We start from the raw sequence: 127,582 nt of genomic DNA, 5'->3' as shown, positions 1-127,582 counted from the left end.
CCTGTTCGTGGCTAACATTCCCCTACGCAGGCCCCACATTTTGCTTGTCGATTCATCAGCTGATGGAATCGGGGTTGTTTTCACTCTCTGGCTATTGTAACCACGCCACTGTGGACATCCACGTAGAGGTTTTTGTGTGAGCACGTTTTCATTTGTCTCGAGTGGACACCCTGGAGTGGGACTGCCAGGTCACGTGGGAACCGTAAGTGTAAATTTTTGAGGAACCGCCAAACTGTTTTCCCCTGTGGCTGTGACATTTTATATTCCCACCAGCAATGTACCACGGTCCAATTTTTCCACAGCCTTTCCAACACCTATTGGGTGTGGTTTTTTTCACTTGTTTGATACAGCGACCTGGTGGATGTGAAGTGGTATCCTGTAGTCTACATTTCCATAACGACTAATGCTATTGGTCACTTTCCATGTGCTTCTTAGCCATCCACACATTTCCTGTGGAGCAATACCTGTTCAAATCCTCCGCCCATGTTTAAATTGGGTTTTTGTCATTTGTGGTTGAGCCGCAAGAGCTGCCAGCATCCAGATACCAGACTCTTTCCGGATATGTGACTTGCCCTTTTCCCCAGTTAGTTGTCATTCATTTTCTGGTGCCGTTTTCGATATACAGAAGAACTTCATCTGAACGAGTCCAGTTTCTCTTTTTCCATTTGTTGCTTGTGCTTTGGGCGTCCTGTTTCAGAAACCAGTGTCTAATCCACGGTCACGAAGAGTTACACTTCTGTTTTCTTCTAAGTGCGTTTTAGAGTTTTAGCGCTTATATAAGGTCTTTGATCTAGTTTGAATTAATTTTTATATATAGTGCGATGTAGGGGTCTCTCTTGGTCCATTCAGTGTTGCTATAAAGGAATACCTATGGCTGGGTAATTAATTTGAAGAAGAAGGTTTGCTTAACTCGTGATTCTGATGTCTGGAAAAGTTCAAGGTCGGGCATCTGCATCTGATGAAGGCCACAGGCAGCTCTAGTCATGGCAGAAGACGGCACGGAGCTGGTGTGTGCAGAGACCACACAGAGAGGGAGGAAGCAAGGGTTAGGGGTGCCAGGCTCGTTCAACAGCCAACTCTGGAGGGGACTCAGAGAGCGAGAACTCACTCATTACCACGAAGACACCACCCAGCCATGCGTAAGGGATCCACCCCCATGACCCCAATCCCTCCCATTAGGCCCCACCTCCAACGTTGGGGATCAAATTCCACTGTAAGATTTGGAGGCCAATATCCAAACCATAGAAGGTTCAACTTTATTTTTTACACGTGGATAACCATTTGTTGGAGATACTATTATTTCTCCATTGAATAGTCTTGACAACGTTGTCAAAAATGAATTGACCATAGAGCTATGGGTTCTGCTCCATTAACTTGTACATCTTCCCTTTTGCCAAGACGACGCTCTTGATTGCTGTAGCTTTGTACTTGGTTTGAGTGAGTAGTAATGTACTAGTGCATACTCGCATTACCATAAAGGAATACCTGAGACTGGGTAATTCATAAGGAAAAAATGTTTAAATAGCTCATGGTTCTGCAGGCTGCAAAGGAAGCATGGTGCTAATGTCTCATCAGCTGCTGGGGAGGTTTCAGGAAGCCTCCAGTCATAGCAGAAGGCAAAGGGGAGCAGGCACGTTAATGGTAAAAGCAGGAACAAGGTTGGGGGTAGGTACCACACACTTTTAAATGAACAGAACTCATGAGAACCCACTATTTCGAGGACAGCACCAAGAGGATGGCACTGAGCCACGAGAAATGCCCTCCTGTGATCCAGTCACCTCCCAGCAGGCCCCACCTCCAACACTGGGGATTACATTTCAACATGAGAGTTAGGTGGAGTCATGCAGTAAAACTGTTTCAAGTAAGTTTGAGCCCTCCGACTTTGTTCCTTGTCAAGATTGTTTTGGCTACCTTGCATTTCCAATGGAATTTTGGGGTCAACTTGTCAATGTCTTCAAAAAAATTACTGGGATTTTCATACAATTGGATTGATTCTGTTGACCAATTTAGGGAAGACTGCCATCCTAACAATATTGAGTCTTCTAGTACATGAACATGGGATGTCTTTTCATTTACCTAGTCTTCAGATTTCTTCCACCAATGTTTGTAGTTTTCAGTGTCCAAGTCTAAGTCTTCCCACTTCCTTGGTTAAGTTTATTCCTATTTTCTTCTTTCTGACACTCTTATAAATGGATATTTTAACTTCCTTTTCTGATTGTGCATTGCCTTTGCATAGAAATACAACTGATTTTTTTTATATTGATCTCCTGTCTTGCAATTTTGCTAAACCCATTCTCATAGTGGTGTCTGTGTGTCTGTCTGTCTGTCTGTCTGTGTTCTTTAAGGTTTTCTGTGTATAAGATCATAAGATCAAGTCATCTGAAAATATACTTTTACTTCTTTCTTTTGAGTCTGGATGCCTTTTCTTTCTTTCTCTTGCCTAATTTTTCTGACTAGAATTTTCAGTACAATGTTAAGTGGAATTGATGAGAGCAGGCATTTCAGTCTTGTTCCTGGTCTTAGAGGGAAAGGATCCAGTTTTTCACTGTTGACAATGAAGTTAACTGTGAGTTTTTCCTATGTGGACTTTGTCATGTTGAGGAAGTTCTCTTTTAGTCCTGATTATTGAGGTTTTTTTAAATCATGAAAGGATGTTAGACTTTGTCAAATCCCTTTTCTGCATCTATTGAAATTATCACATTTCCCTTCATCCTATAAATATGTATATATTAATTTTTGTGTGTCATGCCACCCTTGTATTCCTGTGATAAATCTCTATGATAAATGATCACATGGCCATCATATACAATCCTTTTAATATGATGCTGGATTTATTTTGCTTGTGTTTTCTTGAGGATTTTTGCCTCTGTTGTTGTTGTTGTTTTTGAGATGGAGTCTCACTCTGTTGCTCAGGTTGGAGTGCAGTGGTGTGATCTTGGCTCATTGCAACCTCCACATCCCAGGTTCAGGCAATTCTCCCTGCCTCAGCCTCCTGAGTAGCTGGGATTACAGGCACCCACCACCACACCCGGCTAATTTTTGTTGTATTTTTTAGTAGAGACAGGGTTTCGCCTGTTGGCCAGGCTAGTCTTGAACTCCTGACCTCAGGTGATCCGCCTGCCTCAGCCTCCCAATGTGCTGGGATTATAAGTGTGAGCCATGTGCCCAGCCTTGCCTCTGTTTCTATCAGGTTTATTGGTTTGTAGTTTTCTTTTCCCATGATGTCCTTGTCTCCTCAGAGAATGGTTATGAAGCGCTCCTTCCTCTTCGGTCTTTTGACAAGTTTGAAAAGGATTGGCAGTCATTCTTTTTTAAATATGTAGTAGAGTTTGCCAGCAAAGCCACCTTGTCCTTGGATTTTTGTTGGGGAAAGCTCTTTTGATTACTAATTTAATCCTTCGTTTTAGCTCTATTCGGATGTTCTATTTCTCCCTGAATCAGTCTGGTACTTACGTGTTTCAAGGAATTTGTTCACATCATCCTCATTATTTAATTTGTTGGTATGCAACTGTTCATGGATTGACCCTTTTATCATTACATAATGTCCTTCTTTGTCCCTCACAACAATTTTTGTCTGAAAACCTATTTTGTCAGAAATTAGTATGGCCACTCCAGCTCTTTTTGCTTCTTTTTATTTTCAAGGTATTTCTCTTTAAATATAAACAGATTCTTACATGGACATTATATGCTTGGATTATGGTTTTTGTTGTTGTTGTTGTTTTTAATCTATTAAGCCAATCTTTGTCTTTTAATTGTTGAGTTTAATCCATTTACATTTAAGGTGATTGTTGATTAGGAAGGACTTCTGCTAGTTTGCCATTTCTTTTCTCTGTGTCTTACATATGTTTTGTTCTTCTGTTACTGCCTCCTTTTTGTTAAATAGACATTTTTCCAGTGTGCCATTTTAATTCCCTTGTGGTTTCTTTTGTTGGCCAGGCTGGTCTTGAACTCCTGGCCTCAAGCAATCTGCCAACTTCGCCCTCCCAAAGTGCTGGAATTACAGGTGTGAGCCACCATGCCTGGCCTCTCTCTCTAGTTTTTGAAGGACAGTTTTGCCAGATATAAATTTCTTGGTTGACAGTTTTTTTTTTTTTTCCTTTCAGCTCATTAAATATGTCATCCCACTGCCTGCTGGCCTCCATGGTTTCTGAGGAAAAAAATTAACTATTAATCTTACTGAGGCTCCATCATACATGATAAGTTGCTTCTCTCTTGTTGCTTTCAAAATCTCTCTCTCTCTCTCTCTCTCTCTCTCTCTCTCTCTCTCTCTCTCTCTCTCTCTCTCTTTCTGAACAGAGTCTCTCTATTGCCCAGGCTGGGAGGTAGGCACAATCTTGACTCACTGCAATCTTCACCTTCCCAGTTCAAGTGATTCTCTTGCCTCAACCTCCTGAGTAACTGGGGTTACAGGTGCCTGCTGCCATGGCTGGCTAATTTTTGTATTTTTAGTAGAGACAAGTTTTCACCATGTTGGTCAGCCTGGTCTTGAACTGCTGACCTCAGATGACTCACCCGCCTTGACCTCCCAAAGTGCTGGGCTTACAAATGTGAGCCACTGTGCCTGGCCAGTCTTTGTCTTTAGACAGCTTGATTATGGTGTGTCAGTGTCGATGTCTTTGAATCTATCTTACTTGGAGTTTGTTGAATTTCTTAGACGTGTAATGTTTTTCATCAAATTTGAAGTGTTTTTTTTTTTAACCGTTATTTCTTCAAATATTCTTTCTTACCTGTTCTCTTTCCTTTTGGGACTCTCATTATGCAAAAGTTGGTACATCTGATGGTATCCCACAGGTCTCTTAGGCGCTGCTCAGTTTTCTTCAGTGGTTTTCTTTCTGCTGCTCAGATAGGGTACTATGAAATGATGTATCTTCAATTTCTCTGATTCTTTCTTAAGCCTGTTCATATCTGCTGTTGAGATCCTCTAATAAGCTTTTCATTTCAGCTATTATGCTTTCAACACATAATTTCTATCACTTTTTTAATAACTTCTCCTTACTGATATCCTCTGTTTGGTGAGACGTCGTTCTCACAAATTACTTTAGCTCTTTGAAGACACTAAATAGAGCTTATGTGACGTCTTTTTCTAGTGAATCCAATATCTGGGCTTCTTCAGGAATATTTTTTTATAGTTGCTTTTTCCTGTCTATGAGGTACACTTTTATATTCTTTGTAAGCCTTGTAAATTTGTGTTGAAAACTGTAGATTTTTAATAAGTGACAGTTCTGGAAATCAGACTCTCCCCTCTCCCCAGGATGTTTTTGTAGCTACTGTGGTTTGCTTAGTAACTATTCTTCGTCTTTTGTGGCCCCTGATGTCTCTGTTCCAGTAGCTTAGTGGGCAGCATGTGATTGGACGTGGATTCTTAAATGTCTGGAATAAAAACTAAAACTTGTTTTTGCAGATGGGCTCTATGTGTGTCTTGGGGCCACCTTCAGCATCAGCCAGGCTGGTCAAACCTCTGTCTTACCAACTCCTGTTCGCAGAATCTGAAGGTCAGCCAGAAAAGTGACTTTTGGGACTTCTCCGGCCTTTCCCAGCATGTGCACACCCCACCATGTGCGTGCCCTTCCAGATTCCCAGGAATTTGTTGGAACTTTTTCAAGCCCTTATTTCCCAAATCATCTCATTCCCCAGCCTTCCATCCCAAGCTTTTCGTTAGCCTATGGTCCCAACTCTCATCCATTGCCTCAGGCAGCAGTAGCTAAAACACTTAACTATAAACGTTTTCTGACAAAAACTGCCCAGGCGGGGATTTCCAAGTTACAGGAGATGAAGGCAGGCCCTTTGAGCCATCTTCCCCGGAGCCACAATCATTATGATCCCTAGTGAATGAGGCCTGTGCGTCTCCTTCCAGTGCTGGTGCTGGTAGCGGGAATGCAGGCTGCTACTCTCAAGACCTCCGCGGAGCGGGGTGCAGGGCATGGGAAACGGCCAAAGCCGTTCGTTGTTATTGTTACCGAGACTCAGCTGTTCTCTCTCAGTGTCCCACGGTTGTTGCAAGCTTTCGGTTAGTTTCCGGAGTTCCAAAAAAGTTGACTCTTGACGGTTTTTTCCCGCGTTTTTGACTGTGTTAAGGTGGGGACGGACTCCCGGAGCTCCCTACCCTGCGGTGTCTCCGCCTCACAGAACGCCGAGTAGGGTCCCCTTCGTGCTCCGACGTGGCTGGTCCGCGGCGCACAAACTGAACGGGGGCTGCGCGTCTCCCTCCAGACATCGCCACGGCCTTACTGGTCGGCGGGGTCCGTCCTGAAACATCCGGCTCTTTTCAGTTTGCATCGATTTGTCAGAACTCCGTGGGACACTTGTTCCAGGCCCGTAGTCGGAGAACACCCGGCTGTTCTCTTGGCGATGACTCAAGGCCAGGTCGCCACTGGGCCGGGGCCCCGGACGCCTGAGGCGCCCCCGCGGGAACCAGGCGCAGACGCGGGGCCTCCGGAGGAGCGGGAACGGGGGCGGGGCGGGCGGAGGGGCCGCGGTTCAGAGCCGGCCCAGCGCCTGGATCCCCGCGGGCGGACGCGCTCCCCAGCTCAGCTCTCGCGGCCCTAACGCGCTCCGTTCCTCTTGCAGGCGCGGCCTCCTGAGCCCGGCGGGAGCCCCTGCGTCCGTCCGGTCCCGCGCATGGAGCCATGGCCCTGCTCCCCGGGCACGCGGAGCCCCCTGGCGGCGGCGCTGTGGGCGGCGGGGCGCGCGCCCGGCACGTCATCATCAACGTGGGCGGCTGCCGCGTGCGCCTGGCCTGGGCCGCGCTTGCGCGGTGCCCCCTCGCGCGCCTGGAGCGCCTGCGCGCCTGCCGCGGCCACGACGAGCTGCTGCGCGTGTGCGACGACTACGACGTGAGCCGCGACGAGTTCTTCTTCGACCGCAGCCCGTGCGCCTTCCGCGCCATCGTGGCGCTGCTGCGCGCGGGGAAGCTGCGGCTGCTGCGGGGCCCGTGCGCGCTGGCCTTCCGCGACGAGCTGGCCTACTGGGGCATCGACGAGGCGCGCCTGGAGCGCTGCTGCCTGCGCCGCCTGCGCCGCCGCGAGGAGGAGGCGGCCGAGGCGCGCGCGGAGCCCGCCGAGCGCGGGGCGCAGGGGAGCCCGGCGCGCGCCCTGGGGCCCCGGGGGCGGCTGCAGCGCGGCCGGCGGCGCCTGCGCGACGTGGTGGACGACCCGCACTCGGGGCTGGCGGGCAAGCTCTTCGCCTGCGTGTCCGTGTCCTTTGTGGCCGTCACGGCCGTGGGCCTCTGCCTGAGCACCATGCCGGACATCCGCGCCGAGGAGGAGCGGGTGAGCACGGGGCGGGGCTGGGGCGGGGCTGCGGGTTAGGGAAGCGGGAGGAGGGCTGAGCTGGAGGCACCGGGGCAGAGGGAGCCCCAGTGGTGGTGGTCTTGGCAAACCCCACCCCCCAGCGGGAGACAGCAGAGGCTCCAAGTTACATTGGGTTTCAGGACGCAGCATCGGTCCACAGGCCTCCGCCGGAAACTGCTCTGCTCGTCAGGCCCTCAACGTTTGGACAACGTGGAGCTAAAATTTTGGGTGTCCGGGGCCTAGAGAATTGTGTGACATTTGGTCATTGTGCACCAAGGAGACCCAACCACATTGTTCCAGGGCCGGAGGACAGTGCCAGGGCCAGGCAGGCTTCTGGCTATGGAACTGAGGTCTGGGTGCCGAGGTCTGGGTGCTGACAGGTCTGGGTGCCAAGGTCTGGGTGCCGAGAGGTCTGCATGCCAGAGGGTCTGGGTGCTGACAGGTCTGGGTGCTGACAGGTCTGGGTGCTGGGAGGTCTGGGTGCCGAGAGGTCTGCGTGCCAGAGGGTCTGGGTGCTGACAGGTCTGGGTGCTGGGAGGTCTGGATGCCAAGGTCTGGGTGCTGGGAGGTCTGGGTGCTGTGTTATAGGGTCCAGCCCTACTGGGTCTAGAGGGTATTCTCTACCGGTGTGGAAACGAGAGAGTGTAGAAATAAAAGACACAAGACACTGAAATAAAGAGGTCAAAAGTTTGGGCCCAGGGGTCCACTACCACCTATGGCACGGAGTCCGGTAGTGGCCCCAAGGGCCTGGACACTCTGACTTTTATCGGTACAAAGTAGGGGGCAGGGAGAATAGGGTGAGTTCAAGCAAATCACATGTCTAAGGAACAAAGGGGCCGAGACTTGCAAGTAGCTGAACAAGGGGCCCAAGGCTTTCAAGTGGCCGATGCGTCAGTGCTGTGTGCTGTGCTTGCCCAGTAAGAACAAAGGCGTCAAAAATAATGCTGCCTCTTACCACCTTCAAAAGGGGAGCCAGGTGCACAAGGAGGGAGTGAAGGCAGACACTGGCCTATATAGCGCAGCACCGCAGAGACAGTTAACCCCCCGGGTAGCCGCGGGATGGGCTGGCTGATACCAGTCCTTCCACAAGAGCTCAGGGGAGTGGAGTGTTCTCTGACTTGCTCAAGGACAGGGAACGTTCCCTTGCAAGGTCTGCTGAGTAGCGGGTGCTTCCCCGAGCACTGGCGCTACTGCAGAGATTTTAGATGCCCTCCAGCAACCCTTATGCAGGTGTGACAGAGGGCTGGCTTTCGGCATTCGCCACCAGTCAGTGTTCCACAGGTATTAATGCTCTTGCCTCCTGGCCACATCCCATAGCCTCCCTCATCGGTCCCTAACCACAGCGACCTGAAGTTCCTAAGTGAGTGTGCATAAAGTACAAGAAGGCTTTAATCAAGGCTCGGTATTCAGTAAGACTAGTATCTCATCAGTCATGATACTGATTCCTAACTAGAGTCTTTTTTCTATATTCTGTTTATCAGACAGGAGCTGGCTGAGGCTTCAGTCTCCTGCTTCGGCACTTATGAGACTTTCCTCCCACCCTGGGAGGTCTGGGTGCTGAGAGGTCTGGGTGCTGAGGTCTGGGTGCTGAGAGGTCTGGGTGCTGAGGTCTGGGTGCTGAGGTCTGGGTGCTAAGAGGTCTGGGTGCTAAGAGGTCTGGGTGCTGAGGTCTAGGTGCTAAGAGGTCTGGGTGCTAAGAGGTCTAGGTGCTGAGGTCTGGGTGCTGAGAGGTCTGGGTGCTGAGGTCTGGGTGCTGAGAGGTCAGGGTGCTGAGGTCTGGGTGCTGAGGTCTGGGTGTGGATCTTCCTGCCCTTCTCCTGGACTTCTTAACCCATCCATCCTGTCCCCACTAACCTGAGAAGGCCTGTGCAGAGTGTGTGTCATTGTGGATCAACCTCTGTTACCATGAGGAGGCAAGACAAGGTGAAAGCTTGCCAGTGTGTGTCGTGGAACGTTCTGGAAGTGTCTGGGGAAGGACCGTGAGTACCAAGCCCTAGGCCTGGGGGTTTGTGTTGTCGGTGTGGTGGGATTCCTGGACAAGGGGCCATGACGTAGCTGGGTATTGCTCTGGAAAAGTCTCCCTGCATTTTCTGATGGCCACACCAGGAGGCAGAGCACCCCACCAGGGTGGGGCTTGGGCACCCCTCCCTTCGGCACTGGCCTCCCTGGACTGCATGGAGGCCCCTGCACCCCTAACGGGGCAGAGCGCCCACCTTTAGCACCGCAGAGCCTGTGGCTGCCTGGGGGACACCTTGTCATTGAAAGGCACAGCAAGGAGCTGAACTGACCCAAGCCCGTGGCCCCAGTGCACATTTGAGGTCAGCGTAGATTTGGAAGCCGCTTGCTGCAGTCTGGTTGTCTGGCGTCCGGGCTGCCTTCCCTGGTCATCCTCATAAGGTCCAGGTCCTGGTTATGCTTCCAAAAGGTGCCCAAGTGTTTGGATATCCTCGGTCGGATGTCCAGGAGGAAAATTCATTTGTGTCACGTTAGAGAATCTGAGAAGTTTGGGCTCTACCAGCTACAGAAGTCACCCCAGGAACACCAGCCCTAGCCTGTGCTGTGAACCCCAAAACCCCAGATCCTCTCAGGGACGACCCCGGGCTCTGTGGCACCCAGCCCTTCACACCTCCTGATGCACGTCCCTAAATCGGTTGTCCAGTTAAGAAGCAGTCGCCCTCTGTGTGGGGCCTGGTGACACGTGTCCGAGTGTTGCAGCTGCCGCAGCTGACCAAATAAAGGTCTCTTTCGGAAGTGATTGTTGTGTGGGTGAAGAGCCGAGCAAGATGGTTCTTACCCCCGTCCTAAGGGAATATTTCACAGCGTGAGAATTGACGTTAGTGACATCACAAAACCAGAAGCCAGGGCGCTTCCGAGCGTCCAGCTAGGGGCTAGTTAAGGACGTCACCTCCTGTCCACTTGATTGATGGGATGTGGGGAACAGTAAAATGTTGGTGATTCCCACGAAAATCGCTCAGCCTCGCTTATAATTAAATACATGCTGAATCCCAGACAGTGCAAGCCCCTGCCCAGCTCAGGCCTCAGACGAGCTGAGTCGCTGGCCGACCGTCCCAAGCCAGCCACTGAGGGTGGGCGGTGGGACCCTAACTCAGTGCTCCCTGGAGAGCACACTGGTGCGAGCGCTTCGGTGCTGTTTGCCAGAACACCAGTTCTTGAGAAATGGGAGCCGGTGCTACTGACGAAATGTGAGCTCTCTGATGAGATCAGGTCCAGCTGCCACACAGGGTTGGCTTCTGCGGGGTTTCCTGCACGCACCGTGCTGTCCGAGGTGCAGGAGTGGGGGTGCAGGAGCCGTGAGCACCCTACACACAGCTCTGCAGACACTGGGGAGACCCCAAGCCAGAGTCTAGCCAGGACGGCCTCCCAGGGTCTCCTGGGTGCCTCAGAGAATTCGGGAAGCCCAGGGCACAGGTTGGATTCAGTGCCTGCCCCCTGCTGAGTCCCCTGCCCCTGGGCTGTGGCGAAATGCCTGGCCCACTGCAGACAGTGGGTGCTGAAGAAATAGGAAATGGTGTCACTGCCTCCTGGGAGGAAAAAGGCTTATATTCCATCCACCCTCCTTTCTTTATTTTGGCAAACTATGCAGAAAAGTTGCCATTCTAACCCATTTTAAGCTCCCAGTTGAGTGGCACTAAGCCGTTCGCTGCTGTCGGCAGCCGCCATGCCAACATCTTCAGGACTTTTCCATCGTCCCAAACTGAAGCTCTGTCCCCACGAAACCGGACTCCCCACCCCAGCCCTGGCACCCCCGTCTGCTGCTGTGTCCAGGACTCTGAGGACTCCAGGGACCTCCTGGAAGTGGAATCACAGTCTGTCCTTCTGTGACCGGCTTATTAAGGTTCATCCACGTGGTAGCTCACGTCCAGGTTTCCTGACTTCTTGTGGCCGAATAATATTCCCTTGCACAGATGCACCTCTCGGCCCTTCCTCTGCCTTCCACCGGAGACTTTGTGGTTTGCGCCTGGTGGGCAGAGCTGCAGACGGCCTCAGCCCAGGGCACCAGAGCCCACAGTCCTGAAGTAGCAGTAATGTTAGTAATGTTAGACCTGGTTAGCAGGGACATCTGGCTAAAGAGGAAGCTGTTAGACATGGGCATGAAGCCGGATGCTGTGATCGCACCTGCACCTCCACCACCTCGGGAGGCTGAGGCCGGAGGAGCACAGCAGGGTAGTTGGAGGCCAGCCCGAGCAACACGGGAGACCCCATTGCTACAGAAGCGTAGCCAAGTGCAGTGGTGTGTGCCTGTGGTCCCAGCTACTCGGGAGGCTGAGGTGGGGGGATTGCTTGAGCCCAGGGATTCAAGGCCGCGGTGAACCACGATTGTGCCAACGCGCTTCAGCCTGGGTGACAGACCAGACCCTGCCTTAAAAAACAACAAATGTGGGCATTGCTGAGCAAACCTGCTGGGAGCACACCTGCTGGGAGCACACCTGCTGGGGACACCTGCTGGGAGCACACCTCCTGGGAGCACACCTGCTGGGAGCACACCTGCTGGGGACACCTGCTGGGAGCACACCTGCTGGGAGCACACCTGCTGGGGACACCTGCTGGGAGCACACCTGCTGGGAGCACACCTGCTGGGGACACCTGCTGGGAGCACACCTGCTGGGAGCACAGCCCACAGTCATCCTGCGTGCTCCCTGTTGCTACAAAACAAACCGCTTAGCGTCAGACAACAGCTTCATTCTCTGACAGCTCTGGTGGGCGGAAGTCCACGGTGGGGGTCCTGGGGTGAAAACAGGGCGTGGCAGGGCCGGCTCCTTCTGGAGGCTCCAAGGGAGCCGTTTTCTGCCTGTTTAGCTCATGGGGGCCGTGGGCGCGTGGCCCCTTCCCCTGCCTCCAGAAGCAGGACTCTGTCCTCTGCTTCCCTGTGCGCCTCCTCTCACCTCCAGCACCCGCTCCTGTGGGGACCTCCTGAGGACCCTAAGCCCGCCGGCCACCCAGGACCATCTCCCATCTCAAGGCCCTTGGCTCAGTCCCACTTGCACCTGCAGAGCCCCTCCTGCCTGTGAGGTGATGCATTCACGGGTCACGGGCACCAGAGCGTGGACCTCTCTAGGGCCATTATCCAGCCTACCACGGTCGTGAAAGCACTCAAGCCTGAGCTCTGTGCTGCAGCCCCAGGCTGAGGGCTGCTGGGTTTGCCGTGCATCCCGCATTGGCAACCACGTTTGCCCATCAGCTCCTGATGTGCCCGACGCACATCTGCCATCCTCCCTGACACCTGGGAGTCGCCAGGGTCCAAGCGCCCGGAGGAGGGGGCACGCGTGCCACAGCTCGGTGCTGCCGTCCGGGGCTGGAGGAAGCCTAGGCGTGTTTGCACGCAGCCCTTCCGAGTCCTGAAGCCACGTTGTCTCATTGCCCCACGGCGCCCAGCTCCTGGTGGCTCTGTGAGGCTGCGAAGCCCGGTGCTGGCGCGACCCAGCTTTTCAGGCTGCTTTATAGCGTGGTGTAGACGTTTAAATCCAGGCTGTAGGGACAGAATGGGCCTGAGATCAGAGCTGGAGTGGGAGTTGTCACCTGTTCCCAGCTGGCCGAGGCTGAGCCAGGCAGGACCTCCCACCTCCGGCCCCAGCCATGCACTTCCCGTTGCCCTTGTGGGGCCTCCAGAGAGTCTGTGGCCTCTGGGAGTTTAGGCCGTGGACGGCTGTTGGAGGAGGCCACGCCACCTCTCTGCTCCCAGAGGAGGCCCCCCACGCCGCAGGTGCCCCGTGAACGTATGGACGGGATCGCGGGCTTCAGCTGCCATCGGCCCTAATGGCTGCGGGATAATTGGCAGGGAGCAGTGTCTCGTGAGAAACGTGTGTCTGGGGTGGAATTAGGTGAAGATTGTAGCGATGTGGTGTGGTTTGGTGTCTCGTGGGCTCTGTCGGCTTCCTGCCAGTGGATGTGGTCTGGTGACACGCACCTTGAGGATCTGAGCGCTGTGGGGAGATGGGCACCGGCGGCGGCGTCTGTGCCCACAGAGCTGCATGCTCCGTCTGTGCCGGGGGCTGCCGTGCGGCCTGGATGGTGCGAGCACCCGCGGGCTGGCTGGAGACCAGAACAGGCTGTGCGTCCTCCCGCTGGAGACCCGCCATCTGTGGAGGTTTGTGGCTGGAGGTTGTTTTTCAAAATCTGTTGCTTCCTTGTACATTCAGGCTGATTTTTGGCTCTGTGAATTGATTTTTTCTTTTAAACTCACATAATTAAATTAAGACCAATATAATTAGTTATAGATTTCATGACTGGGATTTGAAGCACTGAACTGACTGAGAACATTTTTGCAACAACTTTAAAAGCTGGTGGCCAAGTTTCTTCTGCATGTGGGCAGACATCGCAGATGCCAAGCTGTGTTGATCAGGGTTCTCTGGAGGTGCAGGATGAAAGCCGTGGCCTAGAAAGCGGCTGATTGGCAGGCGTCGGCTCACCCGGTCCGGGAGGCTGGGAGGCCCCACGCTGCAGTCAGCACACAGGACCAGCAGAGCCCAGGTCTGAGCTCCAACCCAAAGACCAGCACCGGGAGACCCAGAAGAGCTGTGGTTTCCGTCGAGCCTGAGGCGGAAGAAAGGTCCCAGCCTGCGGCCAGGCAGGAGGAGTCCCCTGCACTGGGGAGGGTCAGGCGCAGGCCTCCGGGGTCCGCTGTTGGGGTGTCTGTCCCCCTGCACCTGCGTGAGGCTGAGCCCTGCAAGCTGACAGATCGTACTTCCCGGCAGCACAAAACGTGCTCACATCTGTTACATCCTGTCCTCTGGGGGACCCTTGGCGCCCTGACCGGCCACGTGGCAAGGGCAGGATGGGGGCATGGCAAGTCCTCGCCTGACCCTACAGCTGCCAGCAGAGTTGTCCCGGGCCTGAGCACCGGGTGGCAGGTTCTGCATTCAGAGCTGATTTCTTCAGAAAGAGCAGACGCAGCTGCACGGGGCCGCAGCCCCTTCCCGTCTGTGAGGTATAACAAGGGCTGCGTTAGGGCCACAGCAGATCCAAACCTGGGGATCTCGGTGAGCGTCCGACGCCCCGTCTTGCAGCAGCGTCCAAGTGGGAAGCGCAGGACCAGCCCGTGGCCCTCCCACATTCCAGGAACCTCCCATGGGTGCCATCCGTGTCCACCCAGGGGCAGGAGAGGGTGGGGCAGGCAGCCCCTGTGATGCCCTGGTGGAGCCCCTGCATCCTTCTGCATCCCATCAGCCTGGACACCTGCAGCACAGAGGGGTGGGCAGCACCGTCCTAGCCTAGAGGCCACAGGCCCAGGCCACACCGTGACTGTTCTTTACCAGGGAGGGCTCAGGCCACATCGTGGCTATTCTTTACCAGGGAGGGCCCAGGCCACACCGTGGCTGTTCTTTACCAGGGACAGACCCCCGCTGGCGCCGGGCGGGGACCCGCAGCAGGTGTGTCACGGGGCTGCAGGGTGCCGCTGGGCCGAGCTCCGGGAGGCGGGCAGGGCCCAGTGATGGCAGCGCTCCTGCACGTGTGGCCGGCTGCCTACCCTGGCAGCCCTCAGCGCCCCGTCAAGGGATCAGAGACACTGAGGAAGCTCGAGGAGGCCTGGAAGCAGCAGGACCTGGATGCCCACCGGGCAGGGAGGAAGATTAAAGTGCTGCGTTTTCTGCTCTGCTTCCTGCAGATTTGATGGGAAATGGGAGATTTGTGTTTGGGATTATCACTTTAGTCTGACACACACACACAGAAACCCTCAAATCCCTGATATAAGCACTTCCCACTCTGCCGCCTCTGCTGGAGTACAGTGGTGCGATCACGGCTCACTGCAGCCTCCACCTCCCAGGTTTAAGCAGTGCTCCTGCCTCAACCTCCCAAGTAGCTGGGACTACAGGCCTGCCACCATACCCGGCTAAGTTTTTGTATTTTTAGTAGAGACGGGGTTTCACCACGGTGGCCAGGCTGGTCTTGAACTCCTGACCTCAAACAGTCCACCCGCCTCAGCCTCCCAGAGTGCTGGGATTACAGGCGTGAGCTATTGCACCTGGCCAGTTCTTTGTCCATAAAATCCCTCCCAGGTCCCCGGTCTCTTCTCGCCACCATATGAGGCACAGTCGAGAGCTGGCTCAGTTCTCAGACCCTGAGTGTGACGCGCGCTCCCTCCCAGCTCTGGCTGAGACAGCAACAGGGCTTGAAACATTCTGTTCTGAGCCTCGGTTTCCTCATCAACCACATGCAGATTCTTCAGAGCTGTTGAGATTAAGTTGAATGTGTGTGTTGCTTGGACGGCGCTCGGCACACAGAATCAGACAGCGAGGTCTCTCTCCCCTTTCGCAAACCAGGAAACCGAAGCCTTGTGTGGCCCCGTGTGTGGCAGCCATGGGAGGGCTCTGTGGGGTGGGGTGCCCTCCATGGGCTGCCCTCCTCTGATGACAGCAGGAGTTGTTGGTCTGCAGAGACAGCCGGGAGGCTCACAAAGGGATCCGCTAGGAAGAAGCCACGCAGCTCTGTGGGGGGGGCCTGGGTGGAGGAGGGGTGCAGGGCAGGCCAGGGTGGTTTTGGGAAAGGCAGCACCCTGGCGGGAGAAAGGGAATGCGTGTTCTTGCTTTGTGGTCCCAGGCTTGAGGGTGTGGCCCTGGCTGGGGACTGTCCTCTCTGCTCAGTATTTCCCACCTCCATCTGGATCACTCAGGAGACTCTGTTTCCTCTTCCTGGACTCTCCTGGGCTGTTCTGTTCACTCCCGTTCCCCCGTCAGTCCAACACCACAGAGCACAGACGGCCCCGGGGGCTCCCCTCAGTCCAACACCACGGAGCACGGACGGCCCCGGGGGCTCCCTCAGTCCAATAGCACGGAGCACGGACGGCCCCGGGGGCTCCCCTCAGTCCAACAGCACGGAGCACGGACGGCCCCGGGGGCTCCCCTCAGTCCAACAGCACGGAGCACGGACGGCCCCGGGGGCTCCCCTCAGTCCAACAGCACGGAGCACGGACGGCCCCGGGGGCTCCCCTCAGTCCAACACCACGGAGCACGGACGGCCCCGGGGGCTCCCCTCAGTCCAACACCACGGAGCACGGACGGCCCCGGGGGCTCCGCTCAGTCCAACACCACGGAGCACGGACGGCCCCGGGGGCTCCCCTCAGTCCAACACCACGGAGCACGGACGGCCCCGGGGGCTCCCCTCAGTCCAATGCTGCTGTGCAGTAATCCAGATGCGCACCTTCAGTCTTCATGCAAAGGACTGCAGAGCTGCTTTGACACAGCTTGTTCCCTGACAAGGATTTAATATTCTTTGCTTTTCTGTCTTCATCTAGCTGCAAGAGGCCTTTTCTGTAGATGATTGAAAAGAATAAACCCCAATTCACTTCAAACTGTTAGAAACTCACAGTAAACTGAGTCAGTAAGGATTTTCTCTCAGGTACTTAGGGAGTGAAAGGATAAAGTCTGCCGAGTCGCTGCTGAACAAGTGACCCCATCGGTGAGGCCGTGTCCCTCCAGGGTCGGCTCCAGGCTCTTGGTGGCCGCGGCTGTTTGCCCAGTGGGTGGGTTGGTGGAGGAGAGGAAGCGTCCAGGAAATACACAGGCAGCAGCAAAGGGACGCAGGAGGCTGAGGATTTGACTAGACGCTAAATAGACCTCAGACCCCAACAGGGAAATCCACGAGCTGCGAGGTCCCTGCACGCTGGGCTGCTCCCCATCAGCGACCAGGCAGGGCTGGCTGCCTGCTGTCTCAGGGACAAGTGCACCCGGCCCTTCCTGACCTCCCTGCTCTCACACCCCTGCCCCCCACCAAGAGGCACAGCACTCAGAATCAGCCTTGTTCCTGGCAGGCTGAAGCCGTGGAATCTTCTGTGAACTGAGAACAGAGGCCCAGGAGCACCCACGCCAGTGTCTCTGGAGCCTCGGGGTAACAGGTGCAGCTGCAGCCGTGGTTACTGGGGAAATGTGGCTGGGTCCTTCTGTTTACTGGCAATAGGAAATAGAAGCAGGTCGGTGCCAGGGCGGACACCATGTCAGAGGGGACCTCGCCTTCTGAGAAGGGCTCCCAGCCCAGTTAGTTTCCCGAAGGCGACCAGTCGCGATCTCTGTGCCTGCCCAGCCTGCCCCCACTCCATCCTCTGCTGCCCTTGCCTACCGGGCTGCACGCCCACTCTGCCTGGCACCTGGGTTCCCGCGGCTGCGTCCTGAGACTGTCGTCAGATGGCTGTCCCCATACTGTCCGTCCCACATTGCTGTTCCCAATGGCACTGGGGCTGCCGTGTGGTGTGGACGTGCCCGTCCTCCATCGTGGTTCCCGATGGCCCTGCTCCTGCCATGTGGTGTAGACGCGCCTGTCCCGCGCCGTGGTTCCCGATGGCCCTGCTCCTGCCGTGTGGTGTGGACGCGCCCGTCCCGCGCCGTGGTTCCCGATGGCCCTGTTCCTGCCGTGTGGTGTGGACGCGCCCGTCCCGCACTGTGGTTCCCGATGGCCCTGCTCCTGCCGTGTGGTGTGGACGTGCCAGGAAATGTGTAACTGCCTGGGAGGAAAAGCTGAACCCTCATTTGTCCCATTCCACATGGAGAGCCATAGGGAGGGTGCTGAGACTGCCTTGCTGTTCTTTTCCTATTTACCGTATTTTCTAGTTGAGACTTCACTGTACATCCTGCCTGGGGACCGGCTTCTTCACAGCAGCAGGGAGGACGCTGGATGCACCAAATCTCCCAGGGCATCCCCGTGCTAGCTTCCTCCACTTGGCAATACCACAGTTTACTCGGCCTGCTCTCCTTCCATACAGAACATTTCCGTTCCTGATCGTTAGGGGTTTTTTGCTAGTAAAAATATTTGGACTGAGGCTGGAATGGGGAAGAAACCAGGTGGTGAGCCCAGCTCCTGCCTCTCCCACCTCTCTGGAGACCTGGATGTGGGGTCAGGCCCCTGGAGGGTGGTAGTGTGCCAGCTGCAGGAAGCATTGAGGGAGAACCTGCTCATGGAGCCCTCACCCTTCCCTGCCCAGGATGCCTGCAGCCAGACCTCCAGCCCCGTCTCTGGCGAAACTGAGCACCCCGAAGTGGAGAACGACATCAGCCAGTGCTCCGGGCTGACGCAGGCCAGCACTGTCTGCATTCACAGTGAACCCAGTGGTTGGTAAGCCCCACCCAGGCCGCAGAGCGTCCGTCCCATGCTAGTGCCCCCTCTCGAGGAAGGGAGGCGCATAGGGAAAGAGAGGAGCCTGTAAGAAGGATAGACATGGGCTTGGGGGAAACAGGAGTTATCAGGAATGCCAAGAGGGCCGAGCAGGGCTGCATCCATGAAACAAGAACAAGATGCCATGAAAAAGGAACCCAGGGTGAAGAGGAGTTCTCAGAAGCTAAAAATGGGATTGCCCTCATCAAAAAAGAAGTAGGACACACTTAGGAAAGAAGATACCACTCAAAGACAAAGATGAAAAGGCGGGGAAAAGATGCATCCCTGGGAGGTTAATCCAGAAGTCCCACGCCAGCTGACCAGGGTTCCAGAATGGTGAGACTGAGAAAGGGTGTCATGGCTCGGAGGGCGGCTCAGAATTCAAGACGGGATTATCCTGAAGGGGGCACGAATCCCCCACGCTGAATGGAAATGCACTCATGCCAAGGTTTCTCATCCTGAAACTTCAGGGAAAAATAGAACATTCTAAAAGCTTCCACGGTGAAAGGGAAGAAACGAAGTCCCACTCCCACCAAAGGCCGAACAGCACGGGGCCCCTGGGTGCTGCTGCGCGGCGATACTAGGCAGTTCTGGAGTGAAACCACAAAACTTCAGGAAGAACAAAACATCCTGTGATTCACACACCAATCCCTGTAATCCACACACCAATCCCTGTAATCCACAATATGAATGCACCAAAGAAAAATGCCAGCTGTTCATTTTAACAGATGTAGAAAAGGCAGTTGACTAAATTCATATTCGTTCATGATTTTTTTAAAACCACTTTCAGCAATTTAGAATAGACGGGAATTTCCTTATCCCAATGGGGAATATCTACCAGAAAACCCTGCAGCTAACAACGTTCATCGCAAAGACTGTTTTCCACTAAGACAGGGACCAACCCGAGGAGCCCGCTCCCCACTCGCGTTCAGCACTGTGTGTTGGAAGTCCTGGGCAGAGCAGTGGAGCAAGGAAGTAGGAGGCACACGACTGGGAAGGAAGAGAATAGGACTGTCTGTGTAGAACCCTAGGAAACCCACAGAAAAGCTTAGGAAAGATAAGAGTTTAACAAGTCACAGAATAGAAATCGATATTGCAAGATCTATATACTAGCAGTGAACAATTGGAATTCAAATTTTTTAAAGTTCATTAATAGCAACAAAAACCATGAAATGCTTACATCCAAGCCTCACAGCCTAGGTCTAGGGTCCATCTGTATGCTGAGAATTACAGAACACGATGAAGGAAATCAGCAGGCCTGCGGTGCCCACACACTGCGGACACGGTGTGCCTAAAGTGTCCGTCCTCCCCGTGATCCATCCCAGATTCAGTGAAGCCCATTCAAAATTCCATTTTCTGCAGATATTTACAAGCTGATTCCAGCATCTTTACGGAAAGCGCCAGGAACCATTTTGAAAAGAACCGGTTGGAACTCACACTGCCTACTGTCGGGATTTACTCTAAAGCATCACAGGACGGCACGTCTGGGGAAAGGACAGACGTGGGCTGTGGACACCGTCCGGAAACAGAGCCACACAAATGGGGCCAGCTGGCTTTTGGCAAAGTGAAAAGGCGGGACACCCAGAATCGTCTTTTCAACAAATGGGGCTACAATTGAAGTTTCGTATATATATATATATATTTTTTAAAGAAACAACCCATGCCTTACATTTTATACAAAAATTCAACTCGAGATGGACCATGGGCCTAAACATAAAACATAAAATTTAAAACTATAACACTTGTCAGAAGAAAACAGGAGACCACACTTGTAACGCGGAGTGAGGAAGGAGTTCTTAGACGCGGCATCAGACGGCGATTTGTGAAAGATGAAAACGGTTAGGCCGCACTTCATTCCAATCAAAAGCTTTCAGCCGAGGGAGGGGCTCAGGCCTGGAATCCTAACACTTGGGAGGCTGAGGCAGGAAGATCACTTCAGCCCAGGAGTTCAAGACCAGCCTGGGCAATACAGTGAGACCCCCATCTCTATTTTAAAAAATTCTTTTGACTTTTGTTCACAAAAGACTGTTAAGAGAATGAAAGACAAGCCTCAGACTGGGAGAGCACAGGACATTGCGGAGGAGCCGGGGGCTTCGGGGCAGAGTCGGAAGGTGCCCGGCCCTGGGACCCCACAGAAAACCCTGATTGTCCATTAAAACGCACAGAAAAGCCAAACAAAACCAGGGGGTGGGGGCAGTGTGGGCTTCAAAATGGATGAGCCAGGCTCAATGCAGACGTTTTCTTACCTGATTTTTGGCCAAGGAGACCAGAGGCATCAAATCTGATCAACCAGGGTCTGTTTTCTGGGTTGAAAGTTCTAGAAACGGTGCCCACCGACCGTCCCACCTGTGGCTATGCAGGCTGGCTCTTTCTAACCACGGTGGACCCGGGCCAGGCAGTTGCTGACCCTGTGGGTGCAGCTGCACTGGGTCCCTCCTTGTTGTGGGTGAGGGGCGCTCAGGACACACACACAGCCCGGGTGCTCCTGCCTCGCCAGTCCCCGAGCCTGGCCAGGGACACGGGATTCCTCAGAAGGGCTCTTGTGGAAGGGCAGCATCGCCCGGTGGTTAGAGCAGTGTGCTGGGGCCAGGCTGCCTGGCTTCAGTCTTGGGTGTGCAACCCAGTGACCTGCCCAGGGGACATGGGACGGGGACACACAAGGGACATGAGGGAGATGCCTGTGGGGACACGGGGACAGGGAGGGACATGGGAACAGGGACACAGGGACAGGGACATGGGGACATGAGGAAGGTGCCCGAGAGGACACAGGGAGGGGACATTGGGAGAGACATAAGGAGGGGACAAGAGGGAGATGATGATGGGGACATGGGGTCAGGGACACAGGGAAGGGACATGAGGGAGGCACCCGAGGGGACACGGGGACAAGAACATAGCGGACATGAGGTAGACGTCCGAGGGGACATGGGGAGAGGACACAGGAACAGAAACACTGAGACAGTGGAGGTGGAGGCTGGCTGCCCTGGGCGCAGAAGCCACGGGGCTGTTTCCAGGACGCCCTGGGCTGAGACGCCCCATGCTGGTTCCTCGAGGATCACAGGCCTCACTCCGGCCTGAATTTGCTGCCTCCCTGGTGACCACCTCGCAGAGACAGATGTGGCAGGGACGACTCGGCCTGGGCGCCTCCCGAGCCGGGAACTTTCTGACCACCCAAGTCCCAGTGCACCCCCACCGGGCGCATCTGGGTTTCAAACCCGGATCAGTCCCCCTGGCACCCACACACCATGGATGCCCGAGCCTGGCATCCCGAGGGCTCAGAGCCCCGGTGTTTGGAGCACCCAGGCCCTGAGCTCTGTCCCTCGAGCCTCCTGCCCCTGGACACGCTGCCAGGTGGAGCAGGGCTCTGCAGGGGCTCCTGGGCACAGATGGGGGCTCGGGGGTGGCTCCCCGACTTTCCCCAGGGCCTGTGAGGCTCAGGAATGAACAGGAGCCAGGGATCCACACAGCAGCCCACCTGCCTGGAGTGTCAGTTAGGACTTCACTGTGGTCCGTGGTCAGGGAAGGCTGCAGAGGGAGGTGAGCGCATGGGGCCACCGGCTCGGGCTCACTGGGTAATAGTCTTGGAGACAGATGGTGACGGCCGCACACCCCCACAAATGCACTTCACACCCTTTAAAACAGTTCAGATGGTGTCTTGTTACATACATTTTACCACAGTCCCTAAAACACTAGGACAAAACCCATGCCCCAGACCTAGGCCTCGGGTGGAGGAAGCCGTGGGGAGCACCCGCCAGGCCCAGACTCGGCTCTGTCTGTGGTGTGGGGACCACATTTGGGGCAGCGTGCTGGGATTGGTCCACAGGACTTCCGCCAGCTGTGCCCATGGGCCGCAGACTCCCAGGAAGGCCCCCAGCCCAGGTCTGGGGCTAGGTCGGCCCTGAGGCTGCAGTGGGGCTGGGACAGCAGTGTCCATCTTTGTGAGGCCACAGTGGGTCTGGGACAGCGGCGTCCATCTTTATGAGGCCACAGTGGGGCTGGTACAGCAGCATCCATCTTTACGAGGCCACGGTGGGGCTGGGACAGCGGGTCCATCTTTACGAGGCCACGGTGGGGCTGGGACAGCGGGTCCATCTTTACGAGGCCACGGTGGGGCTGGGACAGCGGGTCCATCTTTATGAGGCCACAGTGGGGCTGGTACAGCAGCATCCATCTTTACGAGGCCACGGTGGGGCTGGGACAGCGGGTCCATCTTTACGAGGCCACAGTGGGGCTGGGACAGCGGGTCCATCTTTATGAGGCCACAGTGGGGCTGGTACAGCAGCATCCATCTTTACGAGGCCACGGTGGGGCTGGGACAGCGGGTCCATCTTTACGAGGCCACGGTGGGGCTGGGACAGCGGGTCCATCTTTACGAGGCCACGATGGGGCTGGGACAGCAGCATCCATCTTTACGAGGCCACAGTGGGTCTGGGACAGCGGGTCCATCTTTACGAGGCCACGATGGGGCTGGGACAGCGGGTCCATCTTTACGAGGCCACGATGGGGCTGGGACAGCGGGTCCATCTTTACGAGGCCACGATGGGGCTGGGACAGCGGGTCCATCTTTACGAGGCCATGGTGGGGCTGGGACAGCGGGTCCATCTTTACGAGGCCACAGTGGGGCTGGTACAGCGGGTCCATCTTTATGAGGCCACGATGGGGCTGGGACAGCGGGTCCATCTTTACGAGGCCACGGTGGGGCTGGGACAGCGGGTCCATCTTTACGAGGCCACAGTGGGGCTGGTACAGCGGGTCCATCTTTACGAGGCCACAGTGGGGCTGGTACAGCGGGTCCATATTTACGAGGCCACGGTGGGGCTGGGACAGCGGGTCCATCTTTACGAGGCCACGGTGGGGCTGGGACAGCGGGTCCATCTTTACGAGGCCACGGTGGGGCTGGTACAGCGGGTCCATCTTTATGAGGCCACGATGGGGCTGGGACAGTGGGTCCATCTTTACGAGGCCACGGTGGGGCTGGGACAGCGGGTCCATCTTTACGAGGCCACGGTGGGGCTGGGACAGCGGGTCCATCTTTACGAGGCCACGATGGGGCTGGGACAGCGGGTCCATCTTTACGAGGCCACGATGGGGCTGGGACAGCGGGTCCATCTTTACGAGGCCACGGTGGGGCTGGGACAGCGGGTCCATCTTTACGAGGCCACGGTGGGGCTGGGACAGCGGGTCCATCTTTACGAGGCCACGGTGGGGCTGGGACAGCGGGTCCATCTTTACGAGGCCACGATGGGGCTGGGACAGCGGGTCCATCTTTACGAGGCCACGGTGGGGCTGGGACAGCAGGTCCATCTTTACGAGGCCACGATGGGGCTGGGACAGCGGGTCCATCTTTACGAGGCCACGATGGGGCTGGGACAGCGGGTCCATCTTTACGAGGCCACGATGGGGCTGGGACAGCAGGTCCATCTTTACGAGGCCACGATGGGGCTGGGACAGCAGTGTCCATCTTTGTGAGGCCACAGTGGGGCTGGGACAGCGGGTCCATCTTTATGAGGCCACAGTGGGGCTGGGACAGCGGGTCCATCTTTACGAGGCCACGATGGGGCTGGGACAGCGGGTCCATCTTTACGAGGCCACAGTGGGTCTGGGACAGCGGGTCCATCTTTATGAGGCCACAGTGGGACTGGGACAGCGGGTCCATCTTTATGAGGCCACAGTGGGGCTGGGACAGTGGCGTCCATCCTCATTCCCTCCCGTGCAGGAGGCTCTGCGAGGGACTCCCGGGAACTCAAGTGTGAGGGAAAGTGCGTGTGATTGGCCCTGGTCTAAGGAACCTTTTAGAAGGCAGAGAGGCCTTGCCAGCCCCTCACTGTGCCCCTGCCATAACTGCGACTACCCCTGCTCCAGGAGCTTCCCTGGGGGCCCTTCCTGTTGGACTCTCTGACTGCCACCAGCCTGGCCCTGGGTGTGGGTCCCCACAGGATCCTTTTCCAGGGACGCTGTGCTAAGGAGAGTGGCTCGTGATGGGGAGGGCATTGGCACAGAGGCAGGTGGGTGCCAGGCAGGGGAGTGGGTGGGCTTGGCGGAGGCAGGTCAGGCACTGAGGATGAGAACCCGGCTGGGGACAGCTGTGTCCTCCATGCAGGACAGGGTGTCAGCTGAGGGACATGTCAGCACACTCATCGCCAGCCCTTATGGCGCAGGACTTGGCCTCAACCTAGGGGAAGGGAGAGGCTCCATGTGGCGGGGAGGCAGGGGACCCAGCAAGAGCTGACATCCAGGATTGGACTCACACTGCCTACAGGGTGTCCGTGAAGCCCTGGGCCCAGGCTGGCCAGGAGAGCTATGGCCTTGGGACGCCTGCCCCCTCCGCCACCACACCCGGCTCCCTGTGCCCACCATGTTCCACGCTGCAGCCCTCCGCCCTCCTTATACCCGGCTCAGCGTGGGCCTCAGGCCAATCCTGGTGCCAGAGGGGGCCAAGCCAAGGAGCTGTGGCTTAGGGGAGACACCCCAGCACTGCAGACTTCAGGGCGTGTCCCCCCGGGCTCCCCGGGACAGACAGAAGCTGTGCCAGCTCCTGCCCACGCAGAAGTCCCGGGGCACTGAGCGCTGCCCCTGCTTATCAGCAGGAAAGTGAGCGACCGGCCAGGGTTTCCCAGGACACCGCAGGAGACGATCAGGGCAGAGGCCAGGCCTGCGGCTCATCCACACTGAGGTGGACGGAAGGGCCGATGGAAGGGCTGACTGCTGGACCCACCACGGGGCGCCCGGGGCTCCTGCATCCTGCTCACAGCGTGCTCCTCCTGTGGGACCCACCACGGGGCACCCGGGGCTCCTGCGTCCCGCTCACAGCGTGCTCATGGGAGCAGAGGTGTCCCCGGGGCTCCTGCGTCCCGCTCACAGCGTGCTCATGGGAGCAGAGGTGTCCCCGGGGCTCCTGCGTCCTGCTCACAGCGTGCTCATGGGAGCAGAGGTGTCCCCGGGGCTCCTGCGTCCTGCTCACAGCGTGCTCCTCCTGTGGGACCCACCACGGGGCACCCGGGGCTCCTGCGTCCCGCTCACAGCGTGCTCATGGGAGCAGAGGTGTCCCCGGGGCTCCTGCGTCCTGCTCACAGCGTGCTCATGGGAGCAGAGGTGTCCCTGGGGCTCCTGCGTCCTGCTCACAGCGTGCTCATGGGAGCAGAGGTGTCCCCGGGCCCAGTTCTCTTGGCTGGGTCATGAATCTGCCCTGACCCTGAACCTACAGGACGGGCAGTTGAGGGCTTGGGGGCAGCCGTGTGGGGTCCACTCACCTCTCTGCCCCGCAGCCCAGGACAGATGTTTGCAGTTTTTAGAAACAGGTTGCTGAGCTAGGACTCCATTCAAAGCCTCATATCTGCCCGGGAGCTGACGCCCCACCTGGTGACAGCTGGGCCTGTGTCCCCAGCCTCAGGTATGAGGCTTCTGGGTTAGGATACTCATGGGGACCAGGGCCAGGCTCTGCTGGGGGCAAGTGCCTCTTCACCCCTGCGTGAGGTGCGCCCAGGACTCAGGTGGGGAAGCAGCTGGACCTGGCGGTGGCATTTCCTCAGCTTCCCCCTCAGTGAGAGAGGCCGCTGGATACGCTGGTTCTGCGGCTTGTGGCCTGGCCCAAGGGTGAGAGGACTGTGTCTTCTGCTCAGCAGCAAATGCCCAGGGGCTCCTCGATGCCCCCACCAAGGACTTGGCATACTCACAGCCTGCATTCCGGCAGCCCAGCCAGCGACACACCCTGGGACGTGCCTAGAGATCCAGTGTTTTTTAATAGTTTTATTGAGATATAAATCACATTGCGTGCAATTCACGTTTAAAGCGTCCACGTCAGTGGCCTCCCACGTATTTACAGAGTTGTGCAGCTGTCACCACTGCTCATGTTAGAATGTTTTCATCCCCAAAAGAAGCCCCAAGCCTTGGGTGTAACTCCGGCCCCTCCCCAGGGTGCCACACATCCCCTCTCTGCCTCTGGGTTTCCTTCCTCGGAAAGTCCACATGAACCGGTTTGTGAGGCACGTGGCGCTTGGTGCCAGGCTTCCGTGGCTTCACGTCTCCAGGGCCAAGCGTGATGCAGCGTGTCAGTGCCTCGTTCCTCTGTGTGACCAGCAATGCCACATCCTCTGGACACCGCACATTTTGCTCATCCACTGGTTCATCGATGGACGTTTGGGAGTTTCTGTCTGTCGGCTGTTAGGAATGACCTGCTGTAACATTCGTTTGTGTTCCTTTCTCATGGGCAGATACCCAGGAGTGCAGGGCTGGGGCAGCTGGTGACTACGCTTGGTCATTTAAGGAGCTGCCAGAATGTGTCCAGGCGATGGGACCATCTTAGGTTCCCAGCAGCATTTGCCGTTCCAGTTCAGGCACATCCTCACATCCTCACTGGCACCTGCCACCATCTCGGCTCGTGATTCTGGCCATCCTAGTGGGCCTGAGGGTCTTACTCTCAATTCCCTGACAACCAGTAACGTCAGGCATCTTCCATGTGCTTCCTGACAATTCACAGCTCTTCTTTGAGGAATGTCTGTTCAGACCCTTTGCCCAGTTATTTATTTATTTATTTTTTTTAAGGCAGAGTCTTGCTCTGTCACCCAGGCAGTCTCAGCTCACTGCAACCTCCACCTCCCAGGTTCAAGCAATTCTCGTGCCTCAGCCTCCTGAGTAGCTGGGATTACAGGTGGCCACCACCATGCCCGGCTAATTTTTTTGTGTTTTTACTGGAGACAGGGTTTCACCATGTTGTCCAGGCTGGTCTCGAACTCCTGACCTCAAATGATCCGCCCGCCTTGGCCTCCCAAAGTGCTGGGATTACAGGCGTGAGCCACCGCGCTGGCCGCCCTTTGCACAGTTTTAAAAATTGGGTTGTCTTTTTGTTACTGAGCTGGAAGTTTCTTATTGACCCTGGACGCAAGTCCCTTATCAAGTATCTGATTTCCAGATAATTCCTTGTGTGTGTTGTCTGTTCACTTTCTTGCTGGTGTCCTTTGAAGCACAAAGTTTTTAATTTTTATTAAGTTCTGTTCAGTTCCTTGTGCTTTCGATGCCACGTCTCCTAGCCCTTGGCCGGTCCTTTGTCATGAAGATTCCACCCCTCGTCTCCAGAGAGTTCTGTAACTTTCGCGGTCCTTTGTCATGAAGACTCCACCGCGCGTCTCCGGAGAGCTCTGTAACTTTCACGCCCACATTTTGTGCTTCGGCCCATTTCTTCCTTCCTTTTGCGTAGATTCAGTGAGTGTCAGCTGCGTTCTTCTGCGTGTGGATATAGGCACCCCATTGCCGCTTGGCAGCAAACTGTTTCCCTGTTGAATGGTCTGAGCACGCTGGTGAACATTTACATTTTCTTTGAGCGATGTTTGGTCGCTGTCGGAGCGTAAGTCCTTTTGTTCTTTGTCACAGTTATCCTGCTGCGTCGTCTTCCCTTTGATGCTGTTGTGAGTGGAGCCACGTTGTTAATTGCAGGTGTATGAAGAGGAAACTGATTTCTGTTGTCGCATATTCTACAACCATGTTGAACTCACGAGTTTTCATGGAGTTGTTAGTGGATTCCTAAGGATTGTCTATATATGAGATCCTGTCAGTTGTGAACCCACATGACCTTCTTCACTGGCCCACTGGCGTCTGCACACGTTCTGTTAAACCTGCCTAATCGCCCTGGCTGGAACCTCCCATACAGAGTCCACTGGAAGTGACAGGGCCGGCGTGTCTTGTTCCTGAATGCAGGGAGCCCGGAGTCTGTCGTCACCACGTATGATGAGAGCCGTGGGGTTTGCGTACGTGCCCTTTCTGTGGACGTTTCCTGTTTGTCGATTGTTTCTGTCGTGAAAGATGTCGGGTTTTGTCAAGCTTTCTGCACCAGTTGACTGATTGTGTGATTTTTGCTTTTCATGATACTGATACGACGTGTTACGGGAACTGATTTTCAGATGTTAAACCAGCCTTCGTGCTTGAGGTAAATCCCACTCTGTCTTGATGTCTAATTCTTTTCCTGCGCTGCTGAATTCAGCTTGCTGATACTTGGTGGAAGCTTTTTACGTCTGTATTTGTATGTGGTTTTCCTGTGATGCTTCGTCTGGTTTTTGTATCAGGGCGATGTTGGCCTCATAGAATGAGCTGGGAAGCATACCCTCCACTTCCATGTTTTCATAATCATCTGTGAGGAATTGGTATTCTTATGAGTAAAACTTTATTTCTGTAATTGTTTAATACTTCCAGCTTTTATTTTAGATTCAGGGGGTAGGTGTGCAGGTTTGCTAGCGAAGCATATTGTGTGATGCTGAGGTGTGGGGTGGGATCAGACCTGCCACCCAGGTGCCACGCACAGCACCCAACGGCACATCTTCCAGCCTTTGCTCCCTCGCTCCCTCCCCCGTGTTTGGTTTTCCGTTCCTGTGTGCGTGTGCTGGGGTAACGGCCTCCAGCTGCGGAGGACAAGACATCCTTTCTGTGGCTGTAAGCTCCTTCCACTGCTTGGATTCAGAGTGAAGCGTCTCGCCCTGTGCTTTTCGTGGTGGGTAGTTTAAGGGTTTCTGACTCAGTGTTTTCACTGATGATGGGTCTGTGCAGATTCTCGGTTTCTTCCTCCTGTTTCTGTGAACGGATCCGTCATCTACCGTGTTGCTGCCTGATTCTTCACAGTGCTGTTTTGCTACCCTTTTTACGCCCATGAGGGCAGGAGTCACGTCCCCACTTTCATTTCTGATTCTGGTAATTGGAAGCTTCTCTCTTTTTCTCCTGCTCAAACTAGCTACAGATTGGTTGATTTTTTTGAACTTTTCCAAGCAGCAGCCTTTGGTTTCATCGGTTTTTATGCCTGCCCTCATCTTTGTTACTTCTGTTTTCCCGGTTGTCTTAGGCTGGCGTATTAGCTTATTAATTAGGGATCTTTAGTCTTCCTTGTAGGCACTGACAGCTATAAATTTCCCTCTAAGCATTATTTTTCCTTTTTTCATTTGTTTGTTTATTTATTTATTGAGACGGGATCTCGCTCTGTCACCCAGGCTGGAGTGCAGCGGCACCATCACAGCTCACTGAAGCTGCAGCCTCCCAGACTCGAGGGATCCTCCCATCTCAGCCTCCTGAGTGGCTGCGACTACATGTGTGCACACCACACAGCTCGTTTTTGTATGTCTTGTAGAGATGAGGTTTTGCCATGTTGCTCAGGGTGGTCTCAAACTCCTGAGCTTAAGTAACCCTCCTGCCTCGGCCTCCCAGAGTGCTGGGATCACAGGCGTGAGCTGCTGCCCTGACCCTCGAAGCGTTGCTCCAGCTGCGTCTTACACTCTTCCTCATCTCCAAGTCCGTTCCCTTCTGATTTCTTGTTTGACCTCTTGATTATCTAAGGATATGTTTAATTTCCACATATTTGTGAGATTCCCAATTTTTTTATTAATTTCTAAAATTTTTTGTGAATGGGGAGTATACTTGTCTCATTTCTATCCTTTTAAATTTATTGAGGTTTGTTTTATGGCCTGGCATGTGGCCTTTTCTGGAGACTGTTCCTTGTGCACATTGAAAAAAAATATATCCTGAGTTGTTGGGTGAAGGATTCTGCAGACATCCGTGAGGTCCACTTCGCTTACGGTGTTCACATCTTCGGTTTCCTTGAGTCTCCTGTGTAGTTGTTCTGTCTGTTATTGAAAGTGGGGTATTAATTAGCCGGGCCTGGTGGCGGGCACCTGTAATCCCAGCTACTCGGGAGGCTGAGGCAGGAGAATCACTTGAACCCAGAAGGCAGAGGTTGCAGTGAGCCGAGCTCGCACCACTCAACTCCAGCCTGGGCGACGGAGAGAGAACTCCTGTCAAATAAAAAACAGTTATGGAACGTCTGTTCCTGTTTCCGTTTGTCTTCAGTTTCTGCTGCATTTGCTTGTTGCTGTTATTGGTGCATACGTTTTAATTGTTGTGTCTTCTCGAGGGACTGACTTTCTCATTACGTATCATCTCTAAGGACGCTCTGAAGTGGGCTTTGTCTGTTAGTGTAGTCATCCCAGCTTCCCTGTGGTTGCCATTTACATGATGTCTCTTTCCCCATCTTTTTCCATTGTATCTGTTTGTTCCTTTGAATCGAAAATGCGTCTCCTGTAGACAACATACAGTTCAGTTATTTTAAAAATCCAGTCTACCTTTGGGTTCATTCCATTCACATCGAGTGTTATTCAGTCACACAGTTGGGTTTGTGTCTGCCATTCTTTTCTGCTTCACTTGCCCCCCGGGTCACTTTGTTTCTGGATCCTTAACTGCTTTCTTTTGCAGTGGGTGAATATTTTCTAATGGAGCATTTTAATTTCACTAATGATATTTATATATTTATTTGTTTGTTCTTTTTGAGATGGAGTCTCACTCTGTCGCCCAGGCTGGAGTACAGTGGCGGGATCTCAGCTCACTGCGGCCTCTGCCTCCTGGGTTCGAGTGATTCTCCTGCCTCAGCCTCCCAAGTAGCTGAGACTACACATGCACGCCACCACACCCCACTAATTTTTGTAATTTTAGTAGAGACAGGTTTTTGCCTTGTTAGCCAAGCTGGTCTCAAACCCCTGACCTCAGGTCATCTGCCCACCTTGGCCTCCCAAAGTGCTGGGATTACAGGTGTGAGCCACCACAGCCTAGCCCACTAATGAGATTTTAAAGTTTTTTTTTTTTTTTTTTGGTATTTCTTATAGTGGTTGCTTTGGAGACCACAGATAATCAGAACCTGCCTCAGATTTGTGCTAACTTGATTCCAGTGAGACGGAGATGTTACGCCTGTACAGCTGTCCTCACTTTTCTCCCTCCGTTGTTGCGATATACATTGTTACATTTAATGCTTTTGCTTCACTGTCTGTATTTCCTTAGACCATTACACCTTTGTTCCCACACATCTCCCTTGGGCTTTTATAGGCAAACACATTGCACATGATTACATTTCTATATGCCGTAGACTTCAATACATTATGTACATCTTATTTTTATACAATTGTTTTTCAAGTCGGTTAAGAAAAGAAAAAAATGCGTTTATAGTGTCTTTTCTAATTACATAATTGCCTTTACTAACACTTTTTATGTCGGTTCAGATTATTATCTGGGTCCCCTGCCTTCAGCCTGAACAGTTTCTTTAGCATTTCTTATGTGGCAGGTCCGCTAGCAGTGAATTCTCTCAATTTTTGTTTCCCTGGGAAAGTGTATATTTTCCACTGTCATTTTTGAACAGTCACTTTGCTGGATATAGAATTCTTGCTTGGCAGGGTTTTTTTCCCTTTGAGCGCTTTGGATATGTTACCCCACTGCCTCCTGGCTTGCAGTCTTTCTGCTGGGATGTCAGCTGTGCTTCTGTTGGGGTTCCTTGTGAGCGAATCTGCATCTTTGTTCTGCTCTTGCTCATACTTTTTCCTTGTCTTTGACCTTCATGACTTTTATTATGATGTGTCCATATGCAGGTCTCTGTGTTTATCTGACGTGGACTTTGTTGAGCTTCCTGGATGTGTAGCTATTGGTTTTTTTCAGCCATTATCTCCTTGCGTGTTCTTTCTTCTCCCTTCTCTCCTCTCCTCGAGTAGTCCCATCATGCGTCCGTTGGTGCAGATAATGGTGTCCTGCATTTCCTGAGGCTCTGTTTGCTTTTCTCTCTGTTCTTCAGTGTGCATAGTTCCTGTCACACTATCTTCATGTTTGCTAATTCTTTTTTCTGCCAGTTAAAATCTACTGTTAAACTTTTCTAGTGATTTTGAATTTTTTTTATTTCAATTATTGCACTCTTCAGTTCCAGAATTTCCATTTGGGTATTTTTTTTAATGTCCATCTCTTTACCAACAGTCTTTATTTATGGCATTTCCATTTATGCTTCCTTTAGTTTTGTGAACATGTTTATAGTCGCTGCTTTGAAATCTCATTCTGTTAAGTTTGACATTTGGTTACTCTCACAGCAGTTTCCGTTGCCTTTCCAAATGTATGAGTCATATTTTTCTTTTTATTTTTTCCCTTCCCTCCCTCCCTCCCTCCTTCCTTCTTTCCTTCCTCCCTCCCTCCCTCCTTACTTCCTCCCTCCCTCCCTTCATCCCTCCCTCCTCCCTCCCTCCTTCCTTCCTTCTTCCCTCCCTCCCTCCTTCTGCCCTCCTCCCTCCCTCCTTCCTTCCTTCCTCCCTCCCTCCTTCCTTCCTCCCTCCCTCCCTCCTTCCTCCCTCCCTCCTTCCTTCCTCCCTCCCTCCTTCCTTCTTTCCTCCCTCCTTCCTTCCTCCCTCCCTCCTTCCTTCTTTCCTCCCTCCCTCCTCCCTTCCTTCCTTCTTTCCTCCCTCCCTCCCTCCTTCCTTCTTTCCTTCCTCCCTCCCTCCCTTCTTCCTTCTTTCCTTCCTCCCTCCCTTCCTTCATCCCTCCCTCCTCCCTCCCTCCTTCCTTCCTTCTTCCCTCCCTCCCTCCCTCATTCCTCCCTCCTCCCTCCCTCCCTCCTCCCTCCTTCCTTCTTTCCTTCCTCCCTCCCTCCTTCCTTCCTTCTTTCCTTCCTCCCTCCCTCCTCCCTCCCTCCTTCCTTCCTTTCCTTCCTCCCTCCCTCCCTCCTTCCTCCCTCCCTCCTTCCTTCCTCCCTCCTTCCTTTCCTTCCTCCCTCCCTCCTCCCTCCCTCCTTCCTTCCTCCCTCCCTCCTCCCTCCCTCCTTCCTTCTTTCCTTCCTCCCTCCTTCCTTCTTTCCTCCCTCCCTCCTCCCTTCCTTCCTTCTTTCCTTCCTCCCTCCCTCCTCCCTCCTTCCTTCCTTCCTCCCTCCCTCCTTCCTTCCTTCCTCCCTCCCTCCTTCCTCCCTCCCTCCTCCCTCCCTCCTTCCTTCTTTCCTCCCTCCCTCCTTCCTTCTTTCCTCCCTCCCTCCTCCCTTCCTTCCTTCCTCCCTCCCTCCCTCCTCCCTCCCTCCTTCCTTTCCTTCCTCCCTCCCTCCTTCCTCCCTCCTTCCTCCCTCCTCCCTCCCTCCTTCCTCCCTCCTTCCCTCCCTCCTTCCTCCCTTCCTCCTTCCTTCCTCCCTTCCTCCTTCCCTCCCTCCTTCCTTCCTTCCTCCCTCCCTCCCCCCTTCCCCCCCACCTATCTTGTCATTCTTTGTTGGAAACTAGACATTTTAGACAGATATTCTAGCACTTTGGGTCCTCTCCAGTCCTGGGTCTGTTACTCACTGGTTTAGTCTTTGGTGACTGGCCGGGTTACTGTTGTGACGCCTGTGCACCCCTCTTCCTCTCCAGCAACAGCCTTTGTGTGGGGCAGCCTCTGTGCCACAGGCACCCTAGGACGACAGGGTTTCAGGAGCAACCTCTTCCTCTCTCTCACTGACCACACCCATTAAACTCCTAGTAGCCAGCTGAGCGCTCTGTTACTCTCTACAACCTGATCGTATGGCCGCTCCTTCTCAGTGGTTTCTGAGAGTCTGATACTGTTCTGACCCCAGGAGGGCTCCTGCCAGCTGTCCTATCCCCTCATTCTCCAGCACACTAGCCAGCCTGCAGTCTAGGTTACATGGTCAGCAGACGAATGAATCTCCTAATTCCCTTCACCACCACCTCCAGAAGTTTTGAGCATGCCCTTAGGTATAAACTTCATGTTCTGTTGCAGAGGAAGTCAGTTCCTTTGAGAAGAGAATATTTCCTGCATGTAGCTACCTCTAGGCAAAAATCTCTGAGCCAGGGATTTGGGGGATGAGCACAATGGCAAGCCTCGGCGTGAATGACACACTCCCTCTGAACTGGGAACTTTAACGGTGGGGGGGGGGGGCTCCCTGAGACCCCATCAGCCTCTCCTGGCCTGAAATCACTCCGCTGTGAGCTGGGGCCAGGGCAGTCAGGCCCTCTCTTCCCAGGGCCAGCTTCCCACCCAGGACAGTGGGGACTGGACGGGAGGAGGGAGCCCCCACCCCTCTGCCGGCCTCCCCGAGGAGCAGAATGTGAGATGGTGACGTCTGCCTCTTCCTGGGGAAGAAGCCCCCGCAACTGGGAGCTGGGGTGGGGGGTGCTGGGGGAGGCTGTGGCTGCAGCCATTCCACGTGAAGTCTCTGGTCAAGCTGAGGGGAGGACGCAGTCTTGACACAGATGCCACAAATGCTCACCTTTCCTACAGAATTTTCCAAGATTTTCTTAAATGTTTGTCGTGCTGTTTGCTCTTAAGACCATTTCCCAAGACGTTAAAAGGTCAGGGGTTTTAACATTATTTTCACCAGTTTCCTGGGTCAGCTGAGCGCATCGGCTCTCATGCCCTAAGTGACCACCATTCAATCTTGTGGGGTTTCTTTTTCCTTATTTCTTTATTTATTTAACAGGAATTGGGCCTGTTTGTCAATATCCCTTGCGCCTGCTTCGTGGGCTGGGGCGCGAAGGGAGGAGGAGGAAGGGTGGCCTGGGCGGAGGCGGGGGCGCAGGCCCAGGCCCTAACCCCAAGCCTGCGTCCCCTCTCCCCGCAGGGCGAGTGCTCCCCCAAGTGCCGCAGCCTGTTCGTGCTGGAGACCGTGTGCGTGGCCTGGTTCTCCTTCGAGTTCCTGCTGCGCTCCCTGCAGGCCGAGAGCAAGTGCGCCTTCCTGCGCGCGCCGCTCAACATCATCGACATCCTGGCGCTCCTGCCGTTCTACGTGTCGCTGCTGCTGGGGCTGGCGGCGGGCCCGGGTGGGAGCAAGCTCCTGGAACGCGCGGGGCTGGTGCTGCGGCTGCTGCGCGCGCTGCGCGTGCTCTACGTGATGCGCCTGGCGCGCCACTCGCTGGGGCTGCGCTCGCTGGGCCTGACCGTGCGCCGCTGCGCGCGCGAGTTCGGGCTGCTGCTGCTGTTCCTCTGCGTGGCCATGGCGCTCTTCGCGCCGCTGGTGCACCTGGCCGAGCGCGAGCTGGGCGCGCGCCGCGACTTCTCCAGCGTGCCCGCCAGCTACTGGTGGGCCGTGATCTCCATGACCACCGTGGGCTACGGCGACATGGTCCCGCGCAGCCTGCCCGGCCAGGTGGTGGCGCTCAGCAGCATCCTCAGCGGCATCCTGCTCATGGCCTTCCCGGTCACCTCCATCTTCCACACCTTCTCGCGCTCCTACTCCGAGCTCAAGGAGCAGCAGCGGCGCGCGGCCAGCCCCGAGCCGGCCCTGCGCGAGGACAGCACGCGCTCGGCCACGGCCACCGAGGACAGCTCGCAGGGCCCCGACAGCGCGGGCCTGGCCGCCGACTCTGCGGACGCGCTGTGGGCCCGGGCAGGGCCCTGACGCCGGCACCGCCCACGCGGAGACCCGTCCACACCAGCTGCAGCGTCGGGAACCCGGAGGCGCGCGGGGCGTCTGGCCCGGGGGAGCGGGTCCTGCAGGCCGCGTCCTCCGCCCTCGCGCATGAGCAGCCCCCGAACTCGGCGGGGCCCCGCTTGGAAGCCACGGGCCTGTGACCTCTCGCCCCTCCCCTTTCCGTGGATTTTTAATTTTCTACGCCTAGATAAAAATAAACTTAGTAAGTCCCAGAAATCCCACGCCCGTTTTAGATGACTTCGTTCTCCCTCTGGCCGTTCCTGCCTCCAGCCAGGGAGAAGTGGGGAGCGCAGCCCCCCTCAGGCCCCCCCGGCACCCGGAATGGGCAGGTCCCTGCAGGAGGCGGCCCTCGGCATCCAGCTCTGCCCACATCCCCTTCCCGGGGATGGGACAGAGGTTTGACGCTGACGCTCACAGCCCCCCAGTCCGCCCCAGTAACTGCCCTTTCCAGGGTCGGGGAAGGGGGCTCCAGCCCTGACCTCTAACCTCCATCCCCTGACACCCCTCCCCTAGGGAATCTTAGAGGCCTGACCTCCAGGAGGGTGACAAGGGCCTCCGACACTCCCTTTGCACCAGGTTTGCGTGTGGCATTGTAACCCTTCCACGGCCTATGGGACCATGTCCTTGTTCTTCTGGGACACCTCCTGTCCCCAGCAGGAGAGTTTCCTTGGGGCTTCATTCAGATGGAAGAACTGCCCTGCCCTCTGGATGAGGCTGTGGAGGGACTGGCTCGGAGGAAGCGGCTGAGGTTCCTCCAGGCGCCTGCGGGGACAGGCACCAAAGCTCTCCCTGCAGGTGGAGAGGAAGGAACTTTCCACTTCACGCTGCTCTATACGCGTTCATTTTAGTGAGTTCAGCCAGGAGGCTGAGACGTGACCACAGTCTGAAGCGGGAGGGGGACACCTCACCCGGAGGGTCCCACCCTCCATTACAAGGCAGCTAACGCAGGGCCCCTGGCTCGGGGCAGGGGCTGGGAAAAGGGGAGGTGTCCGGAAGCCCATTTCCTGACTGTGGGAACCCAATAAAAACCACCCAGTGCTCCCACACGGCTTGTGTCCTGTGGTCTTTGGGGTCTGCCCTAGAGCCTGGCACTCCTTGGCCCGAAAGAGGTTTCCTTCCATCATAGGGGAGTCAGGAGGTACCGCCAGGGCACCTGAGCGTGACGTCCCTGCACTCAAGGCCTGGTTGTGCAGAGCTGCGTCCACAGCAGCAAGCCCGTCTCCCCTGCCTGTGGCTGCACAGAACGCCCAGCTTGACACTGGTCCCCAGCTCCCCGGCAGGGCTGGGTGCTCTCGGGATGCCAAGAGGAGAACCCAGGGCTGGAATGCGCTGGGGGAGGCATGGGGGCCACCATGATGCTGCCTCAGCTCCCGGGAGCACACAGCACTTGGCTCCTCCGAGTGTCAAGGCTCTGGGACAAGGGACAGGGGTCCAGGATGCAGGGAAACTGAAATACCTTGGTCTTACCAGCGACCATTCCTCCAGGGTCAGGTGGGCGGATGCCAGCTTCCCCAGGGATCCTCACCTCAGCGCCTTGGGCAGAAAAGGCTCCCGTCATTCACACGGGGAAACAGAGCAGTGCGAGATCGGCCAGGCCAGACGTGGTTTCCAGGCCTGAGACCTGCCCACCGCCCTGGCAGCACGCTTGAGTGGAGAGCGAGGGCCGTGGGGCTGCACCGCCACCTCTCCCTGGGGCTCACTGTGGCCCCACAGGGCTCAGGGCTGGCTGAGCACCTGCCCAGGCTTCTGGCTTCCCTGGGGCAGCATCCCCTCCGGGACCAAGGCCACAGGAGTCTGTAAGGGACACAGTTGTGGCGAAAGAGCAGGAGACGGGCGTGATCCAGGTGAGTGCCGAGCCTCTTCTCCACAGGCAGGGCCTGCAGCAGCCACTGGGACCACCTGGGGCTCAGACCTGCCTCCCCCAACCAGGTCGGCTGGTGCCCCAGGTGCCCATGACACGGGCTGGGCCTCGGGGCCCCAGACACACAGTGGGGGCTGCCTCTCACAGTGACAGCCTTGGGTCTTCCTCAGGAATGGGCAGAGCTTAGTACTGGGCTGAGAGGCCTGGGCAGAAGACCGCCCAAGGGGTCACACGCCGAGGCCAGCGCCCCCCACCCTCAGCTGCTCATCCCACCCCCTACTGGTGACCCCCAGGGACAGAAGGATTCCTCCTGTGTGGTGAGGTGCTGACCACCACGAAGACCCCCAGAAACAAACCCAGTTTGTTCTCCCTCGGAGGGCCAGGTCAGAGGTGGGGAGTGACAGGGGATGGGGGTCTCAGACCTGCCCCTCCCCACCCTGGGCTGCGGAGTCTGGCCAGGGAGCCCTGGAGCCCTCCAAGACCAGGGTCCCCCAGAGGCCACCCTGGGTCGCCAGGATGGGGTGCTGGGCAGCTATGCTGAGACGGGTGGGGGCACATTCCACCCAGCCCCGGGCTTCCTTTTCACTCTACAGGCGCCCGGTGGGTCACCCTCCCACAGAGGCCTCAGGGAAGGGCACAGGGCTGGAGCTCAGCAGGCCTCAGTGTCCTCGTGGGGTGAGGGGAACGTGAACTTCCCAGGCTCCCACGACCTGCTGTCTGTCTCCCACAGAGAGGCCCTCCTCAGCCTCCTCCTTCCCTGGTGCTTCTCTGTTGCTTAAAACCATCCAAAGGCATCATAGGGCAGCAGTGACCCGAGAGTTCAGAAACAGTGATCCCCCCAGCCCAGCCCCCACCATGCAGGGCCGAGACCTTGTTCCCATTTCCTCACTGTCGAAACCCGGTGGCCCAGAGCGGTCCCCATCTCCCACCCCGCGCTAGATCTCTGGTTCACGTGGCACCGTCCACCACTTGAGGGCGGTGATTTGTGTCCCAGACGTTTCCAGACACGCTGGCCTTCATCTCCACCTTCCCTCGGGGATGCTGCCTGGACATGGACCGTGCCCTCTCCTCGCACCTGGATGCGCCTCAACCCAAACCCTGCCCTGCACCTCCACCCACACACCTGCTTGTTTTTTACTGGACAAGAAGCTCACGTTGCCTCCGCCATAAACATCACTGCACACACAGCTCATCTCTATGTGCTGCTCCGAGATCGCAAATCTGGAAACACCTCCTTTTAAAGGAGACCCTTCCCATGCTTTAAGGCTTTGGTGGTGGGAGGGAGAAGGCAGACGTGGCGACCGCAGCCGAGGCAGCGCCAGACCCGCCCATGAGCAGCCGAAGGACCCGCGCCCCCGGTCCACAGGCACGGGCGGTGACATGCCGAGGGGGCTGGGCTGTCGTCTGGGTGTCCAGGAGGAGCCCAGGTCGCACGGGACCTCCTGAGGTGCCAGAGCCCGGGCCGGCAGCAGATCCCTCCCCCTGCCTGGGGCCCACTCACACCACACGGGATCCACAAACGGTTTATTGATTCCAAGTCGCCACAGGGTACATTCAGTCACCGCGCCTGCAGTCGGTGACGTTCTAACGTGAGGCGGTTACCACTACAGACATCTTGCTTCATCTTAAAAAAATAAAAATTTTCAAAGCGTCTCACAGGCCAGAGAGCTAAGCAGGACCCTCACTCAGACATTCACGTTTTTCTGAGGAAACTCAGGAGGAGGAGGCAGCCTGGAGCGTCTCCCCGCGGCCACAGCCACAGCCACCGCCCGGCGTAGAGTTCAGATGCCTGTGGGAAGCGGCCCCTCCGCCCGCGGAAGGGAAGACGATATCTGTTGGAGCCGCACGGAAGCATCCAGAACTCGGGCCCGGGGGCCGGCCGCAGTCAGCGCAGCGCTGCTGACACGGTGTGACCTCGAGGTAAACTGAAAAGGGGGTGGGGACAGAACGTGGGGTGACGAGGGTCAGAGCAGTGGCTCCCACTGCAGCCAGAACTGCAGGAGCCGGCGCACGGGGGCGAGCAGGGGACAGGACCCGGCAGGGCCCCGCACCCCCACTCAGGAACTTGCTTCAGGCCATCAGCCAGGACCGGCCCCCTCCACTTCCTGGACCGAGGCCATCCCTCTCCCAGCAGACAGACAGCTGAGCTGCGTCCGGCGGAGCAGTCGGCGCCCAGAAGGAAGGGATCTCTGCCAGAGGAGCCCTGGGGTGGCGTGCGGGCTGCGTCTGCACAGCCTCAGCCCGGCCCCCTCAGCCTTCGCCCACCAGGGCCCCCACGTTGTCTGACGGTCGCCGGCATCTGCCACGTCCCCAAGGACTCGAGAAGCAGAGGCTCTGACGAGCAGCCTGAGCTTGCTCTGGCGATGCCCTGCCAGGCTGGACACACCGGAGCCTCAGGAGGCAGCCGCTCCGACCGCCCAGGAAACACCAACCGCCAGGAAAGCAGGAGCAGGTGACCCTGCGTCCCCACAGCTGCCTTTCCACGCGTGCCAGGCAGAGAAAACCTGGGCCTGCCCCTGTGCTGGCCCCTAGCAGCAGAGGCCACCCCAGTCCAAGCAGGGGGTCCGGCCAGGGTCTTTCGAGGTCGAGGGCTCTGCTCCCAGGACCTGCGGGTCTCCCGAGGCCCCCCTAGCTTCACGGCTCGAGGCTGCTGGCCCGTATGTCCACCTGGGGCAGGGTCCTGTGGGCTGCCTTCCGCCTCCCCGTGTACCTCGGGCTCAGGTGGTGTCTCGTGAGAGGAAACAGAAGTAACACGTTTTCTATATCACCCTAAAAACACCCGAAACCCAGCCTCGGGGTCAGATCCACCCTGGCCGACCCCGCTGAGCACAAACAGCGTCCCGGCCCCGCCCCCACTGCCCACCCAGAGAGACCCCGCAGAGGCTGACAGAGACCCTGACACCAGGACCCCATCTCCCCCACACCTGCAGGGCCACAGCACCCGCCCTCCCTGTGGGGAGGTCAGGGCCCACCAGTGCCCAAGGCTGGCGGTCCCAGTCCTCGTCCTCTCCACCCTCAGAGGGCCTTGGTGCTGGCGGGGTGCACGGTGTGAGGCACCGGCTTCTGAGGGTGGCGGGCAAAGGCGTAGGCCTGCCCCAGGATGGCCAGGTCCACCAGCACCTGCAGCAGGCCGCACACGGAGAACTGCAGGGGCGCGCCCTTCAGCAGGAAGTAGGCTGTCTTGAAGGCGTCACCACTCGTCCACATGAGAACCATCTTGATGCTGCGGAGACACAAGCGGGCAGTCAGCGGGTGACGTGGGGCTCACGACACCCCGGGGGTCGAGGGGACACCCAGGCAGTCAGCGGGGCAACCTGAGGCTTGGGCACCCAGGGGGTTGAGGGGACACCCAGGCAGTGGGGTGATCTGGGGGTCAAGGACACCAGGAGGTTGGGGCCACCCCAGGGGGCCACAGGACACACCCTGACCCTGCCTGTCCCACCCAACCCTCCGCCCTTGACTTCCCTGTGGCCTCAGGAGCTGCCGCCCTGCTGGGGTTCCAGGGGTATCTGACCCAAGAGAATGAGATCTACTCGAGACTACAGGGGGTGGCAGGGTGCGCAACCGAGGGGTCAGGGCCTCTGGCGGGGGGGTGGTAATTCCGGGAGGGGCCAGGCCTGGGAGGGCGCTGAGGATGCACATCAGGGCCACTGGGCATGCAGCAGAGCAGAGCAGCTGCTCTCGGGCGTCTGCCGGCCAGGCCTCCCTCCCTGGTGATTGGTGCAAACCTTCCCTTCCTCGAGTGAACAGGGGGCAGCCGCCACCCACAATCGTGAGAACGCCCTTCCCCGCCGCTGCATTCGTGCCCTGGCTTCCCTAGCAGTGAACAGGAGCACCACTGCGCTCTCACACGTGAGATGTTTGTATCAGCGGCCGCTGACCCTTCCACAGCTCCCAAAGCCAGTGGCAGAGCCTGGCAGGGAGCGCTGCCTTGTCAGAGAGGACAAGACACGGCTGCCCCGCACCCCACGGCCTCTGTCCCGCTCATAAACCAGAGTCTGAGGCAGCCTGGGTGCCGGGGCCGCCCTGCACGAGGGTCTTCAAGCGCAGCAGTGGCCAGGTGTGTGGATCAGGGCAGGGGTCCGGGCTGGAGCTGGGAACCCGCGGGAGGAGAGAGCCGGCGTCTGCACCTTCGATCTCTCAAGCCCACAGTGCTCTGCTCTGGGCCATCTTTTTGGCCTCCGAGAACATAAGTCTGGCTTTATCATTACACCCACTGGGAAAAACCAGGAGGCTTTGGGACTGCTTGCTCTTGGGTGGGTTTAGCTAAATTATAATGCTTTCCCTGACACATAGGGTGATTTTCCTTCCGTTTTTAATTCTCTGAGTCGCATCTTCCCCTAGATGCAGCTCCAGCTACACAAAATCCAGTCTCCTCCACAGACAAAAAGACGAGGTGGTGCTGGACGGCAGCCAGGGAAGGTGGTGTGGGCACCTCGGCCTCACACACCCCAGGTCAGCTCAGGCCCCAGAATCCCCCCACCACCACCTCCTTTAGGCCCAGGCAGGGCTGCAGAGCTGACTTGGGGTGGGGCTCCAGGCCCTGGGACCACAGCCCGTGCAAAGGCCGACTCATCCCATATTAGCCTTGGACACAGCGGGCGCCCAGGCATTGCTCAGTGACCCCGCCTTTGTCCTGCCCAGCTTCTGGCTGACCCCTCACACCCAGGACGGGAAACAGAGCGATCACCTGACCTTCACACACGGCTGAGATTTCCCAGGATCAGTACTTCCTGAGAGCCACAAGGCGGCCATGCCTGCGTCAGGGACAGGCTGCTCCCCACACAGAGCCCGTGCGTGGCTTTATTTGGCATGCAGCGTCAGCTCACACGTGAGTTTCAACACTTTTGTTTTTCATCAGTTGACTAATTCTATGTAAACACACACACACACACACACACACACACACAGAGAGATTCTGGCTTCCCTTGAAAAAGAGCCTTTTCAGATTTTAGATGATGAATCCAGTTTCCTTAATAGATATGGATTATCTATTTAATAGATCAAGTTATTTCTTCTTGGGTCAAAGGAATTGGTCCATTTTACCTAGTTTTCCAATGTACGGGCACGAAGCTGTTCACGGCACTCTTGGAATGCCTGTGGGGTCTGCAGAGCACCCTCCTGCACTCCAGCTGCTGGTCGTCTGCTTCCTTGTCATGCCAGCTACCGGCTTGTCGCTTATGACGCGCTTCAAAGAAGCGGCTTCGGGTTTCGTTTTTTATACTTCTGCGCTGATTCTGTCTTTGCTGCCTGGTGTTAGCGCTACCGTTTCCTTCCTTCTGCTTGCTTGGCTGACTTTGCATTCCATTTTCTAGTTCCTTAAGCTTCACTGATGATTTGAGAACTTTCCTTTTCTAAATTCAGCATTTAATACTAGAGTTAAGCATTGCTTTAGTTGCATCCCACAGATTTTGATATGGTGCTGCATTTTTCGGTTCAAACTGTTCTCAGTAGTTTAAGACATTCTCTTTAACAGATTGTTTAAAAGTATATTGTTTAGCTTTTAAATCTTCGGAGACTTAAGATCTATTTCTGCTATTAATTTCTAGCTTAAATATAGTCACAGAAAATACTCTGGATAATTTCAGTTCTTTTAACTAAACTTTCATGACTTAGGCTGTGGTCTGTTTTGGTGAATGTCTGAAAAGAATGTGCACGTTCACTTGGTTGCTGGTGGTCAGATTTTCTACATCCTTGCTAATTTCGTCTACTTTTTCTATCACTTACTGAGGAGAGTTGGAGTCCCCAATTGTAATTGTGGCTCTGTCTGCCTTTCTGTCAGTTCTGGCCTCTTACGTACTTTGAGGCTCTGTTGTTCGGTGCACACACACAGAACTGTTGTATCTTCTTGGTGAATTCACCTGTTTATCATGATGCGATGTCTCTTTTTATTCAAGGCAAATGTCCTTTGTCTGATATTAACACAACTACTCCAAGGTCTGAGTCATATACGGACAGTGTATCTCTCTCCGTCCTGTCACTGCACGGCCTCCTGGTCAATACATCCCTGCACGCCTGGCATCAGCTATGGGTGTAATGATACTTAAAGTCAGTTTTCTGTAAACAGTAGGTAGTTGAGTCTTATGTTTCTTTTAAATTAATCTGAACATCTCTGCCCTTTCATTGGTATGATTAGCCCATTTACATTTAATGTGATTATTGATAGGTTTGAATTTAGGTCAACTATTTTATTTGTTTATTTTTTTTTTTGCTCTCAGCTTGTCCCTGCTGTTTTATTCCTGCCTTAAGATTATTTGAAATTTTTAAAATATCCTATTTTAATTTATCTACTTGATTTTTCACTATCTCTTTGTACAGCTTTTTTTTATTATTATTTTTTGAGACGGAGTCTCACTCTATTGCCCAGGCTGGAGTGCAGTGGCGTGATCTCAGCTCACTGCAACCCCTGCCTCAAGCAATTCTCCTGCCTCAGCCTCCCGAGTAGCTAGGACTATAGGCACATACCAACGTGCCCGGCTAATCTTTTGTATTTTAGTAGAGACGGGGTTTCACGATGTTGCCCAGGCTGGTCTCGAACTCCTGAGCTCAGGCAATCCGCCCGCTTTGGCCTCCCAAAGTGCTGGGATTACAGGTGTGAGTCATCGTGACCAGCCACAAGAGACCCACTTTCTCTCTGGGAGCATCCGTGCCTTTCGGACCCCACACCAAAGCCCTCAGGGCTTCCACTGCCCAGCCCAACAGTGAGGAAGCCTATTCCAGCCATGACTACCCTCTCAGGCCTCCATGCACCCTCACCCAGGAAACCCCAGCAACCCCAGGGGTCTTGATTCACTGTAATCACAGCAACCAAGGTAGCCCAGTCCCCACCTGCATTCCACAACACATCCCAACCTGTACCTACACCTCACACCTATGCCAGCACCCCGTATCTGTACCTACCACCCACACCTGTACCCATACACCACACCTCTACCTCAGCCCACACCCATAATGACAACCCACACCCGTACCTACAACCCATACCTCCACCCCACAGTGCACACCCCAACCCGTACCTACACCTCACACCTGTACCTGTAACCCCTTATCTGTACCTACAACCCACACCTGTAACTGCACCCCACACCAGTATTAATACCCACACCTGTAACCCTGACCTGTTCCTACATCTCACCCCTACCACCACCCCACACCTGCAACAAGCCCTCACACCTTTACCTATAACTGGCACCCGAACCTACATGCCACAGGACTCGCAGCCCCTCACACCTCTGCCTACACGGGGGGCGTCCTGCAAATACTCAGAGGTCCGTGGAAGCCCTGGAAGGGGTGCTATGGCCCCTGGGCACCCGTTCTCAAACACAAAAACACACGCTGGCCACCTCTCTTCCAGGCTGTTTCCCACAAATAACAAATGCAAGAACACCATTCCCTCCAAATCACAGTCTCAGCATCTGTGACAGAGACCAGACCTAAGCTAAGTATGGGGGCCCAGGGGGGTCCTCAGTGAGGAGCTGGCACAGGGGTGTCCTCAGTGAGGGGCGGGCACAGGGACGTCCTCAGTGAGGGGCTGGCACAGGGGTGTCCTCAGTGAGGGGCGGGCACAGGGGTGTCCTCAGTGAGGGGCTGGCACAGGGACGTCCTCAGTGAGGGGCGGGCACAGGGGGTCCTCAGTGAGGACTGGGCACGGGGGGGGTCCTCATCGAGGAGTGGGCCTTGGGGTGGAAGGTGTGAGGGACAGGAGTTTTCTGTCCCCACTGCAGCCAGCAGATCAGCTTTTATTACAATGTGGTTTCCATCCAGGACCTCGATTGAGCTGGTGGGAATCGTGCCGCTCACGCTGTGCCCTGTCCCTGGTGGTCACAGGGGTGCCCACGCATGCTCTGTGGTTCCGAACATCAGCCCGTCCAGCCTTTGTCACATACCTCAGAGGCCGGAGGCTATGCTAGGGCCAATGGGGAGAGACAGAGGACAGTGTCCCAGGCAGCCTGCAGACCGCCGTCCCTGCCCCACCAGACCCGCCCGGCCCCCGGGCCAGCTGGCTGCCCTGCTCTCCTCCTGGCTGGGGGTGCTGAGCCTGCTGTGCCCCGTCTGGCCATGCCCCCGGACATCCCTCCCACTGGAAGGTTCTGCCTCAACAGCCCTGAAGGAGCAGCTCCCAACCCCATGCTGGGTCACCTGCCAACAACAGGGTCTCGGCTGCCCCTCACGCAGCCCACGTGAGCTCATCTGCTCCAACTCGAGGTCGAGGGGCCACGGCCTATGAACCTGACCATTCTTTAACCAGCAGCTTCACAGGTCAACATGCGAAATACACAGCCAGACACACACGCGCTTGATTTTTCCAAGTCCGCAGCCACGTGGTACCTCCGGAGCACTGGTGGGCCTACCTCATGCCCTCCGTGGACTGGTGGCGGTGGTTGCGGTAGAGCTGTGGCACGCCCAGCATGGCTTCGGTCAGCACGGCCAGGAAGCCCAGGGTCTCCACAAACAGGGTGGAGTCGATGGACAGGTAGGTGATGTAGCCCGCCACGCCCGCGAAGGCCACGACACACTGCACGTAGTCTGCGAAGCTGCTCCACTGCCAGAAGTGGTGGGGGTCAAAGTCTAGGGTGAAAAGGAGAAGCAGCCTCAGCACAGCTTAGGGTCCAAGTGAGAGGTCAAGGTCAGGGAGGAGAGACGTGAACCGAGCAAGAGGTCAGGGTCAGAGGAGAGACGGGAATCCAGGGAGAGGTCAGGGTCAGTGAGGAGAGACGGGAACCCAGCGAGAGGTCAGGGTCAGAGGAGAGACAGGAACCCAGGGAGAGGTCAGGGTCAGTGAGGAGAGACGGGAACCCAGGGAGAGGTCAGGGTCAGAGGAGAGACGGGAACCCAGCGAGAGGTCAGGGTCAGTGAGGAGAGACGGGAACCCAGCGAGAGGTCAGGGTCAGAGGAGAGACGGGAACCCAGGGAGAGGTCAGGGTCAGTGAGGAGAGACGGGAACCCAGCGAGAGGTCAGGGTCAGAGGAGAGACGGGAACCCAGCGAGAGGTCAGGGTCAGAGGAGAGACGGGAACCCAGGGAGAGGTCAGGGTCAGTGAGGAGAGACGGGAACCCAGCGAGAGGTCAGGGTCAGAGGAGAGATGGGAACCCAGGGAGAGGTCAGGGTCAGTGAGGAGAGACGGGAACCCAGCGAGAGGTCAGGGTCAGAGGAGAGACGGGAACCCAGCGAGAGGTCAGGGTCAGAGGAGAGACGGGAACCCAGGGACAGGTCAGGGTCAGTGAGGAGAGACGGGAACCCAGTGACAGGTCAGGGTCAGAGGAGGAGCCAGCCACATGTTCTTGACCACACCCTGGTGATCAAGGTGTGAAAGAGCCTTGAAACAAATATTAACTCAACGTAAAAGATGCTGGCATCAGGCCAGGTACAGTGGGTACCCAGAGTCCCAGCTACTCGGGAGGCTGAGGAGGGAGGATCGCTTGAGTCCAGGATTTGAGGCCAGCCTAGGCAACACAGAGACACGTGTCTCTTTAAAAACAAAACAAAAACTTGCCAAAGTCCTTCAAATGAATTAATCTCTGAGAAGCTGTACAGTGTGGGGAGTGCCCTGCAGTCCCTGGAATCTGATGCCCGGGTCAGGGGCGCAGCCCCCTCGGGTTAACCACGGTCTCCTGTTCCTCAGATGTTACCAGGAAGAGACAGGGACCACTCCTAGGACACTCTGAGGATTCAGCGAGTTGGTCTTGAGTTCTATAACATGCTTCAGCCACAGTGAGGCTCAGTAAATCCAGGCCATACCCTTCCTGCACCATGTCATCTGCTAGATGATGGACTCTGTAGAAACCACACTCATAAGCACTCACAGAAATTAGCAAATTAAAGGAGGCAGGTGGACACGCAGTCCTGGGGACACAGCGGCTGCAGGGAAAAGGTAAACGGAGACAAAGCTGCCAAGAAGCCCGGGCAGCGCGTGATGCGCCCGCCCGACCTGTCCTTACAGCAGCAGAGCCAGGGCACGGGCTGCAGGGGTGGGATGACGGGAGGCAGTGAAGTCCAGTGGCCTGGGGGGTGCTGAGGGGTGAGGTTAGAGGGACGGGGGGTGTTGGGGTGTGGTGAGGTTAGCGGAGCTTTGGGGCATCAGCGGGCAGAGAGGCCAGGAGTGTTGGGCTGGCTGCCTGTGGGGCTGGCAGTGCAGTGAGCGCAGGGGTGGTCAGGATGTGCACCTTCTCCCTGTGCCTGTTGACCCTAGATCTGTGCCCCCCTTCCTGCTCCACACTCCCTCACTGAGTGAGACACTGCCCAGCATCTGAGCTGGAAAGGGGCCACACAGGAGGCAGGGCCAGAGGACAGGTGGGCACAGTGTGCAGCACCTCCCAGAACACGGCAGGGCACGTGCCCATGCGCAGCACCTCCCAGAACACGGCAGGGCATGGGCTCATGTGTGTTTCATGAAGCCCAGCTGCAATGAGGGGGCCTGAGCAGGGACGGGCTGTGGACAGGGGGCCTGTGGATGGACGGATCGTGGACGGGGGTGGCTGTGGACAGCGGGGGCTGTGAATGGGCGGACCGTGGATGGGGGGGCTATGCACAGGCGGGTGGTGGACGGGCAGGCTGTGGACAGCCGGGCAAGGTGGTCATGGACAGGTGGGTAGTGGACAGGCAGGCAGGCGGGCCGTGAATGGGTGGGCTGTGGATGGGCAGTGGACGGGTGGGTGGTGGATGGGCGGGCTGTGGACGGGCAGGCAGGGGGGCTGTGGACAGATGGGCATGGACGGGCAGGCGGTGGACACAGGACACCAGGTCGGGGTTTAAGGGACCTGGGAAAGCCAGGTCTAAGGTCCGTCTGGGGGAGACCTTTCTATTTTAGTTCCCCAGGAAGGAGTCAATTGGCAAATGACTAACAAAATCCTCACTAAAAAGTTTCTGCGAAAAGAATGAACTTGGACACTTACCTTACACCATACACAAAATTGAGCTCAAAATGGATCAAAAACCTCTAAAAATAAGACCTGAAACCATAATACTTAGAAGAAAACATGAGGCAGCACTTCAAGACATTGGATTTGTCAATGAACTTTCATCTCTGACACCAAAAGCTCAGGCAACAAAAGAAAACACAAGATAAAGGACTTGATCAAAATCCAAAACGTGGCCAGGCACAGTGGCTGACCCCTGTACTATCCAAAATGTGGCCGGGCGCAGTGGCTGACACCTGTACTCCCAGCACTGTGGGAGGCGCGAGAATCACTTGAGCCCAGGAGATTCTGAACATGATGAGATTCCATCTTTACAAACAAATACATTAGCAGGGCCCGGTGGTGCGCACCTGAGATCCCAGCGACTTGGGAGGCTGAGGCACGAAGATCCCTTGAGCCCAGGAGTTCAAGGCTGTAGTGAGCCATGACTGTACCACTGCACTCCAGCCTGGGTGACAGAGTGAGACCCTGTCTCAAAAAAAAATCAACCTAATATGTGTTTCAAAGGACAAAAATCAAAGTAAAAAGGCAACCAATGGAATCAGGGAAAATACTTGCGAATCACATATTTCATGAGAAATTGATGTCTAGAATATATAAAGAGCTCCTACAACCCAACAACAAAAAAGCACACAAACTGATTCAAAAATGTGCAGCAACTTGAACAGATTTTTCTCCAAAGGAGAAAAAGGAGGCAGCAGGATCTAGGTGAGCAGGAGACAGGCTACCTCATCCTCAAAGCTCTTCCCAGAAACCTGTCTCCGGCCTGAGTCTCTCCCCCCGGATCTGGTTGGCCACTCTCTCTGAGGTGCCAGGAAGACATGCCACACCGGGGCAGCACCCAGCATCAGGGCGTTACCAGAGGAAACAGGGCCTCGTGTGCCTTCTGACAACACTCCCTGCATTTCTGAGAAGGCAGCGTGTGCTGTCATGGAGAGGAAGCATGACAGGCCTGAGTCGATGACTCAGCTGAATCCCTGGCCAAATGCAGCCCTGGGCCCTTGCCACAGTCCCTAACAACGAGTTATTAGGTCCACCTGCATCTCAGCCCGTCAGCTCATACAGGACAGTCACACTTGTTATCACCAAAAACCGAGGCACAGGGTCCTCTTAAATAGGCGCTGGTGACCAGGTGTGGTGGTTCACACCTGTAATGCCAGCACTTTGGGAGGCTGAGGCGGATGGATTACCTGAGGTCAGGAGTTCGAGACCAGCCTAGCCAACATGGTGAAACCCCATCTCTACTAAAAATACAAAAATTAGCCAGGCATAGTGGCGCACACCTGTAATCTCAGCTACTTGGGAGGCTGAGGCACAAGAATCACTGGCACCCAGGAAGCAGAGGCTGCACTGAGCTGATATTGAGCCACTGCACTCCAGCCTGGGTTACAGAGTGGGACTCCATCTCAGCAAAGAAAGGCACTAGTGACCTTAACCACACACCCCAAACACCTTCCATTCATGCATTTGCCACTCATGGCCAGCGGAGGGGCTTCTGAGGGTGGCAGGGTAAGAAACACAGGCGAGGCAGCTGAGATGCCTGGGTGCAGGTGAGGGCAGATGTCCAAACAGAGGTGGCCTGGGGCACGGTGGAATATCACTCAGCCGAAGAAAGGGCAGATTCATGCAACAGCACGGATGCACCTTAACACAGGCCAGCAAGTCACAGAAGCCAGACACAGGAACCACACCTTTATGAGTCCGTTCCCATGAAGTCTCCAGCACAGGCAAGTCCACAGAGCCGCAGATGGGCAGCTGTCGGGCTGGGGGTAGACGGACCTCAGGAAAAGAGGGAAGCTGGTTCAAAGGGGTTTCTTTTGGGGTGATGAAAGGCTCCCTAATGAGATAGGGTAATGGCTGCACAACTCTGTAAATACACTAAAAACCACTGAATTGTGTACTTTTAAATGGTGATAAAATGGCGAATTTTATGTTATGTAAATTGTATCTTTAATATATAACAAAATAAAAATTTTAATGTATATGGTTTATCTTATACCAAAAGATGCAGGTGTTAAGTATCTACTTATTTTATTAATAACTACTTATTAGTAAATACTTATTCAGCATTTTCTGATGCTGAAGCTGAAAACAGTTCCTTCAACTCCAAGTCTGGGAGTTAAGGTGCCATCATCTGTATCCAGGACAATCTGAAATAAATTCAGCAGCCGTCTACCATCAGCTGTCAGCTCACGTGTGCTGGGGAACTGGAGCAGGTGGCGGGGAAGACCTGGCTGAGGCTGACCTGGGAAGGCTCAGAAAGCGGGAATGAGTTCTCTAGGTTCAGTCAGGAGAAGTCAGAGGACGCAGCACACGCCTAGTGGCCACGGAGACTCCCGATCTGGCAGGTGGGACAGAACGTTTTCTACAATTCCGAGAGACTAGTGTGTCAGGAGATTTTCATTACAAGTTTTTAAATCAGGTAATAAAGAAGAGAGATCTGGCATTCCTCCTGGAAGAGCTGGCCCTATCCTGAGGCACCCAGGAGGGGAGGGCGCCCCCCTTTCCAAAGCAACTGGGCCCCCCACACCGCTGAGCTCGACAGGAATCCAAGAGGGCAGGTGGCTGTGGGAGGGGAGGGACTCCGAGAACAAGAACAAAGGGCAAGAACGCAATCTGGACACACGGCCACGGCCACGGCCACGCCCATGCCCACGGCCACGGCCACGCAAGGTGCCAACAGAACAGCTGACTCACATGCCATGACTTCCTACGCTGTGTTTCCAGATAGCAGCACCAAAGATAAGGCTTGAAAGCGAGGCAGTTAATGCTGAATGAATGTTTCCAGGCCTGTGGGACTGACCAGAGGCCCACCCTGGTGTGCACTGAGCTCTCGGGACCCTCAGCTGCCTGCAGAGAGCGGCTGATTCTCAGAACCTTCCATCGCACCTGCCCTCAATTCACAGAGAGGTCTGCTCTTCCAGCACCCCCCACGGGGACCCCCCGGGAACAGACCAGCGCTCGGCCTCCCTCAGTCCAGCTGCTGCTGGATTAAAAAGCAATTCTACCACTTGGAGAATGTGTACCAGGAAACTGTCTCCAAATGGGCAAGGAAGATCCGATTTCTCATCAGGTTGTGTTTTTATGTCCACAGGAGCGCATGAGAGAGCCTGGTGTGTCCAAGGCACTGGAGGAAGAGCAGCTCCATCATGAACGGGGCTGCTGCCGTCCCAGGCGGTCGGGCATCCTGAGTCACAGGATGAGACGGGAGGTCGGCACGAGACACAGGTCATAAAGACCTTGCTGATAAAACAGCCTGCAGTAAAGAAGCCGGCCAAATCCCAGCAGAACCAGGATGGCCACAACAGTGACCTCTGTCGCCGCCAGCACCATGGCAACGTCAGGAAGTCACCCCACGCGGTCTACAAGGGGGAGGCATGAGTAATCCACCCCTTGTTTAGCAGATCATCAAGAAATAACCATAAACAGGCACCCAGCCGCCCTCAGGGCCGCTCTGTCTACGGAGCAGCCACGCTCTTATCCCTTCACCTCCCTGATAAACGTGCTTTCACTTTATGGATACGCCTCACATTCCTTCTTGCGTGAGGTCCAAGAGCCCGTTCTAGTAACAAACATGAGAGGGACAGAGAACTCCAGAGAGCTTCCCGTGGGACTGGGACGGCTGGAGGTTTCACAGCACTGGTTTCAAACACAGCGGAGAACTGCCGAGAGTGAACCTGGGCCCCCCAGACGCCTGCAGGCACTGTACACTCGACAGGCGATCACAGGGCGTGAATGGCGTCTCAGTAACGCCCAGCTCCACCCCCAAGCCATAGGGTGACTTTCACAGGGCCACGGACGTTCCGGAGGGGAGGAAACTGCTCTTTTAGGCAGTTTGGCGCTCCCATTCCCTCTCGCTCTGTCCCCACCCACTGCCCAGCTAGGGCAGCCTTGGAGGAGGACTCGGGTCCTCAGAGGACACCCAGAAAACAGCTGGTCTGCGACCCATCTCTAGAGTGTGGGGCGACAGAGCGACGAGGGGGCAGATTGTGAGGACTCCTTCCCTAAGAGGATGTCACTGAGACAGCCGGGGAGGCATCTGGGGTCTCAGGAGGGAGGAAGTGATCTTCAAGGCGGGGCTCCCAGTGTGAACACTGGAGTGTGGTTACGGAGAATGTCCTGGTTTGGGTCCTGCATACTAAGATACATGGGGGGCATCACGCATCGGGGCAGCAGCTAAACTGTATCATACTCCCACTTTAACCTTGTGACTGTCTCAATATTTTTAAAAATACACATCAACTCCCCGTGAAAAAACAAAAAACCTCCCCCTTCCTTCAAATGCCTGGTCCAGGCTCACGCGGCCTCCTGCAAGCTGCCCTTCGGCACAGGTCTGAGCCCCACCTGCTGCGTCTGTGTTTCTCCACCCCCTACTCCGGCTAAGCACACAGAGCCTGTCCTGGAAACGCCCCAGACCACCCAGAGCTGGAGGCAGGGCTCAGCTGGACCCCAGGCACACAGGGGCTCATCCGGAGGGACCTGAGGGGCTCAGGCTGCATGCAGCTGGGAGAGCACAGACAGGAGGCTCCCGAGGCCACCACGGCCCACTTTTACTTTATCCTAAGGATCAGGGACACGAAAGGATTTAACAAAGACGGCCACACCACCTGCTGCAGAATGAGTATAAATGCCCTTCTTAGCCTTCGAGGCCGGCACTGGCCTCACCGACCCCCTCTAATCCTGCCACCCGTGCAGCATGCAGCACAGGGACAGGGAGATGGCACGGCCGGGGCCAGAGTAGGACGCAGAGAGACCCCCACCAAAGACCCTCAGAGAGTGACAGAGCCCCCCGCCCCACCCTAGGTGAGCAGGACCGGCAGAGCGGGGACTGAGCAAGAGGGGGAGCCGTGCCAGCTTCCAAAGAGGACCCCCAGGAAACAAACACCTTCCCACTCAGCAAGGGCAGAACAAGCCACCACGGAGACGAGCGTCCGCACCCCAGTCCAAGGCTGCACAGACGGCCCGCCCTCGCCGCACCTCCCTAACAGCCACTGAGACCCACGTTCCTGCAGCCGCCTCGGCCAGAGGCAGGGAGGCCCTGGGAGGGAGGACCCGGACAGGCCCTGTCGGGCGGCCGTGCCTGCTGTCAGCCTCCTCTCATTCTCAGTAGCCTTTTCCCCCCTTTATCCTAATCGACATCTCCGGGCCCCTCATTTGCTCAGAGTCTGCTCAGTGGGGCACCCAATGGTGGACAGGTGAGAGAGGGGAGGGGCTGGGCTGTCACTGCGGCAAAAGGCACCCTGGCCCTCTGGCCTGAATGCTTCCGCCCGAAGTCAAGACACAAACACATCATCGTATGCAGCAGAAATAGCCCAGAAAGGCCCCAGCCCAGACGGCACTGGAATAAACAGTTTACCCCAAGTCACTTTAAAACGAAAGTTTCAGGGCTACTTGCTTTTTTTTTTTTGAGACAGAGTCTCCCTCTGTTGCCCAGGTTGTGCAATGGCACAATCTCGGCTCACTGAAACCTCTGCCTCCCAGGTTCAAGTGATTGTCCTGCCTCAGCCTACCAAGTATTTGGGATTACAGGCACCCACCACCACGCCCGGCTAATTTTTTTGTATTTTTAGTAGAGACGGGGTTTCGCACAGGTCAGGCTGGTCTCGAACTCTTGACCTCAGGTGATCCACCCGTCTCAGCCTCCCAAAGTGCTGGGATTATAGGCGTGAGCCACCACGCCCAGCCAGGGCTACCTACTTCTAAAGAGGACTGCAGGACAGTTCCAGGCGCTCCTCCGTGACAGACCAGCGGAGGATGCTTAGCCGCTGCCTTTACTCAACGTGCCACTGAACAGAAACACAAGAGTGCTGTTCTCCCAGCCTGAGACATTCTTCATACTTCCAGCCATCTGGGTTTCAGCCCGCTCAGAAACAAGAGGGGCAGTGAGCGCTTCCAGGACAGCAGTGCGAGGTTCTCCACAGACCCTCTCCAGCAGAACCACTGTGAGTGGTGAACTTTACAAACAGCAGCCACTGAAAGTCTCTGACGTGTCTCAGGGACACACGGCAAATGGAGGAACACTTATCCAAGAAAACCTTCTAAGTGGCCACAGGAACAGCAACTTTGTGACACTTGGGCCACAACCTCCTTCCCCATCCCCATGTGACAAAAGCTCTACTCCCAGCAGACAGCCAAGACGACCGGGCTCCCTCCCCCCACTGCCACTGCAGGAGCGGCAGGCGCCCCCACTCTTCATCGCCTGCTCAGCTTCTGTCTGCCCAGGCTCCCTTCCTCCACCCAGCCCCCACCCACGGCACAGGGGCAGAGAACACTCAGCGTCCCCGTCCCTGCTCAGCTTGCTCGCTCAGCGTCCCCGTCCCTGCTCAGCTTGCTCACTCAGCGTCCCCGTCCCTGCTCAGCTTACTCACTGAGCGTCCCCGTCCCTGCTCAGCTTGCTCACTCAGCGTCCCCGTCCCTGCTCAGCTTGCTCACTGAGCGTCCCCGTCCCTGCTCAGCTTGCTCACTGAGCGTCCCCGTCCCTGCTCAGCTTGCTCACTGAGCGTCCCCATCCCTGCTCAGCTTGCTCGCTCAGCGTCCCCGTCCCTGCTCAGCTTGCTCGCTCAGCGTCCCCGTCCCTGCTCAGCTTGCTCGCTCAGCGTCCCCGTCCCTGCTCAGCTTGCTCACTGAGCATCCCCGTCCCTGCTCAGCTTGCTCACTGAGCGTCCCCGTCCCTGCTCAGCTTGCTCACTGAGCGTCCCCGTCCCTGCTCAGCTTGCTCACTGAGCGTCCCCGTCCCTGCTCAGCTTGCTCGCTCAGCGTCCCCGTCCCTGCTCAGCTTGCTCGCTCAGCGTCCCCGTCCCTGCTCAGCTTGCTCGCTCAGCGTCCCCGTCCCTGCTCAGCTTGCTCGCTCAGCGTCCCCATCCCTGCTCAGCTTGCTCGCTCAGCGTCCCCGTCCCTGCTCAGCTTACTCACTGAGCGTCCCCGTCCCTGCTCAGCTTGCTCACTCAGCGTCCCCGTCCCTGCTCAGCTTGCTCACTCAGCGTCCCCGTCCCTGCTCAGCTTGCTCACTGAGCATCCCCGTCCCTGCTCAGCTTGCTCACTGAGCGTCCCCGTCCCTGCTCAGCTTGCTCACTGAGCGTCCCCGTCCCTGCTCAGCTTGCTCGCTCAGCGTCCCCGTCCCTGCTCAGCTTGCTCGCTCAGCGTCCCCGTCCCTGCTCAGCTTGCTCGCTCAGCGTCCCCGTCCCTGCTCAGCTTGCTCGCTCAGCGTCCCCGTCCCTGCTCAGCTTGCTCACTGAGCGTCCCCGTCCCTGCTCAGCTTGCTCGCTCAGCGTCCCCGTCCCTGCTCAGCTTGCTCGCTCAGCGTCCCCATCCCTGCTCAGCTTGCTCGCTCAGCGTCCCTGTCCTGCCTCAGCTTGCTCGCTCAGCGTCCCCGTCCCTGCTCAGCTTGCTCACTGACCGTCCCCGTCCCTGCTCAGCTTGCTCACTGAGCGTCCCCGTCCCTGCTCAGCTTACTCACTCAGCGTCCCCGTCCCTGCTCAGCTTGCTCGCTCAGCGTCCCCGTCCCTGCTCAGCTTGCTCACTGAGCATCCCTGTCCTGCCTCAGCTTGCTCACTGAGCGTCCCCGTCCCTGCTCAGCTTACTCACTGAGCGTCCCCGTCCCTGCTCAGCTTGCTCGCTCAGCGTCCCCGTCCCTGCTCAGCTTGCTCGCTCAGCGTCCCCGTCCCTGCTCAGCTTGCTCACTGAGCGTCCCCGTCCCTGCCTCAGCTTGCTCGCTCAGCGTCCCCGTCCCTGCTCAGCTTGCTCGCTCAGCGTCCCCGTCCCTGCTCAGCTTGCTCACTCAGCGTCCCCGTCCCTGCTCAGCTTGCTCGCTCAGCGTCCCCGTCCCTGCTCAGCTTGCTCGCTCAGCGTCCCCGTCCCTGCTCAGCTTGCTCACTGAGCGTCCCCGTCCCTGCTCAGCTTGCTCGCTCAGCGTCCCCGTCCCTGCTCAGCTTGCTCGCTCAGCGTCCCCGTCCCTGCTCAGCTTACTCGCTCAGCGTCCCCGTCCCTGCTCAGCTTGCTCACTGAGCATCCCTGTCCTGCCTCAGCTTGCTCACTGAGCGTCCCCGTCCCTGCTCAGCTTGCTCACTCAGCGTCCCCGTCCCTGCTCAGCTTGCTCACTCAGCGTCCCCGTCCCTGCTCAGCTTGCTCGCTCAGCGTCCCCGTCCCTGCTCAGCTTGCTCGCTCAGCGTCCCCGTCCCTGCTCAGCTTACTCGCTCAGCGTCCCCGTCCCTGCTCAGCTTGCTCACTGAGCATCCCTGTCCTGCCTCAGCTTGCTCACTGAGCGTCCCCGTCCCTGCTCAGCTTACTCACTGAGCGTCCCCGTCCCTGCTCAGCTTGCTCGCTCAGCGTCCCCGTCCCTGCTCAGCTTGCTCACTCAGCGTCCCTGTCCTGCCTCAGCTTACTCACTGAGCGTCCCCGTCCCTGCTCAGCTTACTCACTGAGCGTCCCCGTCCCTGCTCAGCTTACTCGCCCAGCGTCCCTGTCCCTGCTCAGCTTGCTCACTCAGCGTCCCCGTCCCTGCTCAGCTTACTCACTGAGCATCCCTGTCCCTGCCTCAGCTTGCTCACCGGGAGAGGTTCCACATCAGCAGGAGCATACTAAGAGGACCAGATGCAACAACCCCCTTCCCGTGCTGCACTCAGAGCAGAGCTGTCACCCTCAGAGGTCAACAGGTTCTGTCCTGAGGATGTGGGCGTCAGGACAGAGAGCTCCGTAGCAGTCCCTCGAGGGACTTGCTACTTAGAGCAGGTCCAAGTTCAAGTGTAAGGATGCTGAGAAAACAACAGAGACCTCGGCAGCCAGCAACTAAGGAGCTAGAAGCTCCATGATGAGCTCAAAGTTTATCACACAGAGCCGGAAAGGACAGCCCGGAGGATCCCTCCTGGGGACACAGCAACCACCAAACACTGGCCTTGGTGGCTACCCTGCCCAGCTGTGGGGCAGCACATGCCCCAGGGCATCATCAAATCAGCTGGCAGCCTCCAATGAGTAGAGGCCAATGGCTGGTTTGACTGAAAGCTTAACAGGAAGATCAGGGAAGGTCACGGCCAGCCAGAACCACCACACCTGAGGGAGGAGAGGTCCAGAGACCGCATCAGTCCAGCCAGATCACAAAACAAACAAACCGCCATCCCACCCCACGTGGGGGAACCATATCCCCGGCTGCTGCTGTCGTTCGCCTAAAACGTCCAGCTTGAAACAACAACAAATGAGTTATACGAAGAAACAGAAAAGCGTGGTTCATACACAGGAAAAAAAAATAGTGATAAGCTGGACACAAACTGCTTTTGAAGAGGCACAGGTGTTGGACTCAGTAGAAAAAGACTTTAAAATAGCTATTGTAAATATGTTCAAATAACTACAGGGATCCATGCATAAAGAATTAAAAGAAAATATGACAACAACTAATCAAAAAGCGACTATCAATAGAGAGACAGAAATTCTAAGGAAGAGCCAAGTGGAAAGTCCGGCCCTGCAAAGCACCACTGAAATTTTAAAACTCACTATCCGGGCTCGACAACAGATTGGAGCTGGCAGAAGGATCAGTGAATTCAAAGAACGATCGATGAAGATCACGCAGCCTAAAGAACAAACCGAAAACGGAGTTAAGGAAAAAGAGCACAGTCTCAGAGCAAGGTGGGACGGAAGTGCACCAGTACATGCAGCATGGTGAGCGCAAGGAGAGAGAGGGGCAGAAAAAAAATATTCAAGGGGATAATGACTTTTGAAAACTTCCCAAATATGATAAAAACATTAACTACACACCCAAGAAGCTCAACAAGTTGCAAGCCTGATAAACACAAAGAGAGCCGCACCCTGACACATCACAGTCTAAATGATGAATGCCAAAAAACAAAGACAAAATCTTGAAAGTAGCAAGAGAAAAATAATGTATCACTTACAAGGAAACCCCAATAAGATTAACAGCTGACTTCTCATCAGAAACAATGGAGTCCAGAGGGCAGTGGAATAACATATTCAAAGCACTGAAAAGAAAAAAACAATCATCAACCGAGATTCTTGTAGCTAGTAAAACTTTTTTTTAAAAAAATAGGGGGAAAATAAAGACATTCCCAGATAAACAAGAACTGGGAGAATCTGCTGCTAGTACGCACACCTTAGAGAAAACAAGTCTTTCATGCCGAAAACAAGTAACATCAGATGTAATTCAAATCCACATGAGAAAGAGCACATGTAAAGACAATTATGTAAGTGATTATAAAAGACGATTAGATTTCTTCTCTTTTCCTCTTTTAGTTGACTTAAAAGTAACTGCATAAAACAATATGCATTGTATTGTTTGGAGGCCTTTAACATAAAGAAATGTAATATGTTTGACAATAATATTAACAGCACAAATGAGATGGATGGGATTGAAACCGTATTCGAGAAAGAAAATGACTGCAGATGGTAATTCAGTCAGAGAAATAAATGAAAGGGGCCACAAATGGTAAATAAGGTGGATGTAATAAGCCCATAATATGTGTTTGTTCTCCTCTCAAGTTCCTGAATGACATAAAATGTATATAAAGGAACAATCGGAACAATATATTGTTAGATTGGAATACACGTAGATATAATATGTATAATAATCATACCATTTAAAAAGGGAGGAGGAAATCAATCCATGTAGGAGTAAGGTTCCCATCACTGGAATTAAGTTAGTATAAATTTGAAGTAGATTCCGGTAAGTTAAGATGCATATTGTAAGCCTTCAAGTGACTACTAAGAAAATAATTTAAAAAACATTACTTAAAATGTTACAGTAGAAAATACTCACTTAATATAAAAGAAAGCTGTAAATGAGTAACGGCTGAGGGAAAAGGAATGGGATACACAGAAAGCACAGTGTAAATTAGCAGGTGTAAATCTGAACATATAACATTAAGTGTGAATGAACTAAGCAATCGAATCAAAGGGCAGAATTGCCAGAATGGATTTTTTTTTAAAGATCCATTGCATGTATACAGAAGACTCACTTTAGATTCAAAGATACAAAAAGGTTAAAAGTAACACAGTGGGAACAAGATATCAAATGAGAACCACAGGAGCTCTGCAGTGATGACACTGACATCAGAAGCAACAGACGCCAAGACAGAAAACACGCACACGCGTCGCTATCAAACAGCGGTGCCCCCAAATACAACAGGCAAAAACTGACAAGCGACAAGAGAAAAGGTCATTCAAAACCAGTGACAGGCTTCCACACCCACATTTAGTAATGGATGTTAACAACCGCACAGAAAATCAATAAAGAGATCTTAGACTTGACCTAACAGACGACCCTCCACCTTCACCCAACAGCAAATGCACATTCTTTTCAAGTGCACATGGAGTGTTCTGCAGGACAGATCATGTGCTAGGCCATAAGATGTGCCTCTATTTAAAAGTGCTGGAATCTGGCTGGGTGCAGTGGCTCACACCTGTAATCCTAGCTCTTTGGGAGGCTGAGGCGGGCACAGATTGCTTGAGCTCAGAAGTTCAAGACCAACCTGGTCAACACAGTGAAACCCCGTCTCTACAAAAAATACAAAAAACTGGCCAGGCGCAGTGGTGTGCACCTGTAGTCCCAGCTACTCAGGAGGCTGAGGCACGGGAATTGCTCGAACCTGGGAGGCGGAAGTTGCAGTGAGCCAAGACCACAGTACAGCCTGGGCAGCAGAGCAAGACCATGTCTCCAAAAATTAAAAAAAAAAAAAGTACTGGAATTATACAGAATTATGTTCTACGACTATAATGGAAAGAAATTCAAAATCAATAACAGAAAACACTTTGGGATATTCACAAATATGTGGAAGTTAACACACTCCCGAACAATAAATGGGTCAAAGAAGAAATCTTGGAGTAAATTTCAAAACACTAAGGTGCACGAAAACAAAAACACACCCCCAAGTAGAGGGTGCAGGTAAAGCACTGCTCAGAGGGAAACTATGGCCGTGAACACCTACGTTAGAAGGGAAAAGAGAAAAAAAAGCAATCATCTAACCTCCACCTTAAGAAAAAGAGCAAATTAAACCCAAAGCAACCGTAAGGAAGGAAATAATATTAGCGTGAAATCAACAAAACCAAAAGCTGGTTCTTTGATGGGCAATGTGCGTGTGTTGTGTAAAAAAATAAAGAAAAGAAAAAACCCACCTTTTAAAAACTTGGTTATTTGACAAGAACAAAAAAATTGACAGATCTTTAGGTTAACAAAAAAAGAAAGAAATGAAGGGATCAAATTACTAAAGTCAGGAATAAAAGAAGAACCATTACTAATGACTTTCCAGAAATAAAAAGGATTATAAGGAAATACTAAGAAAAATTATATGGCAACAAATTAGGTAACTTAGGAGAAATGGAAAAATTCCAATACAGACAAACTACCAAAACTGACTTAGGAAAAAACAGAAAATCTGAATAGACTTACAACAAGAGATTGAATTAGTAATTTTAAAACTTCCTACAAAGAAAAGCCAAAGCCCAGATGGCTTCACTGGATAACTTTACAAATATTTACAGAGGAATTAGTATCAATCCTTCGCAAACTCTAAAAAGATAGAAAAGGAGGGGAATAGTTTGCAACTTATTTTATAAGGCCTGTATCATCCTAATGCTAAATCCAGACAAAGTCATCACAAGAAAACTACAGACCATTATCCCTTATGAATACAAATTCAAAAAAAAAAATCCCCAATACAATACTAGCAAACAAAATCCAGCAACAGATAAAAAGTGTTGGACACCATGACCACATGGATTTATCCCAAGAATGCAAGGTTGGTTCAACAGACAAGTATCAATCAATGTTGTACATCACGATTGTAGAATAAAAGACAAAACCCACAGGATCATCTCAATAGACACAGAAAAGCATTTGGCAAATTCCAACTCTTAGGATAAAAACACCCAACAGGCTCGAATCAAAGGGAACCAACTGCCTTGACCTAATGAATGGCAACTACGGAAAATCCATCAACTAACATCATACTCAGTGGTTAAAGACGGAATGCTTTCTCACTAAAATGAAGAACAAGACAGGCACATCACTCTCACCACTTATAACCAGGGTAATTAAGAAAAAGAAATAAAAGCCACTAAATTGGAAAGGAAGAATTAAAACGATCTCTATTTGCAGATGACAGAATCATCAGAATCATATATAATCTACTGAACAACTCTGAGAACAAATCAGTTCAGCTCAGCAAAGTTGCATGATGCAAGGTCAACATGCAATGATCAATTACATTTCTATACAGTAGCAATGAACAAGAAGAACTAAAATTAAGAAAACAATTCCATTTACAATAGCATCAAAAAGGATAAAAATTTTTGGAATAAATTTAACGAAGTCCAAAATTTGTTTCTAAAATTTTCTCCTCCCTTCCTGTCTCCCTCCCTCTTCCCCTTCCCACCCCTCCTCCCCACACACAGAAGAACATGGACAGGCTTCTAGAACTACTTCATGCTTGAAAACAGCAGAGCTAGGGGTTGATTAGTTTGCTGTAGACTCAGCCACACTTGGTAAAGTTGACGCTCGCACATGCACAGATGGAAGCAATGACAGCAGGAAGTGCAGCTGCAGGAAGGAGGTGAAAGGGAGGCGCAGCTCGCGCGGGTACATACCCAGGAAGGACCGCCTGGGGGCGACCTTGGCTTCTTCATCCTTGCTATCTGCAGCTACGTTAAAAAGGGAGACAGAAACAGAAAGGGGGAAAAGACAGAAACAGACTGGTTTTAACGTGGGTAAGCGGCTGTGTTCCCAGAACTTCTGCATGTCTTTAACAAAAAGGGGCTAGGCAGATCCTGCTTCCCTTCTCCTAGAAACTCGTCTGTATGCAAGCTCTGGTTGCAATATAGCTGCCCCAGGTCAAAACCCTTTGGAAGGCTGCCCGATAAAGCTGTTTTCAGAGTACACTCTGCTATAACAGGACGGCTGGGTTGACAGGCGCACTTGACAAGCACCTCTGCACAGACACAGAGACACGGGGACAACATGACAGGGACCCAGCACCCTCCAGGGCTCAGCACCTACAATGACAGGTTATGAGCCAACCTCCCAATCTGTGCAGCCCCAGGACAAGACAGCAGCCAAGGCCCTGGAAAAGTGTGGCCTCCAGGTGGCTCCTGGGAAGCCACACGGGGTTTGGGATTAAAGAATGTTGATAAACAAGAGACTCAAATGAGTCCTGGGCTCAGAAAGCAGAGGTGGGATCAAAGATTGTGCTGCCTGCCCCAGGCAATGCAAACTTTAAAAGGAAATGTTCCAAGTGAACAGCTAAAAGCAAATACAGCATGATCTCTGACCTCTGCCCTCGGCTACTCGCTGCCTCTCTCTGGCCTCACGCCTAGAACTCTGAATATTAAGATTTGAGACAAATTTCAAGTAAATTCAGCCACCTGACTTTGAGCCACAATTATTTCTCAAATAACCCCTAAGAGGAACTTAAAAGGAAGAAACTACATGATAAAGCAAAGTTAAACTTTATAAAAGCAAACGTTTTACATAAAATGAAACAAGCGACCCCACGTATCCAGTTGCTGCTGCGCGCATGTCTAGGTGCACTTCTGGTGACATAAATGCAGCAGCAACCTGGCCTCTGCCCCCAGCGGGAAGTGCCCCGAGGATGTGCAATCCTGAGTACATAAATCCCCACCCCCGATTAAACAAACGTTTTCAGCGACCTGGCGGCTGACACCGGCACGATGACCCTCAGACTGCCACACACAGAGAGGGCACGAGGACGTCACATTCCGTTATTCGTGGGGTCCTTGAGGAAGGGAGTTGACACAGGGCAGAAGGGAGGCTGAGCCCGGGCTAAGAGGTGCAGCCAAGCCTACAGGCTCCAAGTCAAATGGGAAGAACTGGTGTGTACTCATGAAGTATTTCACCTCAGCAAAAAAATTCCCTAGCTCCAGCTGCTGAAAAAGCCAAAAAAGCACCCTCCAAGGCCAGCCCTCCTGTGTGCCCAGCCCTCCTGTGTGCCCAGGCTGTGGTCTCCAAATATGGCACCCCAGATACCAGAGCTCCCTGGAGAAACGACGGACTCTAGGTCTGGGGCAGGAGATGTGGCCTCCACACGTGCACCTTGTTCTACCAGGATCCTGTGTGGAACCCGCCGAAAGGGCCCAGCACCACCACGCGGCTCCCAGGCCAGAGCAAAGAACTGGAGCGTCAACACACGCAATGATCCAGTAACACACAGAACACCCAAATCACACGTCCAGAATGACTGAGAAACCGCACTCATCGTCGCAAGATGCAAGGAAACCAGTTTTGAAAACCGGTAAAGAGAGAGACCTGAATTTCCTTTAGACATTATACCCATGGACAGCTGAACCGTGGGTACCAGGCCGTTTCTCTGCAGAGGGGCTCCAGGTAACAGACGGCAAACACCCTGCAGCCCCTGCTCAGCTCACGGCCTCAGCATGAGCCCCACAGTGGGGCTCCGGTGGAGCGACGCGACCGTCCTGCAAAACACGAGAACCAAACCTGGGTCCAAGTCGGGCCTCTGGGTCCAACCGTCTTTTAAAAATGCTTTTCCACAGGAAGAGCCAAGGACAGACGTCCACATCCCAAGATGTAAAGACACGAGGAACCACCATGAGTGTCACGTCCACCGCAGGGCCCCCAAAACGTAGCCTGCAGGAGTACTCGGCAATCGCGTTAAAGTGCAGTGGCGCTGATGCCACAAATACAGACCACAGGCAAAGTCACGGGGAGCCAAGGGAGAACCCACGGACTTTTAAACAACAAAAATGTATATACTGCCAGGCACAGGGGCTTACCCCTGTAATCCCAATGCTTTGGGAGGCTGAGGTGGGAGGATCGCTTGGCTTGAGCCCAGGAATTCAAAGCAATCATGAGCTTTGAAAATACCACTGCATTCCAGCCTGGGCAACTGAGCAAGACCTTGTCTCAAAAATAAAAAGAAAGAAAAGAAAAACCCGCAGCAGGAAGGAGGCCTGAATGCAGCTGGGGGCCCAGTCACCCTCGGGGCTCTACACCACCCTCCCTACTTGGTAAATGTTTGAAATTCTCCGTAATGCAAAGTGAAAGGTAAAAAGAAATAACCCAGGACACGCAAGACAGATGTGCAGTCACTCCCAACCACAGTCAGCCATGGCCCGGCTGAAGAGGCTCGGTTTTGCCCAGGGGTGGCACCGTGTTGGCGCCGGCCCTGCTGTCCTCAGACTGGGCACTCGAGGCCCTGGGGGACATCTCCCTCTGGCGAGGGGCCCCGACCCTGACTCACAACGACAACGGTGTGGGAAAACGTCTCAGTGGAATGAGGGTTTCTTTTTAAAGCCTGATCATAATTTTGAAAATGATGCTGATTTTGTGAAAGGCGACTGTGGAAGAACAAAAGGAAGAGACGGACACGGCACGCCACGGCGTCGGAAGGAGTCGCCTCCGGAGGGCAGGGCAGAAGCTGTTTTTCTTTTCCCTCATAATCTGTCTTCCCCAAATGTCTACCATTAGCATGCACTGTTCTTTATAATCAGACAACAAATCACGCATTTAATTTTTTAAGTAATCTACCCTTTCCTAATACCATTTATGTTTCTTTAATCTTAACTTTTTTTTTTTTTAAACTTAACTTTCTTTTTTATTTTTATTTATTTATTTTTTGAGACGGAGTTTCGCTCGTTACCCAGGCTGGAGTGCAATGGCGCGATCTCGGCTCACCGCAACCTCCGCCTCCTGGGTTCAGGCAATTCTCCTGCCTCAGCCTCCTGAGTAGCTGGGATTACGGGCACGCGCCACCGTGCCCAGCTAATTTTTGTATTTTTAGTAGAGATGGGGTTTCACCTTGTTAACCAGGATGGTCTCGATCTCTTGACCTCGTGATCCAACCACCTCGGCCTCCCTAAGTGCTGGGATTACAGGCGTGAGCCACCGCGCCCGGCCTGCCTTAACTTTCAAACTGAACTTGTGATCTCCAAAACTTAAAATCCTTATAAAAGATAGCTGGAAAACATTTACGCTTTTATTTCATTAGGTCGTCTGACTATCCAGGAGCATAGTGAAATGTAGCTATTCAAACGTTTCCTCATAAGTTATTTTCATATCCTCATCAGTCTGCCAAGAATTGTGCCTCCCGAGGCCCACGGTCCCCCTTGAAACGTCCTTACCCTCAGGTGAGGCTCAAGAATGTGCGTGGCAAAAGCAAAAACTGACAAATGGGATCTGACTAAACAGGAGCTTCTGCACAGCAAAGAAACAATCACCAGAGCAAAGAGACGACCTACAGATGGGAGAAGATTTCTGCAGACAATGCATCTGACAAATGTCTAATATTCAGCGTCTATAAGGAACTTAAATTTACAAGAAAAAAAACCAAACAACCCCATTAAAAAGTGGGCAAAGGACATGAACAGACACATTTCAAAACAAGACATACATGCGGCCAAGAAGCATATGAAAAAAAGCTCAACATCACTGATCATTAGAGAAATGCAAATCAAAACCACAATGAGATACCTTTTCACACCAGTCAGAATAGCGATTATTAAAAAGCAAAAAAAATAACAGATGCTGGTGAGGTTGTGAAGAAAAAGGAACGCGTATACACTGCTGGTGGGAGTGTAAATTAGTTCATCCATTGTGGAAGACAGTGGGGTGATTCCTCAAAGACCAGAAATACCATTCGACCCAACAATCCCATTACTGGGTATAAACCCCCAGGAATATAAATTGTTCTATTATAGACAGATGCACACACATGTTCACTGCAGCACGATACACAACAGCAATGACATGGACTCAACTTATGCCCATCAATGAAAATCACCCAGATTTTCTTCTGGGTGAAGAAAATGTGGGACATGTACACTATGGAATACTATGCAGCCATAAGAAAGAATAAGATCATGTCCTTTAGAGGGACGTGTATGGAGCTGGAGGCCATTATCTTTAGCAACTAACAAAGGAGCTAAGCAAATGCTGCATGTTCTCACGTGTGAGAGCTAAATGACGAGAACACGTGGACACAGAGAGAGGAACAACTCACACTGGGGCCCACCCGAGGGTGGAGGGAGGAGGAGGGAGGGAACCCGGAACAACCGATGGGTACGAGGCTTGGCACCTCGGTGATGAAATCATCTGTACACCAGCTGGATGCAGCAGCTCACGCCTGTAATCCCAGCACTTTGGGAGGCCGAGGTGGGTCAGGAGTTCAGGAGTTAGAGAATCTGTATACCAAACCCCCGTGACATGTAACTTACCTATATAACAAACCTGCACATGAACCCCAAACTTAAAAGCTTTAAAAAAAAGAACACGTTCAGAGGCAACAACCTCCCCTGCGAGGTGACGCCGCTGGCAGGAAGAGGAGGCCGGCCGCCTCGCCGGCACTGGGCCGGCCGCAGGAGCTACAGATCCGGTGGCCAGAAGCCAGAGCTTTCAGTCTCAATTTCAGATACGTTCATGGCCCGCCCTCCCCTCTCCTGGACAAGGAGAGGATGTGAGCCACACCTTTCATCAAGGTGCTCTGTAGGAGAAGGCCTGGGCCTGTCCACCAAGTGGACATGGACATGTACAAACTCAAATCGGACTCAAATATGCAGAGTGTGCTGCAGATGTGAATCTGGAGGCTTCTTAAACCCACACAGTCACACCCAGTACAGAGTCCAGGAGTGGATTTTCCACCTGAGGTCATTTGGGGCCCAGGAGTCGGGCGGCTTGGGTGAGGGCCGGTGCAGGGCACCCAGGCTGACCCCAGGAGCCCGGGCCTCACCCCTCTCAGCGGCCCTGGCCTGCTTCCCTTCCCAAATGTTCCAGGCCTTGAGAAAAGGGTGCACCAGCTTCCTGTCACCTCCGTAACAAGGTACCACAAACATGGTGGCCACAACTCAGGCTGATTATCTTAACTCTGGAGGCCAGAAACCGAACGTTCTCCTGGACTAAAACCAAGGCTGTGTCTCCTGCTCATTCAAGTAAGGGCAGAACTCAGCTCCCCATGGTCCTGGGCTCTGCTGCCTGTAAAGCAATGGCCCACCCATGGCAGAGAGCTGGCCCTCAGCTCCAGCCCCCGACCGCCTCCTCTGCACCCCTCATTCATGTCTGAGGACCCCCAGGATTAGGTTTGGCCACCAGCTAATCCAGGACCAGCCCCTCAAGAGTCTCTCGGCCATATACAGTGACACATCACAGGTTCCCGGGATCAGGGCATGGACGTCTCTGGGGATCATTATCTGCCCACCCAGAGAGGGGCACTTGTTTAAAATTTGGATTCCAGGCCTAACTCTGGAAACTGCGACTCACGATGTTACCTCATCCCAGGGAACCAGAAGCTTTGGAAGACGTGACACAGAAGGCCAGGCACCCACTGTCCCATCCCTTCTTACCCGACACTCCTGTGAGATGAGCCTGCACCCGCACCTGCACCTGCTGGTAAAATGAACGGGGGCGGGGAGCTTACGATGCCACTTCTAGAGGGAGCCCCATGTTCCAACAACGCACACACACGTTAAACTCCAAGCTGGCCACACTGCCTGAACACTCACCACCTGCCAGCCCTGGGGACACGCATCAGGCCACCGTCAACAAAGTCACAAGGCCTGGCCTCGTGGCTGGAGCCTGAGGACAGCAGAAACACCCCGAAACACACGACATCTTAGGCACAAACCGTTCCCTCAGCCCTCCGTCCCTCCCACAGTGAGAACATTCCCGTTCCAAGTTAAATGCTGGGGTTCAAAGGGGCAGGATCGCAGGCCAGAGAAGGCGCAAAGCCTTGCGGGAAGCACGACGGTCACCGAAGCAGAAATGTAAAACCACAGCTCCTCGGTGCGCGGGGAATCCTGGCCAGTTCTTAAAAGCCTGCTTTCTAGGCAAGATCCGTGGCATCGTCACACTATCTCTGGTGTAATTTCAAACCCAAATCACCACAGGAGGGAACAGAGCAGAGACTCAGAGGAGAGAAGAATGGCGTGAATGGGGAGGAAGAACAGAACACGCAGTGAATCTTTACGGCCACAATGACAGTAACTGGCCCAGGCCACGCTTCGAGGCTGCAGGCTGGTCTGCTTTCTACAGAGGCTGAAAACAGCACATGTTCACCTTGCTCGAAAAACAGAAGAGAAAAAGGGAGAGGTGGGAGAGGCGGGGATCGTCTCTGATAGGAAGAAGTATCATAAGGAACAGAAGCACAGGGACACACTCCCAGGAAAAGTTCAAATCCACAGCAGCCCCAAACTGAACAAACTCTGGGGAAAACATGCTTCTCCAAGCAACAGCTGAGATCAGTCTCGCCCAGACAAAGCCAAAGTGAGCGCGGTCTTAGATTTAGTAATTAGAAGAAAAACGAAAGGAAGGATTTAAGCCTCCTGCACACAAGCAGCCCACCAGCCTGCGTGTTCAGAGGTCAGACAGAAACAAACTGTGCAAAGGGCAAAAACGGGAAGAAGTATCTTCCATTCTCTGAGCCGCCGAAGGGGAAGGAGTGGTGTGTGCCAAGCATGTGCTAAGCACTAACTGGTCCTGCACAGCCGGCAACACAGCAGTGTGCGGACCCTGCCCTTGTGCTCTGGATAAAGGGGTTGCCTGACCCCTCAGGGTGACTCAGGGTCTGTTTAACGAGGTCTCTGAGGAAGGCCTGGGCTCACAGTCCACGAGTCACAGCAAAACCGAGACGGTGTGTTTTGTGCACAGGCCACGCACGCAGAGATGAAACACCTTCCCTGGCACCATCTGACGTGATGGCGCCAGGCACAGAGGAGCACTTCCTGTTCTGACACAGAAGCCGCTCACAGCCAAGAGGAGCTGTGAAGACGTGTTAAGGCCAAGCCCAAATTCCAGTGAAGAAACCATTATCTTGAATTGTTTCAAGTTATAAGCTGTTAATTAAAGTCATTTAACAAACTGAAAACGCTATCAGTTGCAGGTAACAGCACCACTTGGTGACATGAAAGCTGCCTGGATCAGGACAGATTAGAGTGGCTTCGTTTCAGCAGAGTCGCCTTTCACCCTGATTCCCTGGGACTCTATTCTGAGCACCAGCCACCAACCTGCAAAGCAGCGGCGCCTGGCATTGAGCTCGTTGGCCACTCGGACCTCGGTGCACAGCTTCAGCATCAGCAGCATGGTCAGGATCATGATGGCGCTCTGCCACAGCAGCGGGGACTCAAAGTGCCTTCCGAACCTGAGGGAGAGACCAGGGTCAGGAGGGAGGCCCACCCACGCCACCTCTCCCAGTCCGGAACCTGCGGCAGGAGAGACCAGGGTCAGGAAGGAGGCCCACCCACGCTGCCTCTCCCAGGCCCCAAGCAGCACCGAGGGGAAGGAGTCCAAGGGGTGGCGAACGCCACAGTGACCAGGCACCTACTGCCCATCTCCCAGACTCCAGGTGGGGTGGGGCTCCAGGGAGGGGCCATAAGACCCCTACATAGCCTGACCCAGGACCCCTCAGCACACTCGGCCCTCCTCAGAATCAGTGCCCAGGTGCTGGTACTGGGCTCTGGTGGTCCTCAGTCCCCTCCCACAGCTCAGCCCAGGTGCCCTAGGCCCTCCCTGCAGCCTCCAGGCCACCACCAGACAAGAAGCCATTTCTAGCCCAGAGTAGCCCCGCTTCCTGCCAGGGGAAGGTGAGGTCAGCATGCAGAGCAGCAAGGGGGCCAGACACGAAATTTCCACATGCACACACACTCCCACAGAAGAGGAGAAGGCACCCAACCTAAGGCCCGCCCCACCCCCAGGCCTCCCTGCCCACAGCCTCTCACCGTCCCTGGCCCCGAGCTCCCCTGGCTGCCCACTCCCAGGCCTTCCTGCTGACTTTTGACCAGGGTTGAGCATCTCATCAGCTCAGCCACGAGCCTCTGCAGCGCAGAACCACAGGCCAGTGACTGGCAGGCCCTGGGGCCTCCCGTCTCCCCAGAGTCACCAAAGAGCTGAGACACCGACCTGCAGAACCACCATGTCCAAGGCTGGGCTGCGGCACACACTCATCGAAAGCCCCAGCCTTGACCCTCTCCTGACTGTTCCAGGGCGGGACTCTCAGCCTGCAGTTTGTTTGGCCTGAAGGGAATTTTCAAAATTTAAACTGCTCACCAACATGTCGAACTCAGAAGATCCTACAGAACAGCCTAACTTCCCAACTTCTCCTGAAAAACCAGAAGACCCGGCAGCAACCACCACTGCCCCCACCTCTCTCTAGCTCTCACGCAGCGGGGCACCCGTGGGCCAACACCTGCAACCCCAGTCCGTCAACTGCCCCGAGAGGCCACCTTAGGGGTGAGGGCTGCTAAGAGCCGCTTCCTACAGCTCCTAAAATGCAGCCGGCAGGAATGTGCCCCGTTATCAGCGCCCCTTACCGACACAGAGCAGTAGCAGGGGGAGCCCCGCAGCCCCCATAGCCACCCCCTTATCAACACAGAGCAGTAGCAGGGGGAGCCCCTGTGGAAACAGCCTCCCTGACCCAGAAGCCAGCGGAGTCAGCCTCAGGAGGCACCACCCCATCCAAGCTGACTACCATGAGCAGGAGCTACACCAAAATCGCTCAAGAAACGTAAAGAAAAAAATTCACAAAGCTAAGCAGTGATCTGCATCACCAGCAATCCGTAAATGACAAAACCGAATGCAGCCTGATCTCCCGTCCTCAGAAGAGCACGCCTTTGGAAGGTTCTATGTGATGAGGAAAAAATGTCCCATAAATGTAGAACTGACCTCAGATGCTGCAAGACCCTATAATGTGACGAGTCCAGGTTTGTGCATGTAGCTCACTGTCGGAATGAACTCCCAGCTGGCTTCTGAGAGGCAGCTCTGAAGGCTCCCTGGACAGCAGCATCTGCACCCACACACAGGAAGCCCGCCAGCCTGCACGTGGAACCAGGGATTTGCCCTGGACAGGAAGCCCCAGCCCAGGTGAGACAGCCCAACAGGTGAGAAGCTGCCACCTGCAGGTGAGGCTCTTGCAGCAACCAGGAAAAAGCCACATTCTCCTGGGGGGACAGGGAGCCAGGACGCAGTTCTCAGAGGGTGGCCACACCGATTCCCTCTACACTGGCTCCAGAGACCAAGGCCCTTCCCTGTCTCCTAGGAGCTCCTGAGCAGAAGGACCAGCCGCTTGAGGTCACAGAGACTCAGGGAGCAGAGAGGAGGTCAGAGAAAAGAGCAGCCAAGGCCCAGGACCAACAGGGGGCCAGATAGGCAGGCAGACAAGCCGCACCTCCAGGAACACCACCCAGGTCAGCAGGGGCCACTGTAGTCCCCTTGCCTCACTGGAGGCCTCTCTAGGAAGCCTCCGAGAAACGCACAAGGCAAACTAAGAGGTACAGGGAGGGAGGGAGAGTGTCAGGCCTGGTATAGAGGACGGCCGGCAGGAAAGAGGCAGCTTGAACAGGGTTTTCTGGGCCTAAAGTACAGGCCGGGGGTGCAGGGACGCTGTGGGAGCGTGAGTGCAGGGGACACGGGCACTCTGCCCGCAGGCTGGCTCCAGCCCCCACACCGGCCCTCCAGGCCTCCTTGGCTTCTGCATGATAAAGCACAGATCGCAAACCCCAAGGCTAAAGGATACAGCCCATCTCATGTCACTTCCAGAACCCATTCTCCACGGTCACCAAGCGGCCTGGGCGCAGGTCGACTCACCCACAGCAACTTGAGGCTGAGGAGCTGACGTTGGGCAGGCATCTAAAACAGGCTAGTCCCCTGGGAAGCACCAAGCCTGTCACACCACACTCACCTCCAGCAGTGAGGCTGTGTGTGAGCCACTTTAGCCACTGTGTGCAAAAGGCCACCTGCATTTTTTAAATGGTCAACAGAAGCAATGAATGATCAGACAGACTATGGGGAAGGCAGGGGAATCAAGGTTTGAACTTCCCCGTAATCCACACACCAAAAATCAAATCTAGGGGAACTCCATATGCACAGTAAGGAATGAGGCCATTTAAAAAGGAGTGAGGGGTGCACAGAGGCAAATAGTGAGCTAATTTTAGGGTGACGACAAAGAAAAACACAAAATTTCAAAAAGCAGTGTTCCACAAAAGGTGCACAAGGAACAAAGTGAAAACAAACAAATCCAGCTCTATTAGCAACTGTAAAAGCTAATTAAAATAGACGTGGTGTTTACTTCTCAACCTTTTCTTCCTTTAGTGATAACAGCCTGTGCTGGCCATGAGCTCAGGAGAGCACCTTTCCTCTCCTGCCTCAGAGTCTGACTCCCATGTGTCTTCTCATGGCAGGTGCCAGGCAGCCCACCTGTGTGGCACAGGAGCCTGCCCCTCAGGAAGCACCCAGACACCTAAGTTAGGCTCTGCAGGTGACCACGCCCAGGTGCCCACCCACAGGGAGAGACAGGGCAGAGGGTGCCCCATAGCTGACCAAGCCACAGAAAAACTTCTCCATGCTCCAAAATCTCACAGAAAAACTCAAGCAGAAAAGCTCTGCATCTACTCTCAGGCACCGCTAAAGCCATCACCCTTAGTAACAAAATGTTACGACTTCTCCGATACAATGTTTCATTCCTTCCTCTAAGAGTGTTCCGGTGTGGGCTCCACTGTGGACGGGTCTCAGGGACCTGCAGCCCAGTGTTTCCTGCTCCCGGCCTGGCTCTCCCTTTTCCTCCACATACAGCCATTAAACACCAGCTAGGAGGCATCATTTAGCCCTTCTGGCTTCTGGCGCCAACCTCCCAAATCCTGCACAATGGCATTTCACAGTGTGATCCGCTGATTGCTGGCTTTGCAAAACGGTAGTAAGGATTGTAAGAAACAAAAACGTGAGTCACCTATGTCTCAGAATCCCTGGGTTTGTACTGCTGAAGCAGACCCTGCAGGACTGCAGAGCCCATATGCCGCGTACCCCAAGTCCCCAGCGGGGGGCTGCTCTGAGGGCCATGCCCCAGCAGCTTCAAAAGCATGAAGATTCTAACACCACCACTGTGCTGGCGGACCCTCAGCTCTTCTCACCAGAACCTGCCCCACCTCTGCTCTCCCCAGCCCATTCTCACCACAGCCTGCCCCAGCCCCACCTCTGCTCTCCCCAGGCCCCTTCTCACCCAGAACCTGCCCCACCTCTGCTCTCCCCAGGCCCCTTCTCACCCAGAGCCTGCCCCAGCCCCACCTCTGCTCTCCCCAGGCCCCTTCTCACCCAGAGCCTGCCCCAGCCCCACCTCTGCTCTCCCCAGGCCCCTTCTCACCCAGAGCCTGCCCCAGCCCCACCTCTGCTCTCCCCAGGCCCCTTCTCACCCAGAGCCTGCCCCAGCCCCACCTCTGCTCTCCCCAGGCCCCTTCTCACCCAGAGCCTGCCCCAGCCCCACCTCTGCTCTCCCCAGGCCCCTTCTCACCCAGAGCCTGCCCCAGCCCCACCTCTGCTCTCCCCAGGCCCCTTCTCACCCAGAGCCTGCCCCAGCCCCACCTCTGCTCTCCCCAGGCCCCTTCTCACCCAGAGCCTGCCCCAGCCCCACTTCTGCTCTCCCCAGGCCCCTTCTCACCCAGAGCCTGCCCCAGCCCCACCTCTGCTCTCCCCAGGCCCCTTCTCACCCAGAGCCTGCCCCAGCCCCACCTCTGCTCTCCCCAGGCCCCTTCTCACCCAGAGCCTGCCCCAGCCCCACCTCTGCTCTCCCCAGGCCCCTTCTCACCCAGAGCCTGCCCCAGCCCCCCTTCTGCTCTCCCACCCCACCACCCCCAACCCAAACACCAAGTGTGGGTGCATATGCACAGAGCTGGGTCATGTGTGATGTGTCCTATGTGTCACTTCTGCTAAAGCACAAACACTGCCCTACAAACCCTGAAATCAAAGAGGCTGTGAACCTACAAAGTCTCGAGAGGGGCAGCCGGATCATCATCCCCTCTGCACAGCAGGACCTGGGGACCGGGTGGGCACGGGGGACGTGAGTAGGTAAGGAGCCAGGCTTCCCTGTGAGGAGCGCAGGGACGGCCCATCCTCTGGCTGGAGGGACACGCAGCAGGGACCAGCGCCCTCTACTCCCCTTTCGTCCCACTGTCTTCTGGAACATGCCGGGGCTGTGTGTGTGCACTCAGTGGTCACAGAAGCCATCCGTGACCAGGACAGCCTGAGATATTTATTCTCTGAAGAGACCCATGGACAAAGTTCAGAATTCCCTGGAAGGCTGCCCTGTGCTCCACAAAGAAAGAGCTCAAGCATCTCTCGAAGGCCTGTAAAGCAAGAACTCCAGTTCCCAGCTTCAAACCCCTATGTCGAGTGCCAGTTAGGTCATGAGGCAGTGAAAGATGGTACCAGGAAACAGGGTTAATTTCTGACTTCTCCAAACCAGATTCGTAGATGGACATTAGACACATTCTTTTCTCTTTTTTTTGAGACAGAGCATCTCTCTGTTGGCCAAACTCGAGTACAGCTCACTGCAGCCTCGAATTCCCGGGCTTAAGTGATCCTCCTGTCACAGCCTCCCAAGGAGCTAGGAATACAGGTGATGCTACCACACCTAAGCTAATGTTTCAATTTTTTGTAGAGATGGGGTCTTGCTATGTTGTGTTGGCTGGTCTTGAGCTCCTGGCCTCAAGTGATCCACCCACCCCAGCCTCCAAACCTGCTGGAATCACAGGAGTGAGCCACTGTGCCCAGCCTATTTTCTTTTAGCAACTTTGAACTACGAGCGTACTGGGGGGGAACCTCCAAGTGCAACTTTTTTCCCATATGGTAATCCGACCTCAGGCGATTTGCCTCCATTATTTTGGAGAAAATGTATTCTACAACCCTAAAGATAAATGCAGTGTTCCTTTGAAAAATACACACCTGAGCCAGGGCTGTAGTAGGCATCCTGCGACCAGCGCCTCCCCAACTCCCACAACGTGCACTCAAGTAAACGGCAGCTTTAGACAATTAGAAACCTGCTTCCAGTCGACCTACGCTCACTGAGGCCACTACAGCACCCCCACCCACTGTCTCCACAGCAGGCGAAGGGAAAGAAGGAAGCAGTCTCCAAAATGAGCACCACTGACCCTCCCTCGGATGCAGCCTGGCCTGGAGACAACCTCGAGACAGAACTCAGACTCAAAAACCTCCTCCGAGGCTGCCGAGGGGGACAAATCTCCTGGCCTCAGAGTCAACTCTGGGAAAGAGGCAGCCAACCCACTCGCTCACCTAAAAATCCCAGACATGGGCAAAACTGGCACCAGGGACATGTGGACCAACGGCTGCCCACAGCCAGGGCTGGGGCAAAGGCCACAGAGCAGGCAGCACCCCAGCTCATGAACGCAGGGGACAGTCCAGCATCAGAACTCATCAAATGGACAGGAAAGGGGTGCATTTCATGGAATGCAAATCACACCCCAATAAGGCAAAGAAGCAGGTATGTGATTGCTCTGTGACCAGAGGCAGAGGCAGAGGTCTTGACACCAGCTGCCTGGAGTCCTTCTCTCCACCCCTCCATCAGGCCCTCTTCATGGGAAGAGCAGCAGACGCCTTCCAGTCTGCACGGACAGAGGAGCTGGGATCACCCAGAAGAAAGAAAAACTCCAGACGTTTTTGGCCTTAGAATGCGGCCGGCCGGGCGCGGTGGTTCACGCCTGTAATCCCAGCACTTTGGGAGGTCGAGGCGGGTGGATCACGAGGTCAAGAGATCGAGACCATCCTGGTCAACATGGTGAAACCCCGTCTCTACTAAAAATACAAAAAGTTAGCCGGGCATGGTGGCGCGTGCCTGTAATCCCAGCTACTCAGGAGGCTGAGGCAGGAGAATTGCCTGAACCCAGGAGGCGGAGGTTGCGGTGAGCCGAGATCGCGCCATTGCACTCCAGAGCGAAACTCCGTCTCAAAAAAAAAAAAAAAAAAAAAGAATGCAGCCATGAGACCCCTTCAATTCCTCTGAAAACTCACTCTCCCAAATATGTCCAGCTTCAACAACTGTTAAAATTAATTTCCATTTCCTTAGCCAAATGCAAATACAAAGAGGAAGTTGGGCTCAGAGGAACAAGACAGTCTCCGGGGAGCATGACTTCCTATTCAAATAAGGCAGGCTGGGCACCATGGCTCAGTCTGTAATCCCAGCACTTTCAGAGGCCCAGTGGGGAGGATTGCTTGAGGCCAGGAGTTCAAGACCAGCCTGAGCAACACAGTGAGACCCCCCCACACACACACCCCGTCTCTACAAAAAATACAAAAAACAATTAGCCGGGTATGGTGGTGAGCCTGTGGTCCCAGCTCCTCAGGAGGCTGAAGTGGGAGGATCACCTGAGCCCAGGCACGTGGAGTCTGCAGTGAGCTGTCATCGCACCACTGCACTTCAGCCTGGGCCACAAAGCAAGACCCGTCCTCAAAAAAATGAAAACCTACACAACATGAGAAGGGTGGGAAGGAACAGCTCCTCCCCACAGGCAGGCCTAGGCCAGTGCCCAGCACAGAGGTCCCTGCTAAGTACCCGTGCAGACATTATGCGAGGAGGCGGATCTGGAGATAGTATCTGAGATTCTGTGCTCCAACCCCACCGTTTTTCAGGAAAAACAATCTCACCCTAAGAAGTGGCTCTCCTGCAGCCGCAGACCCGGTCCACGGCAGAGCGGGCCGCTGGCCCAGCTGAGACGGACAGACCCTGCCGCTCCCCGGCCCCAAACAGAAGCCACAAAGGAGAAACCCTCTTCTCCGGGCGCAGTCCAGGAAAGCAAGCTCCCAACTTACCAGAACAGTATCCGCAAAATGTTGGCCACTAGCAGCACCAGGCACACGTAGGTGGAGAAGCCGTCAGCGTTCTGCGTCCTCCGGATGTCCCGGTACTGCGGCAGGTAGGGCACCACCCCTCCGAAGACCATGGCCGCGGCCGCGCCCCAGGACACCAGCTGCTGCAGCGGCACCAGGAGCCAGTCCAGGCCCTCGGCCTCCATCGCGGCGCCCACCCGGCCGAGGCCGTCACGGGCTCCGACCCCCGCGGGCCGCCGGCCGCCTTCTCATCGCCGCTCCGCGCGCTGCTGCGGCCTCGGGGCCTGCGGGGAGGGGGAGCGGCTCGAGTCCCGCCAGGGAGGCCGGGCAGGCGCGGACCCCACCGGACCCGACCCGCACGGCCGCAGGACCCCGGCACAGCCGGGACGACCGGGACGCGCGGTGCGCGAGGGGCGGCCCCGCCTGGGACCCCGAGACGCGGCCGGCGGGGCTGGGGAGGGGCCCGAGGGCCGGGGGCGAGGACGGGCGAAGTCCCTGGGGTCGCGGCCCGGGATGGGGTCGGGGAGGCGGCGCCGGGCGGGGAACCCCACGGGATCACGTTGGGCGGGGGTACCCCCTGCCCTGCGTCCTCCGCCGTCCTAGGCCGCCCGGCAAGGATCCCGCGCCGCCCCCGCGCTCCTCACCTGCGCCCGCGCCCCGCGCCGCTTACCCAAGCGCGCGTCCCAGCGTCAGCCGCTCGGCTCCGGGAAGCCCCGCCCCGTGACGTCACAACACCGGGCTCCGCCCACGCCGGGGCTGTGGTGGCGGCGCCGCAGGGTCCTAGAGCGCGCGAGCTGGGCGGGGCGCGGGGCCGGGGCTGTGGTGGCGGCGGCGCCGCGCGGCTCCTCCCTCCCGGTCGGGAAACAGCATCCGGGCAGGGCCGGTCCCTCGACCTGGCGCCCACGTGAACCCGTCTCCAAGGGTCCCCGCGCGCAGCAAACTGAGCGGAGGGCGCGGTCCCCGGCGCGGAGGCGGCCGGGCTCTCGGGAAACGGAGCCGTCGTCCTCACCGTGGCCGTGTATGTGGCCACGGTCGCCCTCACGGCGGAAACGCGGGCGGCCTCTCCCCGCCCCCCGTTCAGTCATCTGGGCTGAACCGTTGGGCGCCCGTTTGCAGAAACGGCAGCTCCTGAGCCTCAGGATGGACTCCGGGGCCAGGCCCCGGCCCTGCTGCCCGCCCCGCGCCGGGGGCTCCAGACAGAGCCAACTCCGAGCCCGCACCCGCCCGCAGGCAGCTGCCCTCGCCCAGGACCCTCTTGGCCCGCGCGGGTGAGGGCTGAGGGGCGAGGGGCGCGCGGGTGAGGGCTGAGGGGCCCGCGGGTGAGGGGTGAGGGGCGCGCGGGTGAGAGCTGAGGGGCGAGCGGCTGAGGGGCGAGGGGCGCGTGGGTGAGGGGCCCGCGGGTGAGGGGCGAGGGGCGCGCGGGTGAGAGCTGAGGGGCGAGGGGCGCGCGGGTGAGGGCTGAGGGGCGAGGGGGCGCGCGGGTGAGGGGCCCGCGGGTGAGGGGCGAGGGGCGCGCGGGTGAGGGGCCCGCGGGTGAGGGGCGAGGGGCGCGCGGGTGAGGGCTGAGGGGCGAGGGGCGCGCGGGTGAGGGGCCCGCGGGTGAGGGGCGAGGGGCGCGCGGGTGAGAGCTGAGGGGCGAGGGGCGCGCGGGTGAGGGCTGAGGGGCGAGGGGCACGCGGGTGAGGGGCCCGCGGGTGAGGGGCGAGGGGGCGCGCGGGTGAGGGGCCCGCGGGTGAGGGGCGAGGGGCGCGCGGGTGAGGGCTGAGGGGCGAGGGGCGCGCGGGTGAGAACTGAGGGGCGAGGGGCGCGCGGGTGAGGGGCCCGCGGGTGAGGGCTGAGGGGCGAGGGGCGAGCGGCTGAGGGGCGAGGGGCGCGCGGGTGAGGGGCCCGCGGGTGAGGGGCGAGGGGCGCGCGGGTGAGAGCTGAGGGGCGAGGGGCGCGCGGGTGAGGGGCGAGGGGCGCGCGGGTGAGAGCTCAGGGGCGAGGGGCGCGCGGGTGAGGGCTGAGGGGCGAGGGGCGAGCGGCTGAGGGGCGAGGGGCGCGCGGGTGAGGGGCGAGGGGCGCGGGGGTGAGAGCTGAGGGGCGAGGGGCGCGCGGGTGAGAGCTGAGGGGCGAGGGGGCGCGCGGGTGAGGGCTGAGGGGCGAGGGGCGCGCGGGTGAGGGCTGAGGGGCGAGGGGGCGAGCGGCTGAGGGGCGAGGGGGCGCGCAGGTGAGGGGCCCGCGGGTGAGGGGCGAGGGGCGCGCGGGTGAGGGGCGAGGGGGCGCGCGGTTGAGAGCTGAGGGGCGAGGGGCGCGCGGGTGAGGGCTGAGGGGCGCGCGGGGTGAGGGGCGAGGGGCGCGCGGGTGAGGGCTGAGGGGCGCGCGGCTGAGGGGCGAGGGGGCGCGCGGGTGAGAGCTGAGGGGCGAGGGGCGAGCGGCTGAGGGGCGAGGGGCGCGCAGGTGAGGGGCCCGCGGGTGAGGGGCGAGGGGCACGCGGGTGAGGGGCGAGGGGCGCGCGGGTGAGGGGCGAGGGGGAGCGCGGGTGAGAGCTGAGGGGCGAGGGGCGCGCGGGTGAGAGCTGAGGGGCGAGGGGCGCGCGGCTGAGGGGCGAGGGGCGCGCGGGTGAGGGGCGAGGGGCGCGCGGCTGAGGGGCGAGGGGCGCGCGGGTGAGGGCTGAGGGGCGAGGGGCGCGCGGGTGAGAGCTGAGGGGCGAGGGGCGCGCGGGTGAGGGGTGAGGGGCGCGCGGGTGAGGGGTTTATGCGGAGGGCTGCTTCTGCGTCAGCCGCTGCCTCCTGCCCCGGGTCCGGCCCTCTGCCCCCTGCGCGGGGCATCATAAGGACAGTCACCGCCTAACTAGGAGCAGGTCCCCGACCGTCGAGGAAACAGGGCGCTCCCGCCTTGCACGCCAGGCTGGCGTTGGGATTTCTTCTGAGCCAGCGCTGCGGGGCGCCGGGAACGGAGAGTGGAGCAAAAGGCACAGCAGGAAGCCTGGGAGAGAAAAAGCGCTGCCCCTGCCCCGCCGCGCCCTCCCCCTGCCCCTGGGCCTTTGGGATCTTGCGCCCTCTCTGCCCTGGAAGTTGAAGTAAGCTCCAGGCTTCCATCCCCACCCTCGCTGGAGCACGGGGGTCCCAGACGCTGGCCTCGGTCCTAAATCCAGAGGGTACGGAGGCACCGGGCAAGATGGGGCCGCAGCCTGGGGCCTAGAGCCGCCCCTGTGCACGGGCCTCCAGGAGCAGGCCCAGTGGAACAATCCGGCAAGCTCCGACCTCGCCCTGCAGGCCTCACCCCTCAGAACTGATGACTGCAGAGTGAGTTTGTACTTTTCTATCACCACCTGCCCGGGTCCGGGCCCCGCCCACCCAGTCTACATCAGCCAATCACAGCTCATTGCAGGGGCTTCATTTGTCACGTGACTTCCTGCAAAAAAAAGGAGGGAAGCCGACCAAGCCTTGCACAGCTGGAAAATGACGGTTATAAAGACATAAGCCCTAATCCCTGCAACCTGTAAATACTACCTCATATGGGAAAACAATATTTCTTTTGCAGATGTCATTAAGGATTTTGAGATAGAGATATTGTCCTGGATTATCCAGGTGGGCCCTAAACACTGTGGCTCACTCCCATCATCCCAACACTTTGAGAGCCCCAGGCGGGCAAATCTCTTGAGCCCAGGAGTTCGAGACCAGCCTGGGCAACATGCGGAGGCCTGTCTCTACAAAAGTTAGAAAAATTATCTGGGTTTGGTGGTGCACCCCTGTAGTCCCAGCTACTCCGGAGATGGAAGGATCACTTAGGCCCAGGAGGTCGAGGCTGCAGTGAGCCAGGATTGCAACACTGCACTCTAGCCTAGGTGACAAAGTGAGACCTTGTCTCAAAAATAAATAAATAAAATACAACAGAGACAGAGTCTCTGTTGGCCAGGCTGGTCTTCAACTTCTGGCCTCAAATGATCCACCTTGGCCTCTCAAAGTGCTGGAATGACAGGCATGAGCCACTGTGACCTGCCACATGTATCTTTGTAAGAGGAAGGTAGAAGGAAATTTGGTGGCACGCAGAAGAGAGGGCCATGGGACTATGGAGCAGAAATGAAGATGGGGCCTCAAAAGTGGAAGTGAAGCAGTCACAAGCCAAGTAATACTGGAGCCACGAGAGGTGGCAAGAAACAAGAAGCAGATTCTCCCCAGGAGCCATTCGAGGAAGCCTGGCCCTGCCAACACCTTGATCAGCCCAGGGAAAGTGATAGTGGACTTCTGGCCTCTGGAACTGTGAAGGAATGTATTCTTCACAAGTCTGCTATTGGAAGCCATCCAACTTGTGGTCATTTGTTAATACAGGAGCCAAATGAGTGACTGAAGAGATCAGAGCTGTGACACAGAGAGGAAGCAGAGCTGTGCCTCATGCTTTCCAGGCTCTGCTCATGAGAAACAGGTCACTGGCTTGGCCCCCAAGCAGAAGAGGGTGTCACGTAGGAGCATGAATACCTCTGGGAACCACTTAAGAAGGTGCCTAACACATGATGCTTATAAAATGAAAAGCAAACAAAGCGACCTTGTTCTGAGAGCTGGGAGAAGACTGGAGCCACTGTTTTATAGACGAGGTCTTACTATGTTGGCCAGGTTGGTCTTTGAACTGGTATCAGACAATCCTCCCACCTAGGCCTCCCAAAGTGCTGGGATTACAGGTGTGAGCTACCGTGCCCAGTTGCACACCCCATTTCTTTCTTTCTTTTTTGTTTTTGAGACGGAGTCTCACTCTGTCACCCAGGCTGGAGTGTAGTGGCACCATCTTGGCTCACTGCAGCCTCCACCTCCTGGGTTCAAGTGATTCTTCTGCCTCAGCCTCCTGAGTTGCTGAGACCACATGCACACACCAAAAGACCCAGCTAATTTTTGTATTTTTAGTAGAGACAGGGTTTCAGCATATTGGCCAGCCTGATCTCGAACTCCTGACCTCATGATCCACCTGCCCCAGTCTCCTAAGGTGCTGGGATTATAGGCATGAGCCACTGTGCCTGGTCACACACCCCATTTCTTAAGGAAACCTGTGCAGAAGGTGGATTGGAACCTCACTTTAGGAGCCTGGCTTCTGAAGTTCCACAACAGAGAACTTGTGGTGTCATGTGACGTGCTTGGCAGTCACCACCCCTATCCTTACAGCAGGGAAAAGCAGTGCACACGGCAAGCCAGCAGCCTTTCATGGGCCCATCAGAAAACAGGCTGCCAGACAAGCTGGCACCCTGCTCTGAAGAGACAGGCAGTTCCAGGTAGACACAGCACCTGAGAGCTGCTCACCCAAAGCAGAAACTCCTGGATAAACTGGCTCTAATGGAAAAATTAGACAGCATGCAAGACCAGATAGATAGGTAATGTCAGCAGAGAGACAGACACAATAATAATAAAAACATGCAAGAAGTCAAAAACACACTCACAGAAATAAAGAATGCTCATTAGTTGACTAGACAGAATGAAGGAAAGCATCAGTTAATATGAAGGTAAGTCAACAGAAACTTCCCAAACTGAAATGCAAGGAGAAAAGGGAATGAAAAAAAAAGTCAACTGATATCGCTTGAGTGGATGTCCCCACCAAATCTCATGTTTAATTGTAATCCCCAATTTTGGAGGTGGGGCTTGGTGGGGGGTGTTTGGATCATTGGGGTGGATCCCTCGTGAATAACTTGGGTCATTCCCTTCATCCCCTTAGTGATGAGTAAGCTCTCACTCTGAGTTCACATGAGATCTGTTTTCTTTTCTGTGGGGAGTAGGGGAAGGAGTCTCACTCTGTAGCCCAGGCTGGAGTCCAATGGCGCAATCTCAGCTCACGGCAATATTCGCCTCCTGGGTTCCAGTGATACTTGTACCTCAGTCTCCCAAGTAGCTGGGATTACAGGCACACGCCACCACACCCAGCTAATTTTTTCTATTTTTAGTAGAGACAGGGTTTCACCATGTTGGCCAGGCTGGTCTCAAACTCCTGACCTTGTGATCTGCTATGAACCTGGGAGGCAGAAGTTGCAGTGAGCCAAGGTCGCTTTATTGCACTCCAGCCTGGGCGACAGAGTGAGACGCTGTCTCAAAAAAAAAAAAAAAAAAAAGTGCAGTGGCTTACGCCTATAGTCCCACCACATTGGGAGGCCAAGGCGATCACGAGGTCAGGAGTTCGAGACCAGCCTGACCAACAAGATGAAACACCGTCTCTACTAAGAATCCAAAAACATTACCTGGGCCTGGGGCGTGGTGGCACGCACCTGTAATCCCAGCTTCTCAGGAAGCTGAAGCAGGAGAATCACTTGAACCCAGGAGGTGGAGGTTGCAGTGAGCTGAGATCGTGCCACTGCACTCCAGCCTGGGTGACGGAGCAAGACTCCATTTCAAAAAAGAAAAGAAAAGAAAACCAGAGGAAAAAACACCTTAGTTCCCAGCCATAGAAGGATGAATGGTCAGACACTCCTCATTAGGCTCCCTCCCTCTTGTGGGTTAGACACGACTGGCCAGCACAAATGTTAAAATAGAGATCATAAGGCGATGGAACAAACTGTGGCAATAAGATACCAAAAACTTAAGGCCATGCTATAGAAAGTTAAAAGTTCCTTTTCAAAGTTTCCCTCGTTAAAGGACAATAATAATAAATGTTAGAAATAATAGTTTGTTTTAAAGACTTTCTTCAGAGCCTTCTTGCTAATAATGCTCGGTTAAGGCTTATCCTGTGTCACTGTTAGACATGCTCACAGGCAGGTAGTACATTCTACGTCCTTGTACTTTAACCAAAACATCCGTGCTGGACGTGCTCACAGGCCGGTCCCAGCTCGCAGCCTCAGCCCCTTCCTTATTTGGACTTCCTTTTTTTGCTCTCCATTGCTTTTACCTTTTAGAAACGTTTCAAGTTGTCAGCCAATCGGGTTTTAGTTTAGATTGTGAGGTCTGGCTCCAGCCAATGGAGATGGGACACAGCAGTAAGGACGACCTCAAATGCGTAAGAAATAAATTCGTCTGCCTTCTTTTGTTCGTTGTGCTCTCGTGGCAGGATTGCTATGGGAGGACCCTTTCTGCAGGAAGTAAAAGGAACTGCTTTGCTCAGAGGTCCTTTGTCACAGTACCGATTTTTCTCAGTGGCACTGACCATCTATTTCCAGCATGTCCCAACCACCTACCCCTCTGGCCGCGTGGAGGACTTTGCCACCTCCTGCAATGGCTCCACCTCCAGCATCTGCCTTAGAAATGCCTCTCGTGCCTCGACCTCCCGTCCTGTGGGTTTTCCTCTTGCTTACTGCCATGAGCCCCCACCTCATGGCCACCTCCAGCCCCTGAGCCTTCTGTTTTCACAACTCAGTGAGGGATCCTGGCCCCCTATGTGGGACCCCTGCTCCTTTCTTAGGGGGGCCCACAAGGCTTCTTGAAGCTTTGCTTCCTAAAGGGTAGTCCTGGGTTGTCTCCATCAGACCCAGCTGAAGAGCTTTGTTTGAAAGCCAGTCCTTGGCCAGGCATGGTGGCTCATGCCTGTAAGGCCAGCACTTTGTGGGGGTGAGGTGGGAGGATCGCTTGAGCCAGGAGTTTCAGACCAGCCCTGGCAACATAGGGAGATTTCTGTCTCTAGAAAAATAATAAAAAATAGCTGGGCACGGTGGTGTGCCTCTGTAGTCCTACCTACTTGGGAAGCTGAGGTAGGAGAATCCCTTGAGCTCAGTTCAAGGCTACAGTGAGCTATGATTGCACCACTGCACTCCAGCCTCAGTAACACAGCAAGACCCAATCTTAAAAAAAAAAAAAAAAAAAGACAGAAGAAAAAGAGAGAGGAAGAAGAAAGGAAGAAAAGAAAGAAAGAGAAAGAAGGAAGGAAGGAAAGAAGAAAGAAAGAAAGAGAGAAGAAAGGCAGTCCTGTTGTCTCCCCAGACCCCCAGGCGTATCTTGGTGGGGCCTGGGGCTACTGTGTGCAGCAGTGCTGGGTGATCCTGCTCAGGATGTCCCAGAAGCCTGACCTGAAAGAGCAGCTGGGTTGGAGGGACGGCCCAATGTGAGCGTGGCCAAGGCTGTGTGGAGAAGAGAGAGGTGTTCCCAGGTCAGACAGGCTCTTCTTGTCTTCTGCATGGCCAGTTCCAGGCTCATGGGGGCCGCTAGGGCTCCCTGCTCATTTAATTAGGAAAGCATAGCCCATGAGGCAAGGGTGCTCAGCTTGAACCCGCACCTGGGGGCAGCCAGTCAACATCTGAACGGGCTCCACGGGGTGCCCACAAGCTCTCCAAAGTCCCGACACCAGTCTGCCTTCGCAGATGCCCCAAGCACTTTATCACTGGTGATCTCAGTGCGGTCAAGAGCTCTGTGGCCCCAGCCCTGCCTGAACGAGGAGCAGCCCTGCCCTGGAGATGCTGAAAGCCCCTGGGTCTGCGCGGGTCCCCACCACAAGGGAACCATCCGTGAAGCTGTGAGCTGCATGCTGGGCTGTTGTTACTGGAGTAAAGTTGCCGGCCTGGGGTTCAGCACTTGCAGAGCAACGGAAGGGTGGACGTTCTAGAACTTTCTGGAAGGAAGGAAGGAGGGCAGTCTGACTGGTTTCTTGCCTGTGGGCTGATGAGAAACCCTGTCGTGGCCCTGCCATGGGGCACCAGTGCCCAGCTCCTCCTGCCTCCAGAGAGCAGCACCCCTGAAGAGCCTGGAGGGGCTGACGCCAGCTCTGTGTCTGCCTCCTGTCTCTATGAATCGCTTCCTGCTTTTCCTTTAAGTCAGCTGGAGGGAGTTCTGATCCCTGACACTGAAGTGTGTTTCCGATGGAAACTCCACCGGCTCACGCTCCTGGTCCCCCGTGTCAGGCAGGCTTTCCCGGGTCCCCAGTGGCACCTTCCTGGGTGCAGGCCGCCCACCCTGCACGGTGGCATCTTCGGGGCCCCGCCTCCTCCTCCTCAGCAGCCGCCCACACCTGCTTTCCCAGAAGCCAGAAGCCGTCCGGCAGGATTCCTCAGGCCTCAATGGTCCAGGTGAGTGCAGCGGCCACTTTCCGCCCACACCGCGGCTTTCTCGGCCGTCCACACCGGCCCCTACAACTGCGTTTGTGTCTCAGCCCTTCTCAAAGAGAGAAAAGACGAGGATGCTGCTGAAAGGACACAAAAAGTGGCAAAATGGCCAGGCTTTTAGAAAATTATTTTAACAGCTTCATTGGGATACAATTGACCTACCACAAAATCCACCCATTTAAAGGGAATAATTCAACGGGTTTCAGTATATTCACAGGGTTGTGCAACCTTCTTACAATCGAATTTTAGAACATTTGTGTTCCCCCCACTGCCCCGCAGGAAGCCCCTGACCCCGCAGGTCTCTCGCACGCCCGCACCAACGCGGCCTTGCCTGTTCCGGCTCCCCGCGCGCCTGCACTCACCCCCCAGGGTCTTCCTGCCTGGCCCGGCGCTGTCTTCGAGGCCCACCCACTCCACGCGTGCGTCAGCGCCTCCCTCCCTCCTTTGTGTGGCTGAGGAATATTCCATCACAGGCATGTTGTCACCCTGGTATCGGGGTGCGCGCGGCTGGGTGGCTTCCATCCTCTGACCATCCCTGCTGCTGCTGCGGAACTCGTGCTCACGCTTCTGCGTGCACTGGCGCTGCCCTTGCTCTTGGCATACGCCTGGGGTGGCGCGGCTGGCCCTGTGGAAACTCTGCTTCGCTTTTGAGGACCCACCAACTTTCCACAGCGCTGCGGCTCGTCACAGCCCCAGCAGCTGCGGGCGGGGCCGCGGTCCCCACACCGCCTCCCCTCCTTACGCCTGCCTCTGATTCCAGCCCTGCTGGTGGGTGAAGCGGGAGCTCATCGTGGCTTCGGCTTGTGTTTTCCTGATGACCAGGTGTAAGGAGAAAAACCGAGAATCACATTTAAAACCTTACCCCAAAGTGGGAGTCGCCGAGAAAGCAAAGACTGGGCGGAGTGCAGCTTGGCTAGTGGGCACCCGTGGGCAGCAGGACCGCTCTATAGATTGGCGCGCTTCCGTCCCTGAGCCGCTTTGAGCTGGTTTTCTGGCTCTTTGCGTCACGTGTGCGATGGGCCTGCTCTCCGTGGTGGTTCTCACGTCTGCTCCGAGGTGTTTGGGTTCTCAGAGACCCGCTCCTCGCTGGGCACTGTGGCCTGGACTCACCGCCTGGCCTTCGGGGTTCAGGCCGCGGACGTCTGCCCTGAAGTAACCTGGTGGGGACGGTCAGGCCACAGCGGCGGTGCTGGGTGGCCGCGTTTTATTCATCCGCACTTTCAGGCACCAGTGCTGGGCCCTGGGGATGCTGGGGTGACCAGACACAGCCCTGCTCCCACGGTGCTGCACAGCGCAGCAAGACAGGTGACCCTAAAAACACCGTCCTGGAAGGTCGGCCACGAGGTGACGCAAGAGCCACAACTCAGGCGTGAAGGAGGCAGGAAGGCCGCGCGCGGCGGCCCAGGCCTGAGGTCGCAGCACTTTGGGAGGCTGAGGCGGGAGAGGATCACTTGAGCCCAGGAATTCCAGACCAGTCTGGGCAACAGAGTGAGATCCCGTCTCTACAAAAAATAAAAGCCGATCACGCGGACCTGGTGGCGTGCGCCGGTGGCCCCAGCTACTGGGCAGGTCGAGGCAGGAGGGGAAGTGGAGGCTGCGGGGAGCCGCGGTGGCCACCGCACTTCAGCCTGGGCCGCAGAGCGAGCCCCGTCTCCGGAGAGCGCAGCAGGGGTGACCGAGGCCCAGGCATTGCCCGTGCGGAGCGTTTTGGGGCGCAGGTGGCCGGTGGCGCCCACGGGCCCTCCTAAGCGAGGCGGCTCCGCCAGGCTGTCCGGAGAGCGCGGCTCGGTAAGGCGGGGAGTCCGAGAGCGCGGTTCCGGTCAGTGACCACGCGCCGCGTCCCTGCAGGTGCAGCGCCCGCCTCTCCGCTCCGACTCCGCCCCCGCCCCCGCCCCGGAACGCAGCGCGCGCCGCCCGAGGCCTCCCGGAGACCCACACAGGAATCGCGGAGCTTAGCTGCTGCGGACTCGCGACAGGTCCAGGCGGCCCACGGGATCCCCTGCTGACGCCCCCGATCCGGGGTCCGGATGGACGCGCGGGGCCCTGAAGCTCCTGGCGGGCGCGCGCTGCGGGACGCGGTGAGCCCCCCTTCCGCTCCTCCCTGGCTGGGGGAGCCCCTGCGGTCCTGGGGTGTCCTGAGGTCCTTGGCGGGGAGCCTGCAGTGCTGGGAATGCCCTGCAGTCTTCGCGGGGACCTGAGGTCTTGCGGGGTGCCCTGCAGTTCTGGGAGACATTGAGATCGAGGTCGGTGGGGGAACAGCTGGGCCAAGGTGCCCGAAGGTCCCTTCGGAGGGGAGCCACGGCTGTCGCAGCGCCCAGGGCTCCCGCCTCTTCCTGGAAACCCTCCTGCCCCCGGGGCCCTCCTACTTGCCAAGAGAGTTCCAGGCCCACAAGAGGACGGGCTATGAGACCTGGAATTCCTTCAATGTGTTGGGCCTTATGCAAGCCTGAACCTAAATTTCCTGAAAAAGGTAGACAGCCCTGGCATGGCTCGGCGGTCCTATGTTCACACCCCGGAACGTGGGGCTCCCTGGGATCTTGAACCCCCAGCTGGGAGAAATTTGTGCTTCTCAGCCTCACTGTTCTCATCTCACCCTGGACACAGTACACGGTGTGAGGAGTAAATTACACCATGAATGGTGTGGGACGTCAATCTGTAAACTACCAAGCAGTATGTAACCAGGAAACGCTTTTAGTAGCAGTGGTGGTATTTCTGTATAACCTGGTAAGTAATTTCTGAAGAATTCTTGAGACGCGCAGGGGTCCCCAGATTGTCTCCAGCATCCTCCTCTGCACCTTATGGTCTTGGCTCTGGGCCGAGGCGTCTGATCCTCCTCCGTTAGTGGTGTGTGGTGTGAGGAGGGGGACGGGTCCCTGCTCAGTCTGCACGTGGCTCTCTCATGATTCCGGCATCGGGCTACTTGTTACCACGACTTTCCCTCTGAATCCAACAGCCTGGCACCTCTGTCAGAAGTCAACGGATTTATGGACGGGTCTAACCCATGATATTTAAAATGTCATATGAGGGCTGGGTGTGGTGGCTCACACCTGTGATCCCAGCACTTTGGGAGGCTGAGGTGGGTGGATCACCTAAGGTCATGAGTTCGAGACCAGCCTGGCCAACATGGTGAAACCCCATCTCTACTAAAAGTACAAAAATTAGCTGGGCGTGGTGGCATGTGCCTGTAATCCCAGCTACTGGGAGGGTGAGGTGGGAGAATCGCTTGAATTCAGGAGGCAGAAGTTTACTGCAGCCTAGGCAACAGAGCGAGACTTAAAAAAAAAAAAAGTCATATATGCCAACGGTAAATATTTATCCAGCTGCCTTTGGTTTATTTTTTTTCAGGCAGAAAATCTATTTCAAGAAGTTCAGGAACATTTTCAAGCTCTGACTGCAACATTAAACCTCAGAAATATCCTTTTCTACCTTTAACAAATGCTGTGCTTTCAGACTGGTAGATCATCATAGAGTATCTTTTCGTTGCCTGCTAGTCGTAGATAATAGTTTACTTAGGATTTCCCAGTATTTACACGTGTGCTTTTCTGTGGCTTCCTGATGCATTAATTACCCCTCACCTGCAGCAAAAGCTCCGGCTTGACTGGCAACACAGGATGTTTTGTGCAGCAAGCGTGAAGGACAGGAGCACAGCATGCAACGCTTCACAGTGGGGCTTCCGTCAGTCCCCAGCCCCGCACAGGGAACCAGACCCCGCAGAACACAACGCTGCAGGCTCCAATACAGGACGCCACGTACGGCTCTCCCAAACCTTCTTTCGTTTAGTTTAACTTCAGCAACTCACTGTTTTGTCTTAGTAACATGAAATCAAACAGAATGAGGATAGAATTTTCTTTGGACTTGGAGCAAATCTAGATCAGGGTAACAACTGCCCCAAGACTTGCCCAATTTGAGCTCATGCAACACAATTAAATGTATTCCTTAAATACTGCGTGCTGGCAACTTTTGATTTTGTAAATGGGTTCCAGAACAAAATGATTCTTAAACATGATAAAATTAAACCATATGAATGTTAGTTTTTTAAAGAGTTAACTTCGGCTGGGTGGCAGTCGACAGTCCCAGCTACTCAGGAGGCTGAGGCAGGAGGATCACTTGAGCCCAGGAGTTTGAGGCTGCAGTAAGCTGTGATCACACCACTGCACTCCAGCCTGGGGGACAGAGCAAGACCCCACCAACAAGCAAAAAAGAATTAATTTCCATTATATTAGTTTTTACATACCCAGAGTTTGACTATAAAAAACCAGACAATCTCCTGTCCTCAAGTCCACGTCCAAGCAAGGGGAGCCACATTTTCAAAGCTCACAGTTTCAAAGTTAAAGGGACACACTGAGGAAAACTCAGGGAAAGAAGCTGCTTCGCACAGACACTAAGCCTGTTGTTGATTCTCTCGTTTTAAAAGTCGCATCTCCCACGGCTTTGCCATGAGCCCGAGGTGGCAGGTGCCATGGGAGGCAGGGTCTCTGAGGGCATCCTGGCTTCACCTCGGCTGCTCTGCACTCCAGCTCTACGCGCAGAGGTCCTTAACGTTGTACTGGAAGAAATGGGAAATCGCATCGAGGACTTGCAGAAGAATGTCAATGACTTAATGGTGCAAGCTGGCATTGAAAGTTCTATTAAAGAACAAACGGTAAGGTCGTTATTAGGAAACTGTGCCAACCTTTTACATCTTTTGACTGCTTTCACCTTGGAAAATGCAATCCCATATTTGTTCACCATGGGAATTACTGCCTTTGTACCGCATGAAAACTGCCAGGAATAAATTTCCAAATGCTCTTTTTCTTTCTTCTCTGTGATGGAGTCTTGCTCTGTCACCCAGGTTGGAGTGCAATGGTGTGATCTCAGCTCACTGCAACCTCTGCCTCCTGGGTTCAAGCCATTCTCCTGCCTCAGCCTCCCAGGTAGCTGGAACTACGGGCGTGTGCCACGACGCCCAGCTAATTTTTGTATTTTTAGTAGAGATGGGGGTTTCACCATGTTGGCCAGGCTGGTCTCGGGACTTCTGACCTCAAGTGATCTGCCCACCTCGGCCTCACAAAGTACTGGGATTAGAGATGTGAGCCACCATGCCCAGTCACAAATGCTCTTTTCTAAATATTAGACCAACTAAAACATGCTTGGACATAATTCCTTTAAAGTACACACATTTTATTATTTTATTTTATTTTAATATTAGTTTTTGGAGATGGAGTCTCATCCTGTCAACCAGGCTGGAGTGCTGTGGCATGATCTCAGCTCACTGCAACCGCTGCCTCCCAGCTTCAAACGATTCTCCTGCCTCAGCCTCCTCAGTAGCTGGGATTACAGGTGCCTGCCACGATGCCTGGCTAATTTTTGTATTTTTAGTAGAGAAGGGGGTTTCACCATGTTGGCTAGGGTGGTGTCAAACTCCTGACCTTAGGTGATCCACCCACCTCGGCCTCCCAAAGTGTTGGGATTACAGGTATGAGCCACCTCGCCTGGCCGAAGTACACATTTTAAATGAAAACCTCTATGATTTAAAAATTGACTTTTGTTAGAGTACTTGTTACCCCTACTCCTTAGTCTTCCACAGAACACAAATGACAGCAAATTAGACTAAGGATTATAACTAGTAGCTTCTGCTTCAGATATATGTTCATGTAACCATTTAAATAAATCATTTAAGCTGGGCACAGTGTACTTTTTGAGTAATTATCTATATAATATGAATTCTGATGTTCAGCATTTAATTTTAAAATTGATTTTAGTAAAATTTAGTAAAACAGAAAGTGCCTGTTGGGGTCAGCTACCCTCTCCGCAGAGCCTGGTGCACTCCAGGCACCGCTGCTGTCAGAACCTGCCTGAGGGCGCCACACCCAGGTCCACTTTGCCCAGCGCCAGGCACAAACCCTTCAACCCAGTACGGCTCAGATTGTTTGCAGTTAATGAATTTCAAGAGTTTCCAAATGCTTTGCACTTTCATAGGATGCCTTTTGTCCGTGGAGGCGCTGAGAGCCATGACCACTTTACGGAAGGCCACACCTCGTCAGGGCTGTAGGCACCGTCACAGCTTCTGATGCTGAATGTAAACGTGCCATAAAAGAATACCAGATCAGAGGCACGCTGAGAGCCGTTAGTACAGACGGCGTAGAAACACGATTCAGAACAGAGCAGGTCCTCCCACCTGTGCCCACGCAGATGCTTTCCCAGGGACCCTCTGAACCTCCCGGTCAGAAAGCTGGTGGGCCATGAAGTCACCCTGCACTTTAACTTTGGGTGTGGTCTGTTCGCCTAGGCAGGGATGGCAGTGCTGATTCTGCTGGTGGACTGAAGTCCTCATCCCTTCTCTGCGTGAGCTCAGAGCAGAGGCAATCTGCCCCAGACACCTAGTCAAGTCTCCTGCAGATACACTGGCATCTTCCCCTTCACGTTTATTCTGAAAGTCTTAAAGCAGTGTCAGCGGCCCCCACTCTATGCAGCCTTCTGCCCCTGCCTGTTTGTTCAGCACTGATTCATGCTGACACGTGTGGCTCTAGGTCGGTCGCTGACTGCCGCCTAACTGTCCTCTGATTATCTGCTTTGTATTTGACTAATACTGTTCCAAACAGCTGCAACATTCTTGTCTATTTCTTTGTGTACCTGTTGCCAGCTTCTCCAGGGAACTTGATTATTCTGCACCTAGGGGCTTGCTGCCTGAGTTAGCTGCCACAGGTAACTTCTGGACTTTGCCTAGAAGCCGTCCTGGGAAGACAGGAAACAGAAATCACTAGGTGCCCCGAGAACTAGTTAATGCAACTTGACTAAAGCACTACGGCGCCACAGACGAGGCAAGGCTGGGCAGCCACGCAGCCCCACGCTGCAAATTCTTATCCTCTGCTACTGGCTGTAATCTGGGAAATCTAAGCTTTAGTTTTCTTTTCTGCAAAGTATCTACCTGGTAGGTGGTTGTAAAGATTTGAGAAAATTGCCAAGCACTTAGGTCAGGGCAAGGTAGACGGTAGGTACATAACGAGATAAACTTGAAATCGAGTCCAGATCATTACGATTTCAACCGCATTGCAGTCACAAAGCACCAATGAGGAGGTTATTAAAGTCAAGGGTGAGCAGACGTCCTACACCTGACATGTCATGGGCTGAACGTTTATGTCTCCCTAAATAGCTGAAGACCTGACTGCAGCGTGTCTGTGTTTGGAGATGGGCCGTCTGCAGAAGTCAGTCCTGAGAGTGCCCTCACCCAACAGGATTTGTCTTTCTGAGAAGAGACGCCAGGGGCTGCATCGAGAAGGTGGCCGTCGCAAGCCAAGGAAAGCCCTCCCCAGAAATCACACAGACTGGCACCTTGATCTGGGATTTCCAGACAAGAGAACTGTGAAAAGACAAGTTCCTGTTGTTTAAACCACCCAAGCTGAAGTACTTTGTTTACAATAAATCATGATGAACTTCCAGATGTGGAATGTCACTGTTTTATCTTTTCTGGTAACAGCCAATAAAGCTGACACGAGACATAATTCACACACCACACAGCAATTATGCAAATCAGTGGGTTTGCATAGAATTGCGCCAACCATTGGCACAAGCTTAGGACGCGCTTTCTTTCTGTGCCTACTCTCACGTAAGCACGTTCTCATCATGTCAAATACGAAGCTATGCCTGCTAGCTGTCACCTCCTGTTCTCCCTCCCTCCCAGTCTCAAGCAACCACTAATCTGTCTCTATGGATTTGCCTGTTCTAGAAAAGCCGTATAAACGGAATCACACAATACGCAGCAGCGGCTTTTCACCTGACCTAATGATTTCAGTTCACCCACATTGTAGCATGTATCACTACTTCATTTCTTTTTATGACCAAATAATATTCCATCGTTTGGATGGACATTTTAAACATTCCTCTGTTGATGGACACTTGGTTTCCACATTTTGGCTTCGTGTACAAGTTTCTATGTGGACATATTCGTTCAATTCTCTTGGGTATGAAAGTGCTGAGTTAAAAACACCGCGTTTATGAGACAGGGTCTCGCTCGGCTGCCCGCGCTGGAGCGCACTGGCGCAAGACGGCCCGCCGCAGCCTTGACCTCCTGGGCTTAAGTGATCCTCCTGCCTCAGCTCCCGAGCGGCTGGGACCACAGGCACACACCACCACGCCTTTTTGTAGAGACAGGGTCTCACCAGGTTGCCTGGGCTGGTTGAGAACTCCTGGGCTCAAGCAATCTGCCTGTCTCAGCCTTCCGAAGTGCTGGGAATAGCTGGGAATACAGGCGCGACAGCTGCGCCCGGTCCGTGTTTAACTCTTCAACGCCCTGCCTGCCTGTTTCACCATTTTCCTGCCAGGAGCGTGTGAGGGCTCTAATTTCTCTACATCCTTGCGAATGCTCGTTGTGATCTCTTTTTGAATCTAGCCAAACTCGTGGGTGTGAAGTGGCATCTCACTGTGGTTCTGGGATCTGCACTTCTTAAAAAGCAGTGATGCTGAGTCCTGTCTGTGTGCTCACTGGCCATCTGTTTCACCTCCCTGGAGAAACGTCGGGAGTATCTACTCCATGCCAGGTTCTCGAGGTCTGTTAGATGTTCTCCTAGTCCCTCAATGATACGGTGTTACACTCTCCTACTTCATACATGGAAAAATCAGCACTAGGGAGATTAAACTGCAGATTTGTGTTTGAATTTTAAATCCATTTAAAAAGCATACACTCATTTGTATGTGTAAAAAATGTGCTTCATTCTGTAAGTACCTTCCTGTTTTCACAACAGCAATCAATCTACTGACAGCAGTGAGCCCTGTGCACTCCTGTGCCCAGCAAGCACCATGTGCTTCCCTGTGTGCAGGGCAAACAGTCTTATCTGCCTTTACCAAGGAGAAAACGGAAGCTCAGAGGAGGTCCCCTGCCTGAGGTCACTCGCTGGGGGCAGAGCCTGGTTCTGAGGTCGCAGGGCCCAGGGTGAGCTCAGGTGCCCCCATCCCTGCCCTCCCTCCCTTTCACTTCAAAGTGTGAGCGTGCTGAGACGGGACACGAAGGTCCCAACCAACCCCATCCGCACTGCTAGGGTGGGGGGGACGAGAAACCTGAGACTGTAACAAGGAAATTTTCTTTTCTGTTTTTTTGAGACAGAGTCTTGCTCTGTTGTTCAGGCTGGAGTGCAGTGGTGCGATCTCAGCTCACTGCAACCTCTGCCTCCTAGGTTCAGGCGATTTTCCTGCCTCAGCCTCTTGAGAAACTGGGATTACAGGCATGCGTCACCACACTTGGCTAATTTTTTTATTTTTAGTAGAGACGGGGTTTCACCGTGTTGGTCAGGCTGGTCTCGAACTCCTGACTTTATGATCTGCCCGCCTTGGCCTCCCAAAGTGCTGGGATTACAGGCATGAGCTACTGCGCCCGGCCAATCAGGAAATTTTCTAACTATACAAACTGAAAATGCCATGGCTTCTACAGAAAATATGTTTACATCAAATGCAATCTTGGGAAAAATAAAAAAACAGATCTCCTACTCCTTAAAGGGAAGGCTCTAAACAACAGTTTATTGTACCGTTTTTATAAGCAAAGTAAGAATAAGCCTTTGGATTCTGTCATGGGTTGAACTGTGTAACCCCAAAATTTATACATTGAAGTCTTAACCCCCAGCACTTCAGACTGTGACTTTTGTGGACACAGATCCTTGCCAAGTGTAATTAATTGAGATGAGGCCATGCTGGAGCAGGGTGGCCCCCAATCCAACACAAATGGTGTCCTCAGGAAAAGGGGCGATCTGGAGAGCAGCACCCACACGAGGAGGACACCGTGTGAACGCAAAGTGAAGGCAGAGGTGCGGCGAAGCATCCACAAACCGAGGAAGTTTCTGGAAAAGATCACTGGCAGCCCCCAGACGCCAGGGAGAGGCCTCGGCAGTTCCCTCATCGCCTCAGAAGGAACCCACCCTGCGACACCCTGACCCTGGACCTCCTGCCCGCGAAGATGTGAAAGCATCCATCTCTGTTGAGGCCACCCAGCTTGTGGCTTGCTGTCACACACCCCCAGCAAACACATCAAGTATGCAAAACGCAAAGCCTCAAGGGATAAACACCTTCATTTTACTCCAAGGATAAGAATGAACTTTGACTCGGAAAATCAGTCATCTATTCGAGTTTCCTAAGAACAAACAAGCAGGACTGCTTCTCTCACGTGCTTGTGTATTGCAGTTAGTTAAGGCCTGGAATCCATTCCGTCTCAGAGGTCCTCCGGCCCTGCCGCTCCAAAGGCTTTAAATAACTTAAGACATTTCCGCACGAAAAAGGCTGCGCGACACTGGCCGCGGGCCGCGGGCGCCTCAGTAGCGGTACTTGGTGGAGTAGTCCTTGGGGGACACCACCAGGCCGCGGCCTTTGCGGGCCCCGCGGTACACCGTCTCGATGATGTCCACCATCTCCTGCTTGTCCTCCATGGCCCAGTTAATCTTGTTGTTGTTCCCTGTCCCCAGGTCAATCATGATGTGCTTGTTCCTGCAGAGAAAACATCCATTCTCGTGAAAACCTCTTTAAAATGTCTAAACGTGTTAGTGAAAATCCCTACAGGTACGAAATGAAGATGACATTCTGCATGTTTGTTTGTGGTCAGGGAAGTCATGATTCTTTCCTCTTCTTTCAGGACTTGCGCTTTACAAGCTAATATTAACCCTTTGTGGTACTGGCATACATTTATCGTGATTTGCTGAAGTTTCCTTTTTTTTTTTTTGAGATGGGTTCTCACTGCCGTCCAGGCTAGGGCACAGCAGGAAAATCAACCGCCTGGCCCAGATGATCCTCCCACCTCAGCCCTGCAAGTAACTGGGACCAGAGGCATGTTCCACCACACCCAACTAACTTTTAGTATTTCTGTAGAGTCAGGGTATCCCTAGGTTGCCCAGACTGGTCTCAAGTGATACTCCCACCTTGGCCTCCCAAAGTGCTGGGATTACAGGCATGAGCTACTGCACCTGGCCTGATGATTTTTCTTAGAGACGAGGTCTAGGCTGCTAAGGCCGGACTCGAACCCTGGGCTCCAGTCGCACCCCAGCCTGCAGAGTGGCTGAGCTGCAGGCGTGCCCCACCTGAAGACTGGTTTTCAATTCAGCTTCCACAAGATCATGCGTTTGCTTGCCACCCACTATTCTACGAAAAGTACTCCCCGTGAAGTCTCTGGCTCAGACTCTGGACCCCGCCTCCGGCCGCCCTCTCACCCTGCATGCTGCAGGCAGGCCCTACACACGGCGTGCACCAAGCTCCTGCACTGGGAGCTGCCCGCAGGACTTCCCGGCAGCCCTATCTGACTTGGGTGTGCTTCTTCGCTATTTACGTCCTTTCGCTTCTTCACCCTCTGCTAATTTACTCAGCTGTTTCTTCTATCAGACAAAGTCTTATGAGAGTGGGAACCCTGTCTTATCTGACATGAGGCCCTGGCGCTAGACCGCAACCTGGTGGGGGCTCAAGACGTAACTTTGGTGCATAAAGTACCATTTGTCTCAAAATTCTGAGTCACAGAAACAGCAGAAAGAGGTTTCATCTCCTTTTCTGAGTACAGCATCAGTCCTAAAAATATCAAACGATAATAAGTAGGCTACTGCTGCCACCCACGGCTGTTCCCTGCAGCCTCCTTGCCCCTCGCAGCGTCTCCAGCCCCAAGCTGGCCTCCGCTGCCCGCTGTGCGGGACAGGGACCAAAGATGGCCCTCCCTGTTCTCACCTGAAGAATTTTGAGGGGCAAGATAGGTAAGGCCTATATTGCCTCAAACAAAATGTTAACATATGGACCTTGGGAATGCCCGGTGTGGGCTCGGAAGGAAGTGAGGAGTGTGTTACTGGGAAATGGAGAAAAGGGACCCTTATTACAGAGTGGCCGAGGATCAGGGACACGGGGTCTGCAGTTACGGGAAACCCGAGTTCACAGGCAACACACTTGGGATCGTTAGCTGCAGAAACTCAAGCAAAGTCTCAGAGGTGCTGCCTTCAAGAGCGGAAAGAAACAAATTGGTGAAGAACTGTTAGCAAAAGGAAAACAATCTCTAAGCCTCTCCAGATGGCCAAACGTGCTGAAATTCAGAAACGGCTGCTGAATGCACAGCAGAGGATGACGGTCGGTCACGCTACCTCTGCTGCAACCTAAGAGAGATCCAAAGTTCACAAGAAATACAGGGTGCACCTCACAGATCTTCTCAACCAAACAGGAGGTGGCTAGGAAGCCTGAGGGCACGTCCAGGGGAGGGTGTCCTGGCACCCAGACACACGGCAGGGGCTCACGCTTTGGCAGCCTGAGGCGGGAGGATGGCTTGAAGCCAGGACTTCAAGGTTGCTGTGATCGCGCCACTGCACTCCACCCTGGGTGACAGAGTGAGACCCCATCTCAATAAATAAATAAAACGAGGTGATTATCCTGGATTCTTTGGGCAAGTCTAATCTAATCACAGTCCTCCAAAATCAGAGCATTTTCTCAGGCAGAACTTTTCGGGAAGTCAGAGTCTCTCGCAGCAGAGTGGCCTCAGCCAACAGCAGCAAGGCAGCAGATCTCAGACCCGCCAGCACAAAGAGCCGGACTCTGCCCACAACCCAAACACTCCAGATGAGCACCCAGCCCGTGGTCTGGACCTTGTGAGACGCCGAGCAGGAATCCAGCAGACCCTGCCTGACCTAAAGAGCTGTGAGCTCAGAAAAGGGTATTGATTTTAGCTGCTAAATGTGTGCTAATCTATTACAACGAGTATAAAACTAATGCACACCCTACACAACCCACGTGACCTTCCTCACCAGGCAGGAGGCCCCACTGTAGAATGGGCTAATGCTCACACAGCTAATTCACCAACCTCTATGGTGACTATGACAAGTAAAAACAGCCTCAGACGGTGATTTCTTTCCCAATTAAATTTCCGTAATGAAATTTTTGAGCTGTTAAAATATTCTTGTATTTACAAGCAAATTCAGGTGTTCCTCTTGGGTATAAAAAAGGCCACTAAAGTCGATGATATCAATTTAATAAATTAGTTGTTTTACAACACATTTTTCATGAACAGATTAAAGTTAGCTAAAATGTCAGTAAAATGTCTTTCATTGAATTACACTTCACCTAAGTTTCCCTGCAAAATTATTTCAAAAAGGTAATTTGTTACTGAGTAAAGGCTAAAACTAGAATTGTTACTTTGGAAATTATTTAAAGGATTCACACTGATTGATTGCCTGGTGATACAAACGATACTGGAATATGACTAACCAACTTCCCTCAAAATAAAATAATCTACAGAGATCTTGGTTACATTAAACTGACAAAATTCAACTTCAAGAACAACTTTAAGATAACATACCTGAAGAAAAACATCACAGTACATGGGTCGTATAACTCATACATTTTGTTGAAGTCAGGCACTTCCGTAATATCCACAAGATAAATAACTGCAAAATTTTTAACCTAAAAGGAGATTTAAAAAAAAAACTGAAAGAACAGACACTTTTGCTTTCATTTTATAAAAGCACACTTGAAAAAACAAAACCAAGAATTTGTGTGGACGGGGCACCTTTTTTTTGTTTTGTTGAGACGAGGTCTCCCTCTGTCGTCCAGACCGGAGTGCGGTGGCGTAATCACGGCTCACTGCAGGCTCAAGCGGTCCTCCCACCTCAGCCTCCCAAGCAGCTCACACCACAGGCATGTGCCACCATGCCTGGCTAATTGTTTGTACTTTTTGTAAAGACGGGGTTTTGCCATGTGCCCCAGGGGCAAGTGATCATCCCACCTCAGCCTCCCAAAGTGCTGGGATTACAGGCGTGAGCCACTGCGCCCGGACCTGGATATATTTTTAATAATCTGTTCACACTGTTTCTGTTACTACCTAGCAAAATGTGGTCATATTGTGATCATACTGTATCTTGTAGCCTGCTTTAATTATGAGCATTCTTTCACACACATTACCTACTTTCCAAAAATGGAAGACTTTTATGGCTGCGTGATTCATCAAACGGCTATGCCGTTACCTTACCATCCGATACAGTTTGGATATCTGTCCCTGCCCAAATCTCAGGCTGAAACGTCACTCCCCGTGCTGCAGGAGGGGACTGGGGCATGGGGTGGATTTCTCATGAATGTTGAGCATCATCCTCTTGGTGCTGTCCTCGGGGGAAATGAGCTGCGGTTGTTTCAGTGTGTGACATTCCGCCCCAGCTTTCGCCGGGTGACGTGCCCGTCCCCCTTTGCCTTCCGCCACGATTGGAAGGTGCTGAGGCCTCCCAGAAGCAGATGCCAGCGCCATGCTTCCTGTACAGCCTGCAGAACCGTAAGCCCACTCAATCTCTTTTCCCATAAGTTATCCGGTCTCATGTATTTCTTTATAGAAATGAGAGAAGAGCCTCCTACGCCATTCTTCTGTTATCTTCTGATTTTTCATTAACATCAATTATTTACCTGTGAACATTTTCGCCCTTACATCTGTACACATACTTCACTATTTCCTAAGGACAAATTCCTAGAATTCTGGAACAAAGAATATGACATTTTAAAGGCTCTTTATAAATACTGACTCCATGCCCTTTAGAAAGCCTGTAGCCACTCATATCTGTTATGAGTTAAACCGTGTCCCCCAAACAGCTGAAGTCCTAAACCCCAGTGCTGAGAGCATGACTTATTTGGAAACGGGGCTGCCGACGTAGTTAGTTAAGGTAAGATGAGGTCATACTGGAGTAGGCGGGCCCCTAATCTGGGGTGGCTGGTGTCCTTACAGGAACATGGCCACGTGAAGACACAGGACGGGGCCCTGAGGCACCAAGGACCGCAGTGGCGTCTATAAGCCTAGGAGCTCCAAGAGGCTGCTGGCAGCACCAGAAGCTGGGAGCAGCACGAAGACTCTCCCTGGCAGGTTTCAGAGGGACCTGGCCCGGACAACACCGTGATGCTGGACTTCTGGTGTCCAGAACTGTGAGAAGTTTCTGTTGTCTGAAGCCCCGCAGCTTGTGGCGTCCTATCACAGCAAACACAGGAAATCTATGGGATACGCACAACATTTCTCCACATAAAACTAATTCTTAAAATCTGATTGTAACTTACGGGCAAAATAATAATATCTGGGATTTGCATGAAACATGCAGCCTAATAAAATGAGGGGTCAGTGACACAAGACTAGCCAAACACCGGCAAGTGCTGAAGTGGAACAGGACCAGAGGGGTTCACTATATTCTCTACTTTGGGGAATATTAAAAGAAAATTAAGATGGAAATTTAAACCACGGAGCAGGGTGGGGAGAGGGGGAATGGGAAAGCTCACGCCTCACAAGGACTCTACTGGCCTTCAGGTTTGGTGAAGAAAACTGTTATCAGAACTCCAGCACGTGGCACACTGCATGAGCGTGTGCCTCGCCATCCATCTGCTTTCAAAACCCCAACGTGACACCCGTGTTAGACATGGCCCTCTGGGTGTGGTCACTCCGACAACACCCGTTTCTGACACCTGTGTTACACACGGGCCCCTCCGGGTGCAGTCACGCTGAGAACACCCATGATGCCTGTGTTAGACAGGGGCCCCTCTGGGTGCGGTCACGCTGACAACACCCATGACACCTGTGTTAGACATGGGCCCCTCTGGGTGCGGTCACGCTGACAACACCCATGACGCCTGTGTTAGACAGGGGCCCCTCTGGGTGCGGTCACGCTGACAACACCCATGACACCTGTGTTAGACACGGGCCCCTCTGGGTGCGGTCACGCTGACAACACTCGTTTCTGACACCTGTGTTAGACACGGGCCCCTCTGGGTGCGGTCACTCTGACAACACTCGTTTCTGACGCCTGTGTTAGACACGGGCCCCTCTGGGTGCGGTCACGCTGACAACACCCGTTTCTGACGCCTGTGTTAGACACGGGCCCCTCTGGGTGCAGTCACGCTGACAACACCCATGATGACTGTGTTAGACACGGGCCCCTCTGGGTGCGGTCACGCTGACAACACCCATGATGCCTGTGTTAGACACGGGCCCCTCTGGGTGCGGTCACGCTGACAACACCCATGACGCCTGTGTTAGACATGGGTCCCTCTGGGTGGGGTCACGCTGACAACACCCCTGACGCCTGTGTTAGACACGGGCCCCTCTGGGTGCGTTCACTCTGATAACACCCGTTTCTGATGCCTGTGTTAGACATGGGCCACTCTGGGTGCGGTCACGCTGACAACACCCTCAACCACCGCTCAGTACTACCCCTCATACCAGCTAGAGTCTGCGACCTCAGCCGCCACTCAGTACTACCCTCATACAGCTAGAGTCTGCACCCTCAGCTGCCGCTCAGTACTACCCTCACACCAGCTAGAGTCTGCGCCCTCAGCCACCGCTCAGTACTACCCCTCACACCAGCTAGAGTCTGCGCCCTCAGCCACCGCTCAGTACTACCCCTCATACCAGCTAGAGTCTGCACCCTCAGCCGCCGCTCAGTACTACCCCTCATACCAGCTAGAGTCTGCACCCTCAGCCACCGCTCAGTACTACCCTCATACCAGCTAGAGTCTGAGCCCTCAGCCACCGCTCAGTACTATCTCTCATATCTTGCTGCTAGCTACAAGGCTGTTTCTTATCCAGAGACAAAAATCCATAGGAAACACCAAAAATCATTGTTTGTTCCTACAAGATTCCTCATCTAGCTGAGTGCTGACTCCCGCTGGTTCAATGGACGTGCTGTGATCCTTAACGTGACCCTGAAGACAGACCCCAACCCCCAATACAGCACCTATGAAGCTGCATAAACATCTCTCCGCCGCATGCACTATTTTATCACAATGTACCATCACGGACCAGGCATGGTGGCTCACACTTGTAATCCCAGAATTTTGGTAGGCTGAGATGAGTGGCTCACTTGAGGCCAGGAGTTTGAGACCAGCCTGGCCCACATGGCAAAACCCCGTCTCTACTAAAAATACAAAATTAGCAGGGTGTGGTGGTGATGCAGGCCTACAGTCCCAGCTACTCGGGAGGCTGAGGGTGCAGTGAGCTGAGACTGTGGCACCGTACTCCAGCCTGGGCGACACTACACCCTCGCAAAAACCAAAAGAATGTACTATCATGAGTCAATAACATTACTGAAGAATGTTTTTGTTTTGTTTCATTTTAGAGATGGGATCTCGCTCTGTCACCCAGGGTGGAGTGCAATGGCACGATTACAGATTACTGCAGCCTTGAACTGGGCGCATCTCCCGTCTCAGTCTCCTGAAAAGCAGGGATTACAGGCACGTGTCACAATGCCCAACTCATTCAGGCTATTTTAAACTCTATTTGCGTGGGCTTTTTTTTTTTTTGAGATAGAATCTCACTCTGTCTCCCAGGCTGAAGTGCAGTGGCATGATCTCGGCTCACTGCAACCTCCACCTGCCGGGTTCAAGCAATTCTCTTGCCTCAGCCTCCCGAGTAGCTGGGATTACAGGTGCTCACCACCATGCCAGGCTAACTTTTTCTATTTTTTTTAGTAGAGACAGGGTTCCACTGTGCTGGCCAGGCTGGTCTCGAACTCCTGACCTTCTGATCCACCCACCTCAGTGTCCCAAAGTGCCGGGATTACATCTGTGAGCCGTCACGCCTGGCCTGCATGGGCTTTTTAACACAAAAATTAAATGTCCCATTCGGTCTTCTCACCCATCACGAGATTTAGGAACAGTGAACCCCAAAGCACTACTGTGACAAACTGTTCCCACAAAATGGAAAGACAGCTCAAAGGTACATGAATGAAACTGTCTCTCTTCAAAAGTGTGCATAAAGTCAGCTGCTAAACAGAAACCTTTTTTTTTTGGACAGTCTTGCTCTGTCACCCAGGCTGGAGTGCAGTGGTGAGATCTCAGCTCACCACAACCTCCACCTCCTGGGTTCAAGCGATTCTCCTGTCTCAGCCTCCTGAGTAGCTGGGATTACAGGCGTGCACCACCACACGAGCTAATTTTTGTATTTTTTGTAGCAACAGGGTTTTACCATGTTGGCCAGGCTGGTCTCAAGCTCCTGACATCATGATCCACCTGCCTCGGCCTCCCAAAGTGCTGGGATTACAGGCATGAGCCACCGTACCTGGCCAATCTTTTTTTTTTTTTTGAGACAGGGTCTCACTCTGTCGCCCAAGCTGGCATGCAGTGGTGCAATCAGAGCTCATCACAGCCTTCAACTCCAGGACTCACATGCTCCTGCCCTGGCCTAACGAGTAGCTGGGATCCCAGGCACGTGCCACCATGCCCAGCTAATGTTTGCATTTTTTGTACAGATGGGGTTTCACCATGTGGCCTGGGCTGGTCTCAAACTCCTGGGCTCAAGGGAACCACCCACCTCGGCCTCCCAAAGTGCTGGGAACACAGGCGTGTGACACAGTGCCCAGCCGAAAACTTTATTTTATGTCACTTTATCAAATGAATTGCCCCACACTTATTAGCAAACCCTAGGCACCTGTGAAATCTTTAAGCATAGCTCTGTTTCCAGACTATTTTCTTCCTGAAGTTTACAGCTCAACTCTAATCCAGCATGAGGTCAAGTGGGCCCTGCGGAAGCAGCAAATCAATGCAACACATCTAGGAGAAATCCTATCAAGCCCCGCCTGAACATCTGCAACTTTTACTCACTTTAAAACAGCTGGGATATCCAGACAGGACTCACAACAAGATAAGGAAGATCCCTTACTGTCTGCCATTACTGCACAGGGAAATTTTTAAATAGTTACATTGTTCTTTATACTAAAACCTTACGTTTCAAAATTCCTGTTGAGCTTCCCCAAAAAGCGCTTCCAGAATTAGGAAGTCATGTTTTACCCATATACTAAGAAGAAAATAAAACATGAATAGTCTTTTAATGCATTTCAGGTTTGCACTTTTTTTTTTTTTTTTTTGGAGACATGGTCTCACTCCTGTTGCCCAGGCTGGAGTTCAATGGTGTAATCATGGCTCACTGCAGCCTTGATTATCCGGGCTCAGGTGAGTCTCCCACCTCAGCCTCCCAAGTAGATAGGACTACAGGCACATGCCATCACACCTGGCTAATTTTTTGTACTTTTAATAGAGACGGGATTTCACCATATTGTCCAGGCTGGTCTCAAATTCCTGGGCTCACGTGATCTGCCCAGACTCTTCTCCCAAACGCCTCGCCCAGGTTTGAGCTTTTAATAACTACACTATAATATTTGCATTAAAAATTAATAAAGCAACCCAAATTTTTGCACAAAAACAAAAATCAGACTATTTTAAAAGACCAAAAAAAAACACCCCACAGTGAGCTCATTAAGTGTGTGTCCACTATGTGTGTCCACTGGTGATACAGCGATTCAGTCTGTAACGGACATAAAGGAACTGGGGAAAAAAGCAAATCTGCCAAAGAGCGTAAACACTTACACTGACACCTAAAGTCTGTTTCCCAGCTAGGAGCATCTGGCTGAGCTCTGCTTGGATGAGGTGAGACAAAGGCCCTCACATCGCCAGGCAGCAGGATCTGAACCCCGCCTCACGTTTATGCCACCACTTGCAAGGTAAAACAGTGAGGGATTCTAGAACTCACAGCTCAAAGTCAGTACAGCAGTGATTTACCTGTTGGGAAAACGCTCTTAGTCAATTCTTCGCTGGATTTCCAGTATCTGCCCTCGTCCGCTACAGCTCAAGCAGTGAGAACCTGATGCCGTCGCACGGCCTCACGCATCATCTCCAGTCCCTGGCTGGCAGGACTCCCAGTGTGTGAGGGAAGAGCTGCTCTCCCGAGTTCCCTAGGTACCTCCTCGAGTGGTCAGCGTCCTGGCGTCCAAGAGGAAGAGGCTGGGAGACGGCTGGTAATCAGAGCACTCCTCCTCTGTCCATGACCCCCACTGAAGGGTTTCTCAGTGTGTGGTTCAAGGTCAAGTCACATCGGAATTCCCTGAGGGGCTTCTTTAAAAGGCCACTTCTGGACTTCACCCATACCCATAGAATCAGAATCTCTGATGCATTTTAGTAAGCACTCCAACAGATTCTTGCGATAACTAAAATATACCAACAGCTCCTAACATCACGCCTCTCCTACTAAATAAGAAATAGCAAAAATTAATAAATGGCAGTCCAGATAGTCTTTCCTTTCCTGAATATGAAACATATCCTTGCATCTGTTCTTCTTTACTCAAAGGAGTTACTTTAACGCAGCCTACTTCAGCATTTGTGAAATAAAAGAGAGCTTCGATGTTACTTTTACTCTTCATTAAAAAGAATAACCTCTCAAATCACTTACGGAAAATTAATATGGCAGATATTTTATTAACACACTAGTATTTTTGCCCTTTGCCCTATTGCTACGGCTGCAAAACCCAAATAAAAGTCATCCTAAAATTGCTATGAGGAACCACAGAAAAAGAACGAAACCTCTGGTTATAAAATAGTGTCCTAGAAGCTTTACCGTCGGCAAGTAAGCGCCAAGGCCGCTCAGTGCACTAATATTAGAAATTGAGGGCCGTGGCTCACGCCCGTAATCCCAGCGCTTTGGGAGGCCGAGGCGGGTGGGTGACAGGGTCAGGAGTTCAAGACCATCCTGGTCAACATGGTGAAACCCCAACTGCACTAAAAACACAAAAATTAGCTGGGCCTGGTGGCGCGTGCCTGTAATCCCAGCTCCTCAGGAGGCTGAGGCAGGAGAATCGCCTCAACCGGGACCCGGGAGGCGGAGGTTGCGGTGAGCCGAGATCGCGCCACAGCATTCCGGCCTGGGCTACAGAGCGAGACTCCTCCGTCTCAAAAATAATAAATCAGAAAACTAGTTCTAACAGAGCATAGTTCTATTTTCTCCTGTTTTTTGCATCTTAATCACTCTACGCTATAAATCACACGACTTACAAAAATCGTGGTGGGTAAAAGAAAACACCAACAGAAAAACAGATTTCTTATGCTATTAACATGAAAGTTCTGCTTTATATATACAACAAATAAATTAGGTACCAAAAAATGGCAACCTTTTACATTAAGGACCCGCGCTCTCAATAAAATCTGCAAGTGTATTTTGTTCACTGCACTGTAAGTTTGGGAAAAACGCCTTATCAAGAGAAATAATTAATTCATTTGAGGGGAAGGGTGTCATAAACGCTCTAAAACGTGAAAAAATCAAGGCGTTCCCCCCGCAGAAAAAGGCGCGCAACGCCGGCACAGTCCCCGGGAGCGCTCGGCCGGACGCCGGCGCCTCCGCCTCTCCCCGGGGAACGGCTCGCGCCCCCACGGGAGGCGGGCGGGGCCGAGGGTCCGGCGCGCTACCTTCTCGGCGATGCTGTACAGGACCTCGTCCATCTTCATGCACGTGGGGTCCCAGTCGTGACCGAAGCGGATGACGACCACGCGGTCCTCCTCTGAGAGGATGGCCTGGTCCACCTGCCAGCCGTTGTGCAGGTGCGGGAGCATGTACGACATGGCGGCCCGGGCGCAAAGGAGGGACCCGCGCAGTGCGCACAGCCGGCCCTCGTCGCCCCGGGGCCCGCGCACGACACCCACTCCCGCCCGTACCAGCAAGCTCCGCTGGGACCGCCGCCAGGCGGAACCTCTGGGCGCCCACGCAGCGACGCCGTGCGTGCGACGTCATGCGCGTATAGGCGCCGTGCGTGCGACGTCATGCGCGTATAGGCGCCGTGCGTGCGACGTCCTGCGCGTATTGGCGCCGTGCGTGCGACGTCCTGCGCGTATAGGCGCCGTGCGTGCCGACCTCATGCGCGTATAGGCGCCGTGCGTGCCGACGTCATGCGCGCATAGGCGCCGTGCGTGCCGACGTCATGCGCGCAGGGTGGCGCCGTGCGTGCAACGTCATGTGCGTATAGGCGCCGCGCGAGTGCGTCTTTTGCCGGGTGGAGCGCGGTTGGTGCGCTCCTTGTAGGTGTCGAGTGGAGGTTCGTCTCCGGCGTGTAGGCGGCCTGGTGGTCCTGAGAAGCCCGGGCTCGCCGGGCCCTGCCCCAGCGCAGCTTCCCCGAGGCCGCCGGCCGCCGCCCGGGCTGCTCCCCCGTCACGGATGGGGGCGTCTTCAGACGGGCCCGCAATGGCCGTCATGGGGCTGGTTTTCTTCCTTTCTGGTGCCTGTTTCGGGTCGTTCTCAAAAAACTCCAAAAAACTCCACCACCAACAGAAAGTCACGCGATGCTGTGGTGCCCCTCATATGGGCTGTGTGGTGGTGAGAACTGCAGTCCGAGGAGCCTGCTGGCCTGGGGATAAAAATGGGATCCATGTTTGGTTTCCTCTGGGGCACAGCGCCATCAGGTGCTTCGATAATATGCACCCACAATTTAAATACTAGAATCACAAGTGCAGCTCACTGCCAGATTAAGTTTTGTTGTTGTTGTTTTTTAATAGAGACGAGGTCTTGCTATGTTGCCCAGGCTGGAGTGCGGGGGCTATTCACAGGCGCGATCCCACTACTGATCAGCGCGGGAGTTTGCGCCATTTCTGACCTGGGCCGGTTCACCCCTCCTTAGGCAACCTGGTGGTCCCCGCTCCCGGGAGGTCACCATATTGATGCCGAACTTAGCGCGGACACCCCATTGGCCTAGCTCACTACACCCAGAACTCCTGGGCTCAAGCGATCCTCCCACCTCAGCCTCCCGAGTAGCTGGGACCATAGGCACGCGCCACCGTGCCCGGCCAGATTAAGCTTATTACATAATACAGAATATTTCCCAGTTATATACGAAATGCTTTATTGTAATAAGAATTGCAGGTTGCTGGGGTATTAGAGATCATCTTAGTGTCTTTCATTTTATAACTGAGTAAAGCAGAGGCACAGAATATAAGCGTCACGGTTGAGCGCTCATAAAGATGTGTTCAGGTTCGTCTGTGCCTCGCGTAAGCTACCTCAATAAACTTCAGTTTCCTCATCTGTTAGATGGGATGAAGAAACAAAATCCCCTGTACTTCATTGGCACAAGTTACACACTGGAGAAATCTGAGCCGTTATTAAGGTCATTTTGTTAGTGGTACGGTTCAGATAAAAACACAGTTGCTTAACACATCACAAGCATTTTATTCACAGAAGAGTTGTTCCAAGCTAAGGCATAAGACTCAAAGGTTCCCAGATAATTTATTGAAACTCATTTTTTTATTGTGGTGTTATTTATAACAATATTTATCGCCTTAATTTTTAAGGGCATTAAGTACATTCGTATTATGCAACCATCACCACTGTCCGTCTCCAGACACATCTTTAATAGACATCTTGGTTGAGATGCAATCCATGTACTATAAAATTTGCCAGTCTAAGGTGAGGTGGTTTTTCAGTGTTGTGGAACCAATACCACAATCTAATTTTAGAAGAATGCTATCACCCCAAAAAACCCCTATACTCATTAACAGTCATTTCCCATTTCCCGCCCACTCCCTTAGCCCCTGGCGACCACTAATCTATCTTCTGCCCCTATAGATTTGCCTATTCTAAACATTTCATATAGAAGAAAACACAAAATGCAGAGTCATTTGTAACTGACTTCCTTCATTTGACATAATGGTCTCAAGGTTCAGCGACATCAGCAGCTAGTTATTTTTTATTGCTAATTAATACTTCATTATATAAAGAAAACAAAAAATTTTAAAACTATTCCATTATATGGGTATACTACATTTTATTATCCAACAGTTGATTGACATTTGGGTTGTTCATTTTTTGACTATTATGAGTCGTGCTGCTATGAACATTCATGTACAAGCTTTTGTGTGGACTTAAGTTTTTTTTTTTTTTAAGATGGGGTTTCACCATGTTGGCTAGGCTGGTCTAGAACTCCTGACCTGGTGATCCACCCGCCTCAGCCTCCCAAAGTGCTGGGATTACAGGCGTGAGCCACCACGCCAGGCCTGACTTAAGTTTTCACGTGGTAACTGTTTAACATTTTTATGTACTGCCAAATTGTTTGCCAAAGTGGCTACACCATTGTACGTTCTCAGCAGCAATGTGTGAGGGTTTCACTTTTTCCACATTCTTGCCCATACTTGTTATTTATGTACCTTGTGAAGCCCAAAAATCTGAGACAGGCCTCAATTAATTTAGAAAGTTTATTTTTCCGAGGTTGAGGACATGCCGGTGACACAGCCTCAGGAAGTCCTGACGACATGTGCCCAAGGTGGTCAGGGCAGAGCTCGGTTTTATACATTTTAGGGAGACATGAGACATCAGTCAGTATATGTAAGAAGCAGATTGGTTCAGTCTGCAGAGGCAGGACAACTTGAAGCAAGGGCAGGAAGACTCAAAGCAGGAAAAGGGCTTCTAGGTCACAGACAGGTGAGGGATGAACGGTTGCATTCTTGTGACTTTCTAATCAGCCTTTCCAAAGGAGGCAGATATGCATCTATGTCAGTGAGCAGAGGGATGGCTGACTAGAATGGGAGGCAGATTTGCCATGAGCAGTTCGTAGCCGGAAGTGACCCAAGCTATTTTTCTTTTCACAACCTTGTATTATGGTCATCCTGGTAGGTATAAAATGTTACTGTGGTTTCGATTTGCATTTTCCTAATGGTTAGTGACTGTTCCACAGTGGCCAGGCCTATACATGTCTGCCCCAAAGTCAGAGGAAGCTGAGAGGCCAAAGACAGAGGCTGGCAAATCTAGTTCCTTAGAGAGAACCATTTAGTAGGGACTTAGGAACAGAAACCACGTCTGTGTCTCTGGCAGTGGTGAGACAAGATGGTCGATCCCCAGCCATCACCCCTAGACCCTGGGCTTACCTGCCGTGAAAGGAAATAAATCTTGCAGCCCCAAACTCATTAAGCCAAAGGGAAAAGTTAAGCTGGAACTGGGTCAGGCAAAGCTGCCTCCCCTTTTGGGTCCTGAATAAGATGAAAACCTACATGCCCCCCGCCACATTTTGCCCACAAGGAGATTCATAGTGAGCTCCAGGATTTTTTCCCTAAGGTGGTTCTGTTAAAATTTCACCGTGGTAATGTAAACTCATGGCTTATCTTTGCAGGTACAGTCACCCCCACCACCACCGGATGCAAATGCATATCTGATTGGCAGGTACAGTCACCCCTCCACCACCAGATGCAAATGCATATCTGATTGTTCCCTGCCCTGTTTTGTCTACGTTATCTTATGTAATAATGCAGATTCCTCTGCCCCATTTGTCTATGTCATCTTATGTAAAATAATGATAATAATGCAGATTCACTGAGCCAGACAAAGGCATGAATGACTATTTTTCCCTACCCGCCTCTTGAAAATTGTGTATTTTTCAATATCCCACTCTTTCCCCTTTAAATTTGAAGGCCTCAAAATCATCTTTGGAGAAAGGCATAGACCTGTCTCCCAAGCACAAGTCCTCACCTTTGGCAGATAAGCTTCCTAGAGTGACTGAGACTGGTCTCACCATTTTTCTCGACTGACATCTGGTTACCACTAAGGGAGCCTGAGTGAGGCTGGCCCGGCCGGCAGCAGCCCTCTTGTTGGTGCTTGGTACTGGTCTGGGCACCTTACAGCTGTTATACCCCAGCAAGTAAAGGAACGCACCGCACTCTGAGGTTTGAGTTACAAGTCCTTTATTGCCAGTGACCGAGAGACGGCTAACGCCCAGAATTCTCTCGGCCCCAAAGAAAGAGTTAGGTGGTTTTATATACCCTAGTTTGAAAAAGGAGGGGGAACGTGGCTGAAGCAATTTTTCTCATAGAAGCAGAGCAAGCAAAAAGTTAAAAGACAAACTAGCAACAGTACCAGGTGCAGGGGCTTAAGCTGTCACAGAAGACGTACAACTTACGGACATGGGGGCTCTGGGTGCTTAACATCTGCATTCCCAGGTCTGCTGGTGCCGCTTGACTCGGTGTCTTATCAGCAGATGCATTCCTGGGTGTGCCTGGTGTCATCCCGCCCCAGCCACGCACTACAGCTACGTACCTAATGGAGGAAAAATAACTAAGTGAAGAAGCTAAGATGGAGTTTGTCCGGCCTCTTCAATTAAGAATGAGTTGGTTAGACCTACACATAGCCAAACCAATAGGAGAATTTGCTGAAGTCCAGGACCTCTTTATTCCAGGGATCCTGATCTTCCAGTGTTTTCCAGTTGGGGACCAGAGGTTTATTTGCTGTTTAAAACAAAAAAACCCTCCTTTTAACCTGGGAGTTTCCACTCGCTTCCATCGAGGAAGGCAGCCTGTCCGCTCTGCACTGGTGGAGAGCAGTCTTCAGCTTGGGCACCTACCACCAGGTAAGGAAGTGGTTTGGGATATTGTCGTGCAAATTCTTTTTAAATGACTAGAAATACAAAAAGTAGCTGGAATGATGGTGCGTGCCTGTAATCCCAGCTACTTGGGAGGCTGAGGCAGACGAATTGCTTGAACTCAGGAGGCAGAGGTTGCAGTGAGCAGAGATCACATCACTGCACTCCAGCTTGGGAGACAGAGCAAGACAATGTCTCAATTAAAAAAAAGAAAAAGAAAAAAAAAATACCTAGGAAGAAGCACTTCCTAAAAACAGCTTTATCTAGGTATGGGAACACACATCTATAGTCCCAACTACAGGGGAGGCTGAGGCAGGAGGACTGCTTGAACTTGGGGGTTTGAGGCCAGCTTGGGCAGCATAGATCTTGTCTCTAAAAAGTAAACAAGGCCAGGCACGGTGGCTCATGCCTGTAATCCCAGCACTTTGGGAGGCCAAGGCAGGCAGATCATGAGGTCAGGAGTTTGAGACCAGCCTGGACAACATGGTGAAACTCTGTCTCTACTAAAAATGCAAAAATTAGCCAGGCATGGTGGTGCACACCTGTAGTTCCAGCTACTCAGGAGGCTGAGGCAGAACAATTGCTTGAACGCTGGAGGCAGAGGTCGCAATGCACGAGATCGTGCCACTGCGCTCCAGCCTGGGCAACAAGAGTGAGACTCCATGTCAAAATAAATAATAAACAATAAAAACCCAGCTTTATTGAGACCTAATTCTCACGTCATACAATTCACTTAAAGTGTACAGTTCAGTGGCCGTAGTGCTGTTTAAAAACATTTAAATTGGGAGGCTGTTCTGCTGGGGTAGCTTTGCCACTGTAAGTTCCTGCCAGTAAGTGGAAGCCCAGTGAAAACACTGAAGCAGAGGTGAGGCTTCACCACCAAAGCTGCCGACCGACTTTCAGCAGGGGCTGTCGCACCCTCACCAAGCCGCCCGTCTCCCTCGTCTTCCGGGAGGGCCTCTCCACCGTCCCCCTTCTCCTGCTCCCCACCAAGTGCATCTCCTCTCAGATGTCAGCAGGGTCTTCCCGACTGCTGGTGTCTGGCACTGCCCAGCTCATGAACAGCTGAGTCCGTACTCATTGGCAGTTGCCGCAGGCACCCCTAACGCGCCTTCTGTCCCGTGGGCTGCCTGCTCTGTGCACGTCACAGATGAGGACTCAGCGGCGGCACCTCCTTGGCTGCCTTCTGTCACTTCTGTCACCGTGTGCTGAACGTTGATTGACAGCGACTCCTTGCTTGGCCAAACTGCAGTCAGCTTCTGATGCTTCTCTGAGGCCCATGTGTGGACTTTCTTGTAAAAACAGGTTTAGCAAATAACCGTGCCAAGGCAGCTTATCAGGAATCCCCTGGCACCCGTGCCTGGTCACCCTCAGTATCTTATCAACATTCTGCATCCTGCTCTGGGCATCTGACAGGAGGGCTTGCCTTCAGCAGGAATCCTGTGAGGCTGCTTCAGCCAGAGCCCACCAAAGCCCCCAGACTCAATGATTCCTCAGCACTTTTGCATCTGCCAACCCCCTCCTTGGTCCTCAGTCCCCACGTGTGCGTGGTATATTTGGAATGAAGCCCAGTTCCACCCTCGGGTCTCTCTTCCCCTATCCCGATGTCCTGAATAGGCCGTCGGGTGTGGTGGCTCACACCTGTAATCCTAGCGCCGTGGGAGGCCGAGGCGGGAAGATCCGCTTGAGATCAGGATTTCAAGACCAGCCTGGCCAACACGGTGAAACCCTTTTCTCTACTAAAAATACAAAAATTAGCTGGGCATGGTGGCGGGCGCCTATAATCCCAGCTACTTGGGAGGTTGAGGCAGGAGAATCACTTGAACCCGGGAGGTGGAGTTTGCAGTGAGCCGAGATCGTGTCATTGCACTCCGGCCTGGATGACAGAGCAAGACTTCGTCTCAAAAAAAAAATTTTTTTTTTATTTACTTATAAAAGTTGAAAGAAACCTGGAATTGAAGCCGTGTCATTTGTCTGGGGTAATACCCAAGGTTCGTTGCCTCACTCCAAGGAAATTGAGGACGTGGACGCAAAAGGAGTAAGTTTAAGAGTGGAAGTTGAACAGACAAAAAAGAAAAGTTCCCTCGTGCAGAGGGAGGCGGGTTCTGAGGGGGCTGCCCCCTCCGCATTAAGATGCGGTTGGTTTCATAGATGAGCTTGAGGAGGTGGTGTCTGATCTACACGGGGCACGCAGGACTGGTTGGATCGGGTGTGCCATTTACATAGCACCGGAAGAAGCCGGCCAACTCACCCTCTTATGCAAATCTGTTTATGCCAATGGTGTCTCTACCTGGCTGGCACCACAGTGCCTGCTTTTTTACTGCACATGCGGCGACAAAGAAGAGGGAAGGGAACTCCATGTTGAATATACCTGACTTCCAGGTATCCCTTTTCTTTCTTTTTCTTTTTAAAAAAAAAATTTTTTTTTTTAAAGATGGGGTTTCACCATATAGGCCAGGCTGGTCTTGAACTCCTGACCTCAGGTGATCCGCCCACCTCGGCCTCCCAAAGTGCTAGGATTACAGGCCTGAGCCACTGCGCCCGGCCTGGTATCCCTTTGCTATTGGCACAGCTGCCGACATTTACCCATGCAAGCTTCCAGCTGGCTTATCTATGTCTGCAGCTCGATTTCACAGGCTGCTCTTTGTTAGAAGAGAAATAATTTGGGGGCTGCCTTTTGTTAAAAGGGAAGCCTTATTGAGGTCCCTCTTCACTAACTGCCTAAATGATTTCTTTTTAGCTTTTGTATCAGAATCAGATGCTGTCTTTAGATACTAGGCAAGTTTGATTACTTCAAATTCCCCAGATAAGGAGTTTTGCCTCTGGATGGTCTGATGGTCACCAGGTGATTTTCACCCTCCTCACAGCCTGGGCAACATAGTGAGACCCCATCTCTACAGAAAATACAAAAATCAGCTGGGTGTGGCAGTGCACACCTGTGGTCCCAGCTACGCAGCAGGGCTGAGTCAGGAGGATCGCTTGAACCCAGGAGGTCTAGGTTGTAATGAGCCTTGATTACACCTCTGCACTCCAGCCTGGGAGATGGAGTGAGAGACCCTGTCTCAAAAAAAAAGAAGTTTTTCCGTGTGTTGTGAATGTGTTCTCCTGCTTCCCTGTGACTTTGTTGGAGACTTGGCTAAGTATCCAAACGGTTTTTCAGATTTAAATGTTAGTAGCTCTCGTTCATGGAAAGCTTATGGTCTGCTCTTTTAGCTCTGTGGTGTTGTCCTTACACCTGTGGCATAAGGCTGGTTAGTTTTACGTTTCTGGGGAAGTGCCGCGCCGTCCCACAGCAAGCAGACGGCCCCCGCACCCTCCTCGTCCTCCCCTCGTGCCTGGTCCTCTCCTGTCGCCACCGTTTCTTCCCTCACCCCATCTTTATTGTATCTCTTTTTGTCTCCAAAGTAAAACAGTATTTTAATTGGTTGCATTTTTTTTAGCATCCGTTTTTAACTTTAAAAATATATTCATGACTTTCCCCTCCTCTCCCCTTCCTGTCTTCTCCACATTAAATTCATCCTCTTTGTACTGTTACCTGAGTGCTTCCCCCCACCCCACCCCACCGTAGGCAATCCTGAGTGGTACAGATGTTTCCCATCCATCTCCTGGGACTGTGCAAGGGTCTGATTTTCCTTTGAAGTCAGAAGTTGGAAGTTCATTCTACTTTATTTTTCTTTCTAGGTCTCAATTTTCCAGGGGCTTTAAAGAAAGAAAATCCTGTATTTAGAGCCTTGAGTCTGAATTTCAACAAAGGTAATGCTCTTTTTTTTTTTTTTTTTGGAAATTAAGTAATTATCTTACAAGAAGAAAATGACTACCTTTCACGGTTTAGCAGCTCAAATGGAATGGTAGGGGGGAAGTGCAGAGAGCAGTCAGGCAGCGTCAGTGCCTGAGCTATCGCTCTGTTAGGCAAAAGCACAGCTGGACACATTCTGACTTTTCCGTATTTCATGGAGGTGTTTCTCCTCTGACTGCACAAGATGCAGGTGGTTAATGACGCACCTGCTCAGCTGTGCCCTCCTCTTGTCGGGAGGTCCCTGCCTGTGGATCCTGTTGAGTTTGTCAGGGCAGGACACCAGCAGGGCTGTTACCGGCGGCAAATTTACACGGGTCTGCAGCAACTTTATTCTTGCCTCCTTGGAGGAAAGAATTTGGCTGAGGGGCAGAAGTAGTTTTAAGGCAGAGGGAGAGACCAAGGCCAGACTTAGAGAGAGAGAGTTTATTACAAAGCTGTAGACAAGAATGAAAGGAAGTACACTTGGAAGAGGACCAGGCAGGCAGCTTGAGAGATAAGTGTCCTGTCCGACCCTCGATTTGGGATTTTATGGGGTTTTGTGTTTCTTCTCCCTGGATTCTTCCCTGGGAGCCGGCTGCTTGTGTGGTGTCCCCCCAGAACTTGGGAGAGGCTGTGTGCACCCCCTGCCTCAGCCGTAAGAACATTGAGAGTTTGTCTATGCTGCATGACTACTGTTTACCGAAGTTGCACACATGCTCACTTGAGGCATTTTTCCCTTATCAGTTGAGTGTTTCTAGAGGAAGGTCCAACACCAGTTAAACCCACCGTCGTGCCTCCTGGTGCCATGCTTGAGCCCATTCGCCCAACTCCCGATCTTAGCAGGAAGCTGCTGATCACCAGCTTCAGGTGTTTTCTATCTGTTTTGGAGCCTGCCTTTCCCTGGCTCCTGCTGTGACCAGTTATTAAGCAGTGCACCAAGATGTAATAGTTTTTGTTGTTTGAGATAGTAATTGGAGTTTTTTTTTTTACCTCTAAGAAGATTAAGGAGCACAGACACAAAGGTGAAGCTGAAGCGAAGGTTTAATAAGCAAAAGAAGGACGCTGTCTCCCAGTAGAGGGGGGTCCCAAATGGGGTGGACGCTATGAGTCTCATTCTGGGTTCTTTATGAACTGGAAAGGGGAAGAAATGTGCTTAGTCTGCAGGCTGTCTTGGTGAACATGTGACTTAGCTTGGCCCAGGACCAATTAGAAAGCTTGGCCCGAGGCCAGGTGCAGTGGCTCACGCCTGTAATCCTAGCACTTTGGGAGGCTGAAGGGGGGCCGATCACAAGTTCAGGAGATCGAGACCATCCTGGCTCACACGGTGAAACCCTGTCTCTACTAAAATTTGAAAACTACCCAGGTGTGGTGGCACGCACCTGTCGTCCCAGCTGCTCGGGAGGCTGAGGCAGGAGAATCGCTTGAACCCGGGAGGTGGACGTTGTGGTGAGCCGAGATCGCACCACTGCACTCCAGACTCTGTCTCAAAAAGAAAGAAAGAAAGAAAGCTTGGCCTGAAACCTTGGCCCAGAGCCAATTAGGAGCTGATGATTCATGGAGGCTCCTTAGCTTGGCCCAGGACCCATTAGGAGCTGAAGTGAAAGCTTGGCCCGGGACCAAGAGGCTGAAGTGATTCATAGGGGCCGAACTTACAGTCCAAAAACGGAAAGGAGATCGCCCACCCGAACCCACCGAAGCCCACTGTGCCCATGCCCACAAAGTGAGAAGAAGCTTTTTCAAAGGACAAAGGCATTGTTATGCCGAGCCTCGCTCCCTTATTTGAGTGAGCTGGAGGTTTGTGCAGGTTTTTTATTGCAATGGAGGTTTTTCCATCTGTGTGCCCGGGGGCATGTCTCGGCACAGCGCCCTGTGCTGGTTCCCTTATTCGTGCCTGCAGCCTGATTTCCCCAGCCCCAGGCCCTGTGCTGGTTCCCTTATTCGTGCCTGCAGCCTGATTTCCCCCAACCCCAGGCCCTGTGCTGGTTCCCTTATTCGTGCCTGCAGCCTGATTTCCCCAACCCCAGGCTGCTTTATTTTATGTGAGGGTGAGGCACTGACCCATGGGCTGGGGACTTTCCAAGGACTCAGACGCCCTCTGGAGTGGAGACCCTAACTGCTGTTAGGGAGATTGGGCAATGCTTTTTTTTTTTTTTGCTACTTCCTGCTACAAAGGGGCATTGTGTGGGGAAGAGCAGCTAGGATTCCTCCTGGGGTTGGTTTGAGGATTCTGGAAGAAGGGCACATCCATGTGTGGTTTTGTTTGGATTACTATTTGGTGCTTGTTGGCTCTAGGGAGAGGAGACAATTTGGGTTATAGGATTGTGTGTGCAAGCCCCAAATGTTAACACAAAGCATACGGGGAAAAGAGGTTTTAGGAAGGGAGCTAACCAGGTCCAAAAGCAAGACGGGAATTTATTAAAAAGGGATTGTAGCCAACTGGGACGAGAGTTTGCGTTTTCCCTCCATTTGGTTTTTAGGCCCTTGTGAATCTTTCTCTACCTGACTGTAAGTTTTGCTCCAGAAACAGCATGTCTTAGTTAAGAGTGCACAGGCGCCCCCACTTCAGCCGTAAGGACGGTTTGTCTGTTTTGCGTCACGACCGAGGCTAGCGGATTGGTGGATTGTTGTTGTGCTCTTATGGCTGCTACGTCGCCTTCCACCCTCGCGGCATCGTGATAGAAAGATTAAACACTGATTTTCTTAAGAAGGGGAATACCTTTGGTTATTGCGTGTCCTATTGCTGTTTTTTCTAATACAGGATTGTCACGTGCATGTCCTTTTTAGTTTTTTCTTTAGTTAAATCTCCATATGATGGCACAGAAATAAGTGATCTTCTGTTCTGGAATGTGCAAGAGAAGGCACTTTCCAGAAAAGAGGCCAAATTAGGGATATTACCTGACGATGCTACCATGTTAGTAGGGTTTAAAAATAACACACTGGGGACCACTGCCACCATAGTGCCTGGGGAGGATTAAGTGTAGCCGGGAGCCATAGGGAAAGTAAAGCCCTGCCCCCTGAAGGGATGGTTTTCTGTCGTGGTTTATGAGGGTTTCAGCTAGATTTAGTCCACGCCTTATTAGGCTGCCTTCCCTGTATCTAATGGGAGTGTCTTTAGGATAAGGATATCCATACTTAGTATAGTTATCCACAGTACCACTTGGAACTTTACATGCTGGATGGGAAGAATCTTTTTGGCAAATAGAGTTTTGAAAAATTAGAGACACAATATGCCCTGGCCGGTATCTTAGACAACCCTCCTTACAGGGTCTATGGGTTTAGTCACCCCTGTTAGTCCACAAATTTGCAGGTAACTTCCATTAAATATTTTATTATTATTTTTGAGGCAGAGTCTCACTCTGTTACCCAGGCTGGAGTGCAGTGGAGTGCAGATGTTGGCTCATTGCAACTTCCGCCTCCTGGGTTCAAGCAATTCTCCTGCCTCAGCCTCCCAAGTGGCTGGGATTATACGCACATGCCACCAGAGCTGGCCTTTTTTTTTTTTTTTTTTTTTTTTGTATTTATAGTAGGGATGGGGTTTCACCATGTTGGTCAGGCTGGTCTCAAACTCCTGACCTTGTTATCCACCTGCCTCAGCCTCCCAAAGTGCTGTGATAACAGGTGTGAGCACCGTGCCCAACCTACTTCCATTAAATATTACACAAGGATCTGGGATTTCATGTGTGGACATCTTCGGGAAGAACTGGATTACTTTGTTTCCATACTGTTGATAAAGGCATACCTGAAACTGGGAACAACAGCAACAAAATAGATTTAATTGGACTTACATTTCCACGTGGCTGGGGAGGTCTCAGAATCATGGAGGGAGGCGAAGGGCACTTCTTTTATGGTGGCAGCAAGAGAAAATGAGGAAGAAGCAAAAGCAGAAACCCGATAAACCCATCAGCTCTCGAGAGACTTGTTCACTATCATGAGACTAGCACAGGCCCCCATGAGTCAATTACCCCGCCCCCACCACCATGTCCCTCCCACAACACATGGGAATTCTGGGAGATATAATTCAAGTTGAGATTTGGGTGGGGACACAGCCCAACTATATCATTCTGTCCCTGGTCCCTCCAAATCTCATGTCCTCACATTCCAAAACCAATCGTGCCTTCCCAACAGTCCCCCAAAGCCTTAACTGATTTCAGCATTAACTCAAAAGTCCACAGTCCAAAGTCTCCTCAGAGACATGGCAAGTCTCTTCTGCCTGTGAGCCTGTAAAGTGAGAACAAACTAGTTACTTCCTAGATAAAATGGGGGTACAGTCATTAGGTAAATCCAGCCATTCCAAATGGGAGAAATTGGGCAAAACAAAGGGGTTACAGGCCCGTGCAAGTCAGAAGTCCAGCGGGGCAGTCAAATGTTTAGGCTCTAAAATGATGTCCTTTGACTTCAGGTCTCACATCCAGGTCACACTGATGCAAGAGGTGGCTTCCCATGGTCTTGGGCAGCTCTGCCCTGTGGCTGTGCAGGGTACAGGCTCCCTGCCAGCTGCTTTCATGGCCTGGGAGTTAGCGTCTGCAGCTTTTCCAGGAGCATGGTGCAAGCTGTCAGCGGATTCACCATTCTGGGGTCTGGAGGACGGCGGCCCTCTTCTCACAGCTCCACTGGGCAGTGCCCCAGTAGGAACGTGTGTGTGTGGGGGCTCCAACCCCACACTTCCCTGCTGCCTGCCCTAGCAGGGGTTCTCCATGAGGACCCTGCCCCTACAGCAAACTTGTGTCTGGGCATCCAGGCATTTCCATACATCTTCTGAAGTCCAGGCGGAGGTTCCCAAACCTCAATTCTTGACTTCTGTGCACTCGCAGGCTCACCACCGCACGGAAACTGCCAAGGTTTGTGGCTTGCAGCCTCTGAAGCCACAGCCCAAGCTGTGTGTTGGCCCCTTTCCGCCATAGCTGGAGTGGCAGAGACTCAGGTCACCAAGTCCATAGGCTGTACACAGCACGGGGACTCTGGGCCCAGCCCGCAAAACCATTTTTCCTCCGAAAATTCTGGGTCTGCGACGGGAGGGGCCGCCATGAAGACCTCTGACTTGCCCTGGAGACGTTCTCCCCATTGTCTTGGGGACTAACATTCGACTCCTTGTTACTTATGCAAATTTCTGTAGCCAGCTTGAATTTCTTCTCAAAAAACAGATTTTTCTTTTCTACTTCATTATTAGGCTGCACATTTTCTGAACTTTTATGCTCTATTTCCCTTTTAAAACAAAATGCTTTTCACAGCATCCATCACTTTTTGAATGCTTTGCTGCTTAGAAATTTCTTCCGCCAGATACTCTAAATCATCTCTCTCGAGTTAAAAGTTCCACAATTTTCTAGAATGGGGGCAAAATGCCACCCGTCTCTTTGCTAAAACATAACAAGAGTCACCTTTGCTCCAGTTCCCAAAAAATTCCTCATCTTCATCTGAGACCACCTCAGCCTGAATTTTATTGTCCATATTGCTATCGGAATTTTGGACAAAGCCATTCAACAAGCCTCTAGAAAGTCCCAAACTTTTCTACATTTTCCTGACTTCTCCTGAGCCCTTTAAACTGTTCCAACCTCTGCCTGTTATCCAGTTCCAAAGTCACTTCCACATGTTCAGCTATCTTCTCAGCAACACCCACTCCACTGGTACCAACTTACTGCATTGGTTTGTTATCGTGCTGCTGATAAAGACATACCAAAACTAGGAACAAGAAAAGGTTTAACTGGACTCACACTTCCACATGGCTGAGGAGTATTGGGAGTTAGGGTGCAATGGTATTCAGAAAAAGGCATTCTTTAGGTTTAAAACTGTGAATCATTTAGTTCCCTCAGGGATTTGAGATAGCAAAGTGTAAAGACTGGGAACCACTGGATGGATTGGAACTACAGCTTTATTAATGGGATGGAGGTTCTGAACTAGCCTCCACTCTCCACTGGACTTCTGTACCCCTAACATGGGGGTTTTGCAACACTCAAGAAGGTTTTGTGCTTTTAAATTGGTAATGATGGCTTTTAGGTTTTGTTTTTTCAGCTGTTGGCTTTAGGGGGTACTGCTTTTGGTTAGGGAAGAAGGTGAAAATTTTAAGACCCCATTAAGAGTGAACATGATTGCTAAGACGGTGACATTTGTAAGGTGAGTTTGGATCAGTATAGTGCTTGTAGCCTGGCCAGTCTTCCCTTGACTTGCCCACACCTCTGGATTAATAGTGGTTTTTTACTGAGGGGAGGACAGAGTTTGTTCTGCAGCCATAGGAAGGTGGCTCCCATATGGGCTAGATTATCTTTACCTAGTAAAGGGGTGGGACTTTTACGCATGATTAAAAACGTATGAGTCAATAGCAAGTCCCCCAACTGCAACTGAGAAGCTGTGAAAAATATTGGGTTAAGGGCTTTCCCAAGACACCCACCATGGTTGTGCTATGGGAGGAAAGAAGGACTGGATTGGAGAACAGAGGCTGGCTCGTGTTTAGAAGGAAGTTTACCTTCCTCCCTTCTACTTTCAGAATTACCCAGGGCTCCTGAATAGTAATGACAGTTTGAACCACTGGAGCCGGGGACTTAATCCCTGGGACTCGTTAGTCCTGATGGACCATTTGGGAAACTGGTTCTGGACCCAGTGACCTATGTCTCTGGGAACAGCTGGACTTCCAGTGCTTTCCACCACAGGCTGGACAGGGTTGAGGTGGCTTCTCCTCGATGTCTGGGCAATCCCTTTTGAAGTGCCCTGGTTTGCTACACTGGTGGCAATTAGCAGATGCACCTTGGGGATTCTGGATTTTACAGGCCTGTAATGCAGCCACGAGAGCCTCTGGTTTTGTTTTGTTTTGTTTTGTTTTTTTATAGTTCCTCTTCTTCTCCTGGGCCTCCTCCAGGTTTTTATGGGAACAGACTGAAGTGGGCACTTTACAGAGGTTCTTTAAAGTACTGTTTGGACCTGTGGCCAGTTTCCTTTCGATATTAGGGGCTGCCTGAGTAATCAACTTGTTTTTTAGATTAACTGTCCCTTAACAGAATCAGGAGATTGGGAGGTGTTTTTTAAGCCTTTTCGTATGCACATCAGAAGGTGCTTTTCCCCGCATTCATTTACAGAATTGTTGGGATTCCAACTGGGACTTTCAAGGGCTACTGCCTCCCTCCCTACTGGGAATAGAGGTTTTCCTATCAGCTCACCTTTCTTTCTTTTAGACTTCTTCCTTTAAAGACTTTTAGACTAGCCATATGTTTCTGCTGCCTGTAAGGCTGCCTTTTTTTTTTTTTTTTTGCAACAGTTAGTGTTTGGATTAAAAGTAGCATATCATATTTTTAAGTTAAACACTTGGATTAAATTTTAGAAAGCCTGTATATATTTATTAGGGTTATTAGAGAACCTGCCCAGGTCCCCTTTTATTTCAGGCCCTGCAGTGAGAAGGAAAGTTGAACCCCAGTAGCACATTGTCCTTGGGCATTTCCTGCAGGGGCAACAGTGAAGTTGGGAATTTCTTGAGGGGCACTCAGAGGAGCTAATGACTTGGCTACTGGGAACCTCATATATGGGGCAGGTGGGGTACCCCGAAGCTGCACTTGAGGGCTCCCCAGGGTTTGTTTTCTTGACTCTGGGGAACCATCCTTTGAAGGCTTGATGTGGCTGCTAAGACAGTGGGGTTAACTGTACAATGCTTAAAGATTTGTGTTGTCTTGCGAGGTGAAGAAAACCTACACATTGGGAACCTCCAACTATTTGCCCTGCTGCCTACAGAAGAGTTTTAGTAGTTGAATAGTATAGAAATCAAGATTTTCCTCAGAAAGCCAGGTTTGTTTGTTCCCAAGATGATAACAAGGCCACACCCTCGTGTAACAGAATATAAACCGCTTGCTCTGTAGAGTCAGGGTTAAAGGAGTTCCAGTGACTTAGAAGGCACTCACGGAAAGTACAGACTGCAGAAGAAACCCATCTAGAAAGAGAGTGGGAGACGAGGTGTTCTTAGTCCCCTTCCTCCGTTTGGCGTGACACAGGTGGAAGCACAGAGAGAAAAAACGTTGCACTTCTGCCCTTCTCCTCTTTCCTCCTCTCCTCTGGATCCTGGCAACCTTATAGGTGCTGCCCCAGGGATACCAGTGTGACCTTTGTTCATGGACCTGGAGGAGCTAGTAGGCAGGACTAGTCATGCTTACCTGCTCAAAGCACTAGCTTTTTGTCCTGTTGGATTCTTAGACCCACTCGGCCCAAAAGGCTCCCAAGGTATCCCATAGGCATGGGAGAGATTATGTAGTAGTTGGACTTGGGCAAGACTCTTTAATGGAGGAAATGTTTTATTACCACATTTGGCATTTAGATTCTCTTGCTATGGCCTCAGTAAAAAACTGGAATCCCACAGAATGGGACTGATTAACTTCCAAACACAAAATTCTTTTCTTTTTTGGTTTAAATCCCAATGCAGTTGAATGCAGAACAGGTGCCTTAAAAAAAGCTTAAAAATTGAATGGCTGCCCTTCCTTTGATGGGGACGGTATTGAAGCTAAGACCTGTTTTATTAGGATAGCTCTCTCCTGGCTGTTGAAAGTGGAGTTTTTTTTCTGTTTGTTTACAAGCAGGATGTGGGGTCTGATCACTGATAGACGGACATAAAATGCAAAAGAATTAGGAAACTAGAGGTTTGGGGAGGGCTGACAAGGCTCCCCATGGAGAAAAATCTTATTCCACTAGATGGCGCTGTAGGGTTGCAAATGTTATTAGGTAAAAACTGACTCCAAATTCTTTTCAGGCAAAAGTTAGAAAGAGAGGTTTGGGCCGGGCGCAGTGGCTCACGTTTGTAATCCCAACACTTTGGGAGGCAAAAGGTGGGCGGATCACGAAGTCAAGAGATCGAGACCATCCTGACCAACATAGTGAAACCCTGTCTCCACTAAAATACAAAAGTCGGCCGGGCATGGTGGTGTGCACCTGTAGTCCCAGCTACTCAGGAGGCTGAGGCAGGAGAATTGCTTGAACCCAGCAGGCGGAGGTTGCAGTGAGCCAAGATCGCACCACTGCACTCCAGCCTGGTGACAGAGCGAGACTCTGTCTCAAAAAAATAATAATAAATTTTAAAAGGGCCAGGTGCGGTGGCTCATGTCTGTAATCCCAGCACTTTAGGAGGCCGAGGCGGGTGGATCACGAGGTCAAGAGATCGAGACCATCCTGGTCCACATGGTGAAACCCCGTCTCTACTAAAAATACAAAAAATTAGCTGGGCATGGTGGTGCGCGCCTGTAATCCCAGCTACTCAGGAGGCTGAGGCAGAAGAATTGCCTGAACCCAGGAGGCGGAGGTTGCGATGAGCCGAGATCGCGCCATTGCACTCCAGTCTGGGTAACAAAAGCGAAACTCAGTCTCAAAAAAAAAAAAATTTTTTTTTTAAATCGCCAGATTTATTAGGGTTGAAATGAAGAAGAAAATACTAAGGGCAGCCAGAGAGAAAGGTCAGGTTACCCATAAAGGGAAACCTATCAGACTTACAGCAGATCTCTCAGCAGAAACCCTACAAGCTAGAAAAGAGTGGGGACCAATATTTAACGTCCTTAAAGAAAAGAACTTTCAACCCAGAATTTCATATCCGGCCAAACTAAGCTTTATAAACGAAGGAAAAATTAAATCTTTTGCGAACAAACAAGTACTTAGAGAGTTCACCACCACCAGACCTGCTTTACAAGAGCTTCTGAAAGAAGCACTATACATATAAAGGAACAACCAATATCAGCCTTTCCAAAAATATATCAAAAAGAAAAGAACATTAACACAACGAAAAATTTACACTAACTAATGGGCAAAACAGCCAGCTAGCATCAAATGCCAGTATTAAACTCATATATATTCAAACTGGATAAAAAGCCAAAACCCATCGGTATGCTGCATCCAGACCCATCCCACATGCAACGATACACAAAGACTCAAAACAAAGAGAAGGAGGAAGATTTACCAACCAATCAGAGAGTAAAAATAAATAAACAAAAAGCAGGAGATGCAATTCTCGCCTCTGATAAAGTAGACTTTAAAGCAACAAAGATCAAAAGAGGCAAAGAAGGACATTACACAATGGCAAAAGGATCAATGTAACAAGAAGAGCTAACGATTCTATAGATCAACCAGACAGAAACTTAACAAGGACATCCAGGACTTGAACTCAGACCCGGAACAAGTAAACTTAATAAACGTTTATAGAACTCTCCACTTCAAATACACAAAACATACATTATCACCTCACACCTATTCCATAAGTGACTACATAATTGGAAGTAAATCACTCCTCAGTAATCGCATAGCATTTCATAGGTTTAAATGAAATATTGGTTGGCTGCTCATTTGTTATTTTCTTCCCTTATTCCTTCCTGTCTACATCAAGTATAATTATTGGTATAAAAGAGGTTTTCAATACCCATTACTAAACTGCATTCTAGCCTGGGCAAGAAAGCAATACTCCCATTCTCTCTCTCACTTTTTCTCTTCCTTTTTCTTCCTCTTCTTCATTCTTTTTCTTTCTTTCTTCCTTTTTTTTTCTTCCAAAAAAAAAATAGAGGTTGGGGACCAGGAGCGGTGGCTCAAGCCTGTAATCCCAGCACTTTGGGAGGCCGAGGCAAATGGATCACCTAAGGTCGGGAGTTCATGACCAGCCTGGCCAACATGGTGAAACCCATCTCTAAAAAAAAAAAAAAGAAAGAAAAAAAGAAATGCAATGAATTCCTGGCAGGAAACTACTCAGAGACAACCTGCTTCTGGTTGGGTTTTGTACTTAGCAGAGCAGCTCCCTGCAATCTATTAAAAGTCAGCTCTCAACACAAGGGTTTGCAGATTAAAATAAGGACAAGAAAATATTTACAAAAAAATGTTTTTTATAAAGATTAAAATACAAAAGTTAAAACAGGCTGCGTGCAGCGGCTCACGCCTGTAATCCCAGAACTTTGGGAGGCCGAAATGGGTGGATCACTTGAGGTCAGGAGTTCAAGACCAGCCTGGCCAATATAAAAAAACAACAACAACAACAACAAAAAGAAATTATTTTCCCACAACTTCTTAGTGCCAGGGGAAAAGAAAGAAAAAGAGGAAAAAAAAGAGAGATTTGGAATTTGATAGGCTGTCCCCATAGCATAACCTGCCTCCAGTATAAGAAAATTAAGTTGTCTTACAAAGGAACTGTTTAAATTTATTGAACAATGCTGAATTTTTTTTTTTTTTTTTTGAGACAGAGTCTCACTCTGTGACCCAGACTGGAGTGCAGTGGCACATCTTGGCTCACGGCAACCTTTGCCTCCCGGGTTCAAGTGATTCTGCTGCCTCAACCTCCTAAGTAGCTAGGATTACAGGCACCCATCACCACACCTGGCTAATTTTTGTATTTTTAATAGAGATGGGGTTTCGCCATGTTGGTAAGGCTGGTCTTGAACTCCTGACCTCATGATCCGCCCGCCTTGGCCTCCCAAAGTGCTAGGATTACAGGCATGAGCCACCGTGCCCGGCCAATGCTTTTATATGAAGGAAAAAAGAACCCAAATGGAGAGAAGGATATTCACTTGGGGTGAAGTATCCTCCCATATGTTACAATGAATGTTTATTACTGAGGGATAAAGGGACCTTACTAGGTAAAAATTTAGACTGAAATATTGAACTTCCTATTTCTAGGAAGTTACAAAAAGAATGAATTTTTTTTTTTTTTTTTGAGATGGAGTCTTGCTCTGTTGCCAGACTGGAGTGCAGTGGCACAATCTTGGCTCACTTGTAACCTCTGCCTCCCAGGTTCAAGCGATTCTCCTGCCTCAGTCTCCCAAGGAGCTGAGACTACAGGCGCCTGCCACCGTGCCCAGCTAATTTTTTGTATTTTTAGTAGAGATGGGTTTCATCATGTTGGC

The 127,582-nt window shown here is 53.2% G+C and overlaps 3 protein-coding genes, 1 long non-coding RNA gene and 1 other non-coding gene across 9 annotated transcripts; 2 read left to right on the top strand and 3 right to left on the bottom strand.

The window, feature by feature from the left end:
- Window positions 1-6,626: 6,626 nt before the first annotated feature.
- On the top strand, window positions 6,627-35,529 carry KCNG2 (potassium voltage-gated channel modifier subfamily G member 2). Its single transcript, XM_021673011.2, has 2 exons — window positions 6,627-7,268; window positions 34,753-35,529. Exons 1-2 carry the CDS (start codon window positions 6,627-6,629, stop codon window positions 35,527-35,529), a joined length of 1,419 nt encoding a protein of 472 aa, XP_021528686.2.
- A 119-nt stretch (window positions 35,530-35,648) lies between these two features.
- On the bottom strand, window positions 35,649-38,739 carry LOC135271992 (uncharacterized). The gene is made up of 3 exons (XR_010340111.1): window positions 38,547-38,739; window positions 36,095-37,095; window positions 35,649-35,745 (listed from the first exon to the last, which is right to left on the bottom strand). It is a non-coding gene; the product is annotated as an uncharacterized LOC135271992 (long non-coding RNA).
- A 779-nt stretch (window positions 38,740-39,518) lies between these two features.
- On the bottom strand, window positions 39,519-77,091 carry SLC66A2 (solute carrier family 66 member 2). 3 transcript variants are annotated; one of them, XM_012473508.2, is made up of 5 exons: window positions 76,889-77,091; window positions 69,307-69,440; window positions 61,924-61,977; window positions 45,775-45,991; window positions 39,519-40,646 (listed from the first exon to the last, which is right to left on the bottom strand). In XM_012473508.2, the coding sequence occupies exons 1-5, from the start codon at window positions 77,089-77,091 to the stop codon at window positions 40,439-40,441; spliced, it is 816 nt and encodes a 271-aa protein (XP_012328931.1). In that variant the 3' UTR covers window positions 39,519-40,438. The 3 variants fall into 3 exon arrangements, with proteins under 3 accessions (XP_012328931.1, XP_012328932.1, XP_064226196.1); XM_012473509.2 differs by lacking the exon at window positions 61,924-61,977; XM_064370126.1 differs by lacking the exons at window positions 45,775-45,991; window positions 61,924-61,977 and having other exon boundaries at window positions 40,483-40,646.
- A 10,919-nt stretch (window positions 77,092-88,010) lies between these two features.
- Window positions 88,011-89,355, top strand: LOC105731637 (uncharacterized). Its single transcript, XR_010340114.1, has 2 exons — window positions 88,011-88,610; window positions 89,232-89,355. It is a non-coding gene; the product is annotated as an uncharacterized LOC105731637 (transcript).
- Window positions 89,356-95,902: 6,547 nt separating this feature from the next.
- On the bottom strand, window positions 95,903-107,364 carry TXNL4A (thioredoxin like 4A). 3 transcript variants are annotated; one of them, XM_012473501.3, is made up of 3 exons: window positions 107,298-107,364; window positions 99,160-99,263; window positions 95,903-96,332 (listed from the first exon to the last, which is right to left on the bottom strand). In XM_012473501.3, exons 2-3 carry the CDS (start codon window positions 99,201-99,203, stop codon window positions 96,161-96,163), a joined length of 216 nt encoding a protein of 71 aa, XP_012328924.1. In that variant the 5' UTR covers window positions 99,204-99,263; window positions 107,298-107,364; the 3' UTR covers window positions 95,903-96,160. The 3 variants fall into 3 exon arrangements, with proteins under 3 accessions (XP_012328924.1, XP_012328921.1, XP_012328922.1); XM_012473498.2 differs by lacking the exon at window positions 107,298-107,364 and adding an exon at window positions 107,052-107,207; XM_012473499.3 differs by lacking the exon at window positions 107,298-107,364 and adding an exon at window positions 105,375-106,932.
- Between the last annotated feature and the right edge of the window lie 20,218 nt (window positions 107,365-127,582).

The sequence above is a fragment of the Aotus nancymaae genome, unplaced genomic scaffold (assembly GCF_030222135.1).
Source record: "Aotus nancymaae isolate 86718 unplaced genomic scaffold, 86718_ANA_hifiasm-v0.15.2.pri h1tg000100l, whole genome shotgun sequence".
In the NCBI taxonomy this organism is placed as follows: Eukaryota; Metazoa; Chordata; class Mammalia; order Primates; family Aotidae; genus Aotus; species Aotus nancymaae.
Note: the sequence above shows the minus strand (reverse complement) of the source record. Positions and strands in the feature narration are given on the sequence as shown.

Bases quoted from the DNA above. Each gene is read 5' to 3' on its own strand.
- KCNG2 (XM_021673011.2), top strand. From the start codon at position 6,627: ATGGCCCTGCTCCCCGGGCACGCGGAGCCCCCTGGCGGCGGCGCTGTG. The intron at 7,269-34,752 runs GTGAGCACGGGG...CTCTCCCCGCAG, and splicing joins TCCGCGCCGAGGAGGAGCGG to GGCGAGTGCTCCCCCAAGTG.
- SLC66A2 (XM_012473508.2), bottom strand. From the start codon at position 77,091: ATGGAGGCCGAGGGCCTGGACTGGCTCCTGGTGCCGCTGCAGCAGCTG. The intron at 61,978-69,306 runs GTTGGTGGCTGG...TTTTTAACGTAG, and splicing joins CAGGCGCCGCTGCTTTGCAG to CTGCAGATAGCAAGGATGAA. The intron at 40,647-45,774 runs GTAGGCCCACCA...GTGTCTCCGCAG, and splicing joins CAGTCCACGGAGGGCATGAG to CATCAAGATGGTTCTCATGT.
- TXNL4A (XM_012473498.2), bottom strand. From the start codon at position 107,204: ATGTCGTACATGCTCCCGCACCTGCACAACGGCTGGCAGGTGGACCAG. The intron at 99,264-107,051 runs GTAGCGCGCCGG...ATCTCCTTTTAG, and splicing joins TGTACAGCATCGCCGAGAAG to GTTAAAAATTTTGCAGTTAT. The intron at 96,333-99,159 runs GTATGTTATCTT...TTTTCTCTGCAG, and splicing joins ACTGTGATGTTTTTCTTCAG to GAACAAGCACATCATGATTG.